Below are 144,179 nucleotides of genomic sequence, written 5' to 3'. Positions count from 1 at the left end.
TAGGTGTTATTTCCAGTATTTCCACGTGAGAATGCAGAGATGCAGAGACAAAAGTTGACTTCTCTAAATTCTCAGAAACAGTGAGTGGTGGAATTGGAATTTTACCATTTTATTCTTCAACCCATAGACATTTGTATGCTGAACTGTGATTGTTGATTAAATCGTCTGTCCCTTCAACTAAATTAGAGGCACATTTTGGGAGAAATGTTGTTTAGGCTTCATATACACAGTGCCTAGAACAGCTTCTGGCAAAAGGTAGGTATAGGGTTGATTGAAAGAACAAATGAATGAACAGTGCATGAAGGAGGTAACAAGAGGTTAGGAAACATATGGTAATGTGAAACCAAACTGGAGAGGGTATTCTACAATACGTAGAGGAGTATGGGCTGATAAAGCCCATATTTTGTACAGGATAACTGTACAAAAAGGTGGTATTGATGCATTTGACATTGAAGGATTGCATATCAAGATTTTCAAAAGATACCTATAGCAGGCAAATTTGAAGAAGAACAAACTGAAGACCAAAAGAGCTCACAGGAGATTCTCAAAATAAACGTGAGGCAGAATCCTAGCCAAGAAAACAGGAATGTCAACAAAGCACCACAAACCCACAGCTTAAAACAATTCATGTTCTTTACAGTTTCTCTGTGTCGGGAATCTGGGCATGGCTTAGCTCAGTCCTCTGCTTTGGGTCTCACAACATTCTGCCTGGGCTATGCTCTCATCTGGAGCCTCAGGTCCACTTCTAAACTCATGTGGTTATACTGGTAGAACTGGTATATTGGTATATATCATGGGCATATTGGTAGAATTTATATCCTTGCAGCTGGAGGACTGCTGTCTTGGGGCTGTCACCCTGGGCCTGGCTTATCCTCTCTGAGCTCTAGAGACCACCCGCAGTTCCTTACCACGTGGACTTCTCATAGACTCTCTCATAACATGACAGTTTACTTCTTCAACTCAGTAGGAGAACCTCTCAGTCCAGGCTACCAAGACTAAGTCCTGTACAATATAATATAATCATGGGAAACAATCCCATCACCTTTCATATATTCTATCATCTAGAAACAAGTCTCAGATTACATCTGCTGCCAAGGGGAGGGAACTATACAAGGGTGTTACTCATCACAGCTCACATTAGGGTATGTCTGTGAGAGGATCCATTTTAAAGTCAGACATTGAGATGCAAGAGTTGTGTGTTTCCATCCCAGCAGCAGGGAAGCTGCTGAGTAGCGGAGTTCAGATTTTAGGCTCTAAAGCCAGACCATCTGGATTCTATATAGCCATGGACTGGTAACCTAGTGTGTGTGTGCTTCAGTGTCCTTATATGTAAAGAAGAAAATCAAGCATTGCTGTTAAAAGAGGTGACGCATTAGTAAGAGCTTAGTAAGTGATCACTGTGTGTTCACCAATATTACCATATACTATGATCTGAATTGTGCCCCTCCAAAAATTCATATGTTGAAACCTAATCACCAAAGTGATGGTATCAGAAGGTAGAGCCACTGGGAAGTGATTAGACTTGGAAAGTAATTGGTTCATGGAGGAGGATCCCTCATGAATGAAATTAGTGCCCTTATAAAACAGGCCCCAGGAAACTGCCCTGCCCCCTTTTACCATGTGAGGACACAGCTAGACGGTTGTATCCATGATCCAGAAAGTCAGTCCTTACCAGGTGCTGAATCTGCTGGCACTTTGATTTTGGATTTCCCAGTCTTCAGAACTGTGAAAAATAATCTTTTTCTTGTTTATAAGCTATCTAGTCTATGGTATTTTGTTATAACAACCCAAACAGACTAAGATGCTGATATAGTTTGGCTCATATCAGCATTTTTGTCAAAGCCATTCAACAAGTCTCTAGCGAGTTACAAACTTTCCCACATTTTTCTGTCTTCCTCTGAGCCCTCCAAACTGTTCCAACCTCTGCCTGTTACCCAGTTCCAAAGTTGCTTCCACATTTTTGGGTATCTTTTCAGCAGTGGCCCACTCTACTGTAGCAATTCACTGTAGTAGTCCATTAATACTACTGTAGATAGTCCAAGTAAGCTATCATGTTATGAGAAAGCCTATGAGAAGTCCATAGTCCAAGTAAGCTATCATGTTATGAGAAAGCCTATGAGAAGTCCATAGTCCAAGTAAGCTATCATGTTATGAGAAAGCCTATGAGAAGTCCACGTGGTAAGGAACTGCGGGTGGTCTCTAGAGCTCAGAGAGGATAAGCCAGGCCCAGGGTGACAGCCCCAAGACAGCAGTCCTCCAGCTGCAAGGATATAAATTCTACCAATATGCCCATGATATATACCAATATACCAGTTCTACCAGTATAACCACATGAGTTTAGAAGTGGACCTGAGGCTCCAGATGAGAGCATAGCCCAGGCAGAATGTTGTGAGACCCAAAGCAGAGGACTGAGCTAAGCCATGCCCAGATCTCATCTTGAATTGTAACTCCCACAATTCCCACGTCTCATGGGAGGAACTGGTGGGAAGTAACTGAATCATGGGGGTTGGTCTTTCCCATGCTTTTCTTGTGATAGTCTCATGAGATTTGATGGATTTAAAAACTGGAGTTTCTCTGCACAAGCTTTCTCTCTCTGCCTGCTGCCATCCATGTAAGACGTGACTTGCTCCTCCTTGCGTTCCTCCATGATTGTGAGCCTCCCCAGCCATGTGGAACTGTAAGTCCATTAAACTTCTCTTTCTCCCAAGTCTTGGGTGTGTACTTAGCAGCAGCATGATAATGGACTACTACAGTAAATTGCTACAGTAGAGTGGGGCACTGCTGAGAAGATACCAAAAAATGTGGAATCGACTTTGGAACTGGGTAACAGGCAGAGGTTGGAACAGTGTGGAGGGCTCAGAAGAAGACAGAAAAATGTGGGAGAGTTTGTAACTCACTGAAGACTTGTTGAATGGCTTTGACAAAAATGCTGATAATGATATGGGCAATGCAATCTAGGCTGAGGTGATTTCAGATGGAGATGAAGAACTTGTTGGGAGCTGTAGTAAAGGTGATTCTTGCTATGTTTTAGCAAAGAGATTGGCAGCATTTTGCCCTTGCCCTAGAAATCTGTGGAACTTCAAACTTGAGGGAGATGATCGACAGTATCTGGCAGAAGAAATTTTTAAGCAGCAAAGCATTCAAGATGGAACTTAGGTGCTGTTAAAAGCATTCAGTTTTAAAAGGGAAACAGCATCCAAGTTCAAAAAAGTTGCATCCTATGTGATAGAAAAGAAACACCCATTTTCTGAGGAGAAATGCAAGGTGTCTGCAGAAATTTGCATAAGTAAGGAGGAACCAAATGTTAATCCCCAAGACAATGGGGAAAATGTCTCCAAGGCGTGTCAGGGACCTTTGAGGCAGCCCCTCACATCGCAGGCCTGAAGGCCTAGGAGGAAAAAATGGTTTTGTGGGCTGGGCCCAGGGCCCCGCCGTTGTGTGCAGCTTAGGGACTTTGTACCCTTCATCCCAGCTGCTCTAGATATGGTTAAAAGGGGCCAAGGTACAGCTCAGGCAGTGGCTTCAGAGGATGGAAGCCCCAAGCCTTGGCAGCTTCCATGTGGTGTTGAGCCTTAGAGTGCACAGAAGTCAAGAACTGAGGTTTGGGAACCTCTGCCTAGGTTTTAGAAGATGTATGGAAACACGGGGGTGTCCAGGAAGAAGTTTGCTGCAGGGGCGGGACACTTAGAGAACCACTGCTAGGGCCATGTGGATGGGAAGTGTGAGGTGGAGGCCCCCATAAGGATCCCAACTGGGGCACTGCCTAATGGGGCTATGAGAAGAGGGCCACTGTCCTCCAGATCCCAGAATGTTAGATCCACCAAAAACTTGCACCGTGTGCCTGGAAAAGCTGCAGACCCTCAACACCAGCCTGTGAAAGCAGCCAGGAGGGAGGCTGTACCCTGCAAAGTCACAGGGAAGGAGCTGACCTAGGTCATGGGAACCCACCTCTTATATCAGTGTGACCTGGATGTGAGACATGGAGGCAAAGGAGATAATTTTGGAGCTAAAGATTTGACTGCTCCACTGGATTTCAGATGTGCATGGGGTCTGTAGTCCCTTTTTTGGCCAATTTCTCCCATTTAGAACAGTTATATTTCCTCAATGCCTGTAACCCCATTGTACCTAGGAAGTAACTAACTTCCTTTTGATTTTACAGGCTCATGGACAGAAGGGACTTGCCCTGTCTCAGTGAGACTTTGGATTGTGGACTTTTGAGTTAATGCTGAAATGAGTTAAGACTTTGGGGGACTGTTGGGAAGGCATGATAGGTTTTGAAATGTAAAAAGGATGTGAGATTTGGGAGGGGCCAGGGGTGGAATGATATGATTTGGCTGTGTCTCCACCCAAATTTCATCTTGAATTGTAACTCCCACAATTCCTATGTGTCGTGGGAGGAACCTGGTGGCAGGTAATTGAAACATGGTGGAGTGCAGGTGTTTCCCATGCTGCTCTCATGATGCTGAATAAGTCTCATGAGATCTGATGGTTTTAAAAGCTGGAGTTTCCCTGCACAAGCTCTCTCTTCTTTGCCTGCTGCCATCCATGTTAAGACGTGACTTGCTCCTCTTTGCCTTCCTCCGTGATTATGAGGCCTCCCTAGCCATGTGGAACTGTGAGTCCATTAAACATCTTTTTCTTCCCTGTCTTGGGTATGGGGTATGTCCTTATCAGCAGTGTGAGAACAGATTGATACAGAGAAAGAATGTGGCCTTCACATTCTTTTTAGCATCACTAAACTTTAAATGGCCCCTCACCTCACTTTTCTTAGAGCATTTGCTTTAGAAAGCTTACCATTTATCTGGGAGGTTGTGGAGGGTGGATCACCTGAGGTCATGAGTTAGTGATCAGCCCAGCCAACATGGTGAAATCCCATCTTTACTAAAAAATACAAAAAAATTAGCCAGGCATGGTGGGGGGCGCCTGTAATCCCACCTGCTCAGGAGACTGAGGCAGGAGAATAGCTTGAACTCGCTAGGAGAAGGTTGCAGTGAGCTGAGATGGCACCACTGCACTATAGCCTGGGTGTCAGAATGAGAATCCATCTCAAAAAAAAAAAAAAAAAAAGATAAAAGAAAGAAAGCTTACCATTTGTAAGTTATTTCTAAGCCCCTTTGAGATGTAAATCTTCTCCCAGCCTCTTGCCACTTTCATAGCACTTGAATGTCTTTCTCAAGGACCTGGGAGCTATCTCTTTGAAATATAATCATCAAGAAAGATAGCCCACCCATTTTCTAGCGTTTTTGGTAGGGCAGGAGCCTAGCTTTGATAAGGCATAATTTGCAAACACAGATGGCTTAACCACATTGACCAACCTTCCGGCAAAAGTCCTCTAGTATTTTTCCACTAGCTCATCCCAGTGCTTAGAAACCTCCCACCTTTTCTTTCAGTGGAATTGAGTTCAATCTTTCTCTCCAGTTGCAATCATCTTAAATAAAGTCTTCCTTGCCTATTTAACTCTGTCTGGTACAATTTTTCTTTGACAATATCACAGCAATCCATATGGCAATACTCCTTTTCTAACCTGGCTCATGGGTAGCAGCTTTGGAACATGTCCAATAGGCAAAAACAAAACTCAATGAGTTTTGGCATCCTCCTGCCTCCCCTCTTCGTATCTATTCCCCTGAGTGACCACTGCCCTTGAATATTAAGACTCTTCACTTAGTGCCCAGACTCCAAATCTATTTTTTCTTTCTTCCTGCTTGGTCCATGTAATGACTGCAATATAATAAAGGATGCCAAACAAAAATTTCTTACGGGGATAAATGTCAGATTATGGCTCTTTCATTGTATTATACCTTCCAGGAGAATTTCCATTTTAACAAGATGAATTTTTTCAAAAAAATTTTCTTAAATCAAAAAATTTTATTGCCAGTTTCAACCTGGGAGAAGAGGCATTATTATACACTGGCACTTCCTGGAAAGTTGTAATTAACTAAACAAGCTGCAACACATTTAGCCTACACATAGGCTCTGATTGGTACAAATGAGCAGAACATACATTTATGGGATTAGATACATTTATGGGATTAGATACATTTAGGGATTAGGAGAGAGAGCAGAGCCACTGGGAATTAGAGGGAAATCCAAATCTAAGTCATATGGGCAAAATGGAATACTGACTCATTGTTGTTTTTCTTTTAACTATAGCTTAGAAACACATAAATAAAATGAGATGTATCTTCACTTAAAGTGTCCAAAAGTTTGAAAATAATGTAGCTTATCTAATATCATATAAACATCACAGAAGCTTTATCTTAGGTATAAGCAGAATTCTTACCAGTTTAAAATGCGTGCTTTCAGACAGTTGCTCACTCTCAACGACTAATTGTAATTTCAGAGGACACTGATGGTGAAATAAATACATTTTTTTCTTTCTTTTTCTTTCTTTTTTTTTTTTTTTTGAGACGGAGTTCCACTCTTGTTGCCTAGGTTGGAGTGCAGTGGTGAAATCTCTGCTCACTGTAACCTCCACCTCCCAGGTTCAAGTGATTCTCCTGCCTCAGCCTCCCAAGTAGCTGAGATTACAGGCATGCGCCACCATGCCTGGCTAATTTTGTACTTGTTTTAGTAGAGACGGGGTTTCTCCATGTTGGTCAGGTGGGTCTTGAACTCCCCACCTCAGGTGATCCGCCCTCCTTGGCCTCCCAAAGTGCTGGGAATACAGGTATGAGCTACAGCGCCTGGCCAATAAATTTCTTTAATTGAGGAAACATGTGACTAAACAGCAGAAACCTGTCTTGCATGTGTGTTTGTGCATGTGAGTGTGTGTGTGTGTGTGCATATGTGTATATTGGGGCCAGTGCTCACAGTTCCTGTATTACAGGATAGACCTATACCAGATCTTTCAGACTCAAGAAGGAAGTAAGCAGAACTAGTAGGAGGACATTCTTTTAACTGAGTAGAACATAAATGTTTCAGAATACCGTATCTGCATTTCTGAAGAAAATGTCAATTCTTTGTGACTTTTGATTTTGGAAATATAGTTTGTATGACCCTTGCATTTGTAGAATCCTGATTATTGGTTCTTTTAGCAGAGAAACCTGTTTCTAGGGTCTTGTTTTTACGAAATTAGAAATTCTATTTCTGCAACCAAGAATCAAGTAAAACTAGCTACAGAATCATCAAGATTTTATCCCTGGTTTAATTTTTTTAAATGCTTTTAGACAGCAAAAAAAGTGGTGGGTTGGAAGAATGAAAACAAATTGAAGTAAAAATCCATAATGAGGCACATAAACTCAGTCTTCTTCAAGCTCAAAGAAGTAGTATTTTCTTTTTGTCTTCTTTGTGCTGTTTGAGAATTTCTTGGTCATTCAGGTGACTTGTTCTTACAAAACCAGATTCTATCCAGCTGTTTTTGAGACCTGGGATTTGAAGTGCGAAGACAGGTTATGACCTAACCCTGTGCGTGTCATGCACATTTTAGCACAATAGGACTAAGAGTTCTGAGTAGAGCTTTCCACTTGCTGAAGACTGTGCTGTTCCGTGGAAGACAAGTGCTAGGGAGAGGAGAGTTACGTTTCAGTGGCAGCGTGAGTTAAGTAGCATGTTAGGCACTGTTCCACTAAAGGAGACCTTGTGAGAAAATGCCAACTCCTTAAATCTCCTTGCACTTTCATGCATGAGACGATGTCAGTGATAAATGACGTGGAAACTAAAACACAGTGAAGTACTTCAGACAGTCTCTCTAGAATTAAGCTGGTCACGTATAGATCTAGAAGTCAACCTTTTCAATCTGCAGGGAGCAGCTAGGATCATGACCTACAACCAAAGCAGAAGAGAAGGCTTAACTTGAATAAAAGAAAAAGTGCTATGAGATAGGCAGGCTTTTACTTTATTAAGCAGAGAGGCTGGGGCAGGAAATTAGATTCCAGGTTAGTGTGCACATAGATTTTTGATACGTTTCAAAATACCTGACCTTGACTTTCTGAAATTATCGTGTGCATGCGTGTGTGTGTGTGTATGTGTGTGTGTGTGTGTGTGTGTGGTTCTGGAGTGTGCCTTTAGCAGGCAGGAACCCCCTTTATCCAAGGTTTTGTTTTCCATGGTTTCAGTAACTTGTGGTCATCTGGTCAACTGTGATCCAAAAGTTAAGTGAGTGTAGTACAGTAAGATATTTTGAGAGAAAAAGGCCACACTCATACAACTTTTTTTACAGTATATCATTACAATTGTCCTATTTTATTACTAGTTAGTGTTGTTAATCTTTTACTATACCTAATCTATAAACTAAGCTTTATCATATGAAAAAACATAGCAATTTTTGAGGTTTGGTGCTATCCATGGTTTTGTCAGAGGCATTTGAACCACAGTGACTCCATCTTGAATGGGAGCTGGCTAAAATGGGGATGATACCTGCTGGGCTGCATTCCCAGGAGGTTAGGCATTCTTAGTCACAACATGAGACAGAAGGTCTGCAGGACTGGCAGAGGTCATAAAGACCCTGCTGATAAAATAGGATGCAGTAAAGCAGTTGCCAAAATCCACCAAAACCAAGATGGCGATGAAAGTAACCTCTGGTCATCTTCACTGTTCATTATATGCAATTACAAAAGATATTCCCACCAGCACTATGACAGTTTATAAATATCATGGCAATGGCTGGAAGTTACCCTATATAGTCTAAAAAGGGGAAGAACCCTCAGTTCTAGGAATTGTTTGCCTTTTTCCTGGAAAACTTATGAATAATCCACCCCTTGTTTAGCATATTCAAGAAATAACCTTAAAAATACCCAACCAGCAGCCCTTGGGACTGCTCTGTCTATGGAGTAACAAATCTTTTGTTCCCTTACTTCTCTAACAAACTTGCTTTCGCTTTACTCTGTGGACTCCCCTGGAATTCTTGCACAAGATTCAAGAACCCTCTCTTGGGGTCTGGATTGGGATCTCTTTCCAGTAGTAGTTTCAGGCATCCACTTGGAGCCTATCCCCATGAATACTGCTGGGTTACTGTACCTTTTTTTGAAGGGTCTCCTCAGTGCTGACGGCAGTGTCCTTTGCTTAGGCTGGGCAGAGAATAGCCTGTGGGATGCTTTTTGGCCTCATCAGAGCATCCGTCACCTTTCATTCTCCCTGAAATATGACCCTTTCAAGCAGAGAGCCCTTCCTCCCACTGCTGTCTGTGCTGGGACTCTGCACGAATCAGGTGTCCCACCTGGGTGGTCCTGTGCTGCTGGGGACAAGCAGTGAACAGATGGTAAAGATGGGGGCAGGGATATCTTGGCTGTTGAACAGAATTGTGTAATTTTCTGATTTCCCAAGCGTTTTTCCAAAATCCTGCTCTCTGACACAGGAGTTAAGCCTTTAATTTTGCAGGGAGATCAGGGCTAAAACTGAATCAGCCCAGGAGAAAGCACAGAGACAAACCCTCCTAACTCAAACATGTGAGGCAGGCTGGGAAAGAGTAGGGTGCTTTGGTAAAAGGGACTCCTGGGGGACTTGAAAGAAAATGGGAATTGTGGTAAATGTGCATTCAGGTGAAAGTTTGGGAAGTGCATGGCTGGACTTCTTGCCATGCTCTTGCCACTACTCCAAATGTGGCAAGATACCCATTTCCAATGGTATCTTTCATTCAGTCTTATAACATTATTCATGCCTTGAACCTCAAAATGATGTTATACAAAGTAAAATACGAAGCATGTTTTTCTATAACCTTCAAAGAATCAGCATGTTAGCTGTATATCACTCAAATGCACAAACTGATATTTGCAATCATTGGGATATAAGGACAGTCTGGTTGAGGAGAAATAACACTAGGCTAGGTGTCAAAAGGCATGGTTCAACTTAGGGACCCATCACTCACCCCTGTGTCCCAGTGAGCAAGAGGTTCTTGAATGTTCTGTGCCTCACCTGAAAAGTAGTGTTGAGGAAATCTACAGCATATCTTGCCTCACTTATTCATTGGATAAAACGTATCACTTTTTATCCGATGAATAAGTGAGGCAAGATATGCTTTTTATGCTTACAGGCTGGGCGCGGTGAGTCATGCCTGTAATCCCAGCACTCTGGGAGGCCGAGGTGGGCAGAACACATGAAGTCAGGAGTTTGAGAGCAGCCTGGCCAACATGGTGAAACATGGTCTCTACGAAAATTAGCCGGGTGTGGTGGCATGTACCTGTAATCCTAGCTGCTGCTTAGGAGGCTGAGGCAGGAGAATCGCTTGAACCGGGAGGTGGAGGTTGCAGTAAGCCAAGATTCCACCACTGCACTCCAGCCTGTGTGACAGAGTGAGACTCTGTCTAAATAAATAAATAAGTGAATAAAGAAATAGCATGTAGATACATTCTGTGGGCTAGAGAACAACTGATTACTATCCATGATGATTTTCTTTGTTTGTCTCCCATGTGTCTGTGGAGCAGGGAAATAATGGCAAGAAAAAATAACTGAGTTATCATTGCATGTTCTTCCACAGTATTCCTCCTGGGGGAGTGTCTCCAGTGTATTTTGACATTTAATTTTGATGTTTTACTGTCAAAACAATAGAATATTTATTAAATCTAAAAATACCATTCAGAATCCTGCCACCTTAATGCCAATGTTTAATTTCTGTTATATTAATTTTTGGTTTAAATTTTCTTATATATTCATAGTTTAAATAGGTGCAATCATATTACACTGTACTTTTTTTTAGTTCACAACATATGGTAAACATTTGAAGCATTCTTGCATGTTTCTCCCTAGTCTCTATAATTACTATTTTCCTAGAGTCATGATGGTGCATCAAGTTGACAGATCATACTTAATCAACCCCCTCTTACTGGGTGTTTATATTACTACCACTGCTTGGGCAGTGAAGCCTGTAAAAGAGGTGCTTTTTATCCATCTTCATAAATGTGTCTATGGAGTGTAGCAGCTCAAGAGCCTGCACAGAACGTTGTGGATTCTGGTTCCCCCATTAAGGAGATGCAAGCTGGCCTTCATTACAAGGGCTGCATGACTGAGGTTGGGTAACACAACCCTTGACTATTCCTCTCTGTTCTTTCAGGTCCCTCTCCATGAAAAAACTAAAAAGCAAATCAAATCCCCTGTGCATAGGATGTGAAACCTATGTTTTCCAAAAGAAATCTAATGTGTTTGAATGAAAAATTCTCTGGAGTATCAATTTGATTTAACAAAATGTATTAAGGGGCTGCTATATGGTAAAATTGCCATGGTTAACCTCAAAAGCTCTGACTCAGAGAGACCTGGGGTTATAGTTCTGCTCTGTTCTATAATGATTAAATAGCCACAGCAAGTTCTTTCATCTTTCTCAGACACAGTTTCCTTAGTTGAAAAAACGAGAAGCCCATGATTTAATACATGTAAAGTATTTAGCATGTCCATGGCACACAGTTAGTGTAGGATAAAGCATAGCTATTATTATTATTGTTGTTTTTATTATGTGTCTCCGAGGCTAAGCACCTTAAGCAAGTTATATTACTCACAGAAGCCTCTATTTCCATATCTATAAAATGAAACTCATACTGGTATCTACCTTTTGATCTGTTAGAAAGATTCAAGAAGGCAATGCATGTAAATAGCTCAGAATAGTGCCTAGCACAAAGCAATCCTTCAATAAGTGTGAGTTATTTTAGTTTTGCTTTTAATGATCAGAGCAACCTGGCTAGCCCTGTATTATTCTCAGTCCTTGTACTGGGAAGGTAATGGAACCCCAAAGGGTCTCCATTACCTGTCAGTCATTCATCTATTGGATGTAAATACCAGAGTTGAAACTAGGACCAGCTTGACTTCAAAACCCATGCTCTTCCCATTCTTGCAAACACTGGGCAATTCTATATGAATGAAAAAAATTATTGATTGTCAGAATTCCATAATGTAGTGAGAAGAGCTACTAAGCATGAATATCTAGGATGAGAGATGGGGCACCCTGAGGACAGAGGAAAATGTGGGAGCCAGTGTTGAGGGGACCAGAACAAGACGAGTCCTGCTTGGGGAAAGAGAGGCTGGGGAGGCCCTGTAGAAAAGGCGACCTGTCCTGGGTTTGCCACTGCTCCCTGAACTGGTAGCAATTGTGAATTCCAGGAGAGCAGTAGTCAAAATGAACTTATATTTCTTCAGATGATTAAAGGTGCCCTTAGGGAAGAAAAACTTGGATGGGCTTTGACATTCAATTTCCAAGCACTTCAGCTTCCAAGAGAACTCCAAAGACACCTTCCTCACCTACTTTTCTGCTACATTTCTCATGCTCCCTCTTCCTGCCCCCACCCTTTCCCTGCAGGCTGCTGCTCCTGCCACAGGTCATGGATTTGGGGAAACAGAATTTCTGACCGAGGCTTTTTTTGGTAGGAAGTCCAAAGTGAAGGGTGGAATAGGGGAGAGAAGAGAATAAATGACCAAATGAAAAATTGGACATTCCTGCTTGCCTCTTCATTGGCAGCCAGTTGAATGGAAGGAATTGTATTACATTAAAAACAAAAAAGAAAGATGTTAAACAACAACTAACACCACCCAGTGAAATCCCTGTCATCTGGATGATCATTTTTCTTTGCTGGAGAGTTAAAAAGCATCTCTCCATTTTGTGCTGAATTAGAATTTTGAATGGTCCCTCTTTCGGCACTGGCTGTCCCATTGCATTTGCCTGCAGGGCCTCCTAAGAACATTCCTAAGTGCTGTCTTTTGAGTAAGTTGGGAAGAATTAGGTTGGGGAGGCACTCCACAGACACCATGCTGCTTCATCTCTCGCAGTTTATCGGCTAAAACCAAGGGAAACTTGTTCAAGGTATCAGGGCTCATTTCCAGCCTCATATAGAGGCAGCAGACACATGGGCCAGAGCTTCTCTGCTTGGAGGTATGTGGGCTTGGCCGTTGGATGACCCCAGAAGGTTCAATGGAGCTGGGAATTCAAGTCCACACGTATTTTTCCATATTAGTCCATACTTTTGCCTATGTAATGATAGCAGCTCCATCACACTTGCTCCCTTCTGTATCTGCCTCTCCAGTTGAGCTGTGAGTTCCTTAAGGGAAGATGTACTTTATTTGGCACAGTCACTGGTCCCTGGAAGCAGCTCAGTGCTAACACAGCAAAGTGAGTGGTAACAGCAAGGGTTCTGGGCGGAGGCTGCCTGGATTTTAATGCTGGTTCTGCTCCCCACTCTGTGACTTTGGCCAAATTACTAAACCTTTTAAGCATCAATTTCTTCACCTATAAAATCAGGCAAATGTTTAGTGCTTATCTCAAAGGGCAGGTTCCTGGATTAACTGAGACTATTCCATGCGACACTTGAAACCTTGAACCCCTTCAGTAAGTGGTAGTCATTACTATAGTTACTATAGTTACTTTTATTGTTGCTTTTATGTTAAAAAAAAAAAAAAAAGAACTGTAGAACTGAGAATCGGAACTGCGCATTTGTTACAATGAATGTTCTGTTTTGCTTCATTTTCTTTCCTTCCTGTTCTGAGTTTGTTTGGACATCACAGGCTATGATTTCTTTGGACAGCGGGTTTCTGGATTATCCCATCTGACATTCTGTATATTTACTTGCATATTTGTTTATCACCTGTCTTCCTTTGATAGCAGGCAGGGGTTTTCATTCTGGTTTGTCATCGCATGGTACATGGCACATAGTAGTGAATTAGGGACTCAGTGATGGAAGCCGTCTCTGGGGTTTTACATTTTTCAGTCTCAGACACTAGCAGAGAAAATACCCTGTCAATTCCAAGTTCAAAAATCCCAGGGATGGGGGGTCCTTGGCCTAGTTTGGGTCAAATGCCCACACTGTGTATGAGATGGGACGGGACCACATGGTAATGTGGCCCTGGTGAATGTGTAATGGAGGGAGAGGGGGCAACCCTAGAACCAAAAGGCTGTGATGAGTAGATAAAATAGTAGATGCTGAACAAAAATTATACAGTTCTTTCCTCTAGGGAGTTTACCTATAACAATTTTATCCTTTTCTCTCTAGTTTTGAATTTAGGAAGGGCAAGGCCATCTTGACCCAGAAAAGCCCTTTATGCATTGACCTGAAAGAAGATCACTTCCATCTTATCCTACAATCAGGCAGCAAGTATTTACTGAGTAATGATTGCCTGCCAGCAGCATGCTGTAAGTACCCTGTGATGTAGAGAGATAGACATGCAAAGCAGAGAAATAGATTTGGGAGTCATTTACATCCTGGTGAGAGAGGAAGTGCTGCAAGCAGATGAGCTCTCAGAGTAGACAGGTGGGGAAGGGAAAGAAAACAATTCACAATCTCAGGAGACTTCACAGAAGGAGAGGGGTTGGTGACCATGTGCCAGCTGGAGCTGAGTGAGGACAAACTTTAGGGAACCCTAGTTCTGCAGGGACCTGGGACACAGGAGGGGTCTACCCTCAAAGGAGCCCCTCCCACAAATGCCGCAAAGAGGAGGAGACTGATAAGCCTTTGCTTGTTAGCATCTTGAGGACGCAACTTCTGTTTTGCCCAAATTTGCTTTTTCACTCTCTGACACAAGCTCTGCTTCTTGAATCACCCCAGGCAGTATACGTGTGAATAAAATTTCCAATTCTTAAGGCACCCATTGCAGCCTTTAGTGGTTGTGAAGAAACAATACCCATGTCTCTGCCATCAAAACTGAAAGGACAAATGGTACAGTGTTGTTACCCTTCCTTGTGTGATGGTGGTTACTGTTAGTTATCTTAACAAGCCTCAATGAGGCATCTTTTGTGCTTTTGAGAGACCTATAAACACGATAATTTCAGGAATACATGGTGTCCTTAGGGGTATTCAAGCACACAGAATTCTTGCAGCATCTGAGCTAAATTGATAGACTTTTAAAAATGATTGACAATTACCAATAACTGGAGGTTTTAAAGCTTATTTCATGTACTCCATGAATGCACTGCTTCAACTTCTATTTCTTAGAGGGCTTATGATTTATCTGTTGCAGAAAAAACATTTCAAAAAAAAATTTCAAGGGAAACTCGGTGAACCAAATAAACCACATTTGGTCAGATACTTGTTTGATAACTGAATCACATATTGTTTACTTGGTTCACCTCTGTGAACCACCCTACCATGCCAAAGGCAAAATTGTTCATCCACAGAGCATGGATTAAGCACCATAAGATGGAAAGGACATGTTCTTTGTACTTAGGGAAATTAACAACTAATAAAGGAGGGTAAGACAGCTACATAGATAATTGACAACAAGGTACAAGGCAACAGGTGGTAATTACAAAATGTCTAGCGTATTTCCCAGCATGGTAAAAATTAATATTTTTGAATGAGTAAATAAATGAAGGCATTGACTACAAAAGTATAGGTGATTTCAGAGGAGAGAGAGGGAACCTCATGAAATGATAGCATGTACCTTCCTATTGAGTATGGAATTGGAGAGGAAGGAGAGGGTTTGGTGATACAGAGATGAAGGGAGGAAAGAGTAGCACACATCTGGGAGAATAATGTAGTCAGAAGCATTGAGATGGGAACTGGAGAAACTGGGGAGGCCATGAGGGTACTTTTCAACCAAAGACAGGCAGAATTGCCCAGAGGATATAAAGGATCTTAGGAAGTCATGATATTTATCATGGCTAAACATAGTGTGCTAGGAGACTTGATTTTCATTTATACAATGGATAATGAGCTCTCTCTCTGGACTTAATAAGTCTTACAGCATTCGGACTATCTCTGTACATAAATTATGGTATTGTATGGGGTCTCCAACAAATTTTTGTTTCTTTTACAACCATAAGCTCAAGTAAAGTAGAGACAATTTAGAGCATTTAAAATAACTTGAATAAAGAGGACAACAGTATCTACGACTATGTGTATAGCATTCTTATTGGAAATCCTATAAAAAACATAAATCCTATAAAAAACATAAATTAAACATAAATTACTTTAAACAAAGTGGTGTATGGTGTCTTTTGCACAGTATCATGGAAGCCTTTTGGTGTGAAGGCATAATTTATATTCAAAAAGATTCTATGATTTCAAATTCATCAATTATATGAAAGGAAAATATTCCACATCTGTTCTCTTATCTTTTGTTTTGAACACATTGGATAAAAATTGGCCACCTCTTTCAAGCATAGGCAGTCTGAATATTCCGAGATGGATGCTACCATTGGAGACCTTCAGGGATTTTGCACACCATGTGTCTACATTGTGATTTTCTGTAACCTTCCTCCTTGGTGTGTGATAATTTGCTCAAAGCCTATATATTATTAGCTGTTGGAAGAGGGGAACAGAAGCATAGATGACTGATGGAGATGTTTCATTTGAATAAACCAACAAGTCTAAACAGGCAACCTTATTGGCTTACTGAACTGTAGACCTACCCTGTTCATATTACAGCTTGGGCCATCAGTTGGCTTAATAATATTTAACTACTTTATATTCTATTTGAAATAAACGGGGGTAGAAATAAATAGGTAAATTAATAAATCTCTAAATACAGTGTGTCTGTAATATATCAGTGAGATATTGAACTAGTTTAAGTGAAAGAGGCCATCACTTCTTATCGGAAACAGAGACAGCAATTTATTGTTTGCTAAGTGAAGGAGAACTTTGCTTGTGAGCCAGCTCACTCTGAGCAAAGCAGAGGCCTAATGTGTAGGTGTTCAAGGATCCTGGAGTTGAGGGATTGGCAGAATTTCAAAAGTGAAAGTGTTTAGATATTGGTTGACCTTTAGCTGGGGAAGTGTGGTTACCTAAAAATCACTGTTACTCAATGGCTGATTTTCAGAAATATTAGGCTGTAACTGGTTGGCTTTTAGAAACATGGTGAACCATGCAAAGTTGTTACTAATCAATTAGGGTGGATTTAAAGTTGGTTCTGGTGATTCTTTGCTGCTGTGGCTGAAGAAAAATCACTGCTTTCCTATAAGGTTAGGAATTTCTGTTGTCTCTAGAAACCATTGTTATCATCCTCCATGTCTAAAATTTAAAACTCTTGTCTGACCTTTTTATCCACATTGAGGAATATAGTGAGAAAGGGATAAAATTCTTTTTACAAGATAAAGTATGAAAAAATACCAAATATTAAAATAGGCTGTCAGAAGTGTTGACAAGTGAAGATAACAAGTGATATATGAATTGTTAACTTTTGAATTAAAATTTTCTGTCTCTGGCTATATTATTGTCCTGAAATAGTTTAAGTTTGACTGTGTATTTGCATTGCCTTCTAGATTATATAGAGCACATTCATTCACTTCAGATCTGCTGGAGAAAAATGGACACAATAAATTGAATTAGTTTGACATATTAGTTTGGAAGAAATAAAGGCAGAAAAAAGTGTCAGGTTGAAATAATAATTCTTTTTATTTCCCTTTTGTAAAACTTCTCCCTTGCAAGAATCTTGTATTCAAGGGCTCTGTAATAATGAGGATGGTATGAGGGTCGCTGACTGGTGTGTGGCCCAAAGAACGGTGCGAACAGGAAGAAATAATTTGAGAGTGAGAAAAAGGGTTCTTCAAAATTTTTTTAAAAAGATTTATTTTTATTCTGCAAGCGCCACTCTAGGATGAAGCATTCAGATTTTCTATATGTACTAAGATAAGCACGTTATGTTGTGAGGATCTTCTTGAAGCTTAGCTATTAGTAGCTTTTGAAAGAGGGGGACAGAAACATGAGTGACTGAAGATGTTTTATTGAGTAAGCCAACAAGTCTAAACAGACAACTTCATTGGAGACCAACCTTCTGTATATTGCAGCATGAGCCACTGGTCAGCCTCATCTCATGGTGTCTGATTTTGTACTATTGGAGAAATTTGTCATATAACCCTGAGACCATCCTGAGGACTACTAAAATATCCTTTCATTTTTAGACATCTATGATTGCTAAACACCCACGTGGCCCTCTAAAGACCCCACAGTTTTGTTAACAAGAGAGTAGATGCACGCCTGTCACATTCAAGAAGAAGCAGACTCTGGAAATGCATAGGAAGGGAATGTGGAAGGGGTGAAGAGGGAATCAGCCCAGGGAGGTGGGTATTAGAACAGTCATGAGGGGCGTTTGAAATGAGCCAGTGGAAGGGGATTTCAGGTTGTAACAAGAATGTCAGCTGACAGAGCCGCACAGTGAATGGGAAAAGAACAGGAGATGAACCTGGCAGCTCTGCCTCTGGGGCGGTGCCTGAAGCAGCTTCTTTCTGTCATTCCTAAAAAATGCAGTGAGGAAGAGCTGGAAAGGGTGAAAACGAGACAGAGAAATAGAGGACCCTTTCTTTACAACATTTCCCTCCTGCTGGAGCTACACCTTTGAGCCCTTTAAAGCACTTACAATCATTCTACTTAACGTTTGCTCACTTAATTGCATCTTATCCTGTATTGTTCTCTAATTGTCTCAGGTGTGTCTAAGTCAGGCTTCCTAGAGGGCAAAACTGCACTCTACTCTCTTGGTTCTTCATGGCAGAGCTAAGCACAAGGCTGATAGCATAATTAAGCAAGCTCTCATTTCAGACTTGATTGGCTGACTGATTAAAATGGAAGTAAACAGCTTAGGTAATTATTTTTTCCATTGCTAAGAAAACTGGAAGACATTTATTTCATAACTCTTGCCAGATGAGTCTGAGAAACAGTATGGTTGCCTTGAATCCTTGGGCCTCAGTTTGACAATATGTAAAATTTGGTGATGAGCTTTGGCAACACTAGCATTGCCCCAGAAGGCAGGAGTTAAATGGACTGGGTGGGACTCCAGCCTGCTCTTTGCAGAGTGTTGGTAGCATCCTGCGGAGAAGCAGTGCACATAGTTTTGTGCATGGAATTTTAATAGCTGGGAAGAGCCAAGATGAGGTATACTTTTTTCCTGCATTGAAATTCCTTTTTTAAAAGTGGTGAAATGGTGAAAGCATTTTGAAAAATGTTTTACTATTTTACTTTTGGTTCCCAAATTATGCACTGCCTGGATTTGTGTACCCCTGGATAATGAGGGAACATCACAGACTAGAAGATAACAATAACTCTTGAATAGGGTAAGAAAGTCGTTTATCTTTCTGTTTCCACTCTGCCAGCAAGCATCTGAAAATCACTAACATTCCTATTTGAATAAATATTTTGGTAAGATATGTTCATTTGAATTTCTACCCTCAATAACTTAGATTGTGATGTGAAAAAAGGAAAGAGATGAAATAGTTTTTATTAAGAATTTCAACTGCATTTCTGAAAGTGCTGTTAATATTAGAATATCTTTTTCTATTTGATATTTTCCCTTCTTCTGCACAGGTTTGACTTGAACAGTTAGTGATGTACTGCTCTATAGGAATGTGTGCACAGGAAATGACAACAGAAAAAGATTGGAGATATCCCTCACCCTCTTCACACATTTATCGCCTGCTCTCTGCAGGTGTTGCCAATTAAGTTATAGCTTTTCGTAGCCCAAAGCATTTTTATGCCCTCTTTTGGATCTTGAAATGTAGATACTGGAGTATGGAAACTCAGTTGAACTCTATGCACCCTCATAAAAAATGTCTAACTTCTCCAATTAAGACATTTTAGAGGTTGCTAATGATAACAAGTCTTGATGGCCCATATGGAAGATCAGGAGTAACAGCTATGTTGGAGAGAGAGGTCTCCTCCAGATTGTGAACAGTGTTTAACCTAATAGCAAAAAAGTGACATGTTGGGGGAAAATCAACAAATAGTCACTGAGTGTTTCCTGGAGTTAAGTCTCATTTGCTGTGGGAAATATAGAGCCAAACAAGACAGGATCCCTGGTCTTGGGAAACTCACAAAAGATTTCAGGAGGCTAATTGTAACAATACAAGGAGGAAAAAAATTGGCTCAAATATGGGTCAAACTTAGCTTGATTGTACAACGTCAGAAGGTAAACATGTCAGACAGTGATCCGGGGCATGCTGTACTTAGTTTGAGCTTGCAACAAAACAAAAAGTGCCTATAAATATAATTATTATAAAATTGACATAATTTCTCCTACTCTTAGGCATTTCTTGCTGAGCTCAAATTCCCCAGGTTCCCTGACCTTGCTCACATAACTTCTTTTGGAGGCAAGCATCCTCTCATCATTCTAATATTCTCTATGTGTGCAAAAACTGCCTGAACTCTCGGTTATATCTCTACAGCACAGAATATATACTAACCATCACCTCCCATGACCTGGATAGTCTACCTCTTTTAACACAGGTCAAGATTGCGTCAAATTTTGTCATGCAGCATCACACTGCAGACCTATATTTAGTTTATGGGCAGCTAAGCCTTTTATTTCATTTTCCATGTGAGTTTTTGCTGAAACACATCTCCCAAGAGAGTTTGAAAAATTAAAATTTTGTACAGAACTAACTTAGATTTTTGTTAAAATCCAGCTAGTTTGTTTTGACCTAATGTTCTCACCAATCACATTTGTTTTTAAAAATCCTGATAACATCATTATATATATACTAATGGCTCTTTTCTGCCTATAGGTAACCACTATCAAAATTATTTAGAAATCCATGCTGTTATTTTTTTCCTTAAATCTCATTGTATACTGCTTGGAAAGATTCTGAAATTAGGTTCATTCACTCTTCTTGCTATAGGAAAAGTGGCGCATATTGCAAAAAGTCCATTTATCCTCTGTCACCATAACAATCTGTTGGCCTCAACCCAAATTTCCAAATGATCTTTTATCACTGCCTTTTATTTTTCCTCTATAGCTAAAATGAAGGCTTCTTTGATTTGAATTTGGTTCCTAAAGAGTTTGCCTTTTCATAGGTCAGGTGTTATTTGGTACAGAAATAGTCAGCTTACGTATCCGGAGTTGTAGTTTAACACATTTCTGAAAAGGAGCGCTAAAAAATACTGTCTCCCCCACTGTGCCTTCAAAAATGACTTATATTGCTTTATGCTAATATTAACAGGCTGCTTCAGGCTGGAACAACATGCTGGAAAATTGTGGTCTGCCGTGCATTTCCTTTGATGTTATTCCATGCCAGATCAGCAGGGAGTTTGCCCAGCCTTGACTGGGTGTAGTTTTCGAAGTTCAAAACTGTTACTTCAGTACCACTTCTCGGGACAGCTCCCAATACACCTATATCATCTTCCATTTCATTTTAGACTTGTAAAGGACAGCTCATGTTTTCAAAAGAACTGTATTGTCATTGCTTCTCTTTTATCTAGCTTTCTGGTTTGTTTGCATAGAGTTGCTTATTACTATTTTTATTTTTAAGCACAAAGAAACTTGAGAGGAAGAATGGCACATTGACCATAAAAGATACATTATTAGATGGCTCTAAAATGCTCTGTAAAAGCATTAGCTACAACCTCCACTTTAATAACACTATAACCATCCCCTCACCTCAAAACATTAAAATTACCACCAAACTGAAAAATATCACTTAATGAGCTTAAGCATAACAATAATATAATCCCTACAAATATGTGCATTAAATACTTTACCTGCATTATCCCATAAAATCCCTGTAATAAGCCCACAAAGTTGCTACCATGGTCTAAGGTTATTCGCTCAGGTTTTCAGAGTAGAATGCCTGGGTCAAATCCTGGCTCCACTCTTTTCTCCTACGTGAAATTGGTGAAATTTCTTAACTTCTTCAAGTCTTGGCTTTTCTCTCTATTTATGAAGCTAGTTGTAAAATATATCTTATGGGTTGTATTAGGAATTAACATAAGAATATAGATGTAAAGTATTCATCAAAGTGCCCGGAAAATGGTAAGTAGCAATGGCTACCATTTAATGAGTACTAATGTGTTTTGCCACTGTCCTAGAACTTTCTGTGCCATATTAATTTAATCCTCGTAAGGACTATTATCATCTTCAGTTTACATATTAGGAAAATGAGGGTGAGTAAGGTGTAATAATTGCTCCACAGGTACACAGCTTACTGGGAAGTATGTCGCAAATACAGAGCTTAAAATCTGGAAATATATGCATCTAGCTTTTATTAAATATCCAATAAACATTCCTTTTTATGGTTGTTGTTAGCAACTCAAGAAGAAACGTAGAAACCCTTCTCTGACGTAGTAAAAAATGATTCAGCAATTGTTTCACAGAACTAAATATATGGACACAATCTAGTCAGCATGACAATTACTGTAACTAAACCACTTAACTGAGAACCTTAGGCTTGTTTCTTCTAGAATATCTTTGCAGCAGCCCCTTAGGGTCACTGTCATTGTGGCCTTTGTTTTCCTAAGCAGGAAACTAACAGCAAGGGTTCCTAAGGTTGTACAGCAAATTAGGAGCGAAGTCAGACCTCTAGTTTGCAAACTAAATCTCTCTGATCTGCACGATGCTTCTCTTGAAAAGCATACACTCAATAAAGGGGATTATTGAATAAATGAAAGAATCATGCAGAAATGTTTTACTCAATGTACTAGTGCTGTCCAATGAAATACTAAGTGATATTGGGAATAGTCTATATCTGCAATGGCCAATACAGTAGCCACTAGATACATGTGGCTATTGAGTACTTGAAATGTGGCTACTGCAAAAGAGGAACTAATTTTTATTTATTTATTTTCAGTTTTAATTACTTATAGTTACTGTAACCTTAAGTGATATAGTCAGGCTTCTTTCTAGACCATGTCACTTGTATCTTTTCCTGCAACTCTTTTCCTCTAGATCTGGAATTCATGCTTAAAATCAAACAGTGCTAGATGCAGATATTTGGTGACTAGCCTTCAACTAATAACAACACAAAATATGTTCTTTCCTCACTCTTGATCAGGTACAGCATCTAAAGCTGTGTTCCATTTATTCTATTTCCTGTCAGGGAGGGTGTCTTACAAGTGATTTGTACAAGCCATCAGCCATAGCATTAAGAATGAGCAAACTTAAAACAACACCTAATGTTACAATAGATTTGCTGCTTTGTTTTCATGTTGAAATCTTTGCTTGTGGTGCGTGCTCCATGTTATGAGAGCTTTGGCTTGCTATACTTGATGCCACAGAGCCATCAGTATCCACTATTGACAAGCTGTCAACAACATTGTAGAATTATCTGCCAAGTTGTATGTAATTTCTTGAGAACAGTGTTTCCAGTAACAAGGAACAAAGCATATGCCTTGGAACTTGGCAGATATGAAATATTTTTCTGCTTCTTAATTTGTAATATCCCCATCTCACGTATGAATTGAGAAATCTTAAAGGACAAAGATGAAAGAGTAGAATGAAAGAAATGAAGTAACATATATACCCTGAGATCAGTTATATTTTTGAAAAAGCTGTCTTTAGGAGTGAAAGAAATAAATTCAATCAGATGAGGGTGTGAGGACTCTTTCAATTGGCAGAGACTCAATGTTATATTGCAGAAAAGAATTTAGTGTTGACAGACAGATTGGGTAGAAAAGGGAATACATCTTTTATGTTCTTGCTTTCTGGTCCCCAGGAAAATGGAATTTTGTGCTCTCCTCATTTACCTAATGTCAGGGAATATTTCTTAGTCTTCTGTCTCAAAAGAACAACATATTATAAAATTATTGCTTAATTTAGGACAACATTGTACTAACATACCATGAAAAGTAGCTTATCAACACAAACATTTTTCTGACCCCAAATCCTATTTCAGAGTTCACAAAATGGGAACAGATAATCCTGGCCTCAGAATATAAACAAAAAATTTCTTTTGAAACACCACGTAACCTTTATAGATGTATGCTTTTCTTTTGGTCTGTGACGACTGATTTTCGAAGCCGTTTACTTACTTGTATTTTGAAATATATGCCTGATATGGGAGGAAATAGGTAGATGACATGTTCTCAATAATAAGACCAATATAGCCATATGGTCAGAGACCATCACTGAAGGAACAATGGAAGATAAGATAAACAATAACTGTGAAGGTCTTCTTATGTGTGTCCACCTCAGCTAAGAGAGTGCTGAAGAAAAAGTCTTCACCTGGGAAGTCAAAAGACCTGGGACAAACTCTGGTACTAACATGTAGGTTAGTTATTTAATCCCCTCTATTTCTTTGTATTTAAGGAAGGGAAGATAACTTCTCCTACACATATCTCAGTGCTATTTGCACAAACATCAAATAAAACAATATTTGTAAAAATACTTAGGGAATTCCATTGATTTAAAAATACTATGATTTGTGTACAGATAGCATTGCACATATAAATTTTCAGCAGTCTAATGGCATACATACTGATAAGAAAGATATTTTTGAAGGAAAAAGAATAAAACCCCAGAGAAGGGCTGTAGGAGGAAGAAAGACATGGACAAGTTTCGCATTACATTTAATTATGGAATGTGGTAAAAAAATTTCCCCAGGTCTGAAAGAGGGTAAATTATCAAATACATTACAGAATTAAGTCCAGTAATAACTTTGTTCTATAAATCAAAAGGCATCCTAATTCAATTTGGATGTGGTTAAACTTTTCATAAACCAAGATGGTTTATATGCATTATATCTACAATCAAGAAATCTAACTGTAAGTAAAATCCATATGTCAGATTGAAAGGATAGTTTTCCAAAGGAAAGAAGATCTATAACAAAGTGTCCTGATTTTTCTTGGTGTGTATTGTGCACGGACTTAGCTCCCCAATCAGGAAAACATGGTGTTGAATTCCCATGCATCAACAAAGCACAAGCCATCACCAATCTTCCAGGGAAAAAAGTCTATGGGTGCGGCAATAATAATATAAGAAAAAAAAAAAAGATTGTAAAATGAAAGGACAGAGTTTCCTGTTTGTTATTTTTCAAAATAATGACTGTGGGTTCTCTCCCCACAGAAAAGATGCTATTTATTTTTTAATGATGAGCTGTTTCCCAGAGAAACAAAGTGGCATTCTGTCGACACCATATGGTGGCAGAAAAACAGATTCCACCGTGTTCCATTTGTTAGACTGTCTTATGCATTTCTGTATCCATAATTTATGTGGGGGCCTCTGTGATTGCCAAAATATTCAAATGGATTTCTCTTAGCAGGGCAGCCTGCATGGGGGGAGAAAGGTTTTCAAAACAGCAGGACCTGAACAGTCTCCTGCTGCTCGGAGAAGAGAACACTTCCAAGCTTCTGTCCTTCTGGCGGCTTTCATTGTAATACTAATTTACATCCTTGGTTTAGGGACCATGTTTGCATTCAGGAAAAGCAGCTTATGTTCTTTTATGCTAATACAATCATACTTGAATTATCACCCACACCCTTAAAGTCATATTACTCCTTCTGCCTTGGTATAAGCAGAGAACCTGGCCTTTAAGAAATTAAAGAGCGCTAATACATGGCAGTTGACTGAATGATACCATTTGAACACATTGATTCTGCAGCTGGTTTCCAAAAAGACATCTGAAGTGGTTATGGATACATTAAAAATAGTCATGAAAGTCTTCCTTTGCTGTCTAAGCATATGATTACCATCTATGTATTCAGAGGCTGTTTTCAGTGGAAGTCGAGTGGTATTCTCTGGTGCATAAATAGAAACATGTCAAATACATGATACAGAATATAAAGAGGGTATTTGATGAGTCAGACTAATTGATGTTTTGGTAAAATGGAATGTCTGAATAAACTTACATGTTCATATGCATACTTTAGAGAACAGTAATCTAAAACATAAGCATTCTATTAAAATAATTTTTGAAAGATTCTGGAGAGTTTTAGATACCCCTTCAGTAAACTTAGCCATTGCATGTTTTATTGTAGTGCATTAGGGGAACCTCAAGTAATTTCATATGGAAGAAGAAAACCAGATGTAGGAAATACTGTTTAATTACAGATGAAAGATATAGCCCTAATGCAATAACACTCCTAGAAGGTTCTTTTCCTCAACCTGTACTAGAATGGCTAAAAGTATAGGCTACCAAAGAGATGGCTCATTATTTGCTGTTTTAAGGTATAAATAGAAGGTTTAGGCTTTGGATTATAAGGGATAGAACTAAGGGTGCAGAGACTGTCAATGATGCTCATTATTTTCAAAGCAATTTGGATAGACCCCTAGGAAGTACTACTATTTTTCAGGATGAAGGGGAATGAAGGCACAACTGAACTCACTTTCCTGATGCTTTTTCTTTTCAAGGAGCAGAATTTGAATGGGCCCAAGGTAATGGTCTTACTGGCCTAAGTGTGCTAAAAGCTTGTTTTCCCGTGAGAGAGCCTTCTAATGGAGGCCTGGAAGAGAGTGAAATACAGAGAACTCTCTCACTGGAGCCCATGAAGACAGAGTGATAGTTGGTCTATCAAAATAAAGTATGTGAGAACCCTATCTCTTATGTTTTATTTAAAAACTAAAACCTTTTGCCTGGAGATAGGTAAAAATTTCAGAAGCAGAGTCAAAAGAAATCTCAACTGGTTTGCCACGTTATTCGATGTCCTGTCACTTTGACCTGGTTCTAAATCTTGTTGTAATAAATGATATAACACTGACTAATTGCTCCAAATTGCAGGATATTTGATTTGTGCATTGTTGATACCAGAGAATTGGGACATTTCTAAGAGCCTCAGTTCTCCCAGGAAAGCTTATTGAAGGAAAGGATCTGACTTTAGTCAGATCTATGGTTAAAACTAAAATTTCATACTTTCCCCTTTTTCAATTAAAAAGTTATACATTCAATTAGACTACATCTGTGAAGCTGCTTTAGCAGTAATTAAGATGAACATTATGATATGGGTAATAAAAAGTAATAGTTTCCTCAATCTCTTGGGTTTTTTGAAATACATTTTCTCGATGGAAATCAAATTATTTTATTGCATAGAAGTGATTCCTCTTTATTCAATAGGTGAAGCGATGCATGGGCTATTGCTTGTACAACTACTAAAGCAGAATCATTAAGAATAAACTTTAGTAAATAAAGTTATTGGGTGGCTGCTTTTTCACAAAAAGGTTTGGGTCTGTATTAAATTAACAGGAAATACATCTAGAGTTTTCTCGAACTAACCAATCCTCACTGGAGAAAAGAAATGAAATGGCCTTATTCAAGGACATCCATTTGAAATCCATAAATATTTTATAAGGATGGAATAAATTGCTTATTTTCAAACAGGTGCTATTGTAAAAATTATTTTGATTTTTCTTTTGCCTCAGGGCCCTTGAACAAAATAACAATATATCATGTACATAGTACTTAGACATTAGGTTATGTCTGTGTTTTCCATAATTGGCTCAGGCAGAGGGAGGCTCACACGTAGGGTTTCTCTGCTGTCTCCCCAGTGTCTTCCTATAAGGAAAATCATGCCCTAAATAGGACCAGCGTCTCATTGCTCATTCTGTAAATTGTCAATTGAAATGGTACCATTTCCTTCAAGATAATGACAATAGATTGAAATGTATTCTGCCAACTTATTTGATAGATAATTTCCACCCTCCATCAACACATTCAAATGTTCTCTGTATTTTATAGATGATTTTGCATTTGAACAACAGCAGAAACTCTGTATTAGGAAATGTTTTTTTTTTTTATTTGTAATTCTGACTCATTTTTCTTTTGGATTGCAGGCTTTCTATAAGTAATGTGTATATTATGCAAGTTTAAGATGGAAAAATTTGCTGCTTGAAAGAAATGATGCAAGAAAAGATGGTGTCACTGTCCCACCACCTACTTATTTCTGTTTGTATGTCTAGGGGAGGGAGGAAGCTGAGATGAGCCATCTGTACTCTGCTTCTCTGTCTTCTGTAAGACTAATGGTGCCCGTTAATGAGGTAAGTAGCAAGCTGAGATCAGGGCCTGATCTGTGATCAGAATCAGAGATCAGTGAGTAGCCAAAGACATAATTTATCTCACAAAGAGCATTCAGGTGTGTTTGAGGCCAAGGTTAGATCATTTTCTGGCCTTGGTCAGGTGGTCAGTAATTAGAAAACATGGTAAAGTGAACCAATTTCTATGAATATGGAAGTCTTGGAAAAGATGTGCACATCCCTGGGTCTGATCACCATTTTCTTGAACGCCTTGAGGTCTGAATCCTTCTGATACAGACTTTTATGGAGCTACTTTGAGTGGATTTCCATTGCTTGAAAACATATTTCCTGCCTTGGACAGCCAAGGAGAAGTTGCCAGCTGAAGAAACCAGGTGACAAGGAACCAACAGAAAATGATGACAACAAAAAGAAAACTATCCTGGGTATGTATGTGATTGCTGCCTCTCTGCTTACACCCTCCTTTAAGAGAATTGCCCTGTGATCAAACCAGGGAGCTCCACCGACCTCAGAGAAATGCATAAACCAAGCTTGTTTGTAAGATTCTTTGTTTTGGAAATTTGATCTAAGTGATACAAGCTTGTGGCTGAGTCGAGATAATTTTGATGCCAGAATTAAGATTCAAGTATCACTGCTGCTGCTCTTAAGGCTACTGAGGATTTTGGCGCTGGGCAGGTGGTCACATATGGTAGATTGCATTATTGGCCCTGATTCTACATCTCTCTGTATCCAAATCCTTTGCCATGTAACTTTGCAATTCCTCCTACTAAAAGAGCAGGATGTATTTCCCTTCTAGATTCTGGGTTTGGCCATTTAACTTGCTTTGGCCAATAGAATGAGATAGAACTGACAGTATGCCAGTTTTGAATTAAGGCTTTAAGTGGCCTTGAATATTTCTGCTTGCCCTTCAGTGTATCTGCTATTGCAATAAGAAGAGCATGCGGCTGGGTGTGGTGGCTCATGCCTGTAATCCCAGCACTTTGAGAGGCTGAGGTGGGTGGATCACAAGGTCAGGAGTTCGAGACCAGCCTGGCCAATATGGTGAAATCCCGTCTCTACTAAAAATACAAAAATTAGCTGGGTGTGGTGGCAGGTGCCTGTAGTCCCAGCTACTCAGGAGGCTGAGGCAGGAGAATCGCTTAAACCTGGGAGGCAGAGGTTGTAGTGAGCCGAGATCTCTTACCACTGTATTCCAGCCTGGGTGACAGAACAAGACTCCATCTGAAAAAAAAAAAAAAAAAAAAAAGAAAAAGCATGCCTCAGTTAGTCTGTTGGTTGAAGGAGTATGAAAGACACCTGGAACAGAACTAGTGCTATCATCTGATAGACCATAGGGAGAATTAGTCATCCAGCCACTGCAGCTTGAAGTAGAGCTGCTCAGCAGAGCTCAACGTCAATCAATCAAACCCCACCAAACCCACGAACTCATAAGCAACTTAATAATTGTTGTTATAGACACGGAGTTTTATAATTGTTTGATAGCAGCAATAGCTAATTAATAGATAAGGCCTCAGGTCTGATCACCATTTTCTTGGATGTCTTGAGAGCTGACTCCTTCCGATACAGCCTTGTTATGGGGCTACTTTGAGTGGATTTTCATTCTTTGAAAACATATATTCTGCCTTGGACAATCACAAAAGGTCCTTTTGATAAATTTGTAGCAAGGAAGATCCTACTGTTCAGACCTGGTGGTGGAATGCTGAGAGATATCACAGAGACTATAGCAGTTCCTTTCTTTATTTCCACGTTAGCTTTTGGAAATGATATTTAAATAAGAAAAAGTGAACAAAAAACAAAAGCTGGAATCAAAAAATCCCATCTCTTAGTGAAGGACTTGCTGCAACTGAAACCACTTGAGGTGAGGAGTAGGTCTAAGAGCCTACTGTGGCATGTCCTTCCCAGTTTCAAGGAAACATAGAAGCAAATTATCATCAAAAGTTTCTTTGTGGTCCTAGAATTAAGATAACAGAAAGTTGACTACAGGATTTATATGTTGGAAGGCATCAGGCTTGGTACACCATCTTTGCCTGGCATGTGGAGTCTCTGGGAGTTCTGCCATCTCTGCATATTGGATGGCATTGCCAGTGCCTATACATAATTTTGTGACTTAACTTCCCTGCCTCAGTGTTCTTCAGCCATGTTAATATCTTGAGTTTAGTGTTCTTCCCTGCAGCCATGTTGCTCTTAACCATGACTCATGCATCTCCCTTCTGATCACATAAAATTTCATACTTAAAAAGAGCATTTTAATTTCTCTTTTTAAAGCATCGCTGGAGAGCACGTTTCTACTGATCTCAGGAAACGTATGGGCTGAACCAATGATCAATTTCAGTCTAAACATTTGTTGTTTAACTTCTTTGATGATATCAATTTTACCTAATATTTCTAGCACAATTTAGGAACAGTATTTCATCTTGTAAGCGACATAATATCTTGCTTTTTTCATTTTCCTTCATGGTGTTCTTAGTGTGGTAATAGAGTTGAACGTGTTATATTATGTAGAAGAATTCTGACCTTCTCCTTTGGGGCTGAGAGATCACACAGAGAGCAGGATACACAGGGCCAGTGATCAGTTCCCAGCGGAGCTAATTGATAAGGAACATATTTTATGAATGAAGTTACAAGATAAAAACTGAGACTAATGAAATACCCCAATGACTCCAAAGTAATTAAGGAAGGCATTCCATACACTACCTCTAATTAGATGCTGAGGCTGAGAATTCGCAATTGACTCCATATTCTCTAGCGGTGCCGACCTCTTGTTTAATATAACAACAAGTGAGAATATTCACAGCAAAGGAAAGGAAAACCTTCTTTCTAAGGTGACAAGGAGCCATTTAAGGAAAACTGGGGTAGGTACTACATAATTACAACCACAGTCAACTTCATGCAGTTTATGTTTTTCAAAAGATTCCTTCAGCCAAACAAGTTCAAGAGATATTTTTTAAAATAACTTTTGTTAAGAAAACTAACTCTTTAGCTTTAAAACAATAATAATAGAGCCAGGTGCGGTGGCTCATACCTGTAATCCCAGCACTTTGGGAGGCTGAGGCAGGTGGATCACGAAGTCAGGAGATCGAGACCATCCTGGCTAACACGGTGAAACCCCGTCTCTACTAAACGTCTGGGCATGGTGGTGGGCGCCTGTAGTTCCAGCTACTCGGGAGGCCGAGGCAGGAGGATGGAGCTTGCAGTGAGCCGAGATTGCACCACTGCACTCCAGCCTGGGTGACAGAACCAGACTCTGTCTCAAAAAACAAACAAAACAAAACAAACAAAACTGATAATAATAAAAAATAAGGTCACACATTTTCTCTCATTAGTATTTTCAACTTCTTAATCCAATCTTAGTTTCCCTTGGCCATTATTTCTATAAAATGTCATACTCCAAACTTTTGTCGATTCTTACACACTGAATAATGTGTAAGCTCACTTTCAGCTCTCTTTCAAAACCTTCTCCTTTAAATTACCCTCACTGCGATTTTATTGCTTCTCAAATATGTGGCGAAACCATCATAGACAGAAACCAAAGAATGGATTTTAATCAACAGGACTTTATTGAGTATCTAGTGTTTGTTCTAGATGTAGTAAAAAAGCAGAAGATTTGACCAGGTACCCATGATGTAGAATTTTACAGTCTATTCCCAGAAATAAAACACACAAAACAGAAGCCAATAGCATATGACAGAACATAATTACGTGTGGGACTGTGCAGCAGAATTTATCTTGTAGGAGTTCAGATGAGAGGAGATGAATGAGGCCTGAAATACCAGCAAAGGCTCCAGAGTGGGAGGAGAAACTCAGAGGGTCTATAAAAGGTGCTGAATTTGGACAAGTGGAATGGAAAGTCGTGGGCAGCAAATTGAGTGACTGAGCCAGAAAGGGAATATTAGCATGAGGCATTTGTGCCAAAGGGAGAAATGTGTAATTGACGTTTGTGGGTTTGTCTCCATCATGGCTTTTATGAAAATGAAACCAGAATCATATATAATTATTTCACTTTCAATAAATCATGGCCATTTTCCCAAGTTCTGAATAATTAGAGATGCCAGAATGGAATAATTTAAAATCACTTTTAATTCTTCTTCATTAAAAAAAAAACCTTCCCTAAATAGAATCTTAGAGTAGATACAGACCCTGGGAGATATCTATTTAGATTCATCCAAACGCAGAAACTTATTCTTGAACCATTGATGAGTACCTGAGGTCCATGAGCCCCTAGTATGTTATATATTAATATTTTGTTAAATATACATGTTTTCACATAGAGATGTTTCATAGTTGTGCATTTCTAAAGACATTAAAAATCCTCACAAAGCTTAAAAACCAGTGGTCTATTACATCTTTTCCAGGTAGCCATCCACAAACAGTGACAGGGAGGTCATTTCAACAGCTGTAATGTCCCTTAAGTTACACTGACCACCCATCAGTGGTCCTGGTTGGGCCCTTCTTTGTGGGTGGGGATCTGTATCCAGGAGAACTGATGTATAGGAGCCAGTCAAGATGAGTCCTTGTGCCCATTGCCCAGGTATTTCTATCGTCATCATTGACAACTTTTGCGTATTCCGGTTCAGAAGAATCTGAATATGAGTTTTCTATCAGGTCGGTGCAAAAGTAATTGCGGTTTCTGCCATTACGTTTAAAGTTGTCAATGGTAACTGCTACTGACAGAAATTGTAATTACTTTTGCACCATTCTAAATGTTTGTTTTCATTCCCTTTATAAAATAATATTAAAATAAAGGAGGAAACCTAGGAGGCCATTTGACTTACCTCACAGAGCTCAGCCTACAGGCAAAGCAGCACAAAAGTGGTAATGAATAAACATATCAGCTTCCATTGCTTTGCTTTCCTTCATTAGATAGATTTGAGAGGCATTTTTACTTTGGGTTCGTAAGTCTTCTCCCTAATGAGTAGGAACTGTTTAAAATAACATCCTGATTTAGAGTTTTCTCTGACTTATTTTTTAATGTGATATATTAGAAATCCCCTTTTCACTTATATCTTTCAGAAGTGGTGCCAATAATGTGGGGGACAATAAATTATTCAAAGTGGGGGAAGCCGTATAACAAACAGGAGAGCCAGCAGTTTATGAAAGATAGCTGCACACAAATGCATATTTGCCAGCAATGTCGACAACAAATCAGAAATGATATATGACCTTTCTCACATGCCTGCAACATTTAATATCTTTGAAAGACATTAAAGTTGTCAAATATTTAGACCACAATCTGAGAGGCAGTGAAAATATAGTATCTCTGTTTACAAACAGGCTTAGAGCCTGGTTACAATTACCCATGCCTGTCTTTCCTAAAGGGTAAACATCTTTCACATATTTGTTTGCTAGTGTACTTTGCTTTGCAAAATAGTTCTGATCCTGAGGTGGTGTTTGTTAATCCAATCCCACTTTTCCATAAACTAGAATTATCATTTCAGAGGCAGTTATACTTCATTTGTGTTCAATTTCTGATTCATGTAGGCTCCTACCATTTACATTTGTTTGCCCCCTTCCCCCTGCCCTGCGTTTAATATTGAATGATTTATAGGCAGCTACTTTAATGCATGGAAGAAACTGTTTCTTTTTAAGCAGGTAGTAGTGAATATTTTTGGAAGTAAAATATAGTTTTTCTAATTCTTTTGCTTTATAAATTGGATTTTAGTTTAGGTTTATCTTTTATGATTTTTATTATAACAATTTAAACATAAAATAATAGAGAGAATAGTATAATGAACATATCACCCAACCTTAACAATTATTAACTCATGAACAATTGTGTTTTAACTATACCCTCATATTGCTTTATTTTAACTTGAAGCAAATATTAGTTGTCATATTATGTCATTTAACCTATAAATATTTCAGAAATGCTAAAACATAAAATTATAAAAATATGACTATATTATCATAATTATACACAAGAATAATTAAAACGTTAATATTACCAAATATCATCACTGCTAAAATTGCCTTGATTGTCCTATCATATTTTGTTGTTAACAGTTGATTTGCATCAGGATCTACATAATGTCCTTTTGTTGTAATTGCTTTGATGTGTCACTTGGAAATGTTTTATTACTTTATCCTCTATCTCTCCCCTATTTTTCCTTGTATTTAATTGGGGGAAATGCTAGTTGCTTTGTCCTGTGGAGCTTCCTAAAGTCTGTGTTTTGCTGCTTAAATCCATGTAGAATAATCTAACATAATAGCTTAATCCCCCACTTTAAATAATTTATTGTCCTTCCACATTATTGGCACCACTTCTGAAAGATGTACGTGGCAAGGGGATTTCTAATATATCACATTAACATGTGTTCCTGTCTCCTATATTTCTTACACATTGGTATTTTGGTGTAGAGGCTTGATTAGATGCAGGTTCAGTTATTTGGCAATAGTACTTCATAGGTGATACTAAGTTTATCCATCAGGAAGACATAAGTCTGGTCATCTCTCTGTGATGCCATTGATGGTCATTGCTTAGATTCATTAATTATCAAGTATACAAAAATGGTGTTAAGGTTTAGTTCATATGGAAAAGACAGGTTAAATATTTGGCTTTTCTTTAGTTACCTGTTTTCAATAGAATGAGTTATTCCCTAGCAACTTCCAAGGTGACAAATGAGAGTTTTTGTCAATATTTTTTGAACTCACAGATTGAAGCACATTTTATGTTTCAATCCATTGCAATTATTATTCTTAACAATGGTATCAAATTGCATCATCATTGTCTGCAGGAACTTCTTTAAGCTGAGTCCTCGAAAGTTTTGACATGATGTCAGTAATTTTGTTTTGTTTTTAAATTAAATTGAATTAAATGATTATTTTTAATTGACACATAATCATTGCATATACATAGTTATAGGCAACATAGCAATGTTTCAATACATATAATGTATTGTAATCAGATCAGGGTAATTAGCATATTCATTGTCTCAAACATTTATCATTTGTGCGAATTTTTGGATGACATTTTTGCTTTCTGGTTTGATAAAAGTATTTCAGATTCATTTTGTACGTGGAATCAGCAGTTTTTCAAAGATCTTTGGAGACCACAATCTAAACATTCAAGGTGCTTACTGGTAGTGAATTTGTTATTTTTCTAGGTGTTTTTATTGAATAGAATTAGGAAATACTTTTTAAAAAGAGAAAATATGAATTCATTCTAATATTTCCAATACTAATTCAAAGATGCAAGGATTTTACTTAAACTCATCACTGTTATACTCTATCTCATTAATCCTATGTCCCCAAATCTCACATTTCAAAGGCAAAATAAATCAATACTCATTTGTTGGATCTCGCAAAACTTGCACACCATACGTGGAATAGCATGAACGCTAAGTACTTATTCTTTGGAAGTACAAAGATAAATAATAGACAATTTCTCCTTAAAGACATTTAAAACATTGTAAAATATTAATTCAACAAACACATAATGACCTTCACCATATGGCTGGCCACATTTCAGATGCTTGGATTCAGTGGTAGCAAGACAGAGAAGTTCTCTTCCATCATGGAGCTTATTTTTTTTTAACCACAATTATATGATGGCATAAACAAGAGGGGGAGGGTGTGAAGATGATAAAAATGGATTGACTCAAGGTCCCATAATTAAATACATACATAAATTGAACCCTGTTCTCAGGCTGTGGAACAGAGCACAACAATGATTAGCTTAACTTCCCTATATTTCATCTTGACATGGCAGTGGGGTAACTGTCCCTGGTCTCCAAGAGTAGAGAAGTAGGAAGACGCCAGTATTAGGTCTTGACCCTGATGTTTGGTGTGTAGAAGCCAAATATGTTTTTTTTCTTTACTTCAGATCAGCTAAAATGCTGACTTACATGCATATATTTTAATTTTTAAAAAATGATTCTCTCCTGTACATTGTATTAGCTGTATTGGTTATAAATTATACACAGTAAACTACACATATTTAAAGCATAAGATTTGATCAGTTTTGACTAATTTAATCCCTTCTTTTTGCCTCTGCCTGCTCTACCCATTCCCAGGAAATCACTGATCTGCTTTTAGTCACTCTTGATTAATTTGTGTTTTCTAGAATTTTATATAAATAAAATCAATTTTTTGGGGGGGATTAGCTTCTTTCACTCAGGAATACTTTTATTTTCTCCATGTTGTAGCATGTTCATTCCTTGTTATTGTGTTATTGCTGAGTAGTAGTCCATGAAATGTTATCCTTGAAATGATATTTCAGTTTGATTATCCACCCACTTGGTATCCACCCAAGTGTTGGCCATTTGGATTCTTTCCCATCTGGGCATATTACAGTAAAAATAAAGCTAATACAAATACTCAAGTACAAGTCTTTGTATGAACAGGTATTTATATTCTCTTGAGTAGTTATCTGGAAGTGGAATGGGTGTGTCATGTGTTAGATGCAAGTTTCTTTTAAGAAATGCCAATCGGGCAGGGTACAGTAGCTCATGCCTGTAATCCTGACACTCTGGGAGGCCGAGGTGGGCGAATCACCTGAGGTAAGGAGTTTGAGACCAGCCTGGCCAACATGCAGAAACCCCGTCTCTACTAAAAATACAAAAATTATCCGGGTGTGACGGCATGTGCTTGTGTTCCTAGCTACTATGGAGGCTGAGGCAGGAGAATCTCTTGAACCCGGCAGAGGATACAGTGAGCTGAGATTGTGCCACCACACTCCAGCCTGGGTAACAGAGTGAGATTCTGTCTCAAAAGAAAGAAAGAAAGAAAAAAAAGAAAAAGAAAAAGAAAAGAGAGAGAGAGAGAGAGACAAGAAACGCCAGTCTGTTTTCTGATGGGGCTGTGCTATTTTGTATTCCCACCAGCAGTGTATGAGAGGTAGTTGATCCACATCCTGCTACCACTTGGTATGATCAGTCTTTTTCTTTTCCTTTTTTTTTTTTTTTTTAAATCATTCGAATATACATATAATGGCATCATGTTGCACATTCTTAATTTGTATTCCCCAATGACTGATGATGTTGAAAACCTTTTCCATGTGCTTATCTGCCGTGTTTATATCACCTATAGTGAGGTATCTGTGTATATCTTTTGTTCATAGTTTATCAGATTGTTTGTTATCTTAATAATTCTTCATGTATGGAAATCTTAGTCCTTCATCAGACAAGTGATTCTCAAATATTTTCTCTCATTCTATGACTTGACATTTAATACTCTTAACAGTGTCTTATAAGAGTAAAAGTTTTTGATTTTGGTGAAGTCTAATTTATTGATATTTCTTTTAGGATGTGCACATTTTATATACAATTTACAAAGTATTCGCCAAACTCAAGGTCTCTGAGATTTCCTCTTAAGTTTCCTTTCTATAGATTTTATGGATTTAGATTTTACTCTTAACTTTTATAGGCTTAGAAATTTTATTAATTTAATTTTAAAGATTTATATTTTATATTTAGGTTTATAATCCATTTTGAGTTAATGTTTACTTATAGTGGAAACACTGAAGCTTTTTTGTTTGCATACGGATGTTCAATTGTTCATGCACCATTTGTTGAAGATATCGTAATTTATCCACTGAATTACCTTTGCAAAGCCTTTTCAAAAATCAAGTTTTCATATATGTGTGTGCTTTTTGCAGGACTCTCCATTCTATTTCATTGAACTATTTGTCTAGTAAAACAAAATCTTGGTTGTAGTAGTTTATGATAAGTTTTAGAATCAGGTATTAATTCTCCAACTATATCCTTCTTTGGAGTTAATTTGGCTATTAATCCATTGGTTCTCTACATAATTTTATAATTAGTTTTCTAATTTCTGAAAACAAAATCTTGCTCTAATTTTGGCAAAGGTTTTATTGAACATATAGATAATATGGGGAGAAATGAGATCTTAACAATAGTGAGTCTTCATGAATGCAGTATATCTCTGCATTTGTTTAGATATTTTTTAGTATCTCTCAGCAATACTTTGTACTTTTCATTGTATTGGGTTTGGACATATTTTGTCAGAAGTTTCCCCAAGTATTTTATAGTTGTTGCTGGTATTCAAAAAAGAATTTTTTAAAATTTATTTTCAAGGGTTTTTTTGCTAGTATATAGAAATAAAATTGTTGATCTTGTGTTTTGTAACTTTTCTAAACACACATTTTTAGTATTAATAAATTTTAAAAGATTTTATAGGATATTTTATGCAAATATCTGCAAATGAAGACATTTTTTCTACTTCCTTTCAAATCTAGATGCATTTATTTCTTTTTCTTGTTTTACTGCACTGTATAGAACCTCCACTAACAAAAGAATTAATGAGAATTGCAATGCTTGTCTTGTTCTCAGTCTCTGGAGGAAAACATTCATTCTTCCACTATTAATTATGGTATTAGCTGTAGGTTTTTAATAGATTACCCATTATCAGGTTGGAGATGTTCACTTCTATTCCTATTTTGATAGGAGGTTTTATCAGAAATGGATATTGGATTTTGTAAAATGCTTTATCTATGTATATTGAGATGACCCATATGAATTTTCCTTTTATTTTAGTAGGGCGAATTACAATAATGGGTTTTTAGATGTTAAACTAACCTTGCATTCCTGGGGTATCCCACATGGCCATAGTGCTTTCTACTATTTATACAGATGGTGCTGTACTGATAATGACTTCACTTAATTTTTTTTTTTTAACTTTCCAGTGGTGTGAAGGTGATATGCATTCAGTAGAAACCTTACTTCAACTTTCGAATTGTGTTGTTTTCTCCTGCTAGTGATATGTGGTATGATATTCTTACTTAAGATATTTATCATTTTATTATAAAATAGTATTTGTGTTAGATAATATTGTTCAACTGGAGGTAAACATAAGTGTTTTGAGTACATTTAAGATAGTCTGGGCTAAGCTATAATGTTCAGTAGGTTAGGTTTACTAAATCCATTTTTGATGTGATATTTTTGACTCCACATTGGGTTTATCAGGACATAAACTCATCATAAGTCAAAGAGTATTTGCATATTGTTTAATTTGTTTTGCTGTTTTTTAAACGTTTGCATCTATGTTCATGAGGGATACATGTATGTCCTTTCCTTGTCATGTCTTTGTCTAACTTAGGCATCAGGGTAATGCTGGCTCATAAAGTGAGTTGGAAAGTATTACCTCCTCTTCAATTTTCTGGAATAGTATATGTAAAGTTAGTATTATTTCTTCCTTAAATGACTTATGGAATTAATCAGTGTGTCTATCTGAGCTTGGAGTTTCCCATAGTTAAGTTTTTAACTACAAATTCAATTTTCTTAATATAAAGCTAATCAGGTGATCTATTTCTTCTTGAATGCGCACTGGTAGTTTGTGTATTGCACTGTACTTTTTAATTTTATCTAAGTTGCTGAACAAATTAGTATACATTTGTTTATATAGACCTTTATTATCCTTTTAATGTCTGTAGATTTTGTAATGGTGTCATCTCTGTCATTCTTGATATTGTTAATTTCTGTTTTCTCTCTTTTCTCGCTTATCAGTCTGGCTAGAAGTTTATCAATTTTATTGATCTTCTCAAATATCTAATGTTTCAATGTAATTTCATTTATTAACAATTGTTTTTCTGTTTTATATTTCCTTGATTTTTCTCTCTTATCTTTATTATTTTTATTCTTCTGCTTACTTTGAATTCCATTTGCTCTTCACTTTTTTCTTTAGGTAACAACTTTTCTTCTTTGCTAAGATAAGCACTTGTTCTCATGAATTTCACTCTAAGTAAAGCTTTAGTGTAATTTCACAACTTTTGATGTGTTGTGTTTGAAGGTTCATTTTGTTCTAATTTTCCTTTTGTTTTCTTCTCTGACCCATTGACTATTTAGAAGTGTGCTATTAATATTTAGTTTTCATATATCTGAATTTTCCAGATATATTTTTGTTATTAAATTAAATTCCAACTTGGTCATAGAACATACTTTGTGTGTCTTAAATATTTTTAAATTCACTGAGATTTAGTTTATGATCTAGAATATGATTGATTATGCTAAATATTCTGTGGGCACTGGAGGAGAATGTATTTTCATCTCTTGTTGAGTGGGACAATATCTGCTAGGTTAAGTTAATGCTAGTGCCTTTTAAAATCTTCTCTACCCTTACTGATTTTCTATCTATTCTATCAATTATTGAGACAGGGGTGATAAAATCTCAAATTATAATTATGAATTTGTCTGTCCTTAAAGTTCTATGTAGTAATTTTATTTCAAGTTATTTTGGTGAAGGTGATAATGTAAAAATATAACCAGAGAATTTTAACTGGAAAATAACAAATTGTGTTAGGTTGGTGTTTGTTCTATGTATTTTGAAATTCTATTATTAATTGGGTGCATAAATATTTAAGATTATTATGTTCTCTTAAAGAACTGATTTCTTTTTTACTGCTTAAACAATAGAAACGTATTCTCTGATAAATAAATGTGAGGCTAGAAGTGCTCTGGATACTAGAAGTCGAAGAAAAAGTTGCTGGCAGGGTTGATTTCTCTTGAGGCTCTCTCCTTCACTTTCAGAAGCCCATCTTCCCCCTGTGTACTCACATGGCCTTTGGTCTGTATAGGCCCATTTCCTGGAGTTTCTTCCTCTTAAAAGGACACACGAGTCAGATTGGATTAGGACCTCACCTTTATGACATGAATTGATTGCTGAGTCATCATAAAACGACACTCTTTACCCTATAATTTCTTTGCTCTAAAACACGGTTCTTTTGATATTGACTTAGCCATTCAGCTTTCTTTTTTACTGATGTTCACATGGAATATCATTTTTATTAGTTTTACTTTTAATCCTTTGTTTCTTTATTTTTAAAGTGGATTTCTTATAACATATAACACAGTCTATTCTTCCCTCTCTACCTTTTAATAGTGTTTAGACCATTAACATAAAATGTGATTATTGTTTTCATCAGATTTAATCTATCTTGCAATTTGGTTCCTGTTGTCTCCTCATTTTTGTTCTTTTCTTTCCCTCCACCCACAGCCTCTCACCCTTTGGGCTTCTTTGGAATGAAATATTTTAAATGATTCCAAATTATCTTCTTTATTTGTCTGTAAATTACAAATCTTTGAAATGCCATTTTAGCAGTTGCTTTAGGGGTTATGTGATATATCTTTAACTTATCACAGTTATAATACACAATACCAGTAAACATATAAAATTTACAACTGTATGAAAATCTCACAACTGTATGCTTCCATTTCTCTTTTATTATCCTCAGTGTTATTAGTGTCATATGTTTTACTTCTAACTAAAATGTATTATTTTTATTTTAAACAGTCAATTATTTTTAAAGAGATTGAAATAATATGAATTTTTTTTTCTAACCAATGCAGTTACTATTGTCTGTACTCTTCAATTCTCTTTTGTCAATCTAGGTAGCCATTGGATATTAATTTCCTTCTCTTTAAAGGAATTCTTATAACATTTCTTTTAGTGCAAGTCTTTTGGTAGTGAATTTTTAAAGGTATTTTATGTCTGAAAATTTTTATTTCTTCTATTAATATTTTTGTGAATAGTATTTTCCCCGGATAACAATTGTTTCCTTCCTTCCTTCCTTCCTTCCTTCCTTCCTTCCTTCCTTCCTTCCTTCCTTCCTTCCTTCCTTCTTTCTTTTCTTTTCTTTCTTTCTTTCTCTCCCTTCCCTTCCTTCCTCCCTCCCTCCCTCCCTCCCTCCCTCCCTCCCTCCCTTCCTTCCTTCCTTCCTTCCTTCCTTCCTTCCTTCCTTCCTTCCTTCCTTCCTTCCTTCCTTCCTTCCTTCCTTTCCTTCCTTTCCTTCCTTTCCTTCCTTCCTTCCTTTCCTTCTTCTCTCTCTCTCTCTTTTTTTTTTTTTTTTGATGGAATCTTGTTCTGTAGCCCAGGCTGGAGTGCAGTGGTGCGATTTTGGCTCACTGCAACCTCTGCCTCCCAGGGTCAAGCAATTCTCCTGCCTCAGCCTCTGGAATAGCTGGGATGATAGGCACCTGCCCCCACACCCAGCTAATTTTTTGTATTTTTAGTAGAGACGGGGTTTCACCATGTTGGCCAGGCTGGTCTCGAACTCCTGACCTCATGTGATCTGCCCACCTCGGCCTCCCAAAGTGCTAGGATTACAGGCTTGAGCCACCATGCCTAGCTATCTTCTGAAAGAAAATTGATATTTCTCTTTATTCCTTTGTACTTAATATGACGTTTTTATCTGCCTGTTAATTTTTTTTTACCACTGGTTTACTGGTTTTAAGCAGTTTGATTTTGATGTGTCTTGGTGTTGTCATGCTTCTTGTGCTTAGAGTTCATTGACCTTAGATTTGTGGGTTTATAATTTTTATTAAATGTGGAAAATTTTGCCAGTATTTCTCTAATTGCTTTTGTTCTGTTTTGCCTTTATTGGAGTCTCAAATTATATGAATACTTGGCTGCTTGAAATTGTCGGACAATTCACTTATGCTGTGTTAATGTTTTTGATCTTTTTCTCTATGTGTTTCACTTTGGATAATTGCCATTGCTGTGTCTTCAATTTCACTGTTATTTGTTTGCAATTTCTAAACTCCTTTTAATATTTTTCATTTCTTGATCCAAATTTCTGTTTAGTCTCAATTCACTTCAATCTGAAAAAATCCTGTAGCATTTTGTTGTTGTTGTTGTGGTGGTGTAACTCTGCTGATGAAGAATTCTGTTTTCATTTGAGAATGTCATTTCCTCTTCATTTAATAAAAACGACTTAGTTAGAAATAACTTCATAATTTCAGCAAATGTATATACTATTACAAACAATAGTTATACACACTTATCAACATTTACTTGATCCAGCCTAGTACCAATATTACATTTAGCATTCATGCCTTTTGTGTATCTTTAACCAGGGGCTTTTTGGCTTTAAGATGTTCACAATTTGGGGGAAGAAAATATTCCTATTTTGAATTTGGTTGATGTTTTATCATAGTTAATTTAGTTTATGCATTCCAGGCTACAATATTACATAAGAGATGTTGTGTTATTTTCAGGGTAGTATATCTGAGGCATGTGATGGCCATTTATACCCTCCTTGGTGATGTGAATTTTGATCACCCAGCCCAGGAGTTATCTGGATTCTCCCGTGTGTAATTTCTATTTTTTCCTATGACTAATAAGAAATCTCTATCATACAAATATCCCAATCTCCATCATAATCTTTCACATCAGACTGATGATTCTTGCCTGAATTGATCTTTATTTTCACAACTGCACAGTGTTTTCCAACTCCAGCACTTTTTACATGTTTACCTGCCAGCCCTCTTCCTTCTGTTGTAGAAAAGCACCCACTTTCTTTTTTCTTCTTTTTTCTTTTCTCACCCTTTCTTTATTTCTCTCTCTCTTTCTTTCTTTCTTTCTTTCTTTCTTTCTTTCTTTCTTTCTTTCTTTCTTTCTTTCTTTCTTTCTTTCTTTCTTTCTTTCTTTCTTTCTTTCTTTCTTTCTTTCTTTCTTTCTTTCTTCCCTCCTTCCCCCTTCCTTTATTCCTCTTATCCTCTTCCTGCCATTTTAACTAATTAATTAATAATCACTAGAAAGTTATTTATTACTACTTCTTCCTATATTTTATAATCTAATACTGAATTATTTTGCTTTTCATTATGTTTTAAATTTGGTTAGTGGAATTCTATTCAGTGTGTCTACTTTGTTTTTCTTATATAACCTTCATTTTCGACAACTTTTTCCACTGAATATGTTGAAAATGTTTATTGTTTTAGTATCTTATAGATGTTGTTCCATTGTCTTCCGGCTCCCATTATTTTTAGGAGAAGTCATTTATTATTCACATTGCTACTTTTCCATAAGTGCCATTTTCTTCTGTTTTCAGAATTTTCTCTTTATTTTTGGTTTAGTTATTTGACTCTGATATTTTTAAGCATGATTTTCTTTGTAATTATCTTTCAGTTTCTAAACTTATATATCGAATTTTCTATACAATTTGGGAAATTTTCAGTCATTTTTTTTCTTCCCCAATCCTTTACTCTTCTAAGTTTCTAATTGCAAATAGTTTGATATTGTTTTATAGGTGACTGAGGCTCTGTTCCTGTTTTTAAAAAAATCTTGATTATTTGAATTAGGTAATTTATTTTGATATCTTTTAAATTATCTTAACTTTTTGTTCTTCAATCACCAGTCTCTCTTAATCCAATTTAGTGAAAATTTTAATCAAACTACTCTAATTTTCATTCTAAAATTTTGACTCGATTCTTATTTTATTCTCATATATCTGTTTAATTAGATGACTATATTATTCATTAAGCCTTTGAACATATTTGTAAGTGTCTTTCAAGTCCATTTTTGCTCATTCCAACGTCTAGATTACTTCAAGATATTTTGCTATTGATTACTTTTTCTATCGACTGTAGGTCGTATTTCCCTGTTTCTTCTGATGTCTAGTATTTTTTATAGTATACTAGACATTATGGATGATATAGTGTAAAAGTTCTGGGTTCTTTCATCATCCTCTGAAGCATGTTTATTTTTTGTTCTTCCCAGCAGTTATCTTAGTGCTATGGACTGAATGTTTATGTTTCACCAAATTCATATGTTGAAATCCAATCCCAGTGTGATGGTATTTGGAGATGGGGCCTTTGGAAGGTAATTATGTCAGGAGAGTGGAGCACTCATGAATGGGATTAGTGCCCTTATAAGGAGAGGCCAGAAAGCCAGCTAGCTCTCTTTGCACTATGTCAGGGTACAATGAGAAGTCATTAGTCTGTAACCTGAAAAAAGGCCTTCACCCAAACCAACCATGCTGGTGCTATGATACATGCCATCCAGCCTCCAGAAATGTGAAAAATAAATGCCTGTTGTTGATAAGCCTCCTAGTTTATGGCACTTTGTTATAGAAGCTTGAATTGACTAAGATACTTGGTTACACTCAAACTCCAAACTGTGTCTTCATGTGATGGGTAGCAGCTGGAATCTCTGCTTAGTTCTTTTTGTCTGTCATTGCTTTCCTTTGGGCCAAGGGCATTTCGCCAGATAATCACAGCTGGGCTCAACTAAGGATCTGGGCAGAGTTTATGTACAGATGTTGGGCTTTCTCTCTGTGGCTGTGTGGATTCTTCCTTTCCCCTCACTTTAAAAGTAGCTCAGGAGTCCTAACCTCCATTTTCAGACTTCTGAAACAAGCACCACTGTGACTTTCAGCCCGAGTTCCTGCAGAGCTATGCTATCCTTACTGAGATTTCTCGGGAGAAGGGGCATTAAATGCAAATCTTACCCAGAGCGTTTATCTTCTTTTAAGTGGCAGGCTCCTTTTCAGCTACTGGTTGATTTGGCTGCTCTTCTGTACTTTCACGTTCTTTAAATTTTATGCAGAGTTTGTAATTATTACCATATAGAGGAATTAGTCTAATACAAACTACCTTCCCATTAGCAGATGTGGAACCTCTTTTCTTCTATGCTAACCCCAGTCAGGCTATTATTCCCTTCACCCTACTAATAATGCTCTCATCAAGGTCCCTAGTATCCTCCATATTGACAGATTCAATGGTCATTGTCAGTCCATTTGTTATTTGGTATATGTTGAATATGTAGCCTTGGCATTTCTTTTCTTCTTCTTGAGTTTCTTTACTTGGTCTCAGGGCATGACACTATTTAATCTACTTCAGTTACACTGGTTGCTTCTTCTCAGTGTCCTTTTCTTTACCAAAGTCATATGTTCCTACCATAACATTTTGGATGGCACCGGGATTAAGAACTGGTACTTCTCTGTTTCTCTACCTACAGTCACATCTAAGGTGACTTCATCTAGTACCATGGTTTTAAATGCTGTGTAAAGTTTTTGTGATTATTATCATTATATCTGATCAGATCTCTCCCCTGAATTCCAGTTTAATAAATCTTGCTATCTTCTCAAAATCATCCCTTGGCATCTCAAACTTATTTATTAGGCATCTCAAAGTTATTCTAAGTCTGAACTGTTGGCCTTTTCCCCAAAAGACCTTTTTCTTCTCTCCTTGGTAAAAATTAACTATTCATGCTGCTTCTCATTAACCAAACCATAGAGTAATTTGAGACTCCTAGTTTTCATGCAAATTCCACATCAAGTTCCCCTGAGAATTTTCTCTGCTTTCCTTCAAAATGCATCCAGATTCTGGTCACTTTTCTTGTTCTTCTCTGCTACCAACCTAATCCAAGACTTTATTTGCCAAGATTATTATAAATTCTTAATTCAACTTTATTCTTGTTACTTGCACTATTACAGTCTTACACAGTAACCAGAGTAATGTTTTAAAAACCTAAGTTAATGTCCCTGTTTTGCTCACAATTATCTAATGGCTGGCATCTGCATCTCAATCTCATTTGAAATGAGATCTGAATTCCTTCCCATTGCCTGCAAGTCCTGGTGTGATTCTGTCTCCCTAATAAGCTCTTTTATAATCTCATATACAACTTATCTACACAGCATTCCTTTTACTGAAGCTACTCTGGTCTCCTTGCTAGGCCTTTGCACTTGCTGTTTCCTTTGATTTGAACACTGTTTTCCTAACAGTGTTTGCTTCATCATTCATTCATTTAGATTTCTGCTTCAATGTCACTCCATTAGAGAAGCATTCCCTGTTTTTTTTTCTATTTAAAATAGTACCTTTATCATTCTCTATTCTCTTACCCTGTTTCATAAAGCTTCATGACACTGATTTTGGCAATGGTTTCTTAGATATGACAACAAAAGCATAAGCAGCAAAAGCAAAAATAGACAAATGGGACTATATCAAACTAAAAAGCTTCAGCCCAGCAAAGAAAACAATCAACAGAGTGAAAAGGCAACCTACAGAATGGGAGAAAATATTCATTAGCCATTTATCTGATAAGAGGTTAATGTGTAAATATATAAGGAACCGTTATAACTCAATAGCAAGCAAACAAACACACTGATTTAAAAAATGGGCAAAGGAATTGAATAGAGACTTCTCTGAAGAAAACATACAAATGGTCCACAATATGAAAGATGTTCAACATCACTAATAATCAGAAAATGCAAATCAGTGTCACGATGAGATAGCACTTCACACCTGTTAGAATGGCTATCAAAAAAACAGAAGACCACGGTATTGGCAAAGATGTGGATTAATTACAACCCTTGTACATTTTTGGTAGGAATGTAAATTGGTGCAGCTGCAATGGAAAATAGTACGGAGGTTCCTCAAAAACCAAAATGCAACTACCAGGTGATCCAGTAATTCTACTTCCAGGTTTATATAGCCATAAGAATTGAAATCAGGATCTTCAAATGGTATCTGCACACTGCTCCCACCCTTGTACATTGTAACATTATTCACAATAGCCAGGATTTGGAAACACCTTAAATTTTCATCAGTGGATGAATGGATACAAAAATATTATTCTTTTTTTGTGAAAAAGGAAATTCTATCATATACAGCTCTATCATATCTAGCCTATCTATCTAGCATACCTATCATATGCAGTTCTATCATATGTTGTTACATGGACAAACCTGAGGACATTATGTTAACTAAGATAAGCCAGTCACAGAAGGACAAATACTGCATGATTCCACTTATGTCAGGTATCTAAATAATCATAGTCACAGAAGCAGAGAGTTCCTGGTGGTTACCAGGAACTATTGGGAAGGGGAAAGGTGGGTTGCTATTCAATGGGCATAAAGTTGCAGTTATGTAAGATGAGTAAGTTTTAGAATCTGCTGTACAACATTATGCCTAAACATACATACATATTTATATATATACACGTACATATATGTGTACCATATTTGTTTGGTTTATTTAGTGTCTATCTTCCCTGCAACAAAAATGTAAGCTCCATATGCACAGGCACTAGCTATGTTTTGTTCATTACAGTATATTCAATATCTCAGTTAGTGCCTAGGTCATAAGTAGGTGTTCACTAATATTTGTAGGATGAATGGATGTGGGGAGAGGGAGTGCAGTGAGGAAATAAAAGAGGGCCAGGAGAAGTGAAAACTTAGGCAGAGGCAAGACTATAGAATTCTGTAAACCATGTAAGCATGTTTATTTTCTTTTGTTAAAGCAATGCATAGTCACTGAAGTATTTTAAACAACAGGACTAATGTGATCAAATTTAGGTTTTGAAAAAAAAAACTTACTCTGGTCTGCAAAGCATATGAACACTAGGGCAATAGTTCTCAGTCCCAGACTAATTAAATCAGACCCTCTAGGGAGGGATCCCAGGCATCAGTAATTTCTAAAGTTTTTCAGGTGATTCCAATGCACAGCCAAGATTAGAAAGTGGTAGTTTGATAATGTGGCAATTCCTCAAGGATCTAGAACCAGAAATACCATTTAAACCCAGCAATTGCATTACTGGGTATATATCCAAATAATTAGAAATCATTCTACTATAAAGACACATGCACACGTATGTTTATTGCAGCACTATTCATAATAGCAAAGACTTGGAACCAACCCAAATGCCCATCTATGATAGACTGGATAAAGAAAATGTGGCACATGTACACCATGTAATACTATGAAGCCATAAAAAATGACGATTTCATGTCCTTTGCAGGGACATGGATGAAGCTGGAAACCATCATTCTCAGCAAATTAACACAGGAACAGAAAACCAAACACTGCATGTTCTCACTCATAAGTGAGAGGTGAACAATGAGAACATATGGACACAGGGAGGGGAACATCACACACCAGGTCCTGTTATGGGGGTGGGAGGCTAGGGGAGGGATAGCATTAGGAGAAATACGTAATGTAGATGACAGTTGATGGGTGCAGCAAACCACCACGGCACGTGTATACCTATGTAACAAACCTGCACATTATGCACATGTATCCCAGAACTTAAAGTATAATTAAAAAAAAAAAAAAAAAAAAAAGAAAGTAGTAGTTAAGAGTAAGGACATACAGAATTCAAAACACAGGTGGAGGGATTTCTTGTTTCAGCTCTGATATGTTAAAATTGGAAGTTATTGCTCTTGTCCTTACAATAAGAGGAAGCTACACAAGCTGAAAATCATAACTTTCTTAGTTCCATCAGAGAACTAAGGTTGCAGGACAGACCATCACCCTGAAATCTGGAGCATATCTAGGAGACATATCAACTAAGATCAGCTTACATGGAGCAGAAACTGCTGGGACCACAACTGGTAGAAATGCTTAAATAGTAATTTTGACAGATTGCTGGAGTCTATGTCTAGACTTGCATGAGAATGGGAAACTCCTGGGGGCAGCAGTCATAGGGACTCACATACTTTCCCGGGTTTCTTCTAGAGACCCTACCATTTTCTCATGGGGAGAAGCTGTGAAATCTTCCTACATGGCCCTGGCAGGCAGAGACATGGATGAAGAAACAATAGCCATGGTGAAATTCTCACAACAAAGCCCTAATCTCCAGGGTGAAGGACTTCATTAGAAGATAATTTTGAAATGTTATCCCAGCTGGGGGAAGGCAACTCTGCCCCACTGATGTCTGTTCAAGCCCTTCCTGTCTTACCTAAGGGAAAATAAGAGCCTAGTGTTTGAAGGTAAATTGAGGCACGATAAAATTTTAAAGACTTTATTTGAACAACAGTGATTTATGAATTGGGAAGCACCAAATTGAAGGTGGCTTGGATTCCCCCAAGGGTACACAAGGAGAGGGCTTTTATAGGGTGAACTCAGAAACAATGTAAAGAAAATACTTGATTGGTTACAGTTATGCAATTGCCTTATTTGTTCTATCCTATTGGAAAGTCCTTAGATATAGAGCTATAAGTTAGCTGGCATCTTCTGGTTAGTTGATCTTAAGTTTCATTTTTCTTTAATTAGGCACTTACAAAAAACAGTTCAAGTTAAGTTTTGCTTATGTTTGCAAATCTAACAAGGTGAAGGTTACCACTGTGGATTAACTGGCTTCATCTGCTCAGGAGATTCTCAGGTCTATTCTCCATTTTATTTTATTTTAACAGTAGTCAACAGGGGAAAGGGCTTCAAAGAATAGGAATGGTTTAGCTAGAAAGGGACTTAGAAACAGTGGAGGAAGAGATGTACTCCTAGAAAAGCGATAAATACTTCTGAAGTTCACACCCCTGAGACATAAGCCCACTAAAATACTAAGACACAAGTAGAAGATTATAGAATGCTCCCTTTCCCCACATCTTACCACTAAACTAACCAACTTACAGTAATAATAACAGTGAATTACAGGTGAAAAAGTTGCAAGGCGCAGACTCTACCTGAGGAAGAGTATATGGGGAAGACCCAAAGTCAAGAAGGGAGGATAAAACAATACCACTAGAGGAATTTGAAGCCTCTGTTGCCTCTAGCTACAATAAACTTTAAACATCCTGACTCCTAGCCAGATTAACACAAATCCTCATATTAAAGGCAAATCTAGGTTTGTGCCTATTATCTGAAACAACTCTGGTTGCCAGCCCAAAATTACAAGTCATTTCAGAAGGCAAGGCAGTCTTAAGAGACAATTATCAGAACCAGACTCAGATATGATAGATGTTGTATTTATCAGACAGGAGCTTAAAGGAAAAAGTAGACAACATACAAAATCAGATGAGCAATATAAACAAAGAGATGACCACTATAAGAAAGAATCAAGGCACAAGTGGAGAGACTGTCTTTAGGCAGGAAAAGGGACAAACTTAACATAACAGTAGAGAAGAAAAAAAATGTTTGGTGCAGATACAGACATGCATTTTAATGCTAGCTTTGATTTCTCTGTTAATTCAGTCCTGTATTTTGTGGTTTGGGAGTCACAGGGTGGAAAGGGGCAAAGGTAGGAGGCCATATTGCATGCACTTTCCTGTCCTCCTCCTGGGACTGTTAACCACTCCTACCTCTCCAGGGCACCCAGCTAGGCTGTGGGAGAGGAAATGAATGTAATGAGTGAAGAATGCTCAAAGGTGTTTTATTTAACTTAGATTTGGTTGGCTATTGTGCCACAATCTCAGATCAAACAACAATCAGGGTTGTTCATGTTGAGAGTGAATATAGCTGTGACACATATGAAACATTAGGAAATGGAGAAGGCAAAGGAGAGGCCCAAACAGTTTCCTGTTGACTCTTTCATTAGCACATAAGTGTTTAGTTTACACTACCCAGCTATCTGAGCATGACAATTTCTTCCAGTATGGTAGCCGTGAAATGAAGTAGTCAGCAAGGAGCCAGGACACAGTCTGATGTGCTGTGAAATTGGGGAACCAAGTCCACGGAAACCACAGATTTTAAATTCAACATCCTGTTTCCACAAATGAGTTCTCACATCTAAGTAAGAGAAGTATGTTTTTTAGTTTTTGGAGATTAGATATCTAGAATGTTAGATTCTAGTGATCAAAGAAAAAAGCAAGAAAGGGTGAAAGGGGATTCATATTATCATGAATTACCATTTACTGAGCACCTATTATGTGTTGAGCTCTGTGCCATATCCGATATTTTACTAAGCTCACAATACCTTTTCAAGGTAGGTTTTAAAAACACTCATTTTATAAGTGAGGAAGCAGAAACCTAAAGAAGCAAATAAATACACAGAGCTGAGAAGAGGTGCATGTCTCATACAAACTCATGTTTTGTTTGTATGGGATGGGAGTTTTTAAACTCCCATCTCTATATCTACTGTTTATTCCACTGTTTTGTGTTTTTCATATAATAGCAAGTGGAAAAGTAAGTTGTGATAATTGTTTTGCTTAAAAAATGAAAACTTAGCTCTCTATTGGAGGTTTTGTATCTGATTTCCACCTCCGTTAAATAGTTTGCATTGGTAGCATTGTACTCTATTGATTTAAGTGTAAATTTAAAAATTAAAAGAGTAACAATGGCTTTTAATGCCTTTACAAGATTATGTGATTATACAGTATTGAAAGTAAAGTTATTGTGACTATAGTAGATTCCTTGCCAAATGCTAGAAAGTGCAATTAAAGGCAAGAGAAATTGTCAAGTTTCTTAAAATAGATCTGATAATTTTGAGAGCTTGAGAGAGTGATGCCATCAAGTGATGCCTCCTGAAGGACTTTCACACTAGCCCTAAACTGCTATTAATATTTTGCTGAAGAGCATCCACTCAGCTTGTAAACAAAGCTATTTAGCTTCTAGCAATACTTAATAAATCAAGAAAACTATATAAACAAGTAAACCCAAAGTTTGACCACATAGTCAGTATAGATAAAAATGTTATGCCTACATTTATACTTTCAATTGTAAAGAAGCTAAACTGACCCTAATTGATGAAGAATTTATGATTGGGGCAGGAGAGGTAGAGAAGGACAACCCACCTGGGGTACTAAATAGCAATACATGATTTCACTAATGCTGCACAAACATTGTACAAGACGGGTTCCAGAGAAGTTTTGCATATGCCAGCTAATTGTTATGGATGCTAATTTATAAAGGACTTGAAGAATGAGAAACTACCTGTAATAGTGACCAAGCAGACATCCTATTACTTAGGAAAACTAAGTATTAAAGGATTGTAAGAGTCTTAATAGCTTGAAAAGTTAGGGATGGGGACTATTTCATGTATGTACCTTCCTCCTCTACCCAACTAGTGTTCATGTCAAAGTTTTCCATATAGTTGCACTAAAGAAATTATTTAATATTTTTAAAATGATGGACAACATCTCCTAATGGATATAGAATGTTTAATGTCATAGAAGAGCACAAAAAATCCCGACAGAGACCCTTCTACTCTTCTCACATCCATTTCAGATACATTCTCAGAGTCAGCACCATCCTATTTTTAAACATTTCATTTGTCAGCTTTTTATTATTAAAAAAAATGTCCAATTTGCTTAAAGTGCCTCAGGCAGAAGTATGATCAAATTCATTGATGACAGCGACACTGAATAAGAATGGACAGGGATGGAAATACCAGGGCCCATTAAAATGGACCCATGGATAAAGGACACCCTCATGCTGCATTTAACCACATTCTGGGTTTAGCAAAATAAAACCAAGGATGATCATAGATTGACTCAGAATGAACCTCAGAGGCCATGTTTTCACAGCCCAAAAGACGGAATTGCTCTCTGGCCTGACCAAGAATATACCCAGGGGGTTGTCTGAATAACTGCATTGTCTCCGTATGCCATCTCAGCTTAAACTGTTTTCCCTCAAGGATCTGTCAGTGAAGGAATGGCCTTTGACATCCTTACATGGAGGTGTTGCCTCAAGCACACATAGGTTTAGATGATTTTAAATCAGGGTTGTTCATGTTGAGAGTGAGTCCAGCTGTGACACATATGAAACCTTAAGAAACGGAGAAGGCAAAGGAGAAGCCCACACAGTTTCCTGTCGACTCTTTAATTAGCACATAAGTATTTAGGTTACACTACCCAGATATCTGAGCATGACAAATTCCTCCAGTATGGTAGCCATGAAATGAAGTAGTCAACAAAGAGCCAGGACACAGTCTGATGTGCTGTGAAATTGGGGAGCCAAATTCAGGGAAATCCAGAGATTTTAAACTAAAAATCCTGTTTCCACAAATGAGTTGTCACATCTAAACAAGAGTCGGTTTTTTTAGTTCTTTGGAATTGAGGTCATTGAAGAGATATAGGGGAACGACAAGGAATGGAAGGCAGCTGAGCCGGCAGTAGAGAGGGCGGTGCTGCTGAAATCCTAAGGAGTCTCTGTGGAGGAGTCACAGCCTGTCTTTGTGGATGTCCTTATCTCCTTCCTGAACAAGTGCTGAGCAGTAGGAAAACTTCAGGACTTTGGCCTTGATTGAAGGTCACGAATAAGGCTTCTGGAGGTCTGGGTGGGAGTGGAGGGGGCAAGACATCATGAAGGTCAGAGAAAGGAGGTCTCAACTGATGGGGAACGAGGGAAGAGATCAAATGGAGAGATCCCATTTAAAAGTGCCTGCTAAGCCTTGGCCAGGCACGGTGGTTCATGCCTGTAATCCCAACACTTTGGGAGGCTGAGGCAGGCAGATCACTTGAGGTCAGGAGTTTGAGACCAGCCTGACCAACATGGAGAAACTGTCTTTAGTAAAAACATAAAAATTAGCCAGGCTTAGTGGCGGGCATCTGTACTCCCAGCTACTTGGGAGGCTGAGGCAGGAGAATCATGTGAACCTGGGAGGAAGAGGTTGCAGTGAGCCGAGATCATGCTGCTGCACTTCAGAGTGGGTGACAGAGCAAGATTTCTTCTCAAAAAAGAAAAAAAGTGCCGCTAAGCCTTTCAACAAGTGGTGACAGAACAATTGGACATCCATAGGCAGGGGTAAAAAAAGAGACAAGGGAGGATAGGTGGCAGGGAGCAGGAAGGAAGGAAAGAAGAAAGGAAGAAAGAGGAGAGGATCCTTGACCTAAGCTTTACACCTTATAAAAAATTAATACAGTGGCCGGGCGCGGTGGCTCAAGCCTGTAATCCCAGCGCTTTGGGAGGCCGAGACGGGTGGATCATGAGGTCAGGAGATCGAGACCATCCTGGCTAACACGGTGAAACCCCGTCTCTACTAAAAAAATACAAAAAAAAAAAAAAAATTAGCTGGGCGAGGTGGCAGGCGCCTGTAGTCCCAGCTACTCGGGAGGCCGAGGCAGGAGAATGGCATAAACCTGGGAGACAGAGCTTGCAGTGAGCTGAGATCCAGCCACTGCACTCCACCCTGGGTGACGGAGCGAGACTCCGTCTCAAAAAAAAAAAAAAAAAAAAAAAAATTAATACAGAATGGATCATAAACTTAAGTGAAAAATATAAAACTATAAAACATATAGCAAGCAAACAAAAATACAGGAGAAAATTTTTGTGATCCAGGGCTAGGCAAAGATCTCTTAGGTTTGGCACTAAAAGCCCCATCTATAAAAACAAAAATTGACATATTAGACCTCATCAAAATTTAAAAAATGTGCTGTGCAAATGACTCTTAACAGGATGAAAAGACAAGCTACAGACTAGGAGAACATATCTGCAAACCATATATCAAACAAAGAACTACTACTTAACCTGTATAAATAACTCTCAAAATTCAACAGTTTATAAAAGCCAAACAATTCAATTATAACATGGGCAAAAGACATCCACAGGTATTTTATTGAAGAAGAAAGATACACAGATAATAAATAAGCACATGAAAAGATGTTCACCAACTGTATTGGTTGGTTCTCACACTGCTATAAAGAACTGCCTGAGACGGGATAATTTATAAAGGAAAAAGGTTTAATTGACTCACAGTTCAGCTTGGCTTGGGTGGCCTCAGGAAACTTACAATCATGGCGGAAGGGGAAATGGAAGCAAGACATTTTCTTCACAAGGCATCAGGAAGGAGAAGTGCCAAGCGAAGTGGGGAAGAGGCTTTATAAAACCAGCAGATCTTCTGAGAACTCACTATCACAAGAACAGCATGGTGAAAAACGCCCCGTGATGCAATTACCTCCACCTGGTCTTTCCCTTGACACGTGACGATTATGGGGATTATGGCAATTACAATTCAAGATGAGATTTGGGTGTGGAACAAAGGCTAACCATATCACCAACATCAGCCATTAGAGGAACACAAAACCACAATGAGATATTAATATCTCTACACACCTACTAGAATAGCTAAAATTTTTAAAAATGATGACCACATCTTGAATTAATTTTCGTATAAGGAGTAAGGAAAGGATCCAGTTTCAGCTTTCTACTTATGGCTAGCCAATTTTCCCAGCACCATTTGTTAAATAGGGAATCCTTTCCCCATTTCTTGTTTCTCTCAGGTTTGTCAAAGATCAGATGGCTGTAGATGTGTGGTATTATTTCTGAGGACTCTGTTCTGTTCCATTGGTCTATATCTCTGTTTTGGTACCAGTACCATGCTGTTTTGGTTACTGTAGCCTTGTAGTATAGTTTGAAGTCAGGTAGCGTGATGCCTCCAGCTTTGTTCTTTTGACTTAGGATTGTCTTGGAGATGCGGGCTCTTTTTTGGTTCCATATGAACTTTAAAGCAGTTTTTTCCAATTCTGTGAAGAAAGTCATTGGTAGCTTGATGGGGATGGCATTGAATCTATAAATTACCTTGGGCAGTATGGCCATTTTCACGATATTGATTCTTCCTATCCATGAGCATGGTATGTTCTTCCATTTGTTTGTGTCCTCTTTTATTTCACTGAGCAGTGGTTTGTAGTTCTCCTTGAAGAGGTCCTTTACATCCCTTGTAAGTTGGATTCCTAGGTATTTGATTCTCTTTGAAGCAATTGTGAATGGAAGTTCATTCCTGATTTGGCTCTCTGTTTGTCTGTTACTGGTGTATAAGAATGCTTGTGATTTTTGCACATTAATTTTGTATCCTGAGACTTTGCTGAAGTTGCTTATCAGCTGAAGGAGATTTTGGGCTGAGACAATGGGGTTTTCTAAATATACAATCATGTCATCTGCAAACAGGGACAGTTTGACTTCTTCTTTTCCTAACTGAATACCCTTGATTTCTTTCTCTTGCCTAATTGCCCTAGCCAGAACTTCCAACACTATGTTGAATAGGAGTGGTGAGAGAGGGCATCCCTGTCTTGTGCAAGTTTTCAAAGGGAATTTTTCCAGTTTTTGCCCATTCAGTATGATATTGGCTGTGGGTTTGTCATAAATAGCTGTTATTATTTTGAGGTACGTTCCATCAATACCGAATTTATTGAGCGTTTTTAGCATGAAGGGCTGTTGAATTTTGTCAAAAGCCTTTTCTGCATCTATTGAGATAATCATGTGGTTCTTGTCTTTGGTTCTGTTTATATGCTGGATTATGTTTATTGATTTGCGAATGTTGAACCAGCCTTGCATCCCAGGGATGAAGCCCACTTGATCATGGTGGATAAGCTTTTTGATGTGTTGCTGAATCCGGTTTGCCAGTATTTTATTGAGGATTTTTGCATCGATGTTCATCAGGGATATTGGTCTAAAATTCTCTTTTTTTGTTGTGTCTCTGCCAGGCTTTGGTATCAGGATGATGTTGGCCTCATAAAATGAGTTAGGGAGGATTCCCTCTTTTTCTATTGATTGGAATAGTTTCAGAAGGAATGGTACCAACTCCTCCTTGTACCTCTGGTAGAATTCAGCTGTGAATCCATCTGGTCCTGGACTTTTTTTGGTTGGTAGGCTATTAATTATTGCCTCAATTTCAGAGCCTGCTATTGGTCTATTCAGGGATTCAACGTCTTCCTGGTTTAGTGTTGGAAGAGTGTAAGTGTCCAGGAAATTATCCATTTCTTCTAGTTTTTCTAGTTTATTTGCGTAGAGGTGTTTATAGTATTCTCTGATGGTAGTTTGTATTTCTGTGGGGTCGGTGGTGATATCCCCTTTATCATTTTTAATTGCGTCGATTTGATTCTTCTCTCTTTTCTTCTTTATTAGTCTTGCTAGTGGTCTGTCAATTTTGTTGATCTTTTCAAAAAACCAACTCCTGGATTCATTGATTTTTTCGAGGGTTTTTTGTGTCTCTATCTCCTTCAGTTCTGCTCTGATCTTAGTTATTTCTTGCCTTCTGCTAGCTTTCGAATGTGTTTGCTCTTGCTTCTCTAGTTCTTCATGCACACGTATGTTTATTGCGGCACTATTCACAATAGCAAAGACTTGGAATCAACCCAAATGTCCATCAGTGACAGATTGGATTAAGAAAATGTGGCACATATACACCATGGAATACTATGCAGCCATAAAAAAGGATGAGTTTGTGTCCTTTGTAGGGACATGGATGCAGCTAGAAACCATCATTCTTAGCAAACTATCACAAGAACAGAAAACCAAACACCGCATGTTCTCACTCATAGGTGGGAACTGAACAATGAGATCACTTGGACTCAGGAAGGGGAACATCACATACCGGGGCCTATCATGGGGAGGGGGAGGGGGGAGGGATTGCATTGGGAGTTATACCTGATGTAAATGACGAGTTGATGGGTGCTGACGAGTTGATGGGTGCAGCACAGCAACATGGCACAAGTATACATATGTAACAAACCTGCACGTTATGCACATGTACCCTAGAACTTAAAGTATAATAATAATAAATAAATTTAAAAAAAAATGATGACCACAACAAATGCTGGCAAGTCTATGGAGAAACTGTCTGGCTCTTACATATTGCTGGTAGAATATAAAATGGAAAAAGCACTCAGGGAAACAGTTTTGCAGTTTCTTAGAAAATTAAACATGCGACTACCATACAGCCCAGAAATTGCACTCTTGGGCAGTCATCCCAGAGAAATTGAAACTTATGTTCACGTCTGCACATGGATGCTCATAGCACTTTTATTTGTAGTAGCCAAAAGCTGGGAAGAGCTAAGATAATCTTCACCATACAAATGATTAAACAAATTATGGTACATTCATACCATGGCAAGTGGGTTTGGCTATAAAAGGGCAAGGAAAGGTATCTCTGTGGTGATGGAAATCTTCTGCATCTTGATATATCAACATTAATATCTTGGTTGTGATACTGTATCACGGTTTCACAAGATGTTATCGCTGGTAGAAACTGGGTAAAGGATCTCTCTCTTTTATTTATTTATTTATTTATTTATTTATTTATTTATTTATTTATTGAGACGGAGTCTCACTCTCTCACCCAGGTTGGAGTGCAGTGGCATGATCTCCGCTCACTGCAAGCTCCACCTTCTGGGTTCACACCATTCTCCTGCCTCAGCCTCCCGGGTAGCTGGGACTACAGGTGCCTGTCACCACGTCTAGCTAAGTTTTTGTATTTTTAGTAGAGACAGGGTTTCACCGGGTTAGCCAGGATGGTCTCCATCTCCTGACCTCATGATCCGCCCACCTCGGCCCCCCAAAGTGCTGGGATTACAGGCGTGAGCCATCAAGCCCGGCATCTCTGTATTATTTCTTATAACTGCATGTGCATCTACAATTATCTCAAAATTAAAATTTCAATTTTAAAAAAAGTTCCTGAAAGTCCATTTAAAAATGTCAATATATTATCTCCGTTAGAAAGTTCAAACCATATACAAGGTGGCCAGATTCTGGGGATCCAGAGAGAAAGAGGGCAGAGGAGGTGCTTTGAACTTTGAAGTACATTAAGCAGAGGAGTACCATGATCAGATTTACATTTAAGATAGCCGTGATTTTCCTTTGTGATATGGATTTTAAGTGGTGGGTGTTTATGGCTTGGGTAGGGAGACTAGAGGGAAAGAAACCATTTAGAGGGTGATTACGACCACCGAGAAGAAACATTATAAGGGACTGTTCTACCAAGGCAGAATATTAAGAATGGTGAGAAAGGAAACACACAAGAAGCAGATGGTGGATTAATAGTACGTAGTGGTTGGTTTGATTTGTGGTGGGGATTAGACAAAGAAAACCAAGAATCAAAAAATATTTCTAGGGTCTTTTGCAATATCTTTCTATTGAAGAAAATATGGTCCCCAATGATGAAGTCACTGGTTTAGCATAAAAGTCTTGGCCGGGCATGGTGGCTCACGCCTGTAATCACAGCACTTTGGGAGGCCAAGGTGGGCGGATCATGAGGTCAGGAAATTGAGACCACCCTGGCTAACATGGTGAAACCCCATCTCTACTAAAAATACAAAAAGAAAAAAAAAAAATTTGGCATGGTGGCAGGCACCTGTAGTCCCAGCTACTTGGGAAGCAGAGGCAGGAGAATGATGTGAACCTGGGAGGCAGAGCTTGCAGTGAGCCGAGATCGTGCCACTGCACTCCAGCCTGGGCGACAGAGTGAGACTCCGTCTCAAAAAAAAAAAAAAAAAAAAAAAAAAAAAAAAAAAAAATCTTGACTTCCTATCTCCATGAACATGCATTCTCAAAGAAATGTCAAACTAATTATGCAGAAATTCCAGCATTCCTAGAAGAGATCTATCTATTCCTTGACCTAGTTGTGGAATTAAATGTTATACTTTCCCTTTGGAAAGAGATATCTGAAAACTATATCTAAGAGCAGTCTATATAACTTAATTACTCTACTGCATTTTTGGGAAGTAGAGGGAACATCATGTTCGTAGTGAATATACTCAAATAGCACAGGGCTCTGTCCAGAGGAGAGGTTTAGGGTGAACGCATGGTGGATTAGGCCTACCTATGTTTATTGGAGCGCTGACTCAAGCAGGCCCTGTCCAGATTGCAGTGTCACATGCAATCCTGTCTGGGGACTCCCAAAGGTTTCTGAGTATCTGCAATGCACTTCTGGGGTTTTCATGGTAGGGAGAGAAAAAATTCTGCCAACATTAACCATTTTTGTAGTCCCCATCAAACAACATTGCCATATTGGACAAGAGAAGGTTACAATTGTGGATTTCTCCTTTACAGAAGCCCTCACTATTATTTCCTGGGGAACTCTAGAATTCTGCAGGGTATGTCCTGGCATCAGTGTCCCATAGCACCTGGCCTCCTGGGCAGTGCTCCCTAGTACCTGCTGGCTAAGCACAGGAACTTGAGGCATTTTATATCTTATCCCAGGAGAGCTGGTGTGGATGGGTATTGGGGTCTCTTTATGAAAAGCACCTTTCTCCACCCACAACTAATTTCTTTTAGCACCTTCTTGGGAGGAGAGAAGCAATACGACAAACAAGAAGTCACCCAAGTTGTCATGTGAACACTGCCTTGCACAAAAGAGACCTTAAGGAGTAATTAAATTTCTCTGATGCCCTATCATCATTAAGGCTGTTTTTTTTTTTTTCCTTCTATAAATACTGAATTACCCTGCAGTGTTTATTTAACATAATATCCGGAAGATACTGGACGTGCTTTCACGTAAGATACTTTTTCCCCTTTCCTTACATCTGTCTCACTGTTTCTCTAGGCCCCTCAAGGGACTCAGCAGAACCCTGGAAGATGTGTCCTGATGGTGAAAGCTATGCTACGTTTGGCCATGGGAAATGAAGCTCTTTCCAGGGAAATTCTATTTTTGTTTTCGTGTCTGCTTGAATAGACAAGGATAAGAAATTAAATCTGGCCAGGGGGTTGATGCTGGAGCTTGTGGGGAAGAGGGGCATATGGAAGGGTCAGGGAAGGAGAGCAAATCCTGGCCAGGAGGTAGCCCCTAAGGCGATAAAAGAAGGTCTGGAAACTTGCAAAAGCAGATCAGTGTGGCATTAGCAGCAGAAGAGATGTGCCAGTGGCTGATGAAATACGATCTTAAGGGAAAGCTGAAATCTAGGGAAAGCTGAAATCTAGTTATTAGTGGAGGGAAAGAACCAGCCTGAGCTAGAGAAGTGATTTGAAGTGGGGGGACATAAATAGAAACTGTGATTAGATAATGCCAGTCACTTACCTGCTGCCCAAGGAAGATGTGAGGAAGAACTGGCTTACAAGCTAGGCTCCTGACGGACACACCAGGTTCATCATTGTTGCTATTACATCTAGCATGTAAAGAAAACCCAGTATGCACAGACCAGCCCATCTGTGCATTGGCAGATGGTATGGGAGCTGCCCGGGTAAAGAGCGCAGTATGATTTAGGGCTAGATATGAATGAAATTATACTTAGGCTAGTTCAAATACAATTGCACTAATATGACCGTCTCAGATTTTTAACCGAATGAACAGTTTCTGAATTGATTTTATTGTTTAAAGTCATGCCAGTTAATGGCTTTTTACAATAAAATTGCCTTTGGCTGATTTAAACATCAGTAGAAGATTTTAAAAATGATTTGATTATATTTTAAACCTCAAATCAAGATTTCTATGAAATTGGACATGTCCCATTTCCCCCTTTGTAAACTGGCTTATTTCTGAACATGCAATGAGCAAAACCAAACCAAATTACAAGCAGATCTGACAAATCTTAGCTCAAACCTCAGTCAAAGCCTTTGTTTTCTGTGAACCATTGGATAAGTTGCTTAATTCCTCTTTTCTCAATAGGAAAAAATGGGATAATAATATCTACTTTGAAAGCCTATAGTGAAGATACAAGATTAAAAGTGCATAATATTATGTTCAGCCTATAGCAGACATTCGGCAATGGTTTGCTACACAACTATGTTTATTTTGCATATAGTTCTTAGGTGTATATATTTGCAATGTTGGAAAGACCTGGAGTGGAGCACAGGACACTGGTTGTATCCAACAGAGAGAAAAGGCATAGAGAAAATAAAAGGCGTGATACATTTGGGAATTTTTAAAAAATCTTGATCAGTAAGAAAATTACAAACATATTACATCATGGAAAGTCTTAATTTGAACTTAATTTCCTAGTTCAGAGGTTGGCAAGCTTTTTCTACAGAAAAGCCAGATAGAAATATTTCCAGCTTTGTGAACCACACAGCCTCTGCCACAGATAATCAACTGTGCCATGATAGTGTGACAGCAGTCACAGACAACATGTAAGCAAATGAACATGGTTGTATTCCAATAAAACTTTATTTACAAAACCAGACATTAGGCCTGATTTGGTCCTTAGGCTGTAGTTTGCCAAAATTTGGTGTAAGTGACAGCATCCTATTTTATCATTCCTCCATTTAGAAATCCACAAATATTTTGCTTTATGAACTGGTTAGCTTCCAGTTAATCTTGAATTATATTCATTCATTAAGTCATTTAATAAATACTTGAGTGTCTACTATAATTAGGCACTGTTTGGGGTGCTGGAAAAATAGCTGTGAGCAAAACCACCCAACATTTCTGGCTGTAAGGAGCTCACGTGCCTTAAGTGATGACAGAGTTATATCTGTCACTCCACCTTTGTATAAATCCTGCTCTACACAAACCATATTTATCAATGTTTGCAGTACTGCACTTAGATTTTCTTCACCCAGTCTCCCTATAGCATTAAATAAAGAGATACTCTAGTATACTATATTTGAATATCAGCAAAATGTTTGACAGAGTACCCCTGATATTGATGTGGACTGGATGGAGAAATGTGGCTGGATGATAATGTGACTCAGTGTACTGGAACCTGGATGAAAGACAGTACTCAGTGACTGTTGATTGATGGATAACTGGCAACCTGGAGAGCAATCTCCAGTGACCTAGAGGGCCATGTCCTTGCCTCAGTGCTACCCAACCTTTCCATAGATGACTTAGATGAAAACACGGAAAGCATGCTAATCAAATTTGCAGATGGCATAAAGCAAGGAGGGAGACAGCTGACAGGGCTGAGATCTAAAATGATTTCGACAGGCTGGAACAATAGCCTGAATCTAACAAGATGAAACTTAATAGGGATAAATGGAGGGTCCTGCACTTGGGTTCAAAAGTCAAATTGTACATGAGATGGGGGAGAAGTGGCTAAACTGCAATACATGAGAAAAAGCCTTAGAGATTTCGTTGACAGCAGGCTCAGTGGGAGTCCACAGTGTGATGTGAATGTCAAAAATGCCAGTGCAAACCAACTATGTTGCTAAAAGGGCATTCCAGGGCAAGGGAGGTGGCTGTGCTATGGTGCTAGACAGAGATCAGATCATACACAAGTGTGGTTCTGAGTTTCAGATGTTTTGAGGGATTGACATAGACTTGGCCAATGGAAAAATCTCAGTGAATAATGAGAAAACTTAATAATGTGGGACTTGATTAAGAAAGTAAAGTTCATGCACTCTTCAAGCTGATTTAGGGTTTCCACATTCCTCCAGAGAGCACATTGTAGGGCAAATGGGCTAAATTAATTCATCAAAACTGCCTCTTCTCTGCCATTTTCTCTGAGGACTAAAGGGTGAATGGATGTTTGTTAAGATGCATGCCCTCTGAAAATAACGCTGTAGGGGAGTGAGGGGATCATGTGTTAAAATTCATTTGTTTCTATGGGTTTCCATACCAGTTTCATACCTCTGTAATCCATGAGCCATTTTTAAGGATCCGTATCAAATAACACAAGTGTGAGTTAGGTGAGTAGAAAGGTAGCTTCTGGTCCACTGAGAAGTTAAGTACCGAGGGCCAGATGTGTGCTCCCCAAAGACCACATTCAAACTGGATTCTTAGAGAAACTTCAGGAAGTCATAGGCTCAAGGAATGGGGCATTTAATTACATTTTTCTGGTTAACTCTGAAAATATGTTTTCACTCAACCCTTGCTGCTGAAAAATCTCTCTGAAACACATTTGTTTACATTTTTGCCTTGATGAAATGAATGAATCAATCAATAAATGAATGTTGAATCTTTAACATGTTTTTCTTATTTGTAGGATAAAACCCAAATATTGTCGGCTTGGTACAGTCTGACCTGGCCCTTGTATATCTCTTTGACATAATCATCTCTTCATTCCAGCAATGTTGACATTTTCTCAGTTCCTTCTGGCCTTTGATGTTAATGCTGTCCCTTTATTTTGGAACAATTTGTCTCCTCACTCTATCTAATACATCCTTCAGCATCTCGAACTCATTCTTTCTTGCCAGAAAGTTTAGAAGACACAATTTCTGGGAAAAACCTTCTGTTTTCCAAAGTCTTTGTTAGGGCCCCATTCAGCACTGTCTGAGGACATCCTGTCCTTGTTTTAACATAGTTCTTACTCCGCTTCCCAATAATTGACTGGCAATTGTTGTGTCTTCGTTTTAAGCCCCAAGAGGGCAGAAACCATGACTGACTGATTTGTTGCTGTATCTCTAGCCTGTAGCCTGGTGCCTAGCACAAAATGTGTAATCGATAAATTTGTTAAATTGAATTAATTCCTTGGAGGTATTAAGAAATGAAGGGACATTATTTTGGCCATCAATAGCATTATGCTAAATAAAAGTTGGCAATAATACTGTAATAGTGATAGGAACCATCGATTCCAATGTGCTTTTATGTTAGAATAAGGAAGTTGAGTTCCAGTGCAGGGGACTGACTTGTCCAAGGCCACACAGCCATTGAGTAGTTAAACCAACACTAGACTCCATTTATTTTCCCTAGAGTCGTATTTTTCTGCCTCACCATAACTGCCACTGCCAGACTGTGAAGTCACACATTTGCTCTGGCAAAATCAAACACAAGAGGGATGTATTATCTCTGAATCCCAAGAATGCTGGAGAGCCAGGTTTGGAAAAAGAGCAGGCACTGAGAATGGTGAGGCATTTGGAAGGATGGACTGAGGTGTATCCCAGTTTGAAACAAGCCATGCCTTGGGATGGTCTGGCTAGGAGGCTGACCTGGCAAGTCAGTGCTGCTGTCATTGGATCTTGGATTCTTCCCAGTAGGCTCACAGTCCTGGCACCACTCTTGCTTTCCTACTGGATTTCTCACATGTCCCTGCATTTTTTTCCCTTACCCCTTTAATATCCAAAATCCGAGGCAGGAGCATCTCATTGGCTGAAGTAAGGTAGTGGGTCTGAACCTAAGGTACTGAGAGCAGGCCCAGGGAAAGTATCTGGCCCCATCCTGGTTGCTGCTATGTGAGGCAGATGTGACCAGGACTGACACAGTCTAGGAAGAGTGCCCAGGTACCTGTAGCAATAAAACAAACTAAACCCTGCCCAGTCACCTCCCACTGCACTGTTTTTGTCTTCAGTGCCTCCATTTCACCATGTCACTTGTGGCTCACTCTAAGCAGCTTTCCTTTTGTCAGCGGAAGTAAAGATAACAATAGGAGGCACTGCATTTATCTTTTTAGAAAATTTGGTAGCTGGTTTTTTCTTGGCTTGTGTCTTCATTTTCTCATCTGTGAAATGAATGTGGGGTTTGCATGGCCTCTCAGTGGGTCAGCCTTCCTCGACCACTCCATTCACAGGCCCACTCGCCATGAGATATGAGTAACTTTCTGGGGGAAAAAGTAATATTTGTCAACTTCTCTGCCTCGGAAAAGAACCTTTGGTAGCTACTGAGTTTGATTTACTTGTTAAAACTCCTGTAGAATCTCTGTCATCATTCTAAGTTCCACCTGCCTTTTCCGGAACATCGAATGAGAGAGAAGATGTCTAGGAGACAAGGTGGATGCACAGGTCCCAGAGCATAGTGAGAATCCTCTGATTCTGGATAATGCTCTGAAGGTAATTATCAACTTTAGTCCTAAAAATACTTTAATGATCTCTGAAATGGACTGGTTGTGCAAGTGAAATAGAAACTGGTCTTAGAAAAGGCTTGAACTCAAGACTTGCCCTTTCCAACCTAGAGCAGAGAGAAGTTTTGGCAAGGCTGCCACCTTTACCCAATGTCCAATTCACTGGGAAATCAACAGCCCTTTGAATTCACTTCACACACATTAACAGTACAGTTTTACGATGACTTCCAAAACTTCATGGAAAGTGCAATCCCAGAGTGACAGAGAGAAATTCTTACTTTTCCTGAAACATGCTGCTCTTCAGTAGTCTTGTTGGAACATTAGTATTCATTGCCAAGCATAGCGTCTTCCTGACCCATTAAATGATTTAAAACCAACTAGCAAACCAAATGGCAACCCAGGAAAATTCTCCTCTTCGAGACAATGTGGAGCCATTATTCATTTAATAGAATAAACATTATTCTCTATCCCACGGTTACTAGCTTTTGAGTCTTTAATGGACTTCACATTATACTTAGGGGATTAACAGAGAAGTTTGTAATTGATTCTCTTTGTTGGGGGAAATAAAGAAGACAAGTATTTACCTGGTCATGGGTTATGTTACTGATATAATGCAAAAAAGGCTCTCAATGTTTAGAGCAGGATACATTTTTATTTCCTTCTTTAAAGAGGAGAGTTGCGGTTAATACCTGAAAAACAAATCTGCCAAGTGTGTGTTCCTTTAAGAGGAGTGTAGTTTCCAGATCCCATTTCCTCACATGTACTCACTCAGGCATATTCATTGTGCTTTATTGTGTACCTACTGCATGCCAGGCCTCCTGTAGTCTCTAAGTAGACAGTGCATGTGATGTTGAACAGCATAAAGCTGATTCCAAGTTTCAGTAGGATGGCAAGGAAGAGCAGGCATTCAGCTAATAATCACACACATCAATATAAAATCAAAACTTGCAACAGATGCTAAAAAGAAAAGGAATGAGTGTTTATAGAAAAGAAAAACTGAAGATTGGGGGAGAGGTGAGAAAAGAGGGTAATGGGATTAACTTCTTTGAGCAAAAAAGAGCATTTCAGTTGAGTCCCTGGTTTCTGTTGCCAAGTGTGTCCATCAGGCTCCTGACATATGCTTCTGATTCCTCAGCACTGGTCTTTAGTAGCATATCATGATTACTCAGTACACAGGTGTGTCAGTCAGAGGTGCCAGGAAAACTGAGCCACCACCAGCACTAGGGATTTGATACAGCAATTAAAGCTTAGACAAAAGTAGCGGGGCTAGGAAGGGAGGGAAGAGAAGGTGAGGGTCAGAGGGCCAATTTGTAACTAATACTGTCTAAAGTATTGGTGCAGGTGGGCAAGGCAAAGATTGCAAGAATACATCAAATGCCATGCACTTCTGCCTGTGGATGTAGAACCACAAAAGGAAAGCATGTGAAGTCTGTAGTAAGGAGTAGCTCTGTGGAAACTGCTGACTCTGTGACCATGCCTGCGTCTATGGGAATGCTTCCTCTGAGAGTTTGCAGCCAAGCATCTGGTGTTGGGCTTGTGGCTCCTATTGGTTAGCAAGGCCAGGGGTTGGATAGACAACCTGGAGTCAATGTAGGAGGGTAGTGGGGACTAGAGGGGCTGCTGGAAACCCCTGCACCTCTTCATCACTGTGTCTGATTCTCATGATCTTCCAAGAAGAGTAAGTGACATCACTTCCATTTCCCAAATCTAGCAAATCCATCCTGAGTTGATCAAAACTTTCCATTTTAGCAGTGAAATTCCTGTATGTCAGGCAACACTTCCATCCTGAGCAAACCAGGGCAATTGATCACTCTTTGTTGTTGTTGTTGTTGTTTTTTTAGAGATGAAGTTTCGCTCTTGTTGCCTAGGCTGGAATGCAATGGTGGGATCTCGGCTTACTGCAACCTCCACCTCCTGGGTTCAAGCAATTCTCCTGCCTCAGCCTCCCAAGTAGCTGGTATTACAGGCACCTACCACCTCACTCAGCTAATTTTTTGTATTTTTAGTAGAGATGGGGTTTTACCATGTTGGCCAGGCTGGTCTCAAACTCCTGACCTCAGGTGATCCACCCACCTCGGCTTCCCAAAGTGCTGGAATTACAGGCATGAGCCATTGCGCTTGGCCCAGTTGATCACTCTTAAGTCTCATGTGAGTTAATCTCATTGGCCAGCTTTAATCCGAACCACTCAGGGAAACAAAATTCCCAGCCATAAGTAGGAACAGTAGTGCCAGGTTAGCCTGGATCATCTGGCATACCAGGTTTATCATATTTTGAAGATCTTTGATGGCCAATATCCAAAGTGGACTATCTTCTAATCAGTGGTGCTATCCCATTTGACATCCCCTTAAGGACTATGAAATAAGTTTAATTCATATTTTTAAATAATGATATATTAGTTGATGATAAAATAAACTGACAATTCCCAAAATTAAAATTAGATGTTTTTTGGGGCCATCTTGTACTTGGCTTGCTTTTGGTATCACTCTAGTTGCTTAGCTTGAGTAAATGGAAATGAAAGCATCCTGAGCACGTCCACTATCCTGGCACTGGCACAGAGAGCCTGTCCTATAGTTATGTCGTTATGAGTGCTCGGGATAGAATACAATCTCAAATCATTCTGATGGAGAGTTTGCCAGGTATGAAATAAGGAGAAGTTAGAGGGATGCATTGAGGGCCGCTATGATTTATTGCTAAGTCTTCTCCAACAGACCACTGTTGATTGCAGGGTATCTCAGCCCTAGGGTGTGTGCCAAGTGTGGTGGTAATGGGAACATTGATGACCAGAATGAAGGGTGTTGCTGATAAAGGAAAAAGGGAAGAAAGGTAGTCAGCAAGAAAAGGCAACTATAAGATTTGAAAAGACAGGAGAGAGGGGAAGCGTGCCGCATATGACTGCCAGGAAAATTTAATCATGCCTGAGAAGGGCTTGGATTTATTGAGAATGAAGCAGGCAAGCTTGGGGCCATTCGTTCGGGCTCAGCCCTTATAAATGATTTGGAGGACTTTGTAGCGTGGTAAGTAAGCATAATGGTTTTTGTATTGAACTGTGGCACCCTCAGCCAACTTGAAAGAACCAAGATTCTTTAGAATTCAATTTACTTTGCATTAACGGGAGATCCAGTGCTCATCTGTTCTAACTGCTTCTTTTATCTAAGCTGCTAAAGAGTCACATGGTTTAGGAAGAAAATTAAGAAATTTCACATTTGTTGCTCTAAGCAAAATCATTTTGTTATCTACTTTAATGAGCGCATGGATGAGTTTTCCTGTTTTAATAATCACTGTGTCTTAAACTTTTCTTCCATGAAGGCAATATCAACAAAAACTCTCTAGAGGCTTTATCTTTATACAATTAGTTTCTCTCTCTCTACCATCTAAAGTCCTTGAAATCATTTTTAAAACAGTAGGAGACATGTCCTTTCTCTGAAATCTCTGGACACATATAAGGAAAATGGACATTACACTATTGCCTTGAAGAGGAAATTGGCAGGAACTGAGATCTCTGTCCTTATCTGAATTCACATTGTATTGGAACTATTTTTTATTTTCCTTTATTTTACTTTTCTTTCTGTAGATAAAAGACCTGTATGGATTTCTGTAGGTTCTGCAGTCACTGAGGAGTGAATGTATATATTCTTTGCATTCACATCTGTTGGGAATTCTTAAGAACCAGGAAAAAGCATTCCAAAATATTATGAATCTAATATTTTGGTGACTCTACTTACATTGTTGATAATAGACAGGTATTCATTTCTGTTGTAGTTCCACATTTTGTATCTAAATAACCTAGCAAGCCTCTTCAAATGGTGCTTTATCCAAGTCTTCTGGACTGGGTGTAGGCCATCCTGTTTCTGACTCAAATTTAACAGTACATCCAAACTTAATGTCTTTATGTATATATTGTGCTTATTGTCTATACTTCTGAAGTGTTTGAAAGAATTCACAATGAAAGAAAATTTGTAAATAAGACTATTGAAATAGGCAAAAACTATAAGAAGGAGAAATGATATGTCAAGCACAAATTAATGGTGAGCTATTTGGAATTATAACAAAAAGAACAAGAAGAGTGACTATTTTAATTGTCTGACGAAATGAGATACCATGTCTTTAGACAGAGAAACACTTCTGTTAGAAATAAGTATTAGAATGTAATTTTTTTTGTCAGGACCTGGTGTACACTGTATTCAAGGATGATTTTTACAGATTATGTTAACATAAGTTTATATGTTTTTTTTTTCCATTGGCTCTTGACAAGAAGAGGAGGGTGTAATATTAACAAATGTTCAGTAAAGAGGTTTCTGTACAAGGCTAGTCTCATAGGATCCAAGTAAGTTGCTTTCGGGTCATATATTAATAGAAGGCCACAGACATGCAAGCAATAAAATTTAGGCCACTACAGTTCCCTGAAAATTCAGTGTAGTTTTATACTTGGCATTTTTCAAAGGGAAGTTATCACTGGTATTTTATAATAAGTTGAAATTTTTATATAGTATTAAGTATTAAGATAAATATTTCTTGTAATCTTTACAGTGTTTTCTTCCTTTTTATGTTGAAGAATTATTGGGAATTCCTTGAGACTTTATTACTCAGCCCCTGGGACCACTTCTAATGCTCCAATGGCTTCCCAGTTTCTCCTTCTTATTTCTCCTCTGTAGATTCTAAGGGGTCTGTCTGTTTTTTCAGCTCTCACCACCCACTTCATCCAGTGGGATTCTTTTCCTCTGAAGTCTGACTTCAGAATAAAAAAGATATTCTCCCAATATTCTCATTTCCCTGCAGCTTCCTTAGCAACCAAGCATCTCAGAAAAACCAGAAATTAAACAAACACACAGTCTACACCTCGCATGGCTCTGCCTACTCCCTGGAGTCAGACTTCAACATCACTCTTCCCAAAGACTCAGACTTTATGAAACAGTGTTAGTAAATTTAATCAAAATGTCACAATTTTAAAAATCAAAATATCATATTTTTTTACATCTAGCAACTCTTTGCAGTGTGTGTCTTCCTTGAACTTTCTTCAGCTTTTACCATCAATGTCTAGAACCTTTTCTGCAAATTCTCCTTGCTATTCCGTGTTTTTGCTCTGATCTACAAGGGTGTCCTTTGGGGACTTATCCATCTTGGTCCTGGGTATTTTGCTTGAGGTTCTGTCCCAAACTTTTATGCTGCCTTCCTCTTTTTATCTGTTGATATCTATCTATCTATCTATCTATCTATTATCTACCTACCTACCTACCTACCTATCTATTATCTATCTATCTATCCATCTATCTATCTATCTATCTATCTATCTATCTATCTATCTATCTGTCATCTCTGGGGGATGTCATTAGTTCCCATGACTTCAACCATATAGGACATACCTATTCCAACTTTGTATCTCCTAAACATATTTCTTGCTCAGCTCAAGTCTCATTTATCTCTCTATTTATTGCACATATTCCTGTTGGTACACCTCAGGTGCAAAACTCAACTTGTCATGTTCACTGCCAATCTCTGCCATTGTCTTCTTTTCACTTCAGTTTCTGTTCAGTTACACCAAGCAGAAAATTTGGAATCATCCTATGCTTACTTATTTTCTTGAACCTGATATCTAATTGCTTAAGAATAACATAATTTCTGATTTCACTGAACTCTATGGCCTTGTAGATGTAGTTCTCCTATTTTTGCCAGAAAATAGTAATCTCTACCCCTGCCTAAAGACTAGCCCCAAGGTTGTCTGCTTCATGACTAAGTCATCCAAGCCCTTTCTAGACATGATTGAATTATTCTGGCAGTTAGACGCAGAACCCATTTCCTTTATCCTCTCTTTTCAAATCTTATGCTGCTTTTTCTCATTAATTCACTTTGTTCCCATTTCCTTTACTGGTAATTCCCTTGCCTTGGTGAAGGCAGAGATCTTGGATGACAATACCTTTCCTCTTCAAGATTAGCCCCTATCTGCCCTCCTGGCCACTAGATCAATCACTAGGATCAAGTTAAGTATGGTTTGATGGGGGAATTACTAGCCCTACTAAGGGAGAGAGGGATTATTCATTGAAGGACCTGCGGAGAGGGATTATTCATTGAAGGACCTGCAGTACCTATTTACTATATATCGTCAGAAACTGCGAGAACAAGCCTTGGAATAGATCTCATGGGTACTGGCTGAAGTGCTAGACAGTACAATGTTACAAAAAGGAAGATTTTATAGATAGGGCATCACACTACCCAGTGCTTCTGGATTTATTTCCATATAAGCAGGATCAGCATCCCCTGAGAAGTTGTTAGAAATGCAGATTCTTAGGGCCCCACCAAAACCTACTGGATCAGAAACTCTGGGGATGGGTCCCAGCAACTTTAATTTTAACAATCTCTCCATATGAATATAAGGCACACTAACATTTGAGAAATACGACTCTACCATGATTCAGAATTTAATTCTGGCAAGGGTACCAAGAGCTGTCCTAATACACCGGCCAAACTTGGGAAAAACTGTGGCCCACATTAAATAAAGTGGAGGTGCAAAAACTGCCAAGGCAGATATTAAGGAAGGTATCAAAACATTAGAAGACATGCACATGCGGAAATGGACTGATTATATTGGACTCAGGAACACATGAGATGGATACACTCCTTGGATAAACCCAGAGGATACGGCCTCCACTAAGGCAACAACAAACATGCTGGTGAGGGGGCAACTCCAGTAAATTCAGTAGTGCTGTTTTCTGTAACTCCAGTCTGACTCGAGGTTCCCTAGAGTCAATAAGAATTATAAAATCCTGAAATTGTAGAGGCCATTGCCAGGGGCAGCAATGAGCTGTGAGAGACAAGGTGGAATGCATTACTGTAATGGACATCAAGGTCAGAACTGTAACCAGAAGCCCTGGCCTGTAGGGATCTGTGGAAATCACTAATAAATAGACCATATGGTTTTTAGAGGCAAGATGGTGACCAGACAACAGCAACAACAACAAACAGAGCTGACCTAGCTCTCAGAATCCAAGTCCCTTAATTGAAGGAGAGGACAGGTTTCCCTGAGGAATGCATAGCAAGTGTATACAGCACTAATTCCTTCTGTTCTTTCCCGAAATGACATTTGGCCATTTATATGCTTAGCTGTACACTGGGAAAGGAAATTCCCTGATTTTTGAAAGCTCTTGGGTATTAGATCCGAGCTGACACTGATACTAAACACTCCATAGCACAGTCACCATGCTTCTGTTAGAATAAAGACATAAGGACATCAGGTGATAAATGGAGTTCTGGCACAGTTCTGGCTCACAATGGGTCCAGTATGTCCACAGACCCACCCATTGGTTATTTTTCTCAGAAGCTGGCAGAAATCTCACCAGAGTTCCTTGACCTTCAGAGTAAGAACAGTTATTATTGGAAAGGTTAAGGACAGAAACTGCCCACTTCATCTGATACCCATGTACCATCCAAAGAAGCAAAGAAAGAACAATAGCAGCTACCAGATCGATTGAGAGTTTAGAGCCATTCTTAAAAACTTAAAAGGTGTGGGATGTTGGCTTACTTTATAACTATGTTTAATTACCCAGGAATCAAAGCTGCTCTTTTTGTATTGTTTTTCTCTCTGCTGGACAAAACTAGAGTTGTTGTTAGATCAGTATTGCTGCTGATAATCGAAGTTCACTATTTCTCTTTTGTAGGTTACCTGTACAAGATTTATAGTTCCTCATGAGAACTTCTAATTAGTTCAACCAAGGTCATGTTATGCTGATCTGGCTGCTGGAGGTAGGCGTAGAGAGGACTGCAGTGTAGAGGAAGGAACAGGAAGAAAATTAGTCCCCACAGTCACTTGTGGCCATTGCTCAGAGAACAAGGGCAAGAGTGGTCTGGGATGAAAAAGAAAGAGCAGGGAGGAACCTGCTCATATAGGACATTGAGGTCCTGGATAGGATTTTAACTTTAAGGATAATTGCAAAATTATTGAAATATTTTAAGAAAGGGTATGCCATAGTCAATTCTGCTTTTTACAAAGATTACTCAGGATAATTTGTGTAGAATAGATTAGAGTGGCATGAATAGATGCTGAGAGATTTCCATATATAAAAATGTATGCATAAGTCCTTGTAGGATATGATAGTGAATAAAGATGGAAGGGGAAATGGAGATAAAAGGTAAAATTGAAAAATACTGAAACTATTAGATGTAGGTGTCTTTAGGGACATTTGAATATCAGAAGTAAGGGTAAGACATGTAAGGTATCCAGTTATACCAAGGGAGCTGGGAACCATCTGCCCTGGGTTTAGACAACAAAGGAGGAATATTGTCTGTAGAATACTTGAGAACAACAATAAACCCACTAAGTTGTCTGATTTTCATTATTACTATGCTCTGGAAAAATTTTTAATTAAAAATTCTGGCTGGGCTTGGTGACTCATGCCTGTAATCCCAGCACTTTGGGAGGCCAAGGAGGGCGGATCACAAGGTCGGGAGTTCGAGACCAGCCTGACCAACATGGTGAAACCCCGTCTCTACTAAACATACAAAAATTAGCCGGGTGTGGTGGCATGCACTGGTAATCCCAGCTACTCAGGAGGCTGAGGCAGGAGAATCACTTGAACCCAGGAGGCAGAGGTTACAGTGAGCCGAGATCACGCCATTGCACTGCAGCCTGGGCGACAGAGACTCCATCTCAAAATAATAATAATAATAATAGTAATAATAATTCTGAGATCTTTATGTATAATAAAATTCACTCATTTTAAGTGTTTCATGTTTTGACAAAAGTATACACGTATGTAATGACTATTAAATATATCTCATACATGTATATAAATATGCACATACATATATAGATATATAGATATAGAGAGATATAGATATTTATTTCATATGTAGTACTATGAAATTTTAGAACTGTATAGATTCAGGCAATCATTACCATAATCAGGATATGAATAGTTCTATTACACCAACAATCAATGTCAGTGATAAAACATTTCTTCCAGAAAAATATTTTATTGGTCTAAGTTCTAGCAATTCTTGTGGTTAGTGTTGAGTTAATTTTACACACACACACACACACACACAAAATACATACATATGTGTGTGTATATATACAATATATAAAATGATGTATATATTTTATATATTTATGAAGAGAATTTACTGGGTGATAGATATGGTTTGGCTCTGTGTCCCCACCCAAATATCATGTCAAATTGTAATCCCCTCATGTCGAGGGAGGGGCCTGTAATCCCCACTTGTCGTGTGAAGGAGGTGATTGGATCGTGGAGGTGGTTTCTCCCATCCTGTTCTCGTGATAGTGAATGAGTTCTCATGAGATCTGATGCTTTTATAAGGGGCTCTTCCCCCTTTACTTGGTCTCTGTCTCTCTCTCTCTCTCTCACCTGTTGCTAAGTAAGACGTGCCTGCTCCTCCTTCGCCAAGATTGTAAGTTTCCTAAGGCCTTCCCAGTCATGCAGAACTGTGAGTCAATTAAACCTCTTTACTTTATAAATTACCCAGTCTCAGGAAAGTTCTTTATAGCAGTGTCAAAGTGGACTAATACACTGTAGTTATTTATATATATGATATCTTTACTATATATTTAATATATATATATTATTAACAGTAGCCAGAGGAATTTAAAGTTTTTTGTATATGTATACATATAATATATATATTATATTGTGTAATGTATATATAGTATTTTATATATATATGGCAATCATTACCGTAATCAGGATATGAATAACATTATATGTGTAATTTGAAATTAACATGTTTATAATTTGTCTTTTACTGTCTGTCTAAAAGGAAGTTAATTTGGAATTCTCAGACTGCTACTCTCCATACCTCATGAGCATGAACTCAGGCACATGAGTTCATTTGAGTAGTAAATGCCTAAAGGTGCAGAATCATTTCAGCTCATTTTGGGCACATTTTGTATTTCCCACTCACTTGTACTACACATGTCTAAATTTAAGCAGTACATGTGACATAAAGAATGACAACACAGTGATTGTATAGATGAAGAAAAAGAACCTGAATTATTTAAATTCTGTCACTCTCAGTGACCATTTGAAGTTTTATTTATGTTTAAATTTTTTTGACTGTGAGACAATTGAAACATGCTAGAATAGATTCCGAAGAAACAATTACATGAGCAGAATTACAATTCCTGGATTTTTTGTGTGACATGTAATATTTATGAATCTCCTGCCTGATCTGTCCTTTAAGACTTTCTCAACTTTGTATATTGGTTACTTTATGTTAAAAAAAATTAAACATTAAAATTGATTTAAAAAGTTCTTCAATCAGCAATGAGTGAAGAAAAATGGACAAATCTCTTATGTTCTCTATTAAACATGAATATATGAAGAGCAATTTAAGTTTCAACAAATTTGCAGAATATAAGGCTCAGAAACAGAAAATATATTATTATTATTATTATTGCAACAACTAATATGTAGGTGTAGTTTTTTTAGTATTTAAAAAAATACATTAAGGTCCTTAAAATATGAAACAACTACCCTTTTTCTCTTTTACTATATACTTTTAAAAATCATGTGTATATGAATTTTTTAATTTCTAGCATGACCACATTGTTTAATAAAATTTTTTTTTTCACTTTCTGAGTTTCTGTTGTAATCCTTGTCATTATTCATTTTTTTCATGATTATTACTGAAAACAATTTCATTGTATTGATGGGGAGATGTTACTCAGGTGCCAAATATCCAAGGCATGCCTCTGCAAAGCTCATGTGTAGGTTTTTGAAGCGAGCCACTTGGCGAAGGGGGATGTCATTTACTCAGGTGAGGAATACTGAAAGAGAACAAAACTTAGGTGAGATGACTGTATTGGTGAGGCATACCGAGTTGGAAGTATCATGGTAACATTGTTGAGAAGATACCATGTGGGAAGATGGATACTAGCCCCTGAAGCTCAGAAGAGAAGGTTGAGCCTGATGCAAACATTTGTTACCCATTAAAGCACAGGAAGAAATTGAAATAATGAGAAAGGATGAGATTGCCTAAAGAGAATGTGTTGCATGAGATTTTAGGATGGCCAGGAACTGAGTCATAAGGAATATCAATATCTGAACGTAGATAAAGATAAGCCAGCAAAAGAAACAGAGAAGTGACCAGAAAGAAAAGAGGAAGAGGGAAAATGGGGTGTCACCGTAACCAATGAGTAGATCATAGGTCATACATGCTAAAAGACACTAAAATATTGAGTAAAATGAAAACAGAAGATGTATACACAGAACTTAAGGAAGTAGAAATATTTAATGACCTTGTGAGAGCATCTTTATTTGTGCTATGGCTGGAGGACAAATTTTAGAAAGCTAATGGGAAAAGAGAAAGTGAAGAATTAAACACGGGGAATAAAAATATCTCTTTCGAGAACTCTGGCTGTAATTTGGGAGAAGAAAGCTACTGTAGAGGTAGCTGGAGTTCGTGGATAGGGAGGACACTGGGAGAGAAGGGACTGAGAGTGGTGAATAGGGAGGAAGAAGCAGAGCTTACGATTCCTTTGGTTATCCCACTTGTCTATGTTGCCCATGCTTTTGGTGCCACATTCATTGCCAAGACTAAGTCATGAAGATTTTTCAGTATGTGTTGTTGCAGGAGCTCTATAGCTTCAGATCAATGTCTAAGTTTTTAATATGTTTTGAGTTGATTTTTCTGGATGTAGAGGCTAAGGGTCTCTTTTTATTTTTTTTGCACGTGGATATTCAGACTTCCCAACACCATTTGTTGAAGAGACTATCCTTTCCCCATTGTGTATTCTTGGTGCCTCTCTCAAAGATCAGTCAGCCATATATGCATGAGATGACTGGGGGCTCTCTATTCTGTTCCATTGGTCTATACAACAAACTAAAAAGCTTCTGCATAGCAAAAGAAACAATCAACAGAGTAAAACAGCAACCTACACAAAGGGAAAAAGATTTCAAAACCATATATCAGGTACGGGGTTAACTTCCAAAATATAAAAGAAATTCCTTTAATTCAACAGCCAAAAAAAAAAAAAAATTAAAAAAAAAAGAATAATCCAATTTGGAAAAGGGCAAAGAAACTGGGTACTTCTAAAGCTGACCTAGAAATGACCAACAGTATATACATAAAGTAGCTGAACATCACTAATCACCAGCGAAATGTAAATCAAAACTACAATGAGATATCACCTCATACCTCTTAGGATTGCTATTAACAACAACAATGACAAAAAACGTAACAAGTGTTGGCAAGGATGGGAAGAGATTGGAATTCTTGTACACTACTGGTAGGGATGCAAAATGATGCAGTTGCTTTGGAAGATAGTATGAAGATTCCTGAAAAAATAAAAATAGAACTATCATATGATCCAGCAATTCCACTTCTGCATATTCATTCAACAGAATTGAAATCAGGATCTTGAGTTGATAGTACCACTCCCATGTTCATTAAAACACCATTCATATTAGCCAAGATGTGGAAAAAACCTAAATGTTTATCAACAGATGAACCGATGAAGAAAATGTGTAATATATATATATATATATATATATATATACACATTGGGATATAATTCAGCATTAAAAAATAAGGAAATCTTGTTATATGTGACAAAATGGATGAATCTTGAGGACAGTATGCTAAGGGAAATAAACCAGGAACAGAAAGATAAATACTGCATGATTCCATGTACATGAAGTGTTTAAAATAGTCAAACTCAGAATCAGAGAGCAGAATTGTGGTTGCCAAGCCTGAAATGAGGGGGAAATGGAGAGTCGCTTATCAACAGGCATACAGGCACAATTATGCAAGATGAACACGTTCTAGAGATTTGCTATGCAACATTGTCCCTACAGTTAATTATACTGTATTGTGCACTTAAAATTTTAGAGTAGATCTCATTTTAACTGTTCTTACTAAAATTAAATTAAAGTTAATTTAATTTTTAAAAAAGATTCCTTTGGTGAAAGAAAACTCAACAAAACTAGAAAAATTGGTCACTTAAAGGATGATAGGAGAAGGAAGAAAATATATATAAAGATGCAGGTAATAACAATTAAATGAACTACCTAAAATAAATCCACCTTTAAGTTTTAATTTTGATTCAGTAAAATGGGATGTGTTAGCCCCAAAAATCTTAGCAGAGACTTTCCATTGCTTTTAACTGCATAAATCTGAAAGCTTTGGGGAGCTAATAATATATATTTGAATTTTGTATCTTCAATTAATAATTTCAAGTCATATTAACCAAAATCATTATAAAGTTCTATTACTGAGTCATATGATAAGCATCCAGGCCATTGTTTTCTGAAGTTATACCAAAATACCTCATTTTCCCACTCTTTTTTGTTTTATGATTATAATATAAAAACTTCTTCCATAATTGAATAAGATTACTGATTTTTTTTGAGATTAATTAAGCTGTTACTGTTTTCCCTTTTTTATTAGTTTCCAAGAACGTGATATCCTGGGTTGTTCATTCTAAGTTGAATCATTACATTTTTAAAAGCCACTGAACTGTTTGTAACATTAAAGAACAAATTATCTGTGTTGCAGATATGAATTTGTTAATTTTCTGTTAAACTGTAAGATTTGTGGAAGCTCATTTGAACATATTGTCACATCATATATCACATTATTTTTGTATATATCATGATTTTGATCATGTACTCTAGATCGCAGGTTTTTCTTTCAAATCTGTTTCTCCTTTCTTTCTGAGCGCCTGACCACCCAGCTAGACATTATGTTTCCCAGTATTTCTCTACTCGCTCCCATCTTTCTGCTAACTGGACCGGGATACAGTGGTAGCAATCTCATATATACCTGATGAGTTGGCAGAATATCTCATTGGCTAGGCACCTGGATCATGCTATAAAGCAGAGACTAGTTACCCATGTTGTATTTTAGGAAGGTGAAATAAACACATATCTTATTTGAGTAGTTTGACTTGACCTTAATTAATAAAAATTGCTAGTTGGAAGAAGTGTTCTGAAATAACAAAAGCCTAAAATATGTGGCATTGGCTCAGTGGGTGGCTGCTGGGTGGTGAAGAAATAGATATTGCGGGCTGGAAAGCTGGAGATACTTATTATGCTGTAGGAAACTGTTTGGTGAAATTATCATCCATGACAACTTAGAAAGCAAATGATGTGCCTATGGAGACTGTAACTCTATGGAAGGCAATTAGATAGAGCCAGAATGTTATGGTGTATTATTTACTCTTTGCTGGTTTTAGAAAAGCATAACAAGAAAAAGATAAATACAAACAAGATTTGGAAAGTTTGTAAGCAGTATGGGAAAACACAAGTGCTTCTGAATTACAAAGAGCACAGATAAGGCTATTTGCCCAGAGCCTTTCATTAAAGCCCTATCATTAAGACTTTCAGACAAGCTAAAGGATACAGCTTTGTGCCAGAAAATCAGGCTAATATTTGTAACTAACTAAGAACTTGCATAGCTTATCCCAATTAAAATGAGGGAGAGAGGTATAGGATCAATACTGATTTTGGTATCTAAAGCCAAATTTAGCAGGTGTCCATAAAGGAAGTTTGGGTGAGGTTACTTGAGCGCAAACATGCCAAGTGCCAAAAGATCAGAAACTTACTAAGTTTTTGAAGGAATTGTAGACCACAGGGCTGGGCTACAAAATCTTTGAGCCTCTCGAAACTGCATCAACTGAAAGCTGGGTATGTCTGCAGACCTGATGAAGAGGATTGTAGATCACTTAGAGGTTCAAGATTTTGGAATAGAGGCAGTAACTGGAGGGATCCTTATTTTGTGTCCCTTGTGGTAAAAGGTCCATGTTTGGAGAGGAGAGTGCAGATTGTTAAAAGCCAGGCCAGAGTGATAGGCTGAAGTAGATATCATATTGCTGTGCACTTTTAGTTATGTTCTCCCTTTCTTTTTTATTTTATACTTTAAGTTCTGGGATACATGTGCAGAATGTGCAGGTTTGTTACATAGGTATACACATGCCATGGTGATTTGCTGCACCCATCAACCCATCATCTACATTAGGTATTTCTCCTAATGCTATCTCTCCCCCGGTCCCTGGCCCTCCGACAGGCCCCGAGGTTTGATGCCCCTCTCCTCCCACCTCTGTGTCCATGTGTTCTCATTGTTCAACCCCCACTTATGAGTGAGAACATGCGGTGTTTGGTTTTCTGTTTTTGTGTTAGTTTCCTGAGAATGATGGTTTCCAGCTTCATCCATGTCTCTGCAAAGGACATGAACTCATCCTTTTTTATGGCTGCATAGTATTCCATGCAGCCATGTAATCCACCACACCACATGGTGTATATGTGCCACATTTTCTTTATCCAGTCTATCATTGATGGGCATTTGGGTTGGTTCCAAGTCTTTGCTATTGTGAATAGTGCTGCCATAAACGTATGTGTGCATATGCCTTCATAGTAGAATGACTTATAGTCCTTTGGGTATATGCCCTGTAAAGGGATTGCTGACTCAAATGGTACTTCTAGTTCTAGATCCTTGAGGAATCGCCACACTGTCTTCCACAATGGTTGAACTAATTTATACTCCCACCAACAGTGTAAAAGCATTCCTTTTTCTCTACATCATCTCTAGCATCTGTTGCTTCCTGACTTTTTAATGATCACCATTCTAACTGGCATGAGATAGTATCTCATTATTGTTTTGATTTGCATTTCTCTAATGACCAGTGATGGTGAGCTTTTTTTCGTGTTTGTTGGCTGCATAAATGTCTTTTTTTGAGAAGTGTCTGTTCATATCCTTCAAGTACTTTTTGATGGAGCCATTTGTTTTTTTCGTGTAAATTTGTTTAAGTTCTTTGTAGATTCTGGATATTAGCCCTTTGTCAGATGGATAGATTGCAAAATTTTCTCCCATTCTGTAGATTGCCTGTTCACTCTGATGATAGTTTCTTTTGCTGTGTAGAAGCTCTTTAGTTTAATTAGATCCCATTTGTCAATTTTGGCTTTTGTTGCTATTGCTTTTGGTGTTTTAGTCATGAAGCCTTTGCCCATTTCTATGTCCTGAATGTTATTACCTAGGTTTTCTTCTAGGGTTTTTATGATTTTAGGTCTTAACATTTAAGTCTTTAATCCATCTTGAGTTAATTTTTGTAAAAGGTGTAAGGAAGGGATCCAGTTTCAGCTTTCTGTATATGGCTAGTCAGTTTTCCCAACATCATTTATTAAATAGGGACTCCTTTCCCCATTGCTTGTTTTTGTCAGGTTTGTCAAAGATCAGATAGTTGTAGATGTGTGGTGTTATTTCTGAGGCCTCTGTTCTGTTCCATTGGTCTATATATCTGTTTTGGTACCAGTACCATGCTGTTTTGGTTACTGTAGCCTTGTAAGTGTAATTTGAAGTCAGGTAGTGTGATGCTTCCAGCTTTGTTCTTTTCATTTAGGATTGTCTTGGCTATGCAGGTTCTTTTTTGGTTCCATATGAACTTTAAAGAATTGAAAAGTTTGTTCCAATTCTTTGAAGAAAGTCAATGGTAGCTTGATGGGGATAGCATTGGATCTATAAATTACTTTGGGCAGTATGGCCATTTTCACTATATTGATTCTTCCTATTCATGAACATGGAATGTTTTTCCATTTGTTTGTGTCCTCTCTTATTTCCTTGAATAGTGGTTTGTAGTTCTCCTTGAAGAGGTCCTTCACACCCCTTTTAAGTTATATTCCTAGGTATTTTATTCTCTTTATAGCAATTGTGAATGGGAGTTCACTCATGATTTGGCTCTGTTTGTCTGTTATTGGTGTATAGGAATGCTTGTGATTTAGCACATTGATTTTGTATGCTGAGACTTCACTGAAGTTGCTTATCAGCTGAAGGAGATTTGGGACTGAGACAGTGGGGTTTTCTAAATATACAGTCATGTCATCTGCAAAGAGAGATAATTTGACTTCCTCTTTTTCCAATTGAATACTCTTTATTTCTTTCTCTTGCCTGATTGCCCTGGCCAGAACGTCCAATACTATGTTGAAAAAGGAGTAGTGAGAGAGGGCATCCTTGTCTTGTGCCTGTTTTCAAAGGGAATGCTTCCAGTTTTTGCACATTCAGTATGATACTGGCTGTGGGGTTGTCATAAATAGCTCTTATTATTTTGAGATACATTCCATCAATACCTAGTTTATTTAGAGTTTTTAGCATGATGGGCTGTTGAATTTTGTTGAAGGCCTTTTCTGTATCTATTGAGATAATCATGTGGTTTTTGTCATTGGTTCTGTTTATGTGATGGATTTTGTTTATTTATTTGCATATGTTGAACCAGCCTTGCATCCCCGGGATGAAGCCGACTTAATCATGCCACCGTGATCAAGCTTTTTGATGTGCTGCTGGATAAGCTTTTTGATGTGCTGCTGGATTCAGTTTGCCAGTATTTTAATAAGGATTTTTTGAATCCGTGTTCACCAGGGATATTGGCCTGAAATTTTCTTTTTTTGTTGTGTCTCTGCCAGATTTTGTATCAGGATGATGCTGGCCTCATATAATGAGTTAGAGAGGATTCCTTCTTTTTCTATTGTTTGGAATAGTTTCCGAAGGAATGGCACCAGCTCCTCCTTTTACCTCTGGTAGAATTTGGCTGTGAATCCGTCTGGTCCTGGACGTTTTTTGGTTGGTAAGCTATTAATTACTGACTCAATTTTAGAACTTGGTCTATTCAGGGATTTGACTTCTTCCTGGTGTAGTCTTGGGAGGGTGTATGTGTCCAGGAATTTATCCCACAATAATAGTGGGAGACTTTAACACCCCACTGTCAATATTAGACAGATCAATGAGACAGAAAATTAACAAGGATATACAGGACTTGAACTCAGCTCTGGACCAAGTGGACCGAATAGACATCTACAGAACTCTCCACCCCAAATTAACAGAATATACATTCTTCTCAGCACCACATTGTACTTATTCTAAAATTGGCTGCATAATTGGAAGTAAAACACTCCTCAGCAAATGCAAAAGAACAGAAATCATAACAAACAGTCTCTTAGACCAGGGAACAGTAAAATTAGAACTCAGGATTAAGAAATTCACTCAAAACCGCACAACGACATGGAGGCTGAACAACCTGCTCCTGAATGACTACTGGGTAAATAATGAAATGAAGGCAGAAATAAAGATGTTCTTTGAAACCAATGAGAACAAAGACACAAGGTACCAGAATCTCTGGGACACATTTAAAGCAGTGTGTAGAGGGAAATTTATAGCACTAAATGCACACAAGAGAAAGGAGGAAAGATCTAAAATCGACACGTTGTTCTCCCTTTTTTCTTAGTTGTATGGTCACTAAGCCATTAACTACATTTTCTGGCTTTCTTTGAAGCTAGGTGTGGCCATGTGACTAAATTCTCACTAATGGGATGTGAGGATAAGTATGGCTGTATGCAACTTCTGGATTATCTTCTTCAAAGTCCTTGCCATGTATTTTCTACCCCCTTTCCTTCCCTTTATCTGGAAATGGTATGACTAGAACAGAAGGAGGCCCTAAGTTGAGCATAGCAGAGCTGTCTCACTAGCCTGGGAGCCTGGATGACATAATGGAGCAGAGACCACCTATTTGTTCTCAAGAGTTACATGAGAGAGAAAAGAAGTGTACATCATTCGAGCCAATAATTTTGGCGTCTCTTTGTATAAAGTCAGAAAAATAAAAGCAGCTTAGCTTTTATTGTAATTCAAATGATTTCAAAAGTCTCTATAATCAATGAAACTACTGGTGTCTATAAACCAAAGAGGAAGGATGCAAAGGGAATAAGCATAAGTATATATTTAAAGAGGAAAGATCTTTAGAAATTAGACAGGTACAAAAGGTTTTATTCTCTCTCTCTAGATATGTGTGTATGTATTTATATGTGTGTGCATATATACACACATACACACATATACATATATAACACTACATAATTATCTGTAATATTGTTTATATATAAATATATATAATTTTGTTATATATAGTTTAATATATACAATTTTATTATATATTAAAATTTTACTTTAAAATATAATTGTATTTTAATATATGTAAAATTTTAATATACATACAATTTTAATATGTATACATACACATACACATATATAGCACTACATAATTTGTAGTATTATTTGATTTTTCATAAATAGAGGTAGAGATATGTAAAATCAGTGGGTAGCTTATTGAGAAAAAATAATTTTTTTAAAAAAATTATATTTTAATATGGTTGTCTGAAATCTGGGCACTGAGAGCAACTGGAATCCCCCAAATACATTCTTTTAGAGTACTAAAAGGTATGGTTTGAAAAGATATGTTCTTAGATCGAAAAAGTTTAAAAGCTGCATAGACTCTTTAAAAGAGTGCTTTTTATAGTTTTGTATTTGTTAATCTTTAACTGTGTGTCTCCAGGAGGGAATTTCTTTCCCACAGAATACATAATGGGACCAATATTTTGTGTTATGCAATGCTGCTTTAAACAAAAGAGTGAAGCCATGCTGAGATACTCTGGTTCACAATGAGCTAAAAATATCCATCATGTTAATCCAGGTTTCTTCACAGAACTCTTCTCTGCCCTGCCCCTGGGAGACATCTAAACTCTCAGACTGATGTTTGGCCCTGGCAGAAGCTCAGATACCTTATCTGACCCGACCCAGGTATGACCACAGCTCACACTTGCCTTGCAAGAGAAGAAGTTGTTACCAGTTTGATTTCAAATGCTCACCTTGTGGGATTTCACCTGCATGAGACACTCCATGTAAAAATGGCAAAACTCAAGGGAATTCATTATTTACGTTAATGAAAATGTTTGTTAACATTTTACTTTTCAAAATATGGGTAGTAATGGTTTGATTTGGGAGGTATGATCAGTCTTGATGCTGCTTTTCATTTTAGAGTCTCGAGTCCCTGTGACAAAGCTGTAGCTGGAACCTGAAAGTGAAGCAGCCTGCTGTTCCCAAGAACAAGCGCATGCAAGAGATGAGGGATACTGCGAGAAAGTTAGCTTTTCTTTAGAAATGTCCAAGTTCCCTTATGGAAAACAGCTTCTTCAATCAAAAATGAAATCAAAAGACAAAATCAACCAAGGGTAAGGAGGAGAGAAACATCCACAGTTGCCAGCAAAAAAGCAAAAGAGAAATCGATAGAGATATGGAGGAGAAAATGTACAAAACTGCCAAAGATGAGGTACCCAGACATGAATGATGAAGCTCCAGACTTTTCTCTGCTGGCCGCCTTCTTATGGCCCAGGAACACCTGCATGAAATGAACTAAAAATCACAATTTAAATAATAACGATAGCAAGAGAAGTAGAAATGCCAAGTGAGAACTCTCCCAGGAAACTTAAGCTAGTATAGCAACTCCTGATAATTTTACAATACCTTACACTGTGCAAATATACAGTCTATTGTTGTTACCTTGAGCTTGCAGTTAGATTCAGTGTGAATCTCCATCCACCCCCAAATGCTGGGATTTGACTTATCATGTACTCTATCAATGAAATGGGGTAATGTTTGTACCACCAACATTTTTATAAGAATATTGTGAGGATAAAATTAAGAAGTTCAGAAAAAACACTCAGCATGTAACGATCAATTAGTAAATATTACTAGTTTTTGTTGTGTTTACAAACATTTATATCCTTTGTCACACATTCTTCTTCATAGTACTATGGTATTTTGGTAACATTATCTCTTCCATTTAGATAACTATGCTAATAATCAAAAAGATTAACCTAATCAAAGTCACAGAACTTCCAAGATAACTCAAATGTGGGTTTCCTAATTGTGAGTTCAATGTTTGTCTTTCCTCTTTACTACGTCATGGCCATTTTCAGACCAAAATTTAGAGATCTAATGTACAGCAAGAGGACTGTAGTTAATAATGTACTCTATACCAAAAGTTCACCAAGAGTAGATTTTAGAAACATATGTGCGCGTGCACACACACACACACACACACACACACACACATAACTATCAAAGTGATGAATTTGTGAATTTGTTTGTGGTAATCATTTCATTATGTATATCTATTTCAAAACACATGTTATACACCTCAAATGTATACAATACAAAATGAATGTGATTAATTCAGTGATTTAAGTTAAAGCTTACTGTGATTATTAATTTTAATGCAAAATACTTTGTTTTAAAAATTCTTTTTAAAATTTTTTCATTATAAAGCTCTAAACTAAGTACCCTGCCAGATATTGATTGTAACAGAAATTCCCACATTTGGGTGATCCTTTTGATAGTCTCATCTACAGGTAAGTTCTCAGGCTAGACATATTTTTTATAGTTCAGTGGATTTAAGATTGGAATAACTGGCTAGCCATATGCTGAAGAATGAAGCTGAACTCTACCTTTCACAATATACAAAAATTAACTCGAAATGCATCAAAGATTTAAATGTAAGACTTCAAACTATAAAAATGCTAGGAGAAAACTTAGGAAATACTCTTCTCAATACTGGCATTGGCAAATAATTTTTGGCTAAGCCCCCAAAAGCAACTGAAAACAAAACAAAAATTGAGAAGTGAGACCCAATTAAACTAAAGAGCTTCTGCACAGAAAATAAAACTATCAACAGAGTAAATAGATAACCTACAAAATGGGAGAAAGTATTTGCAAACTATGCATCTAATGAAGGCCTAATATCAAGAATCTATAGAGAACTTAAATCAGCAAGCAAACAAACAAACAAGGAAAAAACACAACCCCACAAATAGCTTCATTAACAAAATGGGCAAAGGACATGAACAGGCATCTCTCAAAAAAAAAACATACAAGTAGCCAATGAACATGTTAAAAAAAAGCTTAGTATCACGAAACATCAGAGAAATACAAATCAAAACCACAATGAGAGACAATTTCACACCAGTCAGAATTACTATTATGAAAAAGCCAAAAAACAATAGATGCTGGCAAGGCTGCAGAGAAAAGAGAATGCTTATACACTATTGGTAGGAATGTAAATTAGTTCTGTCACTGTAGAAAGCAGTTGGAGATTTCTCAAAAATTAAAACAAGGCTATCATTTGACCCAGCAATCCCATTACTGGCTATATACCCAAAGGAAAATAGATCATTCTACCAAAAAGACACATGAACTTGTATGTTCACCACTGTGTTATTCAAAATAGCAAAGATATAGAATCAACTTAGGTGCCCGTCAGTGGTTGATTGGAAAAAGAAAATGTGGTACATATATACCACAGAATACTACACAGCCATAAAAAAAATAAAATAATGTCCTTTGCAGCAACATGGGTGCAGCTGGAGGTCATAATCCTAAATGAATTAACACAGGAACAAAAAATCAAATACCACACGTCCTCACTTAAAAGTAGGAGATAAAACTTGAGCACACATGGAAATAAACATAGGAATAATAGACACTAGGGACTACTAGAGTGGGGAGGGGGTGTGAATTGAAAAACTATCTATGGATTACTATGCTCACCTGGCTGATAGGATCATTCATACCCCCAAACTTCAGCATCACTCAATATACCCATCTAACAAACCTGGATGTGTACCTCCTGTATCTAAAAGTTGAAGAAAAAAGTAATCAGAAAAATAAGAAGAGAAAGTTGTATTCATAAGTTTTTAGCTAAGAATATTGTCTTTGGTGGAATCTATAAACCCCAAATTCTAGTGTTTCGTTTATATTATTAAAAGATCCATAATGCAATTCACAAAGTGAAATTTGTTAGCAATCTGAGGGCATCACAGAAACAGCTGTGGTTTCTTTTTACTAAAATTTAAGTATATTAAAGTCTTTCAAATACACAGAAAACTAACCGACTTCCTATACATACCACCTGTATTAAAAAGAAGCTTATGATTATCACATTACATTGAAGTTGGTGTGTCTTTCCCATTCATCTTTTAATCTTTTTGTACATATGTATCAAAGGTAAATAATATATAGTATGAGTTTTGTATTTTAAAATTTCATACCTATGGAATCATATTGTAAGTATTATTCTGCAACTTACTGTTTATAATTGACAAATAATAATTATGTATATAAGGTATAATGTGATGTTTTAATCTATACATACATTGTAAGAAGACTGAGTTAAGCTAATTAATATAACCATCACCTCACCAACTTATTTTTTGTGGGGAGAATGTTAAAAATATATTCTTTTAACAATTTAAAAATACATAACACATTAATTGTGATCTCAATGCAATGCAATAGATCACCAAAACTTATTCCTCCAATCCAAGACTTTGTACCATTTGATCGATATCTTCTCTATTCCATTTCTCCTCTTCCTCATCCCTCAGCCTCTGGTAACTAACATTGTGCTTTCTGTTTCTACGAGATAGATTCTTTAATTTTAAAGTCTGTCTATAAGATAGACTTAATATTCCACACATAAGTAAAATCATGCAGTATTTGTCTGTATCTGGCTTATTTCACTTTGCATAATATCCTCTATGTTTCTTAATGTTGTCACAAATGACATAATTTTCTTTCTTTTTAAGGCTGACTCATGTTCCAGTGGCATCACAGAAACAGCTATGGTTTCTTTTTATTAAAATTTAAGTACACATATTATACATTCTACATTTCCCCTGCCATTCATCTGTTGATGGACACTTTCGTTGCTTCCATAGCCTGGCTATTATGAATAACAGTGCAATGAATATGGTGATGCAGACTTCTCTCTGACGTAACAATTTCAATTCCTTTGTGTATATACCCAAAACTAAAATTGCCAGATTATTTACTAATTCCATTTTTAGTTTTTAAAGGAATCTTCATACTGTTTTCCAAATTGCTGTACTAATTTACATTCATCAATAGTAGACAAGGGTTCTCTTTTCTCCACATTCTTGTCAACACTAATTATTTGCATTTTTGATATTAGCCACTCTAACTGGTGTGAAGTGGTATCCTGGTTTCAATTTGTATTTCTCTGATTAGAGATGTTGAACATTTAAAACATATATTTTAACATCTCTTCTTTGAAGAAATGTCTGTGTAGATTCTTTGTCCACTTTATAACTGGATTATTTGTTTTTTTTTACTATTGAGTTGTTTGAGTTCCTTCTATATTTTGGTTTATTAGCCTCTTATAAGATACATGGTTTGCAAATATTCTTTCACAATCTTGGTATGGTATCTACACTTTGTTAATTGATTCCTTTGCTCTACAGAAGGTTTTTCATTTAAGGCAGTCTCATTTGCCTGTTTTTGTTTTGTTGCCTATGCTTTTGGACTCCTATCCAAAAACAATCACTAACTGGACCAGTGTTGCAGAGCTTTTTCTATGTGTTCTTCTAGTAACATAACAGTGTCAGATCATACATTTCAGCCTTTTATCTATTTTGAGTTGATTTTTGTATACAGTGTGAGATAAAGATCTAATTTTATTATTCTGCATGTGGATATATAGTTTTCCCACCCCCATGTATTAAAGAGGTGTCCGTTCCTCATAGTATGTTCTTGGCACCTTTGTCAAAAATCAGTTGACTGTAAATACCTTGGTTTATTTCTGGGCTTTATATCTTGTTCTATTAGTGGAAGTGTTTTTGTTGTGAGTGTACCAAGCTATTTTGATTACAATAGCTTTGTGACATATTTTGAAATCAGGAAGTGTGATGCATCCAGCTTTGTACTTTTTGATCAATATTACTTTGAATATTTAGAGTCTTTTCTTGATTCCATATGAGTTAGAATTATTTCTTTCTCTTTCTGTAGAAAATGATATTGGGATTTTGATAGGAATTACATTGAATCTATAGATAACTTTCAGTAGTATGGACATTTTAACAATATTAATTCTTCCAATCCATGAACATGGAATATTTTCCCATTTATTTGTGTCTTCTTCAATTTCTTTTCTCAAAGTTTTGTAGTTTTCAGTGTACAAATCTTTTACTTCATTAAATTTACTCCTAAGTCTTTTATTTTGTTGATACTATTATGTGGAATTTTTTTTAAATTTATTATTTCGATTGCTCATTATTCGTGTATGGAAACACTACTAAATTTTGTCTGTTGGTTTTGTAACTTACAGTTTTACTGAACTTATCAGTTCCAATAGTTTTTCCAATGAAATCTTTAGAGTTTTTTTATATATAAGATTATGCCCATATCTTTCCAGCAAACAATGACAATTGCACTTCTTCTTTTGCTATATGAATGCCTCTTATTACTTTTTCTTGCTTAATTGCTCTGGCTAGGATTTCTAGTACTATATTAGATAGAGGTGGCGAGAGTGGGCATCTTTGTGTTGTTCCTGATGTAGGAGGAAAAGCTTTTGATTCTTCACCATCAAGAATAATGTTAGCTGTAGCCTTGTCATACATTACCTTTATTATGTTGAGGTATTTTCCTTATATAGCTATTTTTGAGTATTTTAATCATAAATTAGTGATTTATGATTAAATATAAATCATAAATGAGTGATTTATAATTAAATATAAATCATAAATACAATACATATATATTGAAATAGAAATATACCCCATTTGCCCTCAGCCCCATATGCCTTATGTGAGTTCTTTACCCAGTAGGATAATTGAATTCTTAGTTCCTAGGGCTCTGAGTCCTTGGCAGTCTTGCCTAGATGGTGTTGCTATCACACTCATTTTTAGCAATTAAAAAAAATTATCTCCAGGATTCCAAATCTTCTTCTCCTTGTTTCCATTGAATAGTAGTCTATTTTTTTTAAGTAAACTACTATGCTACAGAAACAATTATTTGTGTATATATACACATGTGCATATATATATATACACATATATATAAATTATTATATATATGTTTGTTGCTCAGGTTATATTACTAACCTGAGGCAGCAGGGGGCTCTGCTCATTACAGTCTCACAGAAACCCAGGCTGCTGGAGGCTCCAACTTGACACAATTTTACCTGATGACTAATGCATGAAAAATAGAATAAAGCAAATTATTTAATATATCTTAATATTTCTGCTCACAATTCATGGGCTTTGTCCAAGCCACCAGGCCAACAAGGCTATGACTATATTCAAAGACACAGGGAGGTGCATGCTACCATATGCCTGAAAAGAGGAGATACATATTTGGGAATAACTTTGTGATAACTACCATATGCAGTAAATTTATTTTACCTTGCTAAATCAATATTATACACCACAGTCAATACTTCCATTTTTTCCCCTTGTTCATTTAATTATATGTGAATCTGAATAGGTAAGGTGATATGCTTAACTTTTAGTCTCTAGAAAAATTGCTGTGCCCCTGGCAAAAGCATTTCTTTCCTTAGGAATTAAGTTCTCTAAAATGGCAGTACTTAGAATCATTGAATGAAAAGTAAAATATGTGTGCCTGGTCACAATAATGAGTGGTGTCACTCAAATTTCCATCCCTTCCATCACAGTCTGATGGAAGGGGTAGTGCCCCCCATCATGGGCCTGGAGGCCCAGGAGGAAAATGTGGTTTTGTGTCCCAGACCCTGGGTCCCCATGCTGTGTGCAGCCTAGGGACTAGGTGCCCTGTGTCCCAGCTGCTCCAGCTGTAGATGAAAGGGACCAACGTACAGCTCGGGCTGTGGCTTCAGAGGGTGGAAGCCTCAAGCCTTGGCATCTTCCACGTGGTGTTGAGTCTGTGAGTGGTCAGAAGTCAAGAATTGAGGTTTGAGGACCTTTGCTTAGATTTCAGAAGATGTATGGAAATGCCTGGATGCCCAGGCAAAAGTTTGCTACAGGGGTGGGGCCCTCATGGAGAACCCCTGCTAGGGTAGTGTGGAAGGTAAATGTGGGGTTGGAGCCCCCACACAGAATCCCTACTGGGGTGCTGTCCAGTGGAACTGTGAGAAGAGGGTCACTCTCCTCCAGACCCTTGAATGGTAGATGCCACTGACAGCTTGCACCGTGCACCTGGAAAAGCCACAGACACTCAATACCAGCCTCTGAAAGCAGCCAGGAGGGAGGCTGTACCCTGCAAAGCCACAGGGCAGAGCTGCCCAAGACCATGGGAACCCACCTCTTGCATCAGCATGACCTAGATGTGAAACCTGAAGTCAAAGTAGATCATTTTGGAGCTTTAAAATTTGACTGCCCTGATGTATTTCTGACTTTCACGGGCCCTGTAACCCCTTTGTTTTGGACAATTTCTCCCATTTGGAATGGCTATATTTACCCAATACCTATACTCCCACTGTAACTAGGAAGTAACTACCTTGCTCTTGATTTTACAGGCTCATAGGCAGAAGGGACTTGCCTTGTCTCAGATAAAACTTTGGACTGTGGACATTTGGGTTAATGCTGGAAAGAATTAAGACTTTAATGACACGGAATGATCTGGTTCGGCTGTGTCCCCACCCAAATCTCAACTTAAATTTTATCTCCCAGAATTCCCACGTGTTGTGGGAGTGACCGAGGTGGAATTAATTGAATCATGGGAGCTGGTCTTTCCCATACTGTTCTCATGATAGTGAATAAATCTCACGAGATCTGAAGAGTTTATCAGGGCTTTCTGTTTTTGCTTCTTTCTCATTTTCTCTTGCCACTGCCATGTAAGAAGTGCCTCTTGCCCCCTGCCATGATTCTGAGGCCTCACCAGCCATGTGGAACTGTAAGTCCAATTAAACCTCTTTTTCTTCCCAGCCTCAGGCATGCCTTTATCTGCAGCATTGAAACAAGCTAATACATAATCCTATATTCAAGCTATGAGGGAAATAGCACCATATAAAACATTTTGTAGGAGAGAGGATCTGTTTCACAAATTGGTGTCTTTCAGCTTGTGATGTAACTGAGTGTTCAACTGGCAATTCCACTGTTCTTTAAAGTCACTTACTAGTATGTGATGGGACATATGGCATGGCCTGTGAATATCATGCATTCTCTCTTGTACTTTGCTTTATCTTGTATGAAATGAGGTCCTTTGTTAGATGCATCATAATATGGAGTACTAATAAGGCAAGAAAACACAGGCACTTTTCTTTGGTCAAGCCTCCTAGGAAACCAGCTTTGAGTCAACTTTGTATGCAGAAGGTTTCTTGGAACATGTTCTCCAGAACATTTGCAGGGGAGTGAGGAAGGAGGGTTAAGCATAAAGAGAAAGTCAATTGCTATGAAGTTGCAATAGAGCACTCAGCCTATTCTTCAGAGACCTCTGGAGCTAAGATGACCTTTCACTGAGATGAGGGCTAGGCCTCAACCTATATCCCTGCCTCAACCTGTCACTAAGTGCAGGATACACTGGGAAAAATGTATAAACTCAGGAAAAGCAACTCCTTTGAGTGGGAGAAATTCCCAGAAAGATTGTTAGCTGTGAGCCAACAGCAGCTGACTCTCCCAGCAGCTGGGGAGATGTTCATCACGGCTGCTTTACAAATGGGGTTACTCAGCTGGACAGTAGCCATTCTAGCCATAGCAAGGGGAAGTGACATGCTTTAGTATGTGTATAACTTCCATTGTAACTAACATGGGTAGTCGGTTAAGGTGATTATATTTTCATTCTTTAATTTATTAATATATTGCATTGTTAAATTTTTCTAATGTTACACCAGCCTTATATTCTTAAGAAAATCTTTTCTTGGGCAAGATTAAATCTAGACACACTGCTACATTTGATTTCCCAATATTGTATTAGAATTTTTTTATCTATGTTCATAAGTATGATTGGTCTATAATTATCTAGTTCTCTACTTATCTAATTTTCATGTCAAGATTGAATCAGTCTCATAAAAAAGTTGGGTTTTTAACCTTTTTTATCTGTTCTTTGAAACTGGTTTGAAGAATTATCTTTTCATTACAGTTTACAGAAAATTTACAAGTAAAATTCTTTTACCAATCTGACCTCATCTTCTACTCCTCCTTGCCCTTCAATTCCCTCTGATCCATTGTTACTGGTCCTTTTGCTGTACTGGGAACATGTGAGGCACCTGCCTGCATTGGCATTCTGATCTAGCTCTTTTCTCTATTTGTAATGCTCTTTCTCTGATATCAGCAGAGCTATTTTCCTCTCTCCTGAAACCCCCTGCCTAGATGGGCCTACTCTGACTTCCAATTTAAACCTCAGTCAAACTATGAACTCATATCCATCTCACTCCACCCACCCCTACTCCTTACCGTGTTCTATATAATGAACTTATTTTTAATAGTTTATTTTTGTCTCCCCTCACTAGGATTTCAACTCTTTAACTATAGTATTTTTGTTATTGTTTCATTTCATTTACTGATGAGCCCAAGTGCCTAGCATAGTGTCTGACACATAGTAGGGTTTCAATAAATAGGGGGAAACAGAAGGGATGAAAGTTTTGTAACCACTCATTTAATTTCATTAATAATTATTGCTTTTGCAAACAAAGTTTTCTTTTTCTTCTTAAGTTAGTCAATTCTGGTAATTTATACTTTTCCATAATATTGCCATTTCTCTAACATGTAAAATTATTGGCAAATGTTGTTGTTCATAGTAATTTCATGAGACTTTTGAAATCTCTTATATGTAGTCATATCCTGAATTTTTCATCTCTGATTTGTGTTCTCTCTCAGCTTCTCTCTCTCTTTCTCTTACATTCTTTAATCAGCCATACTTCAGCATAATCTAGTTTATGACTATTTTCAAAGAATCAGCTCCAAATTTGTGGATTAATTTTGTTTTTTAAATTTTATCAATTCATCCTTTATATGATTTATTTTCCTCACTCTTTTAATTTGTCCTATTTTTCTTTTTCTACTTTCTTGAGGTAAATACTTAATTCATTTGTTTTCTCCTTTTTTTCTTTTCTTTTTTGAGATGTATTCTCATGCTGTCACCCAGGCTGGAGTGCAGTGGCACTATCTCAGCTCACTGCAAACTCTGCCTTTTGGATTCAAGAGATTTTTGTGCCTCAACCTCTTGACTAGCTGGGCTTAAAGGCACATGGCACTATACCTGGCTAATTTTTGTATTTTTTTTTTTTTTTTCCCGTAGAGCTGGAATTTCATCATGTTAGCCAGGCTGGTCTCAAACTCCTGACCTCAAGTGATGCATCCACCTCGGCCTCTGAAAGTGCTGGGATTACAGGCATGAGCCACTGTGCCCAGCTTGTTTATTTTTAATCATCCTTTTTAAAAAAGTGTTTTTAATACTACAATGGATCTCTAGTTCCACTTGTACTACATTCCACAAGGGTTGATGTATAGTTTATTTGTTGTCAATGAGTTCTAAATGTTTTATAATTTTCGTTGTGTTTTCTTCTTAAATCTATTTGTTATTTAGGAGTATTTCCTTTTTTCATATGTATAGTTTTGGGTTCTAAGACTTCTAATTTATATATATTGTGGACAGGGATCATATGCCATGTGATAGCAATTATTTGAAGTGTATTAAGAATTTATTTTGTGGTCTCGTACTGTGGAAGTCTGTGGTGGAAAATTTACTTTTGTATTTGTATGTATCAGTCAGTTCTTATTTAACCCCAAATCAAGAATACAATTTTGGTTGGTTATGAAATTTAAGATTGGTAACTATTTTTCTTCAGGTTGCTACCTTTAGATGCCCTTGTGTTCTGGCATGTAGTGTGGCTAAGGTCTGCTGTCCTTTAATTGTCTTTTCATTATAGTTAAGATGACATTTCTCTCTGATGCCTTTTAAGATTTTCTCTTTATCCTTGAGGTTCTGAAGTTTCAGTCAGAAATGTTTGAGTGTGGATTTATTTGTAATCATCCCTGGATTTTCCATCTCTCTTCTTACATTAGCAATCTGTTTTTGCATGTTGTCTAATTTTTCCATTAAAACTCTTAACATATTAATCATAGTTATTTTAGATTCCCTGTCTGATCATTTCTAAATCTGTGTCATATCTGATTCTGGTTCATATGCTTACTTTGCTCCTTTATACAAGGTATGTACATGTGTGTGCAGTGCATGCATGTACATGTGTGCACATTGCCTTTTTACATGCTTGGTAATTTTTCTTGTTGAAAGCCAGGCTTGATGAATTGAGTAATAGGAACTGACGTATAAGACTTCAGTGAGAGAATTTATGTTAATCTAGCTGGGAACTGGGCTGTGTTTAATATTTGCTCTTGCAGCTGGTACTAGAGGTTCAAATTACTCTAGTGTTCTTGTTTTTTGTCTCCTTTCTTGACATTGGGATTTGCTATGTATTCCTTCTAAGAATCTGCATTTTGCAGCTCATTCACTATGATCCACTATTATCATACTCAAGTCCTGTTGATGTGGTAGTAAAGTGTGGAGGACATTCTATAACCTTATTATAAAATCTCAATCTTTTAGTAAACCTGTGACCCTGGCAGGTCCTTTATAGTTTTACTTAGCTTTCCCTTTTAGGTAAGACCGGAAGAGTAGAAGGAATTGGAGTGCTCTAAATGCTTTTCCCAGAGGCTGGCTATGGCTCTGGTAGGTTTTCATTGTGGAGAATACTTTGGGTGCATTTTACAGTTACTAATACTTTCTTCCCTCTGACAGTAGCAATAGACCTGTCTAGGCTCTTAATCAGGAGAACTGGGTAAGTTTGATGGAGGTAAGGCCTGTGAAATATGGGGGCCCCCTTAGCCTGCCTGCCCCCCCCAGAGTTTCTCACTCCCACATGAGTCCACACTCAACCGTCAGGAATTCCTCAAAATTACCATTTACATATTTATACCAGTTTATAGCTCTAGCAGCTTCTGCTCCAGATAATCAAAGCTTGGTTGCTGTGACTCTCTGGATTTACCTTTCTCTGCAAATTTCAGACTGGAAGTTTGCTTTGAGACCTCAATTTTCTGATGGGTACAAGAGGAGTAATTGATTTTCTGTTTTATTCAGCTTTCTCTTGTAAGAAAGGGAGTGATGACATCTTAAGCTCTTTCATATTAGAGCTAAATATTTTCAGTCATTTTTGAATTTTCTATTCTGGAAAGTATTAAGTTTTTGGAATAATAAAAAATAATAGATTTTTGGCTGGGTGCGGTGTCTCAAGCCTGCCATAACAGCACTTTGGGAAGCCGAGGGCAGTGGATTGCTCAAGCCCAGGAGTTTGAGACCACCCTGGGCAATATGGTGAAACCTCATCGCTACAAAATATACAAAAATTAGCTAGGCATGCTGGCCAATACCTGTAGTCCCAGCTGCTAGGGAGACCGAAATGAGAGGACTGCTTGAGCCTGGTAGGCAGAGGTTGCAGTGAGTAGAGATTGTGCCATTGAACTCTAGTGGGAGCAACAGAGTGAGGCCCTGTCTTTCTCACACACACACACTAATATAATAATAATAGATTTTTGTTTTATTTTTTATCTTAAAAGTACTTTATAAGGGATGGAAACTCCACCCAGTCACTCAGTCATAAGTTTTAAATGATAAGTTGAGCATTTGATTTTTATCCTTGTAAGATATCCATTACACTTTCTGATAGGGTAACTATTAAGATCCTAGCCAGGTCTGCCGGACTCCAGACTTGGCAACTGTCAGACCAAGACCTCTAGCTTCTGATTTGTTGTTATTTGACTGCTGGCCCATAGAACTGTTTATCTTTTTTTGAGCTAGAACTCTTTAATAATATATAGTTGTCTTATATTTTATCCATTAGTCCTGTATCTTACAGTAACACAGGATGATACGTTTAAAGCCTGAACCTATTGGGTTTGGAATTCTGAAGTTTATTTTAACTTTAGCATTGACTTTTGGACATCTTTGATATAGGTAATCATATGCACAAATTACATTTAGTCCTTCTGGTTTTTGTTTCTAAATTGTGTATTAATACGTAATATTTGTATATTTTATGGAGTACATGTATTTTGTTACATGTGTAGAATGTGTAGTGATCAAGTCAGGATATTTAGGGCATCTTTCACTTTGAGCACTTATTGTTTCTATATGTTGGGAACATTTCAAGTCCCCTCTTCTATCCATTTTTAAATATACAATATATTGTTGTTAACTATAGTTACCCTACTCTGCTATTAAACTTAAGAACTTACTCCTTTTATCTAACTGTATATTTGTACCCATTAACCAATCACTGTTTATCTCCTTCCAATACCTGTTCTCCACATTACAAACACCCTTCTTAGCCTCTGTTTGCAATCAATCTACTCTCTACCTCTATAATATCAAGTTTTTAAATTTTCATATGTAAGTGAAAATATTCACTATTTGTGTTTTTACTGTTGGCTTATTTCATTTAACACAGTGACTTCCAGCTCCATTTACGTTGCTGCAAATGACAGGATTTCATTGTTTTTATGGCTGAAGAGTATTCTATTGGGTATATATACACCACAATTTCTTTATCCATTCATTTATTGGTGGACATGTGGGTTTATTCCCTATCTTTGCTATTGTCAACGTTACTGCAGTAAAATGGAAGTGTCAGTATCACTCTGATGTACTGTTTTTCTTTTTCTTGGCTAAATACCCACTGGTGGGATTCCTTGATCTTGTGGTAGTTCTATATTTTGTTTTTTGAGAAATCTCCATACTGTTTGCTGCACTAATTTACATTTCTGTCAACAGTGTGTAAGAGTTCGCTTTACTCCATATCTTCAAAAGCATCCATTTTTTAGTTTTAATAAGAGCCATTCTAACTGGAATAAGATGATACACAACATATATCACAGTCATATATTCAAGGAAAAAAGAATAAAAAATTAAAAAGTTCCATCCAAGTGATAGTAAGTTTAAAAATAGGAAGTGACAGCTTTCTCAGGTGAGAAGGAATCAGTAGAAGAACTCCAGCAGTACAAAGGGACAGAATGTCTCAATATCACTAAGGGACCATGCTAGCTCTTTAGCAATAGATCCTAATCAAAATGAAAAGTCTGAAATGATAGATAACGAATTCAAAGTATCGATTATAAGGAAACTCAATGAGATCTAAGAGAAAGTGAAAAATCAACACAAGAAAACAAAAATAATCGAGAATATGAAAGATGAGATAGCTATTTTAAAAAACATACATGAAGAAATAAAATTTCTTGAAGTGAAAAATTTACTAAAGGAATTTTAAAATACAGTTGAAAGTTTTAAAAGTAGACTAGAAGAAGCAGAAGGAAGAATTTCAGACATGGAAGACCTGTCTTTGGAATTAACCCATCAGACAAAAGTAATGAAAAAAAGAATTTAAAAACAAATCAAACCTTTCAGAAACATGGGATTATGTGAAGACAACCAAACCTATGACTTATTGGCATTCTTGAGAGAGAAGAAAAAGTAAGCTACTTGGCAAACATACTTAAGAAAATCATTCAAGAAAAGTTTTCTTTTGATGGAGAGGTTGACATGCAGCCACAAGACATTCAAAGAATATCTGCAAGATACTACACTAGATGATGATCATCAATGCATGTACTCATCACACTATCCAGTCAAAATGGAAGAAAGAATCTTAAAGGAAGCTAGAGAAAAGGGCCATATTATCTATTAAAAAGTCCCACTATTCTAACAGCTTACTTCTAAGCAGAATCTTACAAGTCAGAAGAGATTAATGGCCTATTTTTAGCTTTCCTAAAGAAAGAACGAAAATGCCAGCCAATAATTTTATATCCTGCTAAAGTAAGCTTCATAAATAAAAGAGAATTAGTCTTTCCAGACAAGTAAATTATAAGAGAATTTGTCATCACCAGAATAGACCTACAAGAAATGCTCAGGCCGTGAGCGGTGGCTCAAGCCTGTAATCCTAGCACTTTGGGAGGCCGAGATGGGAGGATCACGAGGTCAGGAGATTGAGACCATCCTAACACAGTGAAACCCCATCTCTACTAAAAAATACAAAAAACTAGCCAGGCGAGGTGGCGGGCGCCTGTAGTCCCAGCTACTTGGGAGGCTGAGGCAAGAGAATGGCGTAAACCCAGGAGGCGGAGCTTGCAGTGAGCTGAGATCCGGGCACTGCACTCCAGCCTGGGTGACAGAGCCAGACTCCATCTCAAAAAAAAAAAAAAAAAATGCTCAAAGAGGTTCTAACATGGAAATGAAAGAGTGATACTACTATGGAAGTACACATATGTACAAAGTTTACAGATCTGATATAGCAATTACACAACTAAGATTACAAAGCAACTAGTTAACAACACTATGACAGGCACAAAACCTCATATATCATTAACTTTGAAAATAAATGGCCTAAATGCTTCAATTGAAAGATTGGCAAATTGGATAAAAAACAAGACTGAACCATCTGCTGTGTTCAAGAGACCCATCTTACATTTAATGACACATATAGACTCAAAGTAAAGTGGTGGAGAAAGATCTATCATGTAAATGAAACACAAAAAATATCAGGGGTTTCTATTCTTGTATCAGATGAAACAAACATTAAATCAACAGCGTTTTAAAAAGATAAAAATAATAAAGTTTTAATTCAAAAAGAAGATTTAATTATCCTAACCACTGGAGCACCCATGTTTATAAAACAAATACTACCAAAACTCAGAAAAGAGACAGGTTGCCATATAATGATATTGGAGGACTTCAAAACACCATTGACAGTACTAGGCTGATCATTGAGGCAGAAAAGTAACAAATAAACTCTAAACTTAAATTGGACTCTTAACCAAATGGATCTAATAGACATGTACATAATATTTCACCCAACAATCACAGAATATATAATTTTCTCATTTGAACATGGAATGTTCTCTAAAATTAATCATATGCTTGGTTGTAAAGCAAGTCTCAATAAATTTAAAAAATAAAATTATATCAAGCATCTGTTCAGACTACAGTGTAATAAAATTAGAAATCAATTCCAAGAGAAACTCTACAAAACACACACAAGTACATGGACACTACACAACTTGCTCCTGAATGATTTTGGATAAACAACAAATAAGGAAGGAATCAAAATATTTCTTGAAATGAATTAAAATGGAGATAAAACATACCAAAATCTTTGTGGTACAGCAAAGGGAGTGTTAAGTTGAAATTTCATGTTACTAAATGCCTACATCAAAACAACAGAAAGATCATAAATTTTAGCAGGCTAATCCTGACATAAAGTGACTAGAAAAACTAAAACAGACAAAACCCAAAACTAGCAGAAGAAAGGAAATAACAAAGAACAGAGGAAAACTAAATGAAATTGATATTAACAACAACAAAAAAAAAATACAAAGGATTAATGAAACAGAAAGTTGAGTTTTTGAAAGGATAAACAAAATTGATAGACCATTAGCTAGATTAATCAAGAGAAAAAAGAGATACCATTCAAATAAGAAAAATCATAAATTATATATGTGTTGTTACCACTTATACCACAAGAATACAAAAGATCCTCAGAGACAACTATGTATGTATCTATGTGTACAAACTAAAAAACCTAGAGGAAATGGATAAATTTCTGGAAACATACACCTCCCAAGTTTGAACCAGGAAGAAATAAAAATCCAAAACTGACCAATAATAGTTTATGAAATTCAATCAGTAACTAAAAAATATACTACCCGGAAAAAGCCCAGGACCAGATGGATTCACAGTCAAATTCTAGTAGACATCCAAAGAAAAGCTGATACCAATTTTGCTGAGACTATTTGAAAAAATTGAGAAGGAAAGATTCCTCCTTAACTTATTCTATAAAACCAATATTACCCTGATACCCAAATCTGGGTAGCACACACAAAAAAATATTCCTGATGAACATAAATGCAAAAATATTCAACAAAACACAGGCAAACTGAATCCAGCAACACATCAAAAAGATAATTCATCAAAATCAAGTGAGGAGTTTTATTCCAGGAATTCAAGGATGGTTCAACATGTGCAAAACAATTCATGTGATTCACCATGTAAACATAAATAAAAACAGAAGCCATATGATCATTTCAATAGATGCAGAAAAAAATATTCAATAAATATTCAATAAAATCCTGAATCCCTTCATGGTAAAATTTCTCAACAACTAGGGCATTTAAAGACAATACTTCAAAATAATAAGAGCCATCTATGACAAACCTACAAGCAACATCATGTTGAATGGGGAAAAGTTGAAAACATCCCCCCTAAGAACTGGAATAAGAGAAGATCACCTAATCTCACCACTTCTTTTCACCATAGTACTGGCAGTCTTAGAACAATCAGGCAAGCAAAAGAAATAAAAGGCATCCAAATAGGAAATTAGGAAGTCTAGTTACCTTTGTTTACTGATAACGTGATCCTATACCCAGAAAATCATAAAGATTCCTCCAAAACACTCCTGGACGAGATAAATGACTCAATGACTCTACAAAGTTTCAGGATACAAAATTAATGCATGAAAATCAGTTGTTTTTTTTTTTTTTTTTTTTTTTTTTTGAGACGGAGTCTCGCTCTGTCGCCCAGGCAGGAGTGCAATGGCCGGATCTCAGCTCACTGCTATAAGTTGGATTTTTATACATCAACAACATTCAAGTGGAAAATCAAATCAGGAACTCAATCTCATTTGTAAGCTCCACAAAGATAATAAAACACCTAGAAATACATCTAACCAAGGAGGTGAAAGATCTCTACAAGGAAAACTGCAGATACTGTTGAAAGAAATAGTGGATGACATAAACATATGGAAAAAAATCTCATGTACCTCGATAGGAAAACTCAATATTGTTAAAATGATTAATGTGCTCAAGGAAATCTACAGATACAAGAAGATTCCTATTAAATTACGAAGATCATTTTTTCACAGAATTAGAAAAAAAGATTCCAAATTTATCTGGAACCAACAAAGAGCATGAACAGCCCAAACAACCATAAGCAAAAACAACAAAGCTGGAGGCATTACATTACCCAATTTCAAACTATAATACAAGGCTATGATATCAAAAACATCATGGTACTGGCAGAAAAATTAATCTGCAGATAAATTGATTAGAATAGAGACCCCAAAAATAAAGCCACACACCTAAAATCACCTAATCTTTGACAAAGTTGACAAAAACTGTGAAGAAAAGCCACCCTATTCAATAAATGTTGCTGGTAAAACTGGCTAGCCATATGCAAAAGAATGAAACTGGACCTCTACGTCTCATTATATATGAAAATTAACCCCACATCAATTAAAGACTTAAATGCAGGCTTGAAGCTATGAAACTACTGATGAAAACCTAGGAAAAACTCTTCTGGACATTAGCCTTAGCAAATAATTTGTGAGGAAGTCCTTAAAAGCAAATGCAACAAAAACAAAAACAGATAAATGTGACTAAATTAAACTAAAGAGCTTCTGTACAGTAAAAGGAACAATCAATAGAGCTGACAGGTAATCTATAGAATGGGAGAAAATATTTGCAATCTATGAATGTGACAAAGAACTAATATCCGGAATCCATAAATAACTTAAATCAACAAGAAAAATACATAACCCCATTAAAAAGTGCACATAAGACATCAACAGACACCTCTCAAAAGAAGATATAGAAGCAGCCAACAAACTTATGAAAAAATGCTCATTACTAAATCATCATAGAAATGCAAATTAAAATCACAATGATATTCTACCTCAAACCTGTCAGAATAACATATTTAACAGTCAAAAATAACAGATTTTAGTGAGGATGTGGAGAAAAGAGAACACTTATAGACTGTTGATTGGAATATAAATTAGTTTAGTACCTTTGGAAAATAGTAAGGTCATTTCTGAAAGGACTAAAAATAGTCATGGCATCAACCTAAGGGTCCATTAGAACTGGATTGGATAAAGAATATGTGTTGCATATACACCATGGAATGCTAAATGCTATGAAGCCATAAAAAATAATAAAATCATGTATTTCACAGCAACATAAATGAAGCTGAAGGCCATCATGGTGAGAGAAAAATCTCAGAAACATTAAATCCAATTTGCATGTCTCACTTATATGTGAGGGCTAAATAATAGCTATCCATGGACATTAAATGGAAATAGTAGACACTGGAGACCCCAAAAAGTGTGATATTGCAAGAAAGGTAAGAGTTGAAAAACTATATATTAAGTCTTATGTTCAGTATTTGGGTGATGGGTTCAGTAGAAGCCCAAACCCCGGCATTATGCAATATACCCATGTAGCAAATATACACATTTTAAAATAGAATTTAAAAAAATGTTCTGTAGATGTCTATTAGGTCCATTTCATCTAAAGTGCAATCTAAGTCCAATATTTTTCCCATTGTTAATTTTCTGTCTAAATGATCTGTCTAATCCTGAGAGTGTGGTGATCAAGTCCCCAATTATTATTGTATTGAATTCCTTTTCTCCCTTTAGATCTAATAATATATTCTTTATATATCTTGAGGCTCCAATTTTCAGTGCATATATATTTATAATTGTTGTATCCACTTGCTGAATTGATCCCTTTATCATTATATAATGATGTTCTTTGTCTCCTTTTACCGTTTTTGACTTAAAGTCTATTTTATCTGATGTAATTTATAGCTACTCCTGCTCACTTTTGAATTTCATTAAGTTAGAATATCTTTTTCCATCTTTTTATTTTCAGCCTATATGTGTCTTTACAGATGAGATAAGTGTCCTTCAGACAGCATGTATTTGAGTTATGTTTTATTTCTACTCAGTCGGTTTATATCTTTCAAGTGGAAAATTTAATACGTTTACATTTAAGGTTATTGATAAGAACGTATTTACGTCATTTCGTTATTTTTTTTCTGTTTGTTATATCATTTGTTCCTTTTTTCCCCTCTCTTATTATCATTACAGTTTTGTGTTTTCCATAGCAGTAACATTTGGGTCTTTTCTCTTCTTTTTTTGTGTGTTTGTTTTAGCAATGAGGTTTATGCTGTCCTGTGTGTTTATGGTGGTAGATATTGTCCTTTTACTTCCAGGTGTATTACCCCTGGTGTCCCCACAATATTTCATCTTGAGTTGCAGTTCCCATAATCCCCACTCGTCATGGGAGGGACCTGGTAGGGGGGTAATTTAATCATGGGGGCAGTTACCATCATGCTATTCTTGTGATAGTGAGTGAGTTCTCATGAGATCTGTTTTTGTTTTTAGGGGACTTTTTCCCCTTTTACCCACTCACTTTTCTTCCTCCTGCCACGTTAAGAAGGACAGGTTTGTTTCCCCTTCTGCAATGATTGTAAGTTTCCTGAGGCTTCCCCAGCATGCTGAACTGTGAGTCAATTGAACCTATTTCTTTATAAATTACCCAGTGTCTGGTATTTTGTTATTTATTACCAGCATGAGAACAGACTAATATGGTAAATTGGTACCAGAGAGAGTGGGGTGCTGATGTGAAGATACCCCAAAATGTGGAAGTGACATTGGAATTCTGTAACAGGCAGCAGTTGGAATAGTATGGAGGGCTCAGAAGAAGACAAGAAAATGTGGGAAAGTTTGGAACTTCCTAGATACTTGAAGGACTCAGAAGACAGGAGGATGTGAGAAAGTTTGGAATGTCCTAGAGACTTGTTGAATGGCTTTGACCAAAATGTGATAGTGATATGAACAATGAAGTCCAGGCTGAGGTGATCTCAGATGGAGATGAGGAACTTGTTAGAAACTGGAGTAAAGGCCACTCTTCCTATGCAAAGAGACTGGTGGCATTTTGCCCCTGACCTAGAGATCTGTGGAACTTTGAACTTGAGATAGATGGTTTAGGATATCTGGTAGAAGAAATTTCTAAGTGGCAAAGTATTCAAGAGAAAGCATAGCATAGAAGTTTGGAAAATTTGCAACCTGATGATGTGATAGAAAAGAAAACCCCTTTCCTGGGGAGAAAGTCAAGCCTGCTGCAGAAATTTGCAAAAGTAATAAAGAGCCAAATGTTAACCATCAAAACAATGGGGAAAATGTCTCCAGGGCCTGTCACAGACCTTCATGGCAGACCCTCCCATCACAGTCACAGAGGCCTAGGATGGAAAAATGGTTTCCTTGGGCAGGGTTCAGGGCCACCTGCTGTATGCAGCCTCAGGACTTGTTGCCCTGCTTCTAAGCCACTTCAGCCATGGCTAAAAGGGACCAAGGTACAGCTCAGGCCATTGCTTCAGAAGGTCTAAGCCCCAAGCTTTGGCAGCTTTCATGTGGTGGTGGTCGCAGGTTCACAGAAGACAAGAATTGCAGTTTGGGAACCTCCACCTAGATTTCAGAGGATGTATAGAAACACCTGGATTTCCAGGCAGAAGTCTGATGCAGGGGTGGAGCCCTCATGGAGAACCTCTGCTAGGGCAGTGTGGAAGGGAAATGTGGGGTCCCCACACAGGGTCCCCAGTGAGGCACTGCCAAGTGGAGCTGTGAGAAGAGGGTCACCATCCTTCAGACCCCACAATGGTAGATCCACTAACAGCTTGCACCACACACATGGAAAAGCCCCAGACACTCAACACCATCCATGGAAGCAACTGGGGAGGGGGCTGTACCCTGCAAAGCCACAGGGCCAGAGCTGCCCAAAGCCATGGGAACCCAACTTTTGCATCAGCATGACCTGGATGTGAGACATGGAGTCAAAGGAGATCCGTTTGAAACTTTAAGATTTAATAACTGTCCTATTGGATTTTGGACTTTCATGGAGCCTGTAGCCCCTTTGTTTTGGCCAGTTTCTCCCATTTGGAATGCATGTATTTAACCAATGCCTTTACTCTCCATTGTGTCTAGAAAGTAACTAACTTGCTTTTGATTTTATAGGCTTGTAGGCAGAATGGACTTGCCAGTCCCAGATAAGACTTTGGACTTGGACTTTTGGGTTAATGGTGGAATGAGTTAAGACTTTGGGGGACTGTTGGAAGGACATGATTCTGCTTTGAAATGTGAGGACATGTGATTTGAGAGAGGCCAGGGGTGGAACAACATGATTTGGCTGTATCACCACCTATATCTCATCTTGAATTGTAGTTCCCACAATCTCATGTTTTATGGGAGGGACTCAGTGGGAGGTAATATAATCATGGGGTTGGTTACCCTCATTCTGTTCTCATGATACTGAGTGAGTTCTTCATTAGATTTGATGGTTTTATAAGGAGCTTTCCCCTCTTTTACTCACTCCTCTTCCTGCTGCCATGTGAAGAAGGATGTGTTTGATTTCCCTTCTGCCATGTTTGTAAAATTCCTGGGGCCTCTCCAGACTTGCTGACCTATGAGTCAATTAAATGTAATTTCTTTATAAATTACCCAATCTCAGGTATGTCTTTATTAGCAGTATGAGAATGAATTAGTACAAACCCCTTAAGCAGTTTTTGTAGGGTTGGTCCACAGGTGATGAATTTCTTCAGTGTTTGATTATCTGTGAAATACTTTATTTCTCCTTTATTTATAGAGGGAAACCTTTCTGGGTATGGTATTTTTGGTTGACAGTTTTTTTTAATTTTTATTTTTCCCCAGCATTTTGAATATATCATCCTATTCTCTACTGGTGTAAGGTTTCTACTGAGAAATTCACTGTTAGTTTGATGGACATTCTCACATAAGTAACCAGATCCTTTTCTCTTGCTGGCTGTTTTTAGAAATCTTTTTCTCCTTGACTTTTGACAGTTTAATTATAATGTGCCTTGGAGGTTATCTTTTTGGGTTGTATCTCTTTAAGAATCCCTCAGTTTACTATATCTGGATGTCTATATTTTGCTGGACTTAGGAGGTTTTCAGCTGCTATCTTGTTTAATAAGTATTTTATGCCTTTTAGTTTCTCTTCGCTTACTGGAACATTGAATATTTAAATATTTGGTGGCTTTATGGTGTCTCATCTGTCAGATAGGCTTTGTTCATTCTTTTTAATTCTTTTTTTATGACTAGGTTATTTCAAAAGACCTGTCTTCAAGTTCTGAAATTATTTCTTTTGCTTGATCTAGTTTATTGTTGAAATTCTCAAAACATTTTATTTAATGCATTGAATTCTTCAGTTCTAGGAATTCCTTTGGTTCTCTCTTATATCTTTATCTTTGGTATATGTCTCATTCATATCTTGAATAATTTTTCTAATGCCTTTATATTTATCTGCATTATCTTGTGTTTCACTGAGCTTCTTTAATAAAATCATTTCGAATTATCTTTCTGGCATTTTATACATTTACTTTTCATTGGACTTTATTGCTGGAGAAATATTGTATTCCTTTGGATGTGTCATATTTTCCTTGCTTTTTCATGTTTCCTGTGTCCTTACACTGATATCTGTACATCTGGTTTAGTAGTTACTTCTTCTAATTTTTCATAGTTTCTTTCATAGGGGAGAATTTTTCCTGAAGGTATGTACATGAGTTGGTTGGGTAGGGAAATTTCACTTTGATTATGTGTGAATGCAATAGTATAGTCTCTGTTTGATTTCTCCAGAGGCAAACAGCGTAAGTAGTATTTGTGATTTTCTCAGTAGCTTAGGTTAAATTTGTTAGTAGAGACTTTGGTGAGGTTTTCCTGTGGACAGGGACATCACAGAGGCTACTCCTTGGGCTACATTTGTGACAGTGGTAAGATGAATGTGCTTGTCACTGGGCTCTTAGGCAGTGTATGCATGCAACAGTGTTAGCAAGTCCAAGCATGTTGATTCTTGGGCCTCAAGGCTGCTCGCTCAAGGGCTGGTAGTGGCGTTAGTGGGTTGGGGTGGTGGGTGGGTCCTTGGCTTCTGGGAAGTGTGCATGGCATGGGAAATGACTGTGATGGTGGAGGGACAGTCCTCAGAATCTCAGGCAACATGCACTTGTGTTATCAGTGACTGTGACAGGTTGGGTGACCCAGTCCCCAGTGCCCAGTTGGTATGTGCTGGTGAGTACTGGCTGTGATGGTAGCAGCATGCTGAGTGGGTCTATCTTCAGTCCCCTGGGAAGAGTGTATAGAGGCCAGCAGTGGTAGACAGGATGGGATGATCCTCAGGCCCCTGGGTGGTATGTTTGGGCACTGGCAGAGGAGATGCCAGTCTGGGTAGGACTGTCCTCAGGTTGTTGTGGGCATAGGCACAAGATGTGGTGGGCAGAGTGAGGTGATCCATACCTCTCTGGAAACAGTAGCAGCAGTGAGTATTGGAAGACCATCTGCAGGGCACATGCAAGTGCATTGCTGCCTTGCTTCTGGGAAGTAATTTGGTTTATGTCACTGGCAGCTGTCACAGGCAGTTAGCTCTCAGTCATTGGAGAGTATGGACTTTGCTCTTCAGCAGCAGGAGCAGTGGCAGTGGGGAGACCCAGTTCTCTGGGTGCGTGCAAGTGCATGGCAACCCTGCTGCTTTGGGTGCTGGGTTGTTGTCAGTGGCAGTGGCCATAGGCAAGAGGGTTTCAGGTTCTGGAAAGTGTGTCTTTTGGCTTCCTTTGTCCAAGGGCAGCCTCCTTGCTGCACGACACCACCCATTCCCTGGAGTGCACTACACTGTGTGCCAGAGTGATGGAGACTGTACTGATCCACTAGATCCAACTGGTGTTGCGCTGCTTTAGCCATCCATGGTGACTCAGGGTTATGTCAGTGGGGGTCTAGGGATGTGGAGCTGTAGGGGGCTGTTGAGCCTCAGGGCAGAATTCAGTCTCCTGGGAGCTGATCTCTCAAAGTGTTGCCATGCTGCAGCTGCTTAGGACATGGGTGCGTGTGTAGGACCCAGTGCTAACTTCCTCTTTGGAGCAATGCCTATTATGCAGTCTCCAGTGATGTTCTTATGCTACTATGAGAGCCTGCAAGGGTCAAGAAGGTCTCTTATGAATAGGGTTGTGGGAGTCCATGCTGGGAATGTAGCCTGCTGAGGATCTCTCACTTACCCTTTCCTTGCACGGGGTAACCTCTCCAGGGTCTCAGGTAGTCCTAGCCAAGCTGGCTGCCTCACTTTCCTCTCTTTCTATGCCTTGTGTGTTTCCTGTCACTTTGTTGAATTCCAGTATTCTGTCTTAGATACTCTAGTTGATGTGTGATTATATGCTTGTTATTAGGGTTTTTCTTTGTGGAGGAGGCAGGTGTGGAATGCCTTTAGTGATCACATTGAAGAAACTCCCAGCTCTTGTTTTACTGTACTTTTCCATAGTGAATAAAATTATCTCTTTAAACTGTATTATAAAAAAATTTTTCAATAATTATTATCTACTCAAAGGGATCTTCCTCAGTCAAGAGATTATAGCATCTTGGTGCCTCATAAACTTATCTTCAAATTACTATGTCACTAGAAATCAACTTATAAATATTGGAATAGCTTAAATATTTCTCATATCATCTGAAATTATTACAATGCATAAAATATTACCAGAATTGGCCATCTAGTTATTTAAATGCCTGACAGAATTTATTGAGTTACAATCCTTTTTGAAAATTAAAAACAAAAATAGTCATGCTTGTGTGTTTACAGATGATCAAATATTAACTATAGGTCAGACACTAATACAAAGAAATAAGTAACCCATAATATTTTAAAAATCTTTTTCATGTAGGTCATATTAATGATGAAAAGCATATAATAATAACATCCCAATGTAAAATTAACCTAGATATATGAGCCCTTAATTATAATATCTAGTAGATTTAAAAGTTTCCCGGATAATGCAAGAATCTTTATTTCTGGTTTCACAGGCCGAAGGAGAGAGTGGAAGAGGTCAAACATGGAAGATTTAAAAACTGTTTTAAAAAATAATTCTATGTGAGTACTTTCACAATGAAATAAAAAGATATTTTAATGGTTAAGATAATCACACACTTAAAATAATTACTTATAGTACTTATAGAGTGTCTTTTCATTAAATGTGAATTATAACCAAGAAAAATAATGGCTTTACCTTACATACAGGAAATCATAGAAATGGGAAATATTTCATTAGTTGTTCCTATAACTCTTCCTTAGTTAGAGCTGGAAATGAGTGTTGAAGCTCATTTAAGAGCCTGGGACTTTGACATGGAATCCTCTGCCTTTTCATTTCATTCAAACTCTGCCTCTGAAAGCCTACTAAACCCTCCCTGGCCCTTCCGGATTACTGACCTGTGACTTCTACCACATATCTCTTCTGCCGTGAGCAGTGCTTTTGTCAGAGTCGTGGAAAATTCACTTAAGAAAGCAAAACAAGGAAATGAGATGAGCGTTTTTCCTTTTGACCCTCTCAACTATCCGGTGAGTTTCTGTCCAGGGTGTGTTAAGGGGAGTAGGACATTTATGTTCTTAGCAGACGGTAAACTCCATGTGGAGACATAGGGCTTCATACTTTCTTGCTTTTTTTCCTTGTCTCTCCCCAAGGGCTGCTCAACAGTTGAGGCTGGTTGACTTGAATTCCACCCTGAAGCTTATAAAGTCATCTCCGGGTTATTCTGCTGTCAGTGTGGTTATTTCAGGGAAGAGAAAGGGACAAAGAGACTCGCTCTTTTGCCAAGTGCGTTGTTCCAGGATGAGCAGGCTAGAGGAAGGAAAAAGAATGCTTTACGCTTTAAGTGCCTGCCTTTTCAGCACAAGGAAACCTGCTGCTATTATTTTCTCTATAATTCACTTTGGTAAAGATACATAATAGACATTTATATAATGCATGTAAAAAGTCAGAAAACCAGAAAGTTCTCTGACAGTAACACCTTACAACCTGATACTGAAGAAAATATCCTTGTAAGATGAGCATTGTGCATTTCATAGAGATTGCTCTTTTAGTTCCCTAAGCTTAACTGGCAGGCCTAGCATTTCATTACATCTCATATAGCGACTGATTGCTTGGGGCCTCATATTCCTTTAAAAGTCATGCCTTTACTGCCTTTCAGTAATTGCATTCTATGTGTGCAATGATCTGAAAGCTATCTGAGAAGAAAGAGCATAATATTACATATATGTTAGAGAGAAATGCCAAACCCCTGCACCATTTCTTGACACTTGAAGATTTTAATAGTGCTGATTCAATTATAATGTAGTCACATCATTAATTTGTATTACCCTGGTTTGCAATTTCTATAGGCTTTTTAAAAGAAAAATAAACCCATTTAAATCTTTTTTTTTTTTAATTTGTGGTTAATTAGGTAATTGAAAGGGTCAATCAATGATTTACCAAATACATTTCTAAACCAATGCAATGGTTCTTGCAAAACATCCAGCAGGCAATAAATGAATTAAAGGAAAAGATATTTAATGCTATGAAGAGCATGCACTAAAATATATAAATCCAGGAAAAAAATTATACGTGAGGAGCAAACTGACAGTTTGTTAGAGCCCAGCTTTGAAAGTCCAAAGGAAGAGGAGAGCAGAAAAATGACATCAAGGCCATAACCAATATGAGTATAGGTCCAATTAATTTATTGACATAATTAACACATAGTAATGACATTACAGAAGCAGTCAGCTAGGAAGTGTTCATATACACCGTTTGAATGAATTCAAAAGAACCCTGTACTTATCATAATTAAATTAATCATTCTGGGAAAGCAACATAGACTATGGAGGCCATAACAACAGGCCAAAAGTCATGCATCCAATTAATTTTCTCACCAAAATAAAACATCTAGAATTTTTATATCTCATCAAACTGAATCCATAAAACAGAAATTACTATGACTATCAGAATTGAGTGGCCCTCTTGTAACTCTAGCATTTGCGAAGCTCTGAACCAAATTGCCTCGTGGTTTATAAAAAAGAAACAGGAAAACATAAAAATGAAGTTTTTAGGTGAAGTGCATTCTCTTGGCCAAGCAAATTCTTCACTTTTATATCTTTGCTTCTGGATACACACATAAAAATAAGAACTAAAAGAATTAAATTTAATATTTTCTAAATACTACATGAAGTAAAAGCAAAGTACAGAGAATACTCCCAACTGTATTTAAAATGATAGATTAAAAAAAACCTTTCTCACCTCTTTTCTTTAATTATGCTTTTAATGCTATTTGCTTTAATCTTGCACTGCTTTTGTTTACCTGGTGAGAAGGATGCAGACTTTTCTTTAATCAGGGAGATGAATTTTGTCCTGATATGGTTGTTATATATTGAACTTGCTAAAGTCAATAAAACTTCTAAGCAAAGAAATGCAAAAATTAAAAAGGAAGGGTGATTTTTTTAGGGAAAAATTTAGACTCTAGAAAAATAAGAGATAACAGGTTTTGGTAGAAAAGTTCTTTAGTGTATGTCTCCTATAGTATATGCTTCCTATAGTGTATGCTTCCTAGTGTATGCAGAGGAAAAAATGTATCTTGGAAATTTAGGAAAATATGGGTCTGCATATAACTGGATAACATGTAAATGTGGGTAGGGGTTGGGGGTGGGTGTGTTAGATATAAGTGGGAATTTTCAAATAATAGTTGTTATCACCCAGAAATAGAATATGATTAGTCCTAGCAGAATATCCGTTGAATCCAGAAATTAAGAAATGACTTTTCTAGGGTGATTTCTCCTTGGTTCTTTATCTCTCTGGATCTTTAAGGCTGTGATGAAATCTATGTTATTTGTAGCTATTTGACATATTTGTGCACAACATGCAAGAACAAGAAGACAAGATTTAATAATAACTCAATAATATATATTGTCATGCCGACCATCTGCCTGACATTCTTCTAAGCTTTCTACCCACAAATTAACTGTTTGCATCCTACCAACAACCTTATGAGATAAATATTATTTCCATTTTTACAGATGAAAAAACTGAAGCAAGGGGAGGTTAAGTTCATTGTCTAGCTTCCTACAGCTAGAAATGGTAAAGCTGAGATGTAAGCATTCTGGAGTCTGTGCTTTTAGCCATTTCACTTTGCACTTATTTTACATCAAACCTTGGAGGCAAGATAGCTCTTCTCAGTCTGGACATAGGAATTGGCATTACCTTTTTGCCTGTTCTCCTAGCCAATGATTAAGTAGTATAAAAGGCAAGGTTGTGAGACCATCAGATGGAGTGGTGGGCACTGGAGTGAATGAGAACGTTTAGGATAATTATACTTTCATTATAATACACTGCCCTTTTGGGGAGTCTTCAGATTTGTCTAGCCTACTGTTTCTGGAATCTGTGTCCACAGAAACCTGCCAGTCTGAGACCACAAGTGCATTTACGAAGGCCTCACTAGTGTTTGCCTCTGTCCATCCCCACCCTGAAATATTTTTTCATTTGCTTTAGATACTAGGGAAAGCACAGGAACCTATCTCGACTCTTGGGTGTTCAAGGAATGAGTAACATAGGCCAAGTCCTCCCCAAGATATTAAAGGGGATTATCTGGTACAATACTGACAGTAGATGGGAGAAGACGATGTGTGTCCTCAATGGGAGGCACAGCACCCCATGAGTGTCACAGGTTCTTGCTATGTACCCTGGTAGGCTGAGCCCTGCATTAATGTGAGTCTGAATTTTAGGGAGAAGGAGAATATAGCTGGGTTTTGAGAATTAGACAGTAGCAAGAAAGGACCTCCTATCTTTCATTCAGCTTCAGGTGCCTGGGTCAGAGCTGTCTGGGGGCTCTAAAATAAACACCTTGTTCTTTGACACATTGTCCATCATAGGAGCCTTCTTTTTCTTCCTGACAGGTGAGCAAAGCAAATCTCTATTTTTATTTAAAAATGTGCATGCATCTCTAGAATAGAGACTTAAAGTGGGATTTTCATCTTTCTTTCTTTCTTTCTTTCTTTCTTTCTTTCTTTCTTTCTTTCTTTCTTTCTTTCTTTCTTTCTTTCTTTTCTTTTCTTTTCTTTTCTTTCTTTCTTTCTTTGTCTTTCTTTCTTTCTCTTTTTTTCCTTTTCTTTTCTTTCTTTCTTTTTTTTTTTGACAGAGTCTTGCTCTTGTTGCCCAGGCAGGAGTGAATGGCGCAATCTCGGCTCACCGCAATCTCCGCCTCCATGGTTCAAGTGATTCTCCTGCCTTAGCCTCCCGAGTAGCTGGGATTACAGGCATGCGCCACCATGCCCAGCTAATTTTGTATTTTTAGTAGAGATGGGCTTTCTCCATGTTGGTCAGGCTGGTCTCCAACTCCTGACCTGAGGAATCAGGAGGTCTACCAAAGTGCTGGGATTATAGGCGTGAGCCACCATGCTGGGCCTATCTATTGATTTTTTAACTGAGGTATAATTTTCATGCAGTGAAATGCAGGCATTGTAAGTGTGCAATTTATTCAATGTTAAGAAATGCATATGTCCCTGTAATGGACACCCTATCCGTATCTAGAACACTTAAATTCCCTTGTGCCCCTTCCAAATCAATTCTCATCCCCTCCCCACCAGAGGCAACCACTATGCTGCTTTTTTAAACTTGTATTACTTTTGCTTATTCTAGAACTTCAAATAAAAGAAATCATATAGGGCTTCCTTCATTCATTGCATTAAAAAAATATTAACACTTATATAGGGCTTCCTTCATTCATTGCATTTTTTTAAAAAAAATATTAACTCACATCGTTGAGCATCAGTCATTTGTCGCTTCTTATTGCTGAGCAGTAGCCCTAGTATTAATATACCAATTAATGTATATATGGATTGTTTCCAGGTTTTGGCTATTGTGAAACAAGCTGCTCTAAACATTCTTGTACAAGTCATTTTTGGACATATATTTTCATTTCTATGAGAGGAATTGCTGAATCATACAGTAGTTGTTTTTGAAGGATGAATAGGACTTGTGAAGGTAGAAGGAATAATATATTCCAGGACAGAAGAATGACCTTAGCAAACGTACACAGTAGCACCACAGAGGGGTCAACATCAGTTCACGACACAAGCATCATGAAGGAAAATGCAGAATTGTTGGGGCTTGGCTGGGTGCCCATCCTGGATCTGTTTCCTAGAGTAAGCTCTTATTCTTGTTACTTATTTCATGAATGACCCTAAATATCATGGGTGTTCTCGTTGCCCTGGAATGATTACTGTGATTATCTTTATTATACAATCTCTCCCATAGAACCATGGTCAGAGTGGTGCCTGCTCTTGACAAGCTCCTACTGATATAATTCTGGCTCTGGGACATACCTCTGAGTAGCTTGAAATTTCTCTTAAATCATCTTACTTCTGGTATGCAAATGGCACGAGACGGTGGCCTTGCATTCCTGTTCACAAACTCTAGAATGCTCCAGAAGTCATTTCTTTTTTTTTTTTTTATAGCTAAATGGAAGGTTTTTAATTTATAGTGAAATATATATATTTACATGTATATATTTTTAAAAGAACGCTTTGGAACATTGATTTATGCCTTTACAAGAAGCTAAAAAATAGAATGACAAAGTAAATCCAAGGGAAGTAGAAAGAAAAACTATATACAATATATAGATAAGAATAGAAATGGATGAAATTAAATGCAGACCTACAATAGAAAATCAACAAATATACTATCAGTTCTTCAAAACCAGTATCAGAAATTGAAAGAAAGCTGTCTCTGGAGTTTTACAATGTGTAACACAACTTTGTGTGGTAATAGTTTCTGTTTAACATCTGGGCTGTCCAGTAGGGTTAGTCAACCTAACCTTGTGACTCTAGCCACATGCAACTATTGTGCACCTTAAATGTGTTCAGTTGGACTGAGAAAATTATTCTTTCTTTATTAAAATCATTTAACGTTGATAAATATGACAATTTTTAAAACAATATACTTGACAAACTTCTTTATTTTTAACCAACTTTTCATTTTATAAGTTTTTAAATTTACCAAAAGCTACAAAAATAGTGCAGAGAATTCCTACACACTCTACACTATTTCTCCTATCATTAACATCTTATGATAGTATATTTGTCACAACTGTTGATCAATATTGATACATTCTTAAGTCCATATTCTATTCAGATGCCTTAGTTTTCCCCTAGAGTTCTTTTTTTCTATTTAAGGATATTGTCTAGTATACCACATGACATTTAGTCAGCAAGTCTCCTCAGGCTCTTCTTGGCTGTCAGAGTTTCTCAGTTTTTCCTTGTTTCTAACTTAACAAACTTAACACACCGGGGCCTATCATGGGGAGGGGGGAGGGGGGAGGGATTGCATTGGGAGTTATACCTGATGTAAATGACGAGTTGATGGGTGCAGCACAGAAGTCATTTCTTTACCATTATTTGTCAGTGTGACCCGTCTTTATTTCTTCAAAGGGCATTTACAGCTTGCTTCAAGGAAGATCGCTATCTTATGCGTCCTGAATATTCTCTGAAGTGCCCAAATCTCACCTTCTCAGTCAAATAACAAGTTTTTAGTATTACTTCATTGACTAACTCTCTGCTCTTTAGGGATTCATTCATGATCCTGTAGCAAAATATGTAACAAAGTCAGACTTAGACATTAGATTTCCTCCCCAAAGCTAGCAAAAGAGAACTGGATTCAATGTGTAAAGTTAGGGACTTAGGATAGCCTAAAAGATTTCTGGCCAGTAGTTAGAAATTGTGTATTAGTTTCCCAGGGTGGCTATAACAAGGAACCACAAACTAGATGGTTAAAACAATGGGAATTTATTGTTTCACAGTTTTGGAGCCTAGAATTCTGAAATCAAGGTGGAGGTAGAGCCATTCTCCCTCTGAATCCTCTAAAGAAGGATTCTTCCTTGCCTCTTCCTAGATTCTGGTGATTTATCTGCAATTCCTTGGCTTGCAGCTGCAAAATCCCAGTATGCTTTCAGCGTCTTATGAGGCCTTCCATGTATGTCTCTGTATCTTCACATACTACCTTCTTATACACGCAGCTAGCATATTAGATTAGAAACCCATCCTACTCCAGTATCACCTCATCTTAACTAATTACATCTGCAAGGAACTTATTTCCAAATGTCATATTTTGAGGTTTTACGAGGTAGAACTTCAACATACCTTTTTTTTTTTTTTTTTTTTTTTTTTTTTTTTTTTTATGGTGGATAGAGTTCCATGACACCCTAGAATAGGGAGTTTCTCTGGCAATATTTTTAAACAAGAATGCTCAAGCTTTCAACATTGTTAAGGTGAGTTCCTGAGAAAGAATAATAGATTGTTCACTGTTCTGGGAGACTGAACCTGTAGCAGACCTTAAAATAATTCCTATCAGCCATGACTCTGTTATCATTTTTTCCCTCTAAACAATTGCTTCTAATTATGCCCCTTTGATGGTTATACCATTCAAATATGTTGAAACTGAGATTATTTCCATTTCTCACACTTTCAACATTGTTAACATGGGCTGAACAAAATTTAGTCCTTTTAGGCCTTTTTGGATACTTGGATTCTACAGCACATTAATAATTGTAAGTTGCTCTTTTCTTCAGTTTTCTCCTCAGGTGGCAGCTTTCCTAGTGCTGAAAAATCTCACCTTGTATCTCACATAGTGGGAGCAATGATGTGGCCACCTATGCTGTTTGTGAAGGGACTTCTGATACATTTAATTCCATCTAGAAGTTGAGTGTCCATGTCAGCAACTTTGCTTCTAATGGCTCCAGGGAAATCTGAGTTTTGTCTTTGTAGCTTTTACTTGTACATTTTGGTTTTCCATTCCTTTCACAAACACAACATGGAAAGAAGCCCACAGTTTTTGCACCTTTTATATAAGCTTTTTGGTGATTAAAGCCCTAGGGTGTTAAGTTAGTGTAAATGTTAAAAATGTGTACCTAGAATACAGTAAGAGCTTTCCTTCTATGCATTTTTAAAAAGAGTGTTAGGGTTGTGAATAATGCTGGATTGAAAACTCTGGGAAGCCAAGGCCCTCTGATTACAGCCCATGTGGTGGTATTGTAAGTTTTTTTCCCAACTTTGCTGCATTAAGGCCTCCACATCATTTCAGAGAAAGAGAAGAAAGCTCATTTCTCTTTTAGAGCTCAGGAATTCAGGCCATTTAGTAAACAGTAACTATTAAAATATGGGTATGTATTAAGTGTGTCTTTTTATTCAGAGGCTTTGACATCTTGGGCCCTTGCTGACACTGGAAGGCACTGCCCCTGCTAGGTAACTAATCCCTAGAGACAGCAAATGACTGGACCCCCAGGAAGTGTGCCTTTCATGTGCAAACCAACCAATCTAGATCTGGGGCCCTGACTACCTCCTTTATCAGGTTCCCACTGGAGGAACCCCTATCCCCCTGCCCTAATCACCCCCGAGTCAGATAGCAGATAATTAGGGACAGCCCAGCACCCTACTAGAGCCTGCTGAAATTATTCAAACTAACCAATCCTGGACCTGCTCAGCCTGCATATCCTCTCTTGCCCATTATTTCCCAAGGAAATCCCAATGAAGGTTTTTCTTCCCTGGCTGCCTCTGCCTCTTGACCAACCTGTGCTTTCCTGTGTGGCCTTGTGTGGCATGACAGTCCTTCTCCTCTCAGCATCTGTGAGTATCAAAACTTCTTCCTTCATTTAGGTGTCTGTATGCCTTACCATACCTGATTAAAACAAAACTGGGTACATATAGATTCACTCAAGAGGACCTGTAATCTAATCACTTTGAGGTGTCCTTCATTGATTATACCTAAGTCAGGGACTGGTCAAGGATGATTTTGAGCAGGCTTAGTCAAAAGAGGAATGGGACCCAAAAGGTATCTAAGCCCGTTGTTTGCAGCAGGAAATCACTGAGAGCACTGAGGCTTATGGTTGGGCTATTCTAAAGGGGGCAATGGTGCATAGAGGAAGGCCTTGCTGAATTAGATGGTCTGGGTCCATTTCTCCGGCAGATATAAGCTTCTTTTCACAACATTTTCTTCTATTCTTGTCTCTCTTTAAACTATTCACTCCAGATCTGAGACTAGGTAAGACATACCAGGTACCTAGGGCACAGATTTTAAGGAGACACTAGTCAGGATCATTCCAGAAATGCCTGGCTTGCCTCTCCCTATTCCTCACCCTAATTCACATTACCAGAGGGATCTAAATCTTAAAAGTCTGGGCTTTGATTCTGCAAAGTGCATTTATGCATAGATAAATCATCATGTCTAATGGTCATTGGAATTATTCAGAAATTAAATTGAAACTAAGCATGAGTCTTGCCCTCTAATATATACTAGGCTAAAATTAATAAGACAAGTACTGGTACATTGCTCATTCAAATATAGTCAGCAGGGTTGCTCCTCTAATATGGATTTCATGATTATAGTAGCAGAAGCTAGATAGAAGTGTCCTAGCATTGTCTTTGTAGAAGGAGTTTGTTGGGTAATAAATTCATATATAGTAAAAGAAACAGGTAGTCAGCCATCTTTTGTGTTACTACAGCACAAGGTTTGTTCCCCTGCTCTATGTAGTTTTATGTGGTACTCAAATTGTTTGCTTGTGTGTGATCTTTTCAATGGATGGGCTGTTCAAGGGCAGAAAGCATTCTTAGTCCTTTCTGTTTCTCCAGAATCTAGGACATACTAGACATTCAAATACGTACTTAAAGGGAAAGCTCTTCTTTGAATGAAGCTGTTTTTAGAGCATTTTAGAAATATCTATTTGCCATGTGAGTATAAGATTCCATGAAGCTGTGGCGATTCCAAATCTATCTATCTATCTGCCTATCTATCTGTCTGTCTGTCTGTCTATACAGGGCTACTATTTACTGGTCCATAGTATAAAACCTATCATTCTAATAAAGCTATAAGGACTTTGAGGGGTGGGGAGAGTATATCTTTTCTGCTTTGCATATTTTGCCCAAATCATTTAACAAGGGATTGTAAATTTATTTATTTTACCTCATCTTGGTGAGGAGAAAAAGAAAGATCTACAAAAATATCTATTTGTGAATATTTGATTCAAAATTATTATGTATTCTGCAATTCATGTGGTGGATATGAACTGAATGCATTGGGTACCTCCCAATTTCCTTTTTTAAACTAAATTTCAATCTTTGGGAGTGGTTGCTTTGCCATTATGCGCATCTTTTATGTTATGTTTTTAAATTGAGTAAAAAAATAAGGAAGAGTAAATGACATAGTCCTAGGATTTGAATGTGATACTTGAACAAAAGCTGTGATATTCACAAGATGCAATGGAGCGTGTGTCTACTTATCTGACTGTGCAAACTTATAAGCCTGATAACAATGGCAATGAGGCATTTTTTGCATGAGTGATTCTTCAGGGATTCTTCTAATAGTCGTGGTAGCAGACACGCACTTTGGGATCAGAGTTTTTGCACTGAATAAAATTCTGCAATTTTAGTGTCTCCACTTGTCTGAATTCTGACCTGATGACTTCTCCACATGCCAAGCTTGGACTGGCCTCTGAATCTTGCTGCTTTCTTCATTATTACTGCCCACCTTTGCCTCGCTCACTGTGTATATTCATATGCATGAATTTTTATGCATCCATCTAATTGATTTTTGTGTGTGTGTGTGTGTGACAGTCTCACTATGTCACCCAGGCTGCAGTGCAATAGTTTGATCACAGCTCACTGCAACCTCTACCTCTTGGGCTCAAGCGATTCTCCTGCCTCAGCCTCCTGAGTAGCTGGGACTGCAGCCACACACCACTGTGCCCTGCCAAAATTTTTTGTTTTTTGTTTTTTTGGTAGAGGCAAGGTTTTGCCATGTTGCCCAGGCTGTGATTACTTTTTAAAGATAAAATAGTACAGACATATCTCCCTTTAAATATACCATCAATAGATTTATATTCATGACTTTCTTATCTTTATTTCTTATTTTATTATTTATCCTTATTTTATTATTATTTTTATTATTATACTTTAAGTTGTAGGGTACATGTGCACAACTTGCAGGTTTGTTACATATGTATACATATGCCATGTTGGTGTGCCGCACCCATTAACTCATCATTTACATTAGGTATATCTCCTAATGCTTTCCCTCCCCCCTCCCCCTTCCCCACAATAGGCCTGGTGTGTGTTGTTCCCTGCTTTGTGAAATGTGTCTGCATCTTTCACGTATCAAAATTTCTCTGTTTCAATATACTTTTTAGGTGTACCGTCAACTATTTATTCAAAAGATGGCATTTCTAAAGCTAGAGTTTCCTTAGGCAGGCATGCAAAACCAAATGTACTCTGAGTTGTATCTCCTATCTCTCTTCTTGTCTCAATATTCCAGCCAGAACACTGTGCACTGCACACACAAAGCTACAGGCTCTGCTGTGAGCCTTTGTTTGACTTTTTACCCAGTCATCTTCACCAGTAAATGCTCCTCCTCCTTAATTCTAGGTGGCTTCCAAAGTGGATAAATTGTCTAGATCCTCTGGATGCAATGTGCTTCTCTCTAACTGGGCGCAGGACACATTGCTTTGTACAAAAATGTTCTTGTGTTTTTTCTCATGTTCTGAGATGCCAAGTATCTCCTACATTGAGGACTAAACTTTATTTTGGTTTCCCAGAGTATTCAACAAATAGCTGAAACGCAGGAGGCATACAGCAAATGTTTGTTGAATTGAAAGGGTTGCTTTGTTTCAGTAGTGTTGTGGTTACCCTGAGCCAAACACAATGTTATGATCCCAATCACTGTTTGTGGCCTTCATTTGGCCAGCATTTCCCCACTCACTTCATATTAAAGACAGTACAGTATAGATGTTAAAAGGGTGAAGTGTGAAGTTGTGCTACCGAAGAATATATTCTGGCTCTGACACTCCCTAGCTGAGTAAATTTGAGCAAGTTACTTAACCTTTCTGAACTTCAGTTTCCTGACCTATAGAGTTTGGAAAATAATAGTATGCACCTGTCATCATTCCCTATGTTGCCTACACCCATACTATTTAAAGTGAAAAAAAGGTGAATTATGGAAATCCTCTACATACAAAGAAACACACACACAGATGTGCTTTCTTCTTGGCATTTGGAACACGGACATTACTATTGCTCCATCTGGGATGTACTCTTCTTTCAGGATGCAAGTCAATGTATTTCTGAATTCAGAGTATCATGACTCTAATTAAAAAGAAAAAATAGCTTCCACCTTCTTTCCTTTATAGACTTTGTAATTAGGATCCTCCCTTTTTCTTCTTTTTCTGTATACCTCTTTTATCCCACCCACATGGTTCAGAAGCTCCTTTCTTTTGATGCCAAATCTTTCTCTGAATAAGGAGATTCTATTAGAATGGATGAACCTTATAATCGATGCTGGAGGTCAATGAAAATGTAAAAGAAAAGCACAGGAATTAGAAGGTTTAACCTATGCAAGGAATCAATGGTGTTACTCCAGGCAGAAGGACTGGGTAGGGAGAATAAATTTTAAGGTGGGGTGGGGGACAAGTATTCCTCAAGTTGTCCCTCGTAGTCAAGTCTAACTTCCACTTTCATTTGCTGTGGCAGATGTGTGGAACTCTAATTTTGTTAACTTTCACTGTCTTTGATATATAACCCATGATTTTCAGAGAAGAAAGAAATGTCTTCCTCATTTGGAGGTAGAGTATAATATAATAGTTAAGACAATACACCTTGAAGCCAAATACCAACTTGGCTACTTATTTGTAAGGTGATCTTTGACAAATTTACTTAATCACTTTGTGCCTCAATTTATGAATCTGCAAAATGGAGATGATAAGACTGAGACCTTCTTTTCAAAAGTTAAATTAGTTAAAGTATATAAAGCATTTAAAGTATTGCCTGGGAAATAATTACAAGTGTCACTTTATAATTATTACCACATGAGCTCACCTGTCTAGCAAGGCAAGGTACCAAGTGAACGGGTAGGTCTGTTTTCTGGCCTTTGAATTTTAACTTCAAGCCTGACCACCTTCCCCTAGAATGAAGTCAGATTATCACAAATATCTGTCCTGAAGTCTGTCTTTCATTTAATTACATGTCTTGTTGATTCCCCTCAATTGATTTCTTGACTCCCATTCAGGAGTCTCTTGCCCTTGGCTCACAGCATCTTCCAATCCAATATCAGCTAATTAAACTTGGATATTCCTGAGCCTCTCCCTACCTCTCAGCTTAGATCTTCCTGTGATGAGGAAGGAGGGTTGTTGCAAATTGCAACTGACAAGGTGCACTGAAGTGGATGTTTATTGACTCCCACTAACCATGCACAGTCGTAGAGATAATTACCATTCACAGCTCACACACACAGATGGCCAAATTGTGCAGGTAAGGTGATGAGGAGAGGGCTTTATTTCAACTGGGAGCTTTTTATCAGAAATATTCTGCTGTCCCGGTCCTTCCATCTTAGTACCATGATGGCAGCTGTCTTAGTTCATTTGTGCTGCTATAACAAAATTATATATATATATATCTGAAGTTTATTTTATAACAGTTCTAGAGTCTGGGATGTCCAGGATCAAGGTGCCAGCAGGTTTGATTGCCTGGTGAGGGCTGCTCTTGGATTCCAAGATGGCACCTTGTTGCTGCATCCTCTGAAGGGGAGGAACCCTATGTCCACACAGGGTGGAAGAGCAGTGGGGAGCCAAATGCTGCATGAAACCTTTTTTGTGAGGAGCCTTAATCTTCTTTATGAGGGAGGAGCCCTCACAAACTAATTTCCTTTTAAATGCTCCACCTCTTAATACGATCACATTGGTCATTAAGTTTCAATAGCTGAGTTTTAGAGAGGACACATTCGAGCCATAGCAGCAGACCTCCATTTTCCAAAGTATAAAATATGTGTAGCCCAAAGCATGCCTTTAGACATTTAATCTGGGCCAAGTCTAGTTGTCTCTGGTGGGACAATACTTGGTGTATGCTTCCAAACTCAGAGCTAATGTTCTGCCCTTTGTGGGGGCCCTGGGAACAGAGGTTGAATGTAGGAAAATAATAAAGGTGCTTCTTAGGACAGAAACATTAGTCCAAGTGCAATCCATTAGGCAGTATCCAGGAAAGATGCCACAGTTGAGAATTACATAGTACAAAGGGACCAGGAAGAGAGAGAGATTGAGAGAAGGACAGGTGGAAGAACCACCTAGAATTTCCTTAAGTTCTCTATCCTATTGAGTGTCATAGTCTTAGCCAGTGTGTAAAGAAAGTTGGTAGGTACACTGAATTAGTTCATTCTCTTCTTTTGGTCTTTCCACTGGGTCTCTGTGTAATACAAGTGATTTTACTGTATCCAATTTTAGACTTGTCTATAAAATAAGTCACCTTTTTGTTTTAAAAAAGTGATATGTTTTTTGATAGATTCTAGTCATAGCTTTACTCATCTGATTAAAATTCTTTTTTGCTTAAAGAACATAAATATGCACGTACACATAACAGAATATATCAGAGTCCAGTACCGTGGTTGACTGTGGCTAGACCTTTTACAGAAATGTCCTCATATTAGGACCACCATAAAAGCCCGTATAGCATCTTTGTGCACATTAGAAAAAGAATTACAGCCCTCACATGAGCATGCCTGGCTTGGGGAGAAAAAAGTAGATTGGCTGTAAGCCTATTCAGCTATCAGCTGGATACATTATGCAGAGCCTAACCCCTACAAACATAGTGGAACCCTTTATTTGGGACTATGCAGGTTGATGGCACACTTCTCCAGCTAAAGGGGCTGAGAGCCATCTAGTCTGCTGCCCTGGGCTTCTCTGACTGTAGCAAGTTCCTCACTCCAGGTAGATAGCATCCATTCAGGAAATCTGAACATGGTACTGGGTGACTAAAACAAAGGAGAGTTGCTTCCACTCTTGGACTCCTTCCAGGGAATCTGTAGCTCTTCAATCAGTAAGGTAGCTTACTGGTTACAAAGTACGTTGAATTTGGGAATGGGAGTGAAGCAAAGTCTGAATAGTCATTTCTACCAATTTCCGAACCTAGATCTGTTATTTTTTACTCCTTTAACTTGGGCACTCATCCTCAATCTCCCTTGAACAGTTTGGTTTGTTTTCAATTTGCCTCACTCTAAACTCACAGTTACTCCTTAGACCAGTAGCTTGTGTTGAATGGAGAGTTATGCCCCAGGTTTGGCTCTGCTACTGAAGAGCAATTGACATGTGAAGCAAATGATTGGCTGCCTCTGAACTTTACTTTTGTTATCTGTAAAATGGGGTAATATAAAGATGCAAGGAGATGAACAGTGTGAAATGCATCAAAAACCATGAAGCACAATGCAAATTAAAGACACAATTGAAACCACAAAGAGTTAATTTAGCCTAAAGTTACAGTAGAGCAAGTTATTCATTTCTTTTAATATCATTTCTAGACACAGTTTGGACATATGTTAAATACTGAAGAAATATATCATTTTCAACTGTCTGAATCCATATGTGGTTGATTTCAAAACTTAATTGTGTTTGAATGAAGAATCAATACATTATAACTACACTAACATTGCTCTGCTGAACTATCTGTGCAGGTTTCTGATGCTTTCATAGTATATTTCAATTTTCCCATTATATTTTCATTACTATCCCATATGTTTGAAAGGATTCTTTGAGAATTGAGTCACAAATCCCAAATGAATGGTAATAACTATTTGTTTTGACTTCAAGCTGCATTGTTAGCAGGTTCTGTAGTTTTTCCTGGTTCTAGGCTGTCTCTGTATGAGAGACACCAAACAATTCTTCCTAAAACATTCATTTCATCATGTTCCTTCTTAAAGTTTCCCCACTTTCCCAGCTTTTATTATTGTGAGTGACAGCTAAAGCTCATCATGGTTTGGCTACAGCATTGCTTTTGGTACTTGTCTCTCTGTTTTAGAATATAGATACCTCTTTCCTAGCCAGGCTGAGCATTTCACAGTTTCACATGAGAGAAGACTGTTCTCGATGGTGTCTTTGATCATTCTGACCTTACCCAGAAGGCCTTTATCTCACCGTTGCCATAGCCAGTCTGACCCACTGCACAAGGTCCTATTCTGGACTTTTGGAGGTTTTCCAGTTCTAGTGACTTCTCTCTCTCTGATAAACCTTGACCCTTGGAACGCATTGCCTGGGAAACCCCTTGATTTCTAGGACCATACTGCCTTTAGGGCAGTGCTGTCAATGCCAAAGTCAAGTCCAGATGGATCCTCAGGCCATGCTGGGTCCTTCTTCTTCACCCTGAGAGCAACCAATTCTTCATTTGGGGCAAGTGTAACTCCACTGTTAACAAAATAAAGCCCACCAGTAAAATACAGACTTACTAACTGCTAATCGTAATGGGCTCACGACCAACAGAAAACATAGTGCGGTTGTAAGACAACAGAGGCCAACATGACCATGAGGGACACAGGAAATACAGCCGGATGCTGAGAAGGTAATGACAGCAACACTGCAGGAAGCTGTCATCATCCAGAGTCCATCATCCTGTTAAAAGAGTACATTCAAGGTATAAATTTCAAAGATTCTGGTGTGTCTTCTTTAAGTTACTCAATATACTAATGAACTATGTTCTAGGAGGAAATTTTGTCTCCTCCTGGAACATATCATCCAGGTTGGTAAGATCTCCAAACATTTTGAGGACACATTCAAAATGGAATAAAACATTTTGAAGTTTTATTGCACCTGAATCTGCTTACAAACCTCACTGTATCAATGTCAATTCTGAGACAAGATGAGTACATAAGTCATCTTTGTTGGACATTTGGTGTGAATACCTGTCCAGCACCATTTCCCCCTCTAAAAAAGTGTATACTTTCTTTGCTGAGTTGTTTCTCCTGACTCTGTGTATGTATCAATTGTGCGGACTGACTAGTCCAAAATCTGTAGGGCCCATGGCACTCTGGAAGCTCTATGGCATGAGCTGCTGCTACAGTCCAGAGATGGAATTTCTTCTTCCTCAGTTTTGCTTTTGACACTCTTAGAATTGATTGGATGAGATCCACCCCATATTACTGAGAATAATCTGCCTAAAGTCAACTGATTATAGATATTAACCACATCTACACTAGAATTTGCTTTTTAGATGCCACTTGTGCGGGCATTTTCCAAATATCTTTGAAGGAAATAAAATTCATAGGAACCTTTTTATTGAATCAGCCAATGTCGAGGATTCATACTGTGACTTCAAACCAAGTGCAGATACTCTGTGGCCAGATTCTTCTAAGATCTGTAGAATATGTTCACCGAATAATGTTCCCAAATCAGCATGTCTGCATTATTCTGGTATGTCAATCTCATACAAACCTGTGAAAGAAATATCTAGTTCAAATGGGAATTATTAGTTTTTCAAGTCACCTTCCTAGAATTGGGATCCAGCCATGGGACTTGGAATGGCTCTCTACTCTCCAATGCCTGAATGCAGCTGTGCATTTGAAGCACCCCATACCGGGAGAGGTAATAGGGAGAGGATGTCAGAATGTTCAGAAGGGGAGAAATGAGGCTGGGCAAGGTGGCTCACACCTGTAATCCTAGCACTTTGGGACGCTGAGGTGGGTGGATCACTTGAGGTCAGGAGTTTGAGACCAGCCTAGCAATATGGTGAAACCCCGTCTCTACTAAAAATACAAAAATTAGCCAGGTGTGGTGGCAGGAGCCTGTAATCCCAGCTACTTGGGAGGCTGAGGCAGAAGAATTGCTTGAACCTGGGAGGCAGAGGTTGCAATGTGCAGAGATTGCACCACTGTACTCCAGCCTGGGTGACAGAGAGAGATTACATCTCAAAAAAGTAATAATAATAAAAATAAATAAGTAAATAAATATTTTTAAAAAATAAAGAAAGGGAGAAATGGGATTGAGGCGGCTCACAAGGGGACTAGTCCAGGCTCCAGGGCCCTACTCGCAGGCACTCCTAACTCTGTTTCCAGCACCAGAGTGGGATTATGTCAACTAAGGAAACTAAGGAAGACACTCCCAAGCACGAGGCTCCACTTGAGACAAGGACCCTGCTTGTCCAGGTCTAATGCAGATACTGCTCGGATGTCTACATTTTTTTCATATGTCAGTGCTGATGATGGTCATAGCCAGAGCACATTTCTTTTTTTACTTTAATTCTGCTATCTCTCAGAATAGGAATTTTATTTCTGTGAATTGTGTATTTTTAAAAAGCACTTCCCACCCCCATAATCACTATCTCTCAACACATGCGTGAGTGAATACACACACACACACACACACACATACACACACACAACTAAATAGGATTCTTGTTAGAATAACTAAATTTGGAGATGAAAAGAGAGGATTAAGTATAGTGCTCATCCTATATTCTCCTCTTACCGTAATTGATATAACATCAGTGAGATTTTACTGGCAAAATTGATTCAAATCAAACCAGAAAAATTCAGCCTCAAGAACTGAAAATGAGCTAAAAGATGGTAAGCAAAGAATAATAATATGTGGCAATGTCTTCAAATTATTCATATTTTAAGCTTTATATAATTTGAAGTTGCAAAGATGTGTTTAACAAGGGTGGATTTTTAAAAATGTGATGTCTTTATTAATGATCAGGAAGCAGTACTGAAAACACAATAATGCTATCTCCGTGATGTTAAATTGGAAGGCATTGAAAACATTTGGGAAGAAATATAAATAATACAAATAGAGCTATACAGGTTATAAATATGAATGGAAGAGAGAACAAAGATATTTCAGAAATATACAAAACAATTGTGCGTATAGGAAAATATAATTGAAAACAAAGAAATCCTCAGCCAGGTTAATGGTCCTGCGATATCCTTTTCTATTTAGTGTCCCATGTGCCACTGGGGTTGGTTTTGTATGATATTCCAAGGGGATGGTCAGAAGTAGTTATACTGATGTTGGGCAATCAATAAAGTTGTACTTTAAAATCTTTTTTCTATTATTACAATGTGATAATGTGGCCATATGTCAATCTTTATGAAATAACTTTTTCTTTCTCCTTGGATTAGTATTTTAAGGCTGCCACATCACACAACTCCTGGAGCTCCATTCATATACTCCTTTCATAGTCTAGGCAAATAGTGTTCTCTGGGGGTATGCAGTGAACACCCTGTATAACTTTATACCTTGCCTTAGTTTAAAATAAAATGGGCACTTTTATTTCAGAGTGTTCCCCTGTATCCAGTGATATTTGCGTGATACTATATCTAGAATGTAAACAGCATCCATTGGGTTATGTCAAACAATCATTTACCCTGAACTACATAATTATTCAACTACTTGGCATTAGGCAGGCCATAATCTGAATGATTTAGTGATTTACTGACTACTTTTCTGGGAAATTTGAACAGTACAGATATGTCTCCTGTTACTCTCTGCAGGTTTTACTGGCTTGTAAATTTTTCATAAAAGTGATTTCTACCTATATATTTAATTAGGTTTCACATTGTTTCACAGGTCACATTGTACCTATTGGCTTCAAGTCAATTTACAGGATAAAATGCACCCACTGATTCCAAGCTTGGAAGGAGAAGGTCTCATTATATACTGTGTCAGGTCAGGTCTCCCAGAACTGTTGGAAAGGTTGGTGTAGGACCTCCTCATGGGAGATTTGGGACTTCAAGCTGTGGCAAAAGCCCATTTTAAGCAAGTATAAAATTTTAATCTCCTGCTATGAGAATACTTTTATGGATGTGTGCCTTTGCATTACTTTTAAACTACGTATCTAATAATCATTCTTAAGAAACTTCTGGCTTCACATATATTGATGAAAATTATTAATTATAGATTATTTTCCTCTGCATTGTATTTCTCCTTTCTGATAGAGTTCTATGGTTAGTTAATTATGGATTAGAACATCCCTAGAACTTGGAGATCTGTTTTGGAACATTCAGTCAATACAGTTCACACATTGTAAACAGGCTTGGCTGACGATATTGTTATGTCTAGGTAAGGTTGTGTGAACCAACAAGGAACCACCTGCATGAAGGTCAGTAAATTGATGTGAGAGCCCAGAATTACCTGTGTTGCTCTCTTATTATTCCAAGGGAAAGTCATCTGCATTAAGTCTCTGGTTCCCCAACCAGCTGTGTGTAGCCCCCAGTGGAGATGGACCCATTAGGCACTCGTAAGCCAATGCTGTTGTCATCGAAATTAAGTCACTCATTTTTCTTGGCAGTCTGAACATATCCTGACTTCTCATGTTTTAATTTGGGGAGTAAGAGTATATACTGACAGGACAATGTGAGCCTTCTGACTCGTTTAGCAGTATTCATTCTCATTAATTAATGATACAGAATCAGTGTTCTACATCAGTGGATTATGACTTTACTTAGTTGAGTCATGTCCTTAAGTTCAGTCATCTCTAGGTCCCTTGAAAAAATCTGGTGTCTGGATCCAACATTGGAGGTCAGACATTTGACCATGGGGCTCTTACAATATAATTGTGCCCCACACTTCCCTCATACACCCCACCCTATAATATATGAACAGTTTCTACAAATCAATAACATAAAGACATCCAACACAGTAGTAATATGGATAAAAACCTCAAATGGACATCACACACACACACACACACAGTCCAAATGGCCCAATAAACATGTGAGAAGGTGTGCACCTTCTTAGTCATCACATAAATGCAAATTAACACAATTATTTGATACTATGCATAAATCATAATGACTACAGATTCAAAAACTTAAAAATATCAAGGACTGCAGAAGATATGAAGCAACTAAAACTCTCATTCAATGCTGGTGGGAATATAAATGTATAAACTGCTATAGAAAAAATGTTGATAGCATTTACTAAAGCTTAACATAAGTTTACCTTATAACCCAGCAATTCTGTTCCTAGGTATGTACCCAACAGAAATGTGTACGTATGGGCACTGGTAGATACGTGTCAGAGTATAGTGTCACTATTCCTAATAGTTAAATACAGAAAATGACCCACATTTTCCTCAACAGTAGAATGGATAAATTGTGATAGATTCATAAAATTGATAAGTAGTCCATGAGAATAAACAGCCATGTTATGCAACATAGATGAATTTCAAATGTATGATGTTGACAGTAAGAAGGCTTTTATTTCAATAGTTGTCAAAATGGGCAAAATCAACTGAGGGTGATATAAGTTAAGATAATGAGGAGCTTCGGAGAGGGCAGTGACTGGAAGGAAGTACATGGTGGGCTTCTAGGTTGCTGACAATATTCTGTGTGTGTGTGTGTGTATATATATATATATATATTTTTTTTTTTTTTTTTTTGAGGTGGAATCTCTGTTGCCCAGGCTGGAGTGCAGTAGCATGATCCTGGCTCACTGCAACTTCCGCCTCCTGGGTTCAAGTGATTCTTCTGCCTCAGCCTCCCAAGCAGCTGGATTACAGGTGTGTACCACCACATCAAGCTAATTTTGTATTTTTAGTAGAGATGGGGTTTCACCATGTTAGCCAGGCTGGTCTCGAATTTCTGACCTCAGATGATCCATCTGCCTCAGCCTCCCAAAGTGCTGGAATTACAGGCATGAGAACTGTGCCCGGCCCAATATTGTACTTTTTGATGTGGGTGGTGGTTCATGAGTGCGTTCACTTCTTGAAAATTCTATGAGCTGTATATTTGTGATTGGTGCACTCTTCATGTATCTTCTTTTTCAATAAAAGTTTATACATGTATGTATATATATATATGTACATATATAGATGACAGAGAGAGCAAGAGCTGTATTAAGAGACTTAGCTATATTGAACCAGGTTTTATAAATATAGTGAGTATAAAAGAAGGATGATTTTTCAATACCATCTGCCATTCCTCCAGAATATGCAATCCATCAGGTCTGAAAGAGCTCGTAATTAAAGTAATACCAGGATTACATAGAGATTGTTGTGAAGTCTGGAGTCACAGTCAGAGCAGTAAGACCTTTTTTATTAAACAGCTATAAAAATATTTTGGGATAAGATGTTAAATAACTTCATAGATATAAACATGTTGAATCAAAGTTTGCTGAAAAAAGAAAAAAGCCTAATTTTAATAATAAACACTATCCTACCTCAAATAAATCAAATAAATTGAAAATGTAGTTGGAATATATTGTCTTTTTCCTCCACAACCAAGAAAAAAGTCTTTTCTTCCAGTAGTAAGAATAATAGGGCACACAGAAGCCAACAGAGAGAACACTGAATATCCAGGTGGGGTTTAGGGTAGATTCACAGGGGAGGCAAGGCACAATTATATATTGTGAGGTCCTCATGGTCAAGGGTCTCATCTCCATTTTTTGATCCAGACACCAGATTTTTTCAAGAAAGAATAAGCCAATCTATGTCATCCATATAGATGAAAAGAAATCACAAAAAGCTGTGGAAGATAATCCAGTAATGTATAAAAAGTAATGTATGATGACAAAGTTGTCTATGTTCCAGGCATGCAAGGTTGTTTTAATATTTGAAAGTATCCAAGATTCATCCCATTATCAGGAAATGGGGAAACTCATGATTATCTCAACAGATTCTGTAAAGCTCTTGTTAAAATTTAACATGTATTCATAATTGATAATAAAAAACTCTTAGCAACTGAGAATAAAGGAAAAAAAAATTTGGTGTGATGGAGCAGAGTCTACAAAAAAGCCTAGAGTGAAAAAACGGAATGCTTTTTTTCTAAGATTGGGAATAAAACAAGGAAGCCAGTATCTCCATTTTTATTCAGTATTGTGCTGGAGGTATTACCCAGTGCAATGGGGCACAAAAACCTAAAAGATTTAATATTTGGAAGAAAAATTAATACAAATAATCATTAATCTGCTGATATAAAAGAGCACATATGGAAATCTAAAATAATCTAATCACATGATTAAAATTATGAGTTGAATTTGACAAGCTCACTTTTTGTAATTATTGTATAAAATCAATTCTCTTTCTATAAATCAAAACAAATAGAAAAAAATTCAGTGTCACTATTTACAAAGCAAATTCTTTAAATAAGACACAAAAAGCAGTGACCCAGAAAATATTTGACTACTATAAAATCAAGAGCATCTCTTCATTAAAACATGCAATCCATGGATTAAGAAAAGATATTTGCAATGCATATATTCAGTATTTCTTTCTAGCAATGTTAAGTTTTGTGATCAACGTTATGATGATTCTCTAACATTAGATTAGAAATTGTTCATTCTATTTACCTTTTCAGGAAGAATTTGCACCATATTGTTGAGGTTTCTTCCTTAAATATTCAGAGAACTTGAAGTATGAAGTCACAAGGATCTGGAGAATACTTTGTGGAAAAGTTTTAAATTATAGATTCTATCTCTTTAATATATGTGAGACTATTCATAAAGTCCTTTTCTTCTTGAATTAGCTTTGATGAGCTGTTTTTCCAAAAGTTTGCTATCTAAAGTTTGGCATTTATAAGCAAGAGTTGTTTATCAAATACTTGTAAGGACCAACGGGAAAATTTCCCCTTTGCCCTCTGAAGGTCTGCTGAAAACTCAACTCACAAAAAAACAGATTAATTGGAGAAAAGCCATACACATTTATTGATGTATACACAGGAGAATCACAGTGATTACTCAACTACTGAAGCCCACAATGGAGGGCAGAAGCTTACATACATCCTGAGATTACAGAAAAAATAGAGGCTCAGAGAATGGCCAAAAACAGGTTATGATGGTAAATCGGGTTATGGTGACAAGATGGATTATGGGAGGAAGAGAAGAGGAAGCCTGTCTAGCAAAGGTGGTCTCCTTATATAAATGAAACTTCAGAGATAACAGCCCTCAGCAGGAATAGATGGTAAACATTAAAAAACAAAACAAAACAAAACAAGAAAACCTTAAAAGATGTAAGACTCTGAGTTAATCTTTTCTAGGTGGGGACAAGGGAAAGCCTGGCTGTATCAATGCAGATTCTCTACAGGTGCAAATCTCCCCCTCAAAAGACAGCTTTGCCAGCCTACTTCTGTTTTCTGGCTCTCCGAACAGGCATCTCAAAATATGTGAGAGAAATATATTTTGGGGTAAAATACTTTAATTTCCTTTATACTCACATTATCTTTTTAAAGGTATAATGTACACAGTATAGTAGGCCAGATTTTAAGTCTGCATCTCAATGATTTGGAATAAATGTATATGTCTGTGTATCCATTATCCCATTTAAAAGAAAAAATAACCCATCACTCCAATACCTTTCCTGACACATTTTGTTCTTAGTAATACCTCACTCCTTCCTACAGGCAGATATCCTTCTGAGTTCTTAGTTTTTCTTGTTCAGGAATGTCATATAAATAAGATTATATAATATGTATTCTTTTGTGAGATTTCTTTAATATAACATAACATTTTTGATATTTATGTAGTGTATACATTAAGTTTGTATTTTTTATTATTGAGTAGTATTCCATTATCTGAGTATAGAATAATTTGTTTTTTCACCTATTGATTTAACTTAGTATAATATATTTGCTTGACATCTGTTGGTGTGTTGTTTTACATTTCCTTAATGACAAATGACATTGAACGTCTTTTAAATATATTTCTTGGCCATCTATACATTGTATTTTGTATATAAGCTTATGCCTTTTTCCCATTTTTATTTGTCTTTTTTATTACTGAGTTGTAGTAGATTTATCATTGTTCTTTTTCACTATTGTTTGGCTCTTCTAGATCCTTTACATATTCACATAAATTTTAGAATTAGCATGCAAATTTCCACACACTGCCATACAGACTCCTGCAGAGACTTTGATTGGAATGGCACAAAATCTATGGCTAAAATTGAGGAGTATTCACATCTTAATAATATCGAGTCTTCCAAACCATGAACATGTTAAAAGTTTTTCCATGTATGTATGTATTCTTTCATTTGAAGGAGATGTAGTAACATCCTATCCCTGTTTTTATTTCCGATACTGGACTTTAGATGTGTTAATTTACTGTTATACAGTAGTTTGCCATTTCATTAATTTCTTTTCTCATATTTGTTACTTCCTTCTTTCTACTTTCTTTGAACATTATTCACTATTATAAGATGGATTGTTACAGCACTGATGCCTCTCTTTTCTGCTTTTCTAATATATGTGTTTATAACCATAAGTTTCCTTTTAGGCAAACATTTAGTTGCATCCCTTTTAGACACTAAAACGTTTCCCTTTTAGGCAAACATTTAGTTGGAATACCAAGCCCTCTTCCTCTGAGAAGTCCTTTCAGACCACAGTTGCTTTGTCCCCACACCGCCTGGACAATGCAGAGAAACTGACGGTCTTCATTGTGTAGGTCAAATGCAGACTCAAATGCAGTTTTTCCCAGCTCAAAGTTTTGATATGCTGTGCTATTTAAGTTAGTTTCAAATATTTTCTAATTTTCATTTTGATTTCTTCTTTGATCTAAACATTGTTTTGAACTGAATTGCTTAATTTCCAACATTTGGAGGCTTCTACTTACCATTTCGTTATTGATTTCTAGCTTAATTACATAGTGTGAGAGAATATATTCTGACTGATTCAATCCTTTGATATTTGTTGAAACTATGTTATGTCCCAGGACAACACTAATTTTGGCAAATGTTTAATTGTACTAAGTAGAATATATATTCTCCTGTAGTGGGTGCGATGTTTTCTCTCTCTCTTTCTCGCAAATTATGTATATTGATTAGGTTTCATTTGGAATTCAAGTTGTTCAGATCATTTAGCATTTACTGGCATTTTGTCTGCTTGTTCTACAAGCTTCTAAAAGAAGTGGGTTAGAATTCTCTGCTACAATTGTGGATTTTTCTACTCCATCTCTTAGTTTTGTAAGTTTTGTATTTACATTTGAAGCTAAGTATATAATATTTAGAATTCCAATCTTTTCTTGGTAAGTGAATTATTTTATTACTGTAAAATAGCCTTTTCATAAATTTCTGATAGTGCTTCTTACCTTGAAGTCTTGTGACAGATATTAATCTAGGTAAATCGGTTTTCTCTTTGTTTATGCCTTCTTTGATTCCTTTATTTTTAGCTTTGATATATTTACATGTAAGCTGTATCTTTTGTAAACAATGTTTAACTCAGTTTGTTTTATTAATCCATTCTGGCAACATTTATCTTTCATTGAGCATTGAAACTATTACTTTTATTGTATTAATGAATACATGTCTTCCAATTATTATCATTTAGCTTCTATTTTTACTACCCATCTCCTATTTTCCTATTTATTTTTTTCTTTCCTCACTTCTTAACTTCTTGAAACACACCCACACACACTTGTACACTTTTCCCATGATCTCACTAGTTGTACATTCTTTTCTTATTATACTAAGGTTGTCCCTTTGGAAAATAACCTGTATTTTGACTCAGTATGATGTATTGTGAATAATAATTTTACTATTTCCTAAATAAACTGAAACAAACTTTTCTTTTTCTCATGAAATACTCAAAATGATTATGGAGAATGAACATGAGTGGACATGCTTAAATCATAGATTGGCAAAAGTTCTCATTCAAGTTCTTTTCTGAAAGCATATTTGAGAACTTATTCTGCATTACACACTGTGCTAGTGGTATAAAATGAATTAACTGTCTTACGTTTATTTGGTCCTTGCATGTTCTAGGCATTATCCTTGGTGCTGAAGATATAAAGAGGAGAATAACTAGATGTGTTCCCTTCCCTGCATGCCAATAATATACTCTCTAGTGAGAAGAAAAGAAAAAAACACATAATTATAACATAGCATGTACATGTTTTAATATTATTAAAAACAATGCTACATTTACTGAGCTCTGCTATATACCAGGCACTTTCATGAGCACTTTTCATGTGTCAATACTCACAATAGCCTAATAGGGTTAGGTGTTTTTTCATTTTACCAATAAGGATACTGAAATACAAATAGGGTTACATAAGTGTTTTACCGAGAGTCATGTAGCTGAGAAGCAACATGGAATAAGAAAGACCTTTAGAAATACAGGGGAGTTGAACTAGTTTACAATCCCACCAACAGTGTAAAAGTGTTCCTATTTCTCCACATCCTCTCCAGCACCTGTTGTTTCCTGACTTTTTAATGATTGCCATTCTAACTGGTGTGAGATGGTATCTCATTGTGGTTTTGATTTGCATTTCTCTGATGGCCAGTGATGATGAGCATTTTTTTCATGTGTCTGTTGGCTGTATGAATGTCTTCTTTTGAGAAATGTCTGTTCATATCCTTTGCCCACTTTTTGATGGGGTTGTTTGTTTTTTTCTTGTAAATTTGTTTGAGTTCTTTGTAAGTTCTGGATATTAGCCCTTTGTCAGATGAGTAGATTGCAAAAATTTTCTCCCATTCTGTAGGTTGCCTGTTCACTCTGATGGTAGTTTCTTTTGCTGTGCAGAAGCTTTTTAGTTTAATGAGATCCCATTTGTCAATTTTGGCTTTTGCTGCCGTTGCTTTTGGTGTTTTAGACATGAAGTCTTTGCCCATGCCTATGTTCAACCATTATGGAAAACAGTATGGCGATTCCTCAAGGATCTAGAACTAGATGTACCATATGACCCAGCCATCCCATTACTGGGTATATACCCAAAGGATTATAAATCATGCTGCTATAAAGACACATGCACACGTATGTTTATTGCGGCACTATTCACAATAGCAAAGACTTGGAATCAACCCAAATGTCCATCAGTGACAGACTGGATTAAGAAAATGTGGCACATATACACCATGGAATACTATGCATCCATAAAAAAGGATGAGTTTGTGTCCTTTGTAGGGACATGGATGCAGCTGGAAACCATCATTCTTAGCAAACTATCACAAGAACGGAAAACCAAACACCGCATGTTCTCACTCATAGGTGGGAACTGAACAATGAGATCACTTGGACTTGGGAAGGGGGACATCACACACCGGGGCTATCATGGGGAGGGGGGAGGGGGGAGGGATTGCATTGGGAGTTATACCTGATGTAAATGACGAGTTGATGGGTGCTGACGAGTTGATGGGTGCAGCACACCAACATGGCACAAGTATACATATGTAACAAACCTGCACGTTATGCACATGTACCCTAGAACTTAAAGTATAATAATAATAAAAAATAAATTAAAAAAATAAATAAATTATTTCCTCAAAGATTAAATAAAATAAACATCCATTACATGCCTGGCACTTAAAAAAAAAAAAAAAAAAGAAATACAGGGGAGTTAAGCAAATGATTCCACCTGGAATAAATGGGAAGGCTTCACAAAGGAGAAGGAGTTAGCAGAAGTCGGCAGATGTGGTTGAGCTGGCATCCAAAGAACATTGCCTGCGAAATGTGATAGAGTGTACGTGCATGCATATGTGCGTGTGTATGCGAAGAGGCATCTGGTATGTTTGGAGCTCAGGGTTTCAAAAGCAATTTATAGAAAAAAGGAAGACGTTTAAAGAGAAAAGTAACAGAATCTGACCTGTTCTGGTCAGCAAGTGGTAATCTCTCTCTCCTCCTGATTCCTATAAGAATAATATCTAATACAGAGGGCTTACTGTTTGCCAGGTGGTGTAGTAAGCACATTACATATGTCAGTTCATTTAAACCTCAGAAGAAACCTATACCAGAAAAGATGAGAAAAGGAAGAAACAATAGAGGCACACAGCAGTTGAATTACTTATCCAAAGCCACATCCCTAGTGTGTGGAGGTATCCAGATTTGGGTCTGCAGCTCTGCTCTGAACCACTGCATGGATGGAGGCTCTGTCTTTTGTCACTCACAGACTGGCATTGTCAGGTATATTTTAATGAAGGGGTCTTGCTTCCCAGCTGAAACAAAAACACACCAGGGACAGAGACTGTCATCTATATTGTATTGCCATCCTTTCAGTTGTTACTAGAAAGCTAACTCTTAAATAGTAAATGAGAAAGGAATATTTGGTGAATGGTAAGAAGTGAGATAAATGTGGTACCTGTTTGATACACTGGCAAAGCAGAATATGCATGTATGCATATTTATATATATATATGTATATGTAAAAAACACAAAACAATTTTAATATATATAACATATAGATTTTCTTTTGAATTACTTGGTATCTTTTATTACTTAATTATGAAGATATGAGATTAAAAATTTTAGATAAATTAATGGTCATTAATTAAGGAACTTACTTTCTAAGGTCTGGCAGAAACTATAACAATAAAATGAAAAAGAAAATCTGTATTATTAACATTTCTTAAATAATATTTATACTGTATTAATTTATTACCCAATGTCCTCAATATAGTAATTTACCTTGACTTACAGCATATGTTGGGCCAGGATAAGGATTCCTGGTTGCCAACTTTTCAAGAATAAGCTCTTCTCCATTACTTTCAAGATCTCCCGTTGTCTCACTTCTATATCTGATCTTGTTCTCTTTCTCCACACAGGCAGGGCTTCCTGCCTCCCACTTCACACCAGTGTATTCCTCACCTACCTGTCACCATTGCTGCATATGTGTACTTGACTTTTTTTTCAAGCAGGATGACATCTCAGTCCCTTCACATGTCTTAAGCAGAAGTGCAGAGTTTTAGAATTTCTTTCTAAATCCCTTTTGATCTATCTTTCCTCATTCCTTTCCAGAAGTTATTACCAGAAAGGGGTCCCGATCCACATCCCAAGAGAGGGTTCTTGAATCTTGTGCAAGAAAGAATTCAAGGCGAGTCCATAGAGTAAAGTGAAAGCAAGTTTCTTAAGAAAGTAAAAGAATAAAAGAATGGCTACTCTATAAGTAAAGCACTCCTGAGGGCTGCTGGTTTACTATTTTTATCGTTATTTATTGATTATATGCTAAATAAGGGGTGGATTATTCATGAGTTTTCTGGGAAAGGGGTGGGCCATTCCCAGAACTGAAGGGTCCTCCTCTTTTTAGAACATATAGGGTAACTTGCTGATGTTGCCATGGCATCCGTAAAATGTCTTGGTGCTGGTGGGAGTGTCTTTTAGCATATATAATTAGTGTGTAATGAGCAGGGAGGACGAACAGAGGTTACTGTCAGCACCATCTTGGTTTTGGTGGGTTTTGGCTTCTTTCTTTATTGCAGGCTGTTTTATTAGGAAGGTCTTTGTGACCCGTACCTTGTGCCAACCTTCTATCTCATCCTGTGACTTAGAATCCCTAACCTCCTGGGAATGCAGCCCTGTAGGTCTCAGCCTTATTTCACCCAGCCCCTATTCAAAACGAAGTTGCTCTTATTGGTATACCTCTGACAAAGTGAGAAAAGAAGAGTTTGAATAAGAGGGCCAAAGTTTCACAACTGGTTAGCAACAGACCAGAGACTTAAGTCTATATCTCATGACTCCTGTTCGTTTTTTCACTAATGTGTTTTAAATCTAAACCAGTACCTGAAACATTCATGCTGTGCAGCACAGTTAAAACTTTTAATAACTTTTGTGCACTGTACCTGCTAATTAAAAGGCCTCTGTATGTTAGTAGTCTCTAGAACTGCACAATTAATTAAGTGTGAATGTAATACTTTGGTCTGGTACTCATACTTTTAAAGAAAAAGGCAAAATGCTACACTAAAACCATTCATCATCTGAGTAAAAGTAAAAATCTTGTTTAACACAGAGCTTGTGTTACAATATGAAATAAGGTAACCAATAGCAAAGTTAAGTTTTTGCTAGCATTCGTTTTGGTGATTTTGCACAGTCTTGATATTTGGTTCATAATAGGTATATGCCAACAGAATGAATATCTCAAGTTCTTACAGAATTTGCCTAAATTTTGTGCTGTTTTGAGACTTAGGGACATTTCTAATTGAAGTTAAAATATACCTGGATATATCTAGAACGAGAATCAACAGAAGTCAAGCTGACTAGAAACATCATTGTGATTTCTGAGACTGGACAGTAGGTGGCAAACTCTCAGAATTGCAGTGACGCCAGAGATAAGGGTACTAGGTTCACTGTCCCTGCTTCCCCTACCCTCCAGGCTTCAGGGGGACTAGATCACAGGATTTTTGTTTGTTTTTGTTTTTTTTGCATGTGTGCATGTTTTCTCTGCAGAAAGCATTTGTTTTGTTCACTTATGTGACAGTGTTTTAGCAAAAGACAGAGATCTTTCTAACACTCAATGCGTCTTCCTCACCCCCAAAACATATTTTGCTGTTCAAGTTTCTGATACTTTGAATTCTGACTTTGTGGCTTATACAGATAAGAACATTGTTCTTGTAAAATCAAAATGCTCATCTTTATCCCCCAGGAAAACTTTTGGTTTTCCCATCTATAGTCATTTCAAGTTTATTGTTTTTTAATGAACTATTTTTCAATAACTCTATCCTGTTTCTAATTTTATAATATACACATTTCTCTGATACAATAAGGATTCCCTTTGTTTTAAATTACTTTGGGCTACTACCTAACAAGGACTTAAAGTGGTATTTCTCTCTCTCTCTCTCTCTCTTAACACCTTGCTTCCTCCCTCCACACCCACATTTCTTTTCTTACCTCTCACAACTTGGAGATTATGTCCCCCAACCCAACAGAGTCCCGGAGACTAACTGTCTGGAGAGGTTGAACCAAAATAAGAGATTTTGGGGCATCAGACAAACAAGAAGGTAACATGTCAATAAGAAAATATCTTTTCTTGTTTCAGAACCCTTTTAATAAACCTTAGTTTATGTGTGTTTTCTCAGAGCCTGAGAGACAATGATATTTGTCAATGACATGCATAGCCTTTGGAATTAGGCTACCTGGGTTTAACCTCTTATAAATTTTGTGACCATGGGCATTTTCTGTAAACTATTGAGCCTTTGTTTTCTGACTTGTGAAATGGGATTTTAATAATAATTTTGATGGAAATATTAAATAAAACAGTACATTTAAAGCTCTCTGTGTAGTATCTGCCAAACAATCAGTACCCAAGCGATGTTCTTAATGGGGCCAGCTGAGAGCAGGGTCTCTGCCAATCTTAGAGTCTAAGTCATTAGCGACCCATCACCTGGCGACTAAGGCTGCTTGTGGGAGGGGACAGAAATATTCAGAGAACATTTGACATTTAAACTGCACTTTGGAGGAAAATAGGACTTTTCAAGGCAGAAGAGAGGTGGTTAGAACTTCTTGAAAATAGCATGTGCCAACACAATAAAAAGTATGAAATACTGTAAGTTGCCCAATGTAGCAGGCCCCTGCGTATATAGGCTGGGGCTACAAAGAGTGGCTGGGCTCAAGTGGAGCCTGGATAGCAGAGGATGCACATTCTTTGTATGTTTATTCATTGGAGTATTTGTTTCGAAAGAAAATGGTGAATATTATAAGAAGGAGAAAGAATATGTTACCATTATGTGCTTTTGATTTTGGAGAATTACTAAGCTGATATATTAATGATACTAAAATTGGGCATAATTTTGAGAACTGAATCTTGGTTGGTTTGGGAGACTGTAGATAGATTTTTCAGTCATCGTCAAAACTATGAGTACATTTATGTTTGTCATAAGCAAGAATGAAGGGGTGAATTGTAGATTTGTGGCATTTTTCTTTGTCATTGCGTCCTTTACTTCCAGAAGCCCAAGACTTAGGACTCCCTGGCACTCAGGATCCTCCTACGTCCTCCTCAGGCTCTCAAGGTTTCAGATGATCTCCTTTTGGTTACATCTTTTTGTTTTACTAACTCTACCCAAGGTCATACCCTTAACCAGCAGTCACAGGAGATAAGATCAAATTCCATTGCCTTGAAATATAAGTGATCGGTAACCTCAACAATAGGCCCTCAAACCCTCCACACACACAAACATCACAAATCTTACATTTTATCCATAATTTTAATTAATGCTATTATGAATGATAGTATGACAAGAGTTCCACATTGCAAAAGGGAGCCTCTCAAGATGACCTATCTGGACCGATTTCTCTGCTCTTCTGAGAAGCACCACCAGAAAGACCAGACTGCAGCTTATGAAGTAGCTTTCTTGATAGGAGGCTGTCACAGAATCTCTGGTTCCCAGAATTTCTAGAACCCAAGAAGGAAAGCTCAAGTGCCCACTCTTAATTCCTAGTTGTCAGAGCACTAATTGCACTATTTTGTTCAGAAATGATGTCCAAGAAAGCATAACGGCTAAATGTTTAAACTTAGTAGACAATTTTCTCTTGTCCTGAGCAGAGGTCAGCACCAAAGACAGGAAGTAGCCTCTGAGTACCAATGTAGACAAAAAAAATTTTGTTCAGTCAAATGAAACATTTATCATTCACTCCACTTTACTTCAAGTCTACTCTACTTCAAGTCACTCTACTTTAAGTGGTATTGATATAAACCAATTTTTTCTTAAAAGATGTAAAAAGTAAGAACTCTAGGAATCATTTGTGCATGATTCTGGATTGTTGCATAAATCATGAACTCTCTGATACTATTTTTTTTTTTTTTTTACAACAGTAACTAAATTTTACCACTGACAATAGATACCTGCCTGGTTCTTAACTTTGGCTTTCTTAATGGGGTATTGATAATTAATTGCATCAACTCTACTACTTTAATAAAACTGGTCATCCACAAAGCAAATATGTATTGCTTAATTTTCATTTTGAGAGTTGATAACCACTGAAAATTAATCATCCATAGAAAGGGAACTAAGCAGCACTTCTAATCTCTGAAAAGACTGCCAGTCTATTAGAGTTATATGCTTTAATCAATTCACATATAACTGTATAATTTATAAGTTTCAAATTAGATCAGCTATCTATTAGACCTAATAAAATGGAAATATATTAATCAGATTAAAAAAATGAAGAAGAAAATTAGCAAGGAATGGAATGTGATACCCCTAGAAGAAAGAACAATGACAACTGTAAGTGTGGAATACGAATGGGTTA

At 37.5% G+C, this 144,179-nt stretch overlaps 2 long non-coding RNA genes across 4 annotated transcripts; one reads left to right on the top strand and one right to left on the bottom strand.

The window, feature by feature from the left end:
- The first annotated feature begins 65,119 nt into the window (after positions 1 to 65,119).
- On the top strand, positions 65,120 to 111,874 carry LOC105479848 (uncharacterized). Of its 3 annotated transcripts, XR_011612230.1 has the most exons (6): positions 65,120 to 65,237; positions 84,706 to 84,812; positions 85,051 to 85,243; positions 110,512 to 110,578; positions 110,878 to 111,043; positions 111,167 to 111,874. It is a non-coding gene; the product is annotated as an uncharacterized lncRNA (long non-coding RNA). The 3 variants fall into 3 exon arrangements; XR_011612229.1 differs by lacking the exon at positions 84,706 to 84,812 and having other exon boundaries at positions 65,128 to 65,237; XR_986124.2 differs by lacking the exon at positions 84,706 to 84,812 and having other exon boundaries at positions 65,129 to 65,237; positions 110,953 to 111,043.
- Positions 111,875 to 126,787: 14,913 nt separating this feature from the next.
- Positions 126,788 to 133,660, bottom strand: LOC139358026 (uncharacterized). The gene is made up of 3 exons (XR_011612228.1): positions 133,585 to 133,660; positions 127,569 to 127,731; positions 126,788 to 126,912 (listed from the first exon to the last, which is right to left on the bottom strand). It is a non-coding gene; the product is annotated as an uncharacterized lncRNA (long non-coding RNA).
- Between the last annotated feature and the right edge of the window lie 10,519 nt (positions 133,661 to 144,179).

The sequence above is a fragment of the Macaca nemestrina genome, chromosome 13, assembly GCF_043159975.1.
Source record: "Macaca nemestrina isolate mMacNem1 chromosome 13, mMacNem.hap1, whole genome shotgun sequence".
NCBI lineage: Eukaryota > Metazoa > Chordata > Mammalia > Primates > Cercopithecidae > Macaca > Macaca nemestrina.
This window is presented reverse-complemented; position numbering and strand designations above follow the sequence as displayed.